This window comes from Alnus glutinosa, chromosome 1 (assembly GCF_958979055.1).
Source record: "Alnus glutinosa chromosome 1, dhAlnGlut1.1, whole genome shotgun sequence".
Taxonomy (NCBI): domain Eukaryota; kingdom Viridiplantae; phylum Streptophyta; class Magnoliopsida; order Fagales; family Betulaceae; genus Alnus; species Alnus glutinosa.
Genome location: NC_084886.1, coordinates 17238704 through 17382882, shown reverse-complemented (window position 1 = coordinate 17382882; position 144179 = coordinate 17238704). Strand labels below are relative to the sequence as shown.

The 144179-nt window shown below is 36.4% G+C and overlaps 9 protein-coding genes and 1 pseudogene across 20 annotated transcripts; 5 read left to right on the top strand and 5 right to left on the bottom strand.

Moving 5' to 3' along the window:
- Window positions 1-11298: 11298 nt before the first annotated feature.
- Window positions 11299-12872, bottom strand: LOC133875502 (leucine-rich repeat receptor protein kinase HPCA1-like). Of its 4 annotated transcripts, XM_062313658.1 has the most exons (6): window positions 12626-12872; window positions 12445-12522; window positions 12192-12302; window positions 12055-12096; window positions 11881-11952; window positions 11299-11769 (listed from the first exon to the last, which is right to left on the bottom strand). In XM_062313658.1, the coding sequence occupies exons 1-6, from the start codon at window positions 12646-12648 to the stop codon at window positions 11700-11702; spliced, it is 396 nt and encodes a 131-aa protein (XP_062169642.1). In that variant the 5' UTR covers window positions 12649-12872; the 3' UTR covers window positions 11299-11699. The 4 variants fall into 4 exon arrangements, 3 of the variants coding, with proteins under 3 accessions (XP_062169642.1, XP_062169650.1, XP_062169658.1); XM_062313666.1 differs by lacking the exon at window positions 12192-12302 and having other exon boundaries at window positions 12055-12126; XM_062313674.1 differs by lacking the exon at window positions 12192-12302.
- A 39484-nt stretch (window positions 12873-52356) lies between these two features.
- On the top strand, window positions 52357-57559 carry LOC133875435 (type IV inositol polyphosphate 5-phosphatase 7-like). 4 transcript variants are annotated; one of them, XM_062313582.1, is made up of 13 exons: window positions 52357-52909; window positions 53043-53130; window positions 53495-53578; window positions 53684-53768; window positions 53864-53968; window positions 54072-54759; window positions 54866-55059; window positions 55479-55587; window positions 55710-55858; window positions 55989-56253; window positions 56666-56737; window positions 56832-57003; window positions 57096-57559. In XM_062313582.1, the coding sequence occupies exons 1-10, from the start codon at window positions 52880-52882 to the stop codon at window positions 56209-56211; spliced, it is 1755 nt and encodes a 584-aa protein (XP_062169566.1). In that variant the 5' UTR covers window positions 52357-52879; the 3' UTR covers window positions 56212-56253; window positions 56666-56737; window positions 56832-57003; window positions 57096-57559. The 4 variants fall into 4 exon arrangements, with proteins under 4 accessions (XP_062169566.1, XP_062169575.1, XP_062169557.1 ...); XM_062313591.1 differs by having other exon boundaries at window positions 52358-52909; window positions 53510-53578; window positions 56660-56737; XM_062313573.1 differs by having other exon boundaries at window positions 52358-52909; window positions 56660-56737.
- A 6847-nt stretch (window positions 57560-64406) lies between these two features.
- On the top strand, window positions 64407-83619 carry LOC133875402 (DExH-box ATP-dependent RNA helicase DExH16, mitochondrial). Of its 5 annotated transcripts, none has more exons than XM_062313540.1 (16): window positions 64407-64789; window positions 65721-65844; window positions 67492-67613; window positions 67737-67927; window positions 68770-68910; window positions 69830-69952; window positions 72372-72449; window positions 72975-73143; window positions 73815-73927; window positions 74077-74157; window positions 74934-74999; window positions 75110-75170; window positions 75341-75411; window positions 75495-75611; window positions 83091-83182; window positions 83260-83619. In XM_062313540.1, the coding sequence occupies exons 1-16, from the start codon at window positions 64726-64728 to the stop codon at window positions 83372-83374; spliced, it is 1728 nt and encodes a 575-aa protein (XP_062169524.1). In that variant the 5' UTR covers window positions 64407-64725; the 3' UTR covers window positions 83375-83619. The 5 variants fall into 5 exon arrangements, with proteins under 5 accessions (XP_062169524.1, XP_062169516.1, XP_062169540.1 ...); XM_062313532.1 differs by having other exon boundaries at window positions 65718-65844; XM_062313556.1 differs by having other exon boundaries at window positions 64408-64789; window positions 75106-75170; window positions 75366-75411.
- A 779-nt stretch (window positions 83620-84398) lies between these two features.
- Window positions 84399-95587, top strand: LOC133875388 (uncharacterized). Of its 2 annotated transcripts, XM_062313522.1 has the most exons (6): window positions 84399-84544; window positions 87346-87389; window positions 87471-87577; window positions 92918-92952; window positions 93959-94052; window positions 94621-95587. In XM_062313522.1, exons 2-5 carry the CDS (start codon window positions 87387-87389, stop codon window positions 94024-94026), a joined length of 213 nt encoding a protein of 70 aa, XP_062169506.1. In that variant the 5' UTR covers window positions 84399-84544; window positions 87346-87386; the 3' UTR covers window positions 94027-94052; window positions 94621-95587. The 2 variants fall into 2 exon arrangements, with proteins under 2 accessions (XP_062169506.1, XP_062169498.1); XM_062313514.1 differs by lacking the exon at window positions 94621-95587 and having other exon boundaries at window positions 93959-94368.
- LOC133875381 (pentatricopeptide repeat-containing protein At3g22670, mitochondrial-like) lies at window positions 84551-86806 on the top strand. The gene has a single exon (XM_062313504.1). It carries the CDS (start codon window positions 85061-85063, stop codon window positions 86723-86725), a length of 1665 nt encoding a protein of 554 aa, XP_062169488.1. The 5' UTR covers window positions 84551-85060; the 3' UTR covers window positions 86726-86806.
- Window positions 95588-103199: 7612 nt separating the features above from the next.
- On the bottom strand, window positions 103200-105133 carry LOC133858693 (pentatricopeptide repeat-containing protein At3g22670, mitochondrial-like). Its single transcript, XM_062294165.1, is given in 2 exon segments — window positions 103200-104016; window positions 104019-105133. Coding segments are annotated over 2 exon segments (1650 nt in total). The 5' UTR covers window positions 104944-105133; the 3' UTR covers window positions 103200-103291.
- A 444-nt stretch (window positions 105134-105577) lies between these two features.
- LOC133875372 (protein RDM1) lies at window positions 105578-110780 on the top strand. The gene is made up of 4 exons (XM_062313492.1): window positions 105578-105881; window positions 105964-106050; window positions 109030-109266; window positions 110264-110780. Exons 3-4 carry the CDS (start codon window positions 109047-109049, stop codon window positions 110629-110631), a joined length of 588 nt encoding a protein of 195 aa, XP_062169476.1. The 5' UTR covers window positions 105578-105881; window positions 105964-106050; window positions 109030-109046; the 3' UTR covers window positions 110632-110780.
- A 213-nt stretch (window positions 110781-110993) lies between these two features.
- LOC133880075 (pentatricopeptide repeat-containing protein At3g22690-like) lies at window positions 110994-118287 on the bottom strand (annotated as a pseudogene).
- A 745-nt stretch (window positions 118288-119032) lies between these two features.
- On the bottom strand, window positions 119033-123880 carry LOC133875363 (homocysteine S-methyltransferase 3-like). The gene is made up of 7 exons (XM_062313479.1): window positions 123574-123880; window positions 122038-122094; window positions 121655-121884; window positions 120661-120790; window positions 120357-120560; window positions 119816-119887; window positions 119033-119511 (listed from the first exon to the last, which is right to left on the bottom strand). Exons 1-7 carry the CDS (start codon window positions 123757-123759, stop codon window positions 119368-119370), a joined length of 1023 nt encoding a protein of 340 aa, XP_062169463.1. The 5' UTR covers window positions 123760-123880; the 3' UTR covers window positions 119033-119367.
- A 3484-nt stretch (window positions 123881-127364) lies between these two features.
- LOC133875353 (serine/threonine-protein kinase STY13-like) lies at window positions 127365-133744 on the bottom strand. The gene is made up of 6 exons (XM_062313468.1): window positions 132428-133744; window positions 130380-130501; window positions 129865-130073; window positions 129562-129736; window positions 128754-128888; window positions 127365-127898 (listed from the first exon to the last, which is right to left on the bottom strand). The coding sequence occupies exons 1-6, from the start codon at window positions 132744-132746 to the stop codon at window positions 127692-127694; spliced, it is 1167 nt and encodes a 388-aa protein (XP_062169452.1). The 5' UTR covers window positions 132747-133744; the 3' UTR covers window positions 127365-127691.
- Window positions 133745-144179: the final 10435 nt, after the last annotated feature.

The window sequence follows — 144179 nt, the reverse complement described above, 5'->3', positions numbered from 1 at the left end:
AGCTTTCCAAAGTTGAGAAAAAAAAATATATTTTATGACATGATAAGAATGAGTAAAGAGCTCTATTGACAAAAGAGAAAATTTAGGCATGGATACATGGTGAAACCTAATTTTTTTTTATATGATTTAAATTGCAAGATTGTGAAAAATTATAGAATTACAATTATTGAAGTGTTGGAATCCCAAATTGATATGTACACTTGAGGTATGAAAACATAGGCGGTAACTTTTGAGGATGGTACATTTTGTATATTTGAATATTTATGATTTAGCTCGATGGTGATAGAGTAAGAATATTAAAGAGACAAAAAGTTTCAATTGGTTTCCCATTTTATTAGGATGTGTTGCACTTAGACTTAGATTGCATTAGTCTCATCTATATTTCCTCATTTAAACTCAGGTTTAGATGCTTTTAAGGTTGGTGATTTGCATGCTCATTTTCTACACTTAGTTGCATTGAGTTGTAGTTGAGAAGTTATACTTTGTGTCGTACACTTAGGATTATTGTCCCTTAGTCTTCACATTAAGTTGTGTCTCACCATTAAGGATCTTAAATCAATCTTTTGTTATTATTAAACCTCCCTTGACATGTTTACCAAGGTATGAGAACTAAAGTAAATAATGCAAGGGAGTAAAAAAAAAAAAAAAAAAAAAACTTAACAAAATCTATTTTAGTATATGTATACAGGTTGTTGTTTCTCTTGTTTGCTGGTTCAGAATGTGAAGTTCAGATTACCATTAAGGATCTTAAATCAATCTTGTTTTATTATCAAACCTTCCTTGACATGTTTACCAAGGTAAGAGAACCAAAGTAAATAATGCAAGGGAGTAAAAAAAAAAAAGCTTAACAAAATCTTCTTTAGTTTGTATACAGGTTGTTGTTTCTCTTGTTTGATACTTCAGAATGTGAAATTCAGATTGTCAAGGCCTTTGAAACTTCAAAATTAGAAAGACTACACCATTGTCTCAGTCTTTTATACATCTCTCAAACGCAATTTTCAGAGCCTCCATTGAAAGTATTGGAATACCAGTAACAAGAAATACAACACAAGGCTCTTGAGTGTTGTTCCAAGAACTTATTTGTGTGAAGATTTTTGGACTGGGACCTACTAAGGAATTGGAGCAAAGACGTACGTGAGGAGCAAGTTATCCTACATATTGTCTTGGTAATGTTACAAAGGGGTCGTAAGTTTTACTATTGTTTGTTGTTTGTTCTTCTTTGAGTAGAGTGGAATCCTGGGTTTGGTTGCACTGGAGTTGTTTTTTTTCTTTATGCAAAGTTTTTCTTTTCGCCAACAAAATTACTACATTGTATTTTTATTACTGTAGTAGATTATATTTTTTCATATTGTTCAGTGTTGTATGTTGGTTATTCCACTATATCTACAGTCTAACTTGTAAGAGTTGCTTCAACTCTTGTATTTTTGAGTAAATATCTATCGAAAATATAAACATAATATGGAATCATATAATATATTCTAAAATACAATTATGTACTTGGACCTCAAACACAGGAACAATGCATTTTAATTTAGGGAAGGACTTCAGATCGAATGGCCTTGTGCCATGTTGAGAGAAGGTAGGCTTGACCCATTTGTGCAAAAAAAAATGAAACAGGGAAGCACCATTGGAATTCCATGCATTAACAAATAGATCGAGCACAAGTACCTCTCAACATAATACAGTTTCTTAGGCTATAAATTAGTCCTATCTACGCCTTGTTGTGCCTAATTTAATTTAGACAGTATGGTATTGTTGTCTCCATTTTTTTTTTTCGTAGGACAAGAATTCTTTCAATTTTAAATCTATTTTATGGTCAGAATTTATTAGGACGTCTTTTAAATAATGTAAAATCATGTACATCATTAAATACACTAAATTTAAATCCTAACCATATAATAAATACTAACAATTTCATTCGAAATTGAGAAGATCCTTTTCCCTTTTTTTGGCAGAACGTACGGTAAAGTAATTATTAATAGTATAATTGAAAGCAACTAGCAAAGGACAAATGTAGAATTATTGCTTTTAGGGTTTTGAATTTAGGTTCTCTATATAAGCCTTATAAGATGGCCTTAGCCATCAATTTATGTATTTTGATCAATTTATCAAAAAGAAATACTCGGAGTTGAGTTTTCTCCTAGTTTATTCAATTCCGTGATAGAATCTCGATTTTCAAGAAGAGTTGTAGTTCTTGTATTTATTTGAAATATAGAATAATGATCGGCACATTACCATTTGTATGTCCAAACACAAAATTCTGAAGATATTACATAATCAAAGATAAATTTATAGGAATTGTGACTACTTCAAGAAAATCCACTACGGAAACCAAAAAGTGGGTGTGGGACTCCCTAAACTTTGTTGTAGACGAATTACAACAGGCTTTTCAATTTTCATTCTTTCCTCTCTTTTGAACAATGAAACAAAGTGAACTATATGGCAGGGACGGAGGGAAAGGGGGGTTGGCAGGGGCCATCCCCCCACCCCCCCCCCCTAAAATTTACTAAAAAAAAAAAATTAAAGGTGGGAAAAAAAAAATCTAAAAAATTAAAAAATATAAGATAAAAATAAAAATTTAGCTTACTTGGCCCCTACCAAAAAAAAAAATTCGGCCATTGGCCCCTGCCCATAAAAATTTCTGGCTCCATCCCTGTATATGGACATTAGACAATAGAAGAATTTGTAAATATGCCATTTCAAATCAATTATTTCAAATCCACCCAACAAAAAAAAGTTCTTATCTTTTTGCTGGAGAAGTAAAGTAGGGTTAATATATCATTTTATAAACTAAAAAGAGAAAATTTTGACTCAAGATTACAATAAATAGATTATTACCTCAATATCATCTAAGGCTGTCAAAACGGATTCGCGTGTCGGGTTCGGGTCAACTCGTTTGTCCCGTGAACCCGTTAAGGGTCAACTCTGACATGACCCGTTTAACTAAAAATATCAGACTCTTCAACCCTAACATGACTCACTTAAATAACGGGTTGACACGACACTACCCGTTTAACCCATTATATAATAAAATCTACAAAAATAAAAATAAAAACACAAATTTAAACAAAAAAAAAATCATATTGTTTCAATAATCATATTATTTCATAGTTGAAATATGAAACATTGAGTTGTTATATTGTTTACTTGTTTTGGTTCAACTTCAAGTTCGAAAACTTGAAAGAAAAAAAAAAAAAAAAAAAAAAAAAAAAAAAAAAAAAAAAAAAAAACCTATATTTTTTTTTAGTCTTAGCCTTTTTTGTTCAAGTTCTAACTCAATAAAAAAAATAGACTTGTTTTGTCTTTTGTGAGTTTTTTTAGTTTAGTCTTTACTCTTTAGATAGTGAGAGAAAGAGAGAGGTAACATAATTATTTAGATTTAATTTTTAATGTTGAAAAAAAAATGTTTAAGTATACGAGTCAACCTGTAACGACCCTTCCCCAATGACACAATATTGTCCGCTTTTGGCTCCCCAAACCAGACTTCCCAGGAGGTCACCCATTCTGGGATTGCTCTCGCAGAAGCACGCTTAATTGCGAAGTTCTGATAGGTTCATTGTCATCACGGCTTTAAAACGCGTTATGTCATAAATGGTGCATTTATACATATAAGCACATCCTCATTCCCATGCGATGTAGGACGTCACACAACCCACGGGTCAAACGAGTTGACCCGATAATGACACTTTTATTAAACAGGTCCAAAGGGTCAATCATTTTATGACCGGAACCCTTTTAACTTTGTGTCGGGTTCGTATCGGGTTCGCGGGTTGTGTCAAAAATTGATAGCCCTCTCATCACCTATCACTTCGAGTATTTTTCTGGATAAGGGGAACGACAACTACCTCTCCGCAAAGGTGAAGCTCATCAGTAAAGATTCCTAATGCTCCGTTTGTTTCGGTGAAAAATATTTTTCATATTTTTTTGTGCTTAATGCGACCGAAAATATTTTCAGTTTGACCAAAAAATCTTGTATAGTTTCGAAAAACGATTTGCATTTTTAAATTTCGTAAATCATTTTATGAGTTTGAGTATCTTTTTATCAAACCACCACCACCAAGCTAGCACCGAGCCACCTCCGACCCACTACCGAACAACCCCAAACTACCACTGAGCCATCCCTAGATCACCACCAAGCTACCTCTTAACCACCAACAAGCCACCCCCCGAACCACCACTAATCCATTATTAGATCACCACAAAGTCACCCCGGACCACCATCGAAAGCCATGCTCAGAGATTGAAGGTTAAGAAAAAGCCACCAAGGAAAGCTACACCCAACACTAGACCTCCAAAGGAGCATCAAGCTCCTTAGCATCAGCGCAACAACGGCAATTTGTTCTGGCCAATCAGAATGGCAAACCCAAGAAGAACAAATCAAGGCACTACAAGAAGAAGCCGCAGAAGACTGAAAGTGACCAATCTTATGAGGGGTTGCCTATTTTGATGCGGAGCTTACTGAGATGGATGGACAACTAGATGAAGGCCTATCAACAACCACCATAGGTAAGGCAAGTATGAGTCAGAAAGGATGAAGTCAGTCACCCATTGAGGGGGAGTGGACTCACCTAGTTGGTGAGGTCACACATGCCTAGGATTTTCGTTCTTAATCCTAAAGCATATTAGGTTTGATTGCATTGCATTTTTTTTCTTTCTTCGTATCATATCTTCACATATGCTTTGCAGTCTAGGAACCATATCACTTCTATCCCTATATTTTCTCTTGTTTGCCTTGAGAAAAATTTCTACAGGGTACTTAACGGGGATGACAGAAAATGGTGGCTAGGCCCTAGTAAGATAAGGTTTGACTTTTGACTAATCTAACATTGAATTTCTCTCTTGTTTAGAAAATTCATTTGTTGTAAATCATATCAGCAAACATCATACCTTATTGAAAAAGCTTTCACACACACACACACACACGCATAGCATGAGTTAAGTCATCTATTTAAAATTTCTATCTACAAGGAAATTTATGCTTATTGAATACTTAGCTCTCAACTATATCTTTGCATATTTTTGAATAGCTATTTGACTGTCTTATCAGTTATTTATTCATGTGTTCTAAAGCTAACATTAGGGAAAACTATTTTTCTAAAAATATTTCTTTGATTTTCAGCATTTTAGTGTGAAGCGTTCGGACGAACTTGGCTTACAGTCCGAACGCAAGTAGCCCTGCCGATTGCTAATCTGGCAGTGGACCGTCCGGACGCGAGCCCTTTGTTTTCTTTGTCATCCGCACAGCAGTGCATTTTTCTCTTATTTTAGTCATGTTGTGTGTTTCTCTTGCGAATTTCTCCCGAGATTTTGGCATGCTCTGCACATCTCTTCTCATTCCATGATATTCTTTGTGTCTTCCTTTGTTCTTTTAAGTTTTTGTGCTTTTAGAATATTGGAATATTTTCTTGAGATATTGTGCATGAAAATCCTATTCTGTTTGTGTGTTGGGTTGATATTGATATATCTGGGTCATTTTGATTGTTATATTTGCTTATGTAATTTTGGCATCCAATTGACATCCGTCATAATACCACATTGTTTTTGGAACTAACAGAATCTAATCTTTCTTGGTGGTTGTATTTTTGGAAATATTTCTGTTTAAATCGTTTCAAGAATATGTCAGCCAACGGCTCCCAACACAACATCTGACAGATGGATCCTTTGGAAAACAGATTGTTGTTGAAGTTATATGTTCAATTTCCAAAGGTCTCAAGATTTAGATGAGCTTTTTCCCCCAGCTCATGCAAAGCCTTCTGTAACATCTTTCTTCAAATTTGCACCGGTTAGAGGTTCAGTAGTGAATCTTCTCATTTATTTTGCAGACTAGTTGACTAAAGGATTTCAACCTGCGAATAATCAGTTTCAAGCTTTAAAAACTCAAGCGACTTAAGGTTTTCAGCCTATGGTACCCAACTTCAAGAGCTAGAAGCCGAAATAGCACAAATCCAGCTTATTGTACGGATCTCTCTCTGTTACTTGCTTTCAGTGGATTAGTAGGATTTTGTACATGGAGGATTTTTGTTCCTTCCTCTATCAGCTGTTTAACAAACTTCTGATTATTTGGGCTACTTCCAAACACTTCTCTATTATCCCTTGTATTTTTTGGATTTTAGAACTTTTTCTCTATGGTTTTTCAATACTCTGTTTATCCTTTGTCCTTTGTTTTTATCCCTTGTATTTTTATTTTTTGACCGGGATTGTATTTTTAAACCGGTCAAGTGATTTTTGTCCTAGAATGGCCAAAAGGGGAGTTTGTTAGTTTTATTGGCTACATTCTGTTGACAAAATCACTATCATGTAAGGTTGTTGCTTTAACAGGGATGCCGTATTATTTCAGAGTCTTCAAATATTCAGAGTTTATTTTGCTAATATGACAAGTTTCAATGTCACAAGCATCAAGAATGGAATTTCAGAGTTCCAGGAAGATTATGTGCAGTTTCCAACTCAACAAAAGTTGAATCCTTTTTTTTTTCTTTTTTTTCTTTTTTTTTTTTTTCTGTCCGGACGGACCAGAGATACGTCAAGATGCCCATCTGTATTCAAGAAGATTCTGCTAGCTAAGCATGCATCCATCCGGACAACAGGGCAACACTGTCTGGACACTCTACAGTGTTCGAGAAGAATCCAGAGTCCTTTGCGGACACGAATTAGGAAGACAGCTTGCAACCGTCTGGACGCTAGGCAACATCATCCGAACGCGGCCTTAATAAGGAAACGCGTGAAGCGCATTATGGAAAGGTAGTCGCAATTTACCGTCCGGACGCAGCCTAGAGAAATCCGAATTAGACTCGATTTAGGTCTTCTAAAGCCTATAAATAGAGGCCTCTAGGTAGGGCCGGCAAAACGGGTCACCCGACACGACCCGTTTACGACCCGTTAAGACCAGCGACCCGTTTAGCCTAGACACGAACACGACCCGTTTACGTTAACGGGTCGGGGCTCCAGACACGACACGACAATTTCACGGGTCACCCGACACGACCCGTGAAATCCGTTTAGCATAATGGGTCGAATCGGATCAACACGACCCGACACGACCCGTTTGACCCGTGTATTGTAATGGAGTTGTTTCCACTGGGTAGAGTACCCTTCATGGCAGTTCATGCAATCTTGGGCTCATAAAATCAGTAAAATCAGTAAAATACAAGAGAGATTAATATTTACAAATAATCAAATAATCAAACCATTTCATCATTTCATGTCAAAATGCTGTAAAAAAATTAAAAATGGAAATCAAGTTAATCAACTATTTACTCTTAACATACCGGATGCTACATGGCAATTCGGCGGAAGAGGGAGACACCGTGAGAGAGAGAGAGCGGCAGAGAGACGGGGAGAGGCTGGTCCTGGGCTCCTGGCTGGAGAGTGGAGAGCAGCAGAGAGAGTCGAGAGACGGGGAGAGGCTGGAGAGTGGACTGTGGAGAACGTTGGAGAGACTGAGACAGAGAGAGCAGCAGAGTGACGGGGAGTCGGGGAGAGGCTGGAGAGTGGAGAGCCTTGGCAAGCGGCAGTCGGCACTTCGGCAGTCGGCACTCGAGTGGGTCAAGGTGTCTAGCAGTGCAGACTCCAGCCGACTCTAGCGGGAGCTGCGGGACTGCGGGAGGAAGAAGAAGGGACGACGGTTGGCGGCAGCGCGGCGGGGAGCTGAAGAAGAAGAGAAGGGCGGCAGGCGGCAGCTGAAGGAAAAAGGGAAATTTTGGGGAAAAAAGTTAGGTTTTCTCACTTTTCAGACTTTCAGTTTTGATTTTTGATTTTTGAAGTTTGAAATATTGTGTAAACTTGTGTTTTTTTTCACTTTACTTTTCAATTCGGTAATTCCCAATCCCTGATTCCCTGAATGCCATTTCCCAATTTCTATTTTTCTCCCCTTTTTTTTTAATTTTATTAAAAAAAAAAAAAGAAAAAAGAAAAAAGAGGGACTTAATCGTGTCTGACGGGTCACCCGCGGGTGACCCGCCAAACCCGTTTAAGGTAGACCCAAACCCGCTAATTTCGTGTTGTGTTCGTGTCGGATTATCGGGTCGTGTCAAAATTGCCAGCCCTACCTTTAGGCATGTATTATTTACAGAATTCGGTATTGAATTCTCTTGAGCTTAGAGAGGGTGTTTAGGTAGAAATTGTGAAGATCTGCTAGCTCTCTAAGAGTTGTCCAGTGTGTGACTTGATCGTGTGAAGTCTAGCTTAGGGAGGAGCCCTAAGCTTCCTCCCTAAGCTAAAGGAATCCATTGAACACCCCTTCAGGTAGGAGACCTGTTTGGGAAGCATTCGTGTGTAGGTACACATTAGAGTGCATCGGGGTATGTGAGTGTTACTGCTTTGTTACTAGCTTTGTCTTCTGAATAGTGGAATTCCTGGATTTGGCTGCTCCGGAGTGGTTTTTCTCTTAATTGAGCTTCCACTTCGTTAACAAAATATCTGTCTTATTTAAATTCCGCATTTAGATGTTTTGTTACACAGTTTTCACACACACACGGTAAATTAGATGTCTTTTATTTTTCAAACTGAATTCACCACATGATAACATGTTTACCCCGTGTATTATTATTCACTAAGTCATGGACTTAGACTTGTATCTTTTCCACCTACAAAACATTTGTTGTTTTATAGTTAGATATGAGTTCGAGGATGTAACGCCCTGCCCTAAATTCAAGGGCCATGTGGGAAATTTACATCAATTAACCACGAAGCGCTGCTTCTAAATCCTTAAACAATCATCGCAACGGAAAACCTGAATAATTTTTGTATTTGAATTGACCACATAAACATTTCCAATAAACTAGCTAGAGCTTCTCAATCATTACTCAATATCATTACATCTCAAATTACAGCCATAATGTACAAATCACTACAGCATAAAGAGAAACTGACTTAGGTCAAGTTAGTTTCTCACCAAATGGCATCACAATGAGTCTCTTCGATGACTTCTAAGCTCGCGCATGATTTACCGCACATGACGCCTAAACCTGCTACATAAACTACATCTACATGGTCATAAGTGGAATAGTGAGTCCACGGTCTCAGCAATATAAACTATAAAACTCACTAAGTTTTCGTAATGAGCCGACATTTCTTTCTTTTTACCATACGTTTACAATAACAGTTACCATTAGTATAATACATCATATATATATATATACAGGTTTCAATCTCCCACTTGGAAGCACATACATATAAACTCATCTACAACATATTATTTACACGTAACTGTGTGTGTGTATATATATATATATATGTTCCAATCTCCCGCTTGGAAGCACACATATATAAACTCATCTACATTATACATATAAGTTTATCATATGGCTGAGCTACACTCGTATTCAAGCTTTCCACAACTTCGGGAAAATACAGGCATATATGCATATCTAAGCAAGGAAACGAATGACGTCATAACTTAATTATACTCATATGCAAGCATTCCACAACTTCGGAGAACACAAGGATATAAACACATCCAAGCACGAAACCATTTACCTCCATAAAAATATTATAATACTCAGTTATACACATATACAAGTACTCCACAACTTCGGAGAATACAAGTATACATGCATATCGAAGCATAGAAACAAATGACGTCATAACTCAGTCATACTCACATGCAAGAGTTCCACAACTTCGAAGAACACAAGCATAAAACCACATCTAAGCATGCAGCCTTATAAATCATCATATGCAACCAGTCGTAATAATATACATATGTTATGTTCTATTCAAACTTATATGCATATTGATACGTCTAGCACGAAATACCACATAAATCATTTTATGTAATCTAGCTGTAACGGTATAAATATGTTCTGTTCCATTCAAACTCATATACATATTGATACATCTAGCATTAAAACTATAATAAATATATGCCATACATGTCTTCATATTAGGAGGAAAATTTGGCTCATATTATTTGCTATGGAGGCAACTTTGCACAAAAAAATTTAGCAATTTTGAGTCTTTTTTTTTTAAGCCGTGTTTTGGCATAAAAACGACTCAAATCGTTTTGAGTCATTTTTTTTTTAGTCGTTTTCAAAACGACTCAACATATAGCGTATTAATTCTATGTTAGAGTCGTTTTAGTCCTAAAACGACTCCAATTAGAGTCATTTTTACCAAAACGACTCCAAATAAAAGAAAAATTCATTGATTTGTGTTTTTTTTTTTTTTTTGGTCCATTTCATTTTCATTCTTTAGCATAAATATACTTGAAATCCACAAAAAGGCTGATCTAAGTTGAAAAAAAAAATAAGAAAAGAGAGAGAGCATTGCAAATGGTATTGTAGACCATCGATGCAAAAGAATTTACTTAATTAGAACAAAAAGTAGTACCATGAAGCAACTTATAAGGAAATTCCATAAATCATGCAATAAAGGACTAACTCTGTAAATGCATCTAAGAGAGACTATGTGAAAGTACAAAATTGCTTTCCATATCACAACATATACTGACATGCAACTGCATGGTGACCCTAAATACCAGCTTAAGCAAATTTGCCTCATCCACCTTGAAAATAAATTCTAGATGGCATTTTTACAGTTTCTAGCTAGAGAAGACAAAAACCCTCCAACCCTTTCATAGCCAGGTAAAGAAAAGCTTGAAGGTCTCTAATAGCCAAACATATATATTAGTTGAATGAGACACACATTGGCATAAAGAAGACAATTATCATGGTTCAAGAGAGTTGAGAGAAATGTAATGATGAGGATTCCTTTCGTATGTTTAGTCCAAGGAAGATAACGAGAGTAGGTTCTGAATCTTGAAAATATTTGAGGTCCTCAAAATATTGTGTCCATATACTTCAACAAGAGCATAAACAGGCACAAATATCAGGACATTTAAATTGGGAAATCATGTGTCGTCACTTAGCTTTTATAAGATCTTTATAAAATGTAAGTGTACATTTGCAAACTTCTTTACAACAAGAACAGATCCCAAAGGTCCAACCTTTGCTTTCTCCACACGTGGTCCATGTCTAGTAAGATCCAGTCTTATGGCATCTCTCTGACCTAATAAGCCAATTGCCTGCAACACATGCAGATGATTTGAGAATATCAACTCTGATTCTCAACATTAGTTGTCCACAAACAGATGATCCTAACTTTCCATTGTTAGATGATTAGGCCTCCTGTTTATTCAGTACAAACATCAATAATGTACACAATCAGAGTCCTCAGGTGCAGCCACCTACACTTTTATTGAGACAAGAGATAACAGGCATAAACCAAAATAAGTCCATTATGGATATATTATAAAAGAAATATCCTTGCAGTGACCAACCTTCTGTGATATATACAGAAGAGAATGCCCTAAGGTAACAAAAATGCAGTTTTTTTTTTCTTTCTTTGCTAAGTAGCTGCAGTTGAATTGAAACAAGTTTCTGAAGATGTTTATAAGGATCCTGTGAAAAAATTAATGATCAATAGTAGATGTTTACAGTTTACACTGACAGTAAAGCCTGCAGAATTCCTATAATGCATTACAGAAATAATGAAAAAGCTAAAATCATGCTCTTGTACAAACTTAAAAGAAATAACCATTGCAAGATTACTAACTATAGCTACGATAGAAATAGGGCTGTGACAAATAGTACACGTGTGAGGAAAGATGATGAACTGATCATCCATTTATGATGGTCTGAGAATGCTTAGCTACACCCTTGCACCACAAATGAAATTTGTAGCTTCAGTAAAACTATTTCAAGTTACACATAGGCGAGGCTCATGCCAGTAAGGTTGGGAATAGGACCAGCGAACTTATTGTTGGACAAGTACCTGAAAACAGAATATCAGAAGCTCTTTTAGTAACTGAAAATTCCCAAACAAGATGATAATCGTCAAACAAGCATAAATGCTGCATTGGGTATGTCCATATTTTCTGCTTACATCTCGTTAACGTTTACAAGATTGCTGAGGTTCCAAGGCAGAGTCCCACTTTGTGCATTCCTACCAAAGCGTCTGTAGCCAAAACAAGATATTTAGCACAATAACTTGTCAAATTTCACAGCCATCTATAGTATAGGACTGAATTCACTTTGAGTATTTGAGCTAGATACTCACATCACCTCCAAAGTCTGCACATTTCCAATGGTTTCAGGGATACTGCCAATAAGATTATTGCCATTAAGAATCCTGTTAGAGATATATATGAGTGGATGGAAAGTATAAATGAGTAAATTGACAGTATTTTGCTATACCAATTGAGAATGATAAAACATTTCCATTCCTTGGATTCCATATCCAAGACATTTAACCTGATATTTGACATTAGAGACAAAAAATAGGAAAAACAATTGCAGAGGCAATACCTAAAAAAAAAACAAAATGAGAAAGGCGCAACAAAGAGAGACTATTAGGCCTGTATTTCTAACATTACTAATATGAAGACGTGAAAGCTTGCCACCTAGCCATCTTCGATTTTTAGACAATAAACAGTTTCACGAAACTTACAAGTGTAACAGAATCATAATATTTGAACTGAAAAGTTGAGGAGGAATTTTGCCTGAGAGCTTGTTGTTATCAAGATGACTGTATATAACATAAATAATCATAGATGATTATTAATTGGAGAAAACAAAGACACAAGGAGAAAACATTATAATCATCTTGAAATTACATAAATTTGACATACAAGTGCTTTGCATGAAGTAGCATATCAAGACCACGAGAGACTGGTATATGTTGGCTGATTTTTCCAGCAAAACACACTTCAAAGGGCAGCAGATTATGACAAAAAACACAAGATAATAAGAGAAGGTTGCTGCAGAATTTCTGCAGAAAAGTGAACAAAACAGAGGTATAAAACAGAGCTGAAAACAGAGAAGTGGAAGGGGTTTTTTCTGCAGAATCTTTCTTTTTCTATTCTCGGGAGTCTTCTTTTTTTCATATATCACCAGTCCATACATAGTTTCTTTTTCATTTACATAAAAAACAAAAAGAGCCTGTTACAAACATGTTTCTAGAAGCCTACGTGGATACATAACACCCACTTACTTTCACCTACTACAAACCAAGGTTTAACAAAAAACACAACCAAGGTAAACAAGTAACTAGTCAAAGCACATTAGTAGATAACAGTATAGGTCCATCAAGCTGGTTTACGGCTAGGTCCAGCCAACGAAGTTTGGAAAGATTCCCAATAGAGGTCGGAATTGGTCCACTAAAGCTATTATTAGTCAGAGATCTACAATTGAATTGCAAAAGAAGAGTTCTGGAATTCTGTGTATGTTGGCCCAGAAATGAAACTGCACTAAAATACCACCAAATGCAAGATTTACAGGATGTGAAGATAGACCCTTCATCCAGAACATCACTGTATACTAAATGGAAGATAATTTAAGATCCATAAGTAATTTCATGTGTATTTTAATTTACGCCACACTGCAAAAAAAATAAAAAAAATAAAACCAAGTTAAAAGCCTTACAGAGTGGTTTGCTGCTGTAGATTTCCTATTGTTTATGGAATAGATCCATAGAACCCACAACCAATCAGGTTTCTGGTATGCAAAAAGCAACAGCTTAATTAAAAAAGATGTTTACACGCAAATTGATTATCAGCTAAGACTCTGACAGCAATCAACATTTCCTTACAAGTTAACTAGCTTCTTTAAACTCCCATTTGAAGGTGGAAGTGGTCCTGTTAAGTACTTGTTGTAAGACAGGTCTCTATATGAAAAAGCTGATAATAAGAAAACAAATTACAGATGACATGATATAAAATACAATTTCTCAGTCACTACTCTCATGATGACAATCCCCTGAAATGGTTGGTGCCAGAGATGCGTGTCTCAGAGATATAAAGGGACCCCGGGCATGAGGAATGTGCTGCCTCAGATATGAAGCACTTAATCTTAATATATATGAAACGGAAGTGTAAGAAAAATGATGGTAGCCATTCATCACCAGCAATATTGCAGTCACAGAAACACAAATCAAACACAATTCAATTGTGTATACACCAACCCAATCCGGTCCTTAAGACAACTCAAAAGAATATTGAATTTTACAGAATAGTGTGTTAAAATTTGAACTCAAAGCAAGCACACTCCTACATGAAAGAATAGTGTGTATGCACAACTGCAGCTGCATACAGACACAAAACCATTCCTCAAGAAATTCGATCAAAAGAATGCCAACTATCCGAACATGAAAATTTGAAGTTCTGTATGTCTGCATCTTTTCATACGAATAGTAAAGTTGATCTACTAGCAAGGACGATGTGAGTTTCCAACAAATTGAAAGCTATAAAGTTTACATGGCAAATGATTTGGGAATTTGTCTCCAATAAGTTTAATTAATTGTCCCGAACTCATGACAAACATAATATTTCACGAACACAGATCCCATCAGTTTCTCTGAAAAGTTAAAATTTTTCCACCCCAAGTCTTTTTTCTTTTTTGGAAGGAACAACTTGTCTCTGCAACAAAATGCAGAAAGACACTTGATCATTTGCAATAGCACTGCCATGCATTTGGCATGTGCAATTACTTAAAAACTTAAGAAGGAAAGGGAAAGGGAAAGTAAGACTTTTACAGCTAGGGAAACGAGGTAAAGTGATACTGACATCACAAATTAATGTGGTTTCCGGTTGATTTTCTTGTCTAAACCATTTCATGGAGTTCCTATATATGGGTTATTTCTGGAATTTATATGCAACTATAGTTCTTGTTATTGTCCTTTCCTCTGCACCTTGTACATTTTTTCCATCCCCGTTATCATCTCTCAAAGAGAAAAACTATCACGTCTATAATATTTATTTTTTAAAACTAATAGAAGATGTACGTAACTCCGGCATGCTTTGCAGTCAATATAGGAGACTAAATTCCCAACCAAGCCATGCAATATATTATAAGGAGACTAAATTCCCAACCAATTTGGCTGAGGAGTACGGGGGCAGGGCAGCTGCCATGAACTGAAGAAAAAGAATTGCCAGAAGCAAGAGGTTGTCGAAGATATCAGCGAATCCTTTTCGTGCGATTTGGACGCCAAGGGCTGTGTGAGGAGAGAAGCCGAAATTGCAGAAAATGCCAAATATTTCTTTGGTCGAAGCAACCGGCCTTGTCATGCATGCATACACACAAACACATGCATATAAATGAATAACGGAAATTGGGACCAACCTTGTGAATCAGTCAAACCAAAACCAAAAATCTGACTCATTTGGCAACCAGGGGCAAATCAGTCAAACAAAAGCTATATAAAGTCGGGCGGGCGGCTGTCCCTGCACTTTCGTTGAAGCAGTACCCTTTCTTCACAGTTTCACTCCTACCAACCGATCTATTTAAGAAAGAAACCAATCTCTCTCTCTCTCTCTGTGTGTGTGTGTGTGTGCGCGCTTAGGGTTCAGGCGATCATGAATTCTCTGATCAAATCGCTGTTCAAGTTCTGGGACGGAATCCATCCCAAGAATCCTTACGAACGGCTCGGCAAGGCCAAGAAGGCGAAAGCCGTTCGAGTTCCGAAAGGCCATGTGCCGATGTATGTGGGTAAAGAGGAGAAGTTGTATGAAGTTCCGGTGAAATTTCTGTCGCTCCAATCATTCCAAGAACTGTTGGAGCACTACTCACAGCCGGTCGTCGACGATCTTGATATTAAGAATGACGGCCCAATCGTGCTTACGTGCAGTACTGACGTCTTCGATTGGTTACTTAGAGAGGCCAACGCCAAGATCGCCTAAAGATCGCATGCAGCCTAACATGACAAAGAATCCTTTTGTTATCTACTTTATATGTTCAGTCGTCTCTCAATCTTTGACCTTATTGTTAATGAAGGTACGTAAGTAGATTCTTTGATGAATTAAACTTTGTTATTAATATTATATATAGCCTTGTACACCCTTAATACTCATGCTATTGGACCCTTGTTCTCCTTCGAGTCTTGGATGCTATATGTTAGCGCACAGAATCTGTGAAACTGGCATGCCTACTACTTCTTTCCCTCTTTTTTTATGAACTTGTGCTCATGAACTGACAATGGTCAAATTTGTGATTAATTGCCCTACCTCTTTGTGGCCAATTAACTATTGCGCTCGCTTTTTTTCTAATGGGGAAGTCAGAAAATTACATGTTCCATTGTTTTGGGGAGTAAGTCGTAACAAAATTATGTGATTGTGAAAGCACTAATTTTAGGAAAATAATTAAGATAGAGAACCAGTTTTTCTAAACATGAAGAGTACAATACGATAGAGAACCAATTTTTCAGCGTCCAAGGTTTACCGGCACAAATCATCGACTCTGCAGGCTGCTTCAAATGAAGCAGCCCAAATCATCTTCTATTTGGAGAATTTACTCACTTTTGGATTTAATCAGATCATAATATGTTTGATAAGAATTTTAAGCTCTAATGCCCATGGCTGCGTATCGCAGCTCTCTTGTATTGTATAGAGAATGAATATTAATTATAAGCATGTTATAAATATGAAATTATGTATACGTACAGTCGATCGATTTCCTCGTATTTTGAACACTTTTAATTATATTTATAGTTGTTGTTTAATTACTTCCATTAATTCTCGATCGATTGCGTGCAGTATCATTTGTGAAAGGAGTTAATTTACCGTGTGTTCGTGAAAGCAAAACATGGATCTCAGCCAACGCCAAGATCGCCTAAAGATCGCAGCCTAACATTTCTTTATCATCTCCATGCAGTCTTTAATCTTCATTAACGTTTTTTTTTTAAATCATTTTGCCTGTGTTTTTGCTTGTTTTTTTTTTATCATTTTAATTCCCAGGTTTGCTTGTTTTTTGGTTTTTTCAGATAAGATGAGAAGCTACTGACAACTTGAAAAAGTATGGTGGTACGTACTTTTCGTTTTGCATTCCTTTTTCCTTTTTACTTCATCGTTTTCTTCCAAATTTTTTTTTTTTAATGAATAGTTAATCAACGGTTCTCTCAAAAAGCTAATACGGAATTTAATTAATATTTTTTACGAGCTTGATTTAATTTAATTTCTCAGTTTAGTTCTATTTTCAACGATTCTTAATTTTACATGGTCCAAGTTTTTCTTTTAGAGTATTTTCTTTATGATTTCCGTGCAGTCTTTATTAACATTTTTTTTTTTTATCATTTTAATTCGCATGTTTGCTCTAATTTTATTCTTTTCTTCTTTCTTTGATTATCTTGTTTCTTTTTCAAAAAAAAGCCTAAAGATCGCCCCCGAACATTTTCTTTATGATGTTTACGTAATTCATTTAATGTTCCCTTTTTGTTGTAGGAAAAACGTGTATATTGACACGCGATAATTCTCAGGTGCAATCTGTCTTATCATTATCTTTTTATCATTTTGCATGTGTTTTTGAATGTTTTTAATTTGCTTTTTATCGCATGCTTGCTTGTCTTCTTTTCTTTTCTTTTTCTTTTTTTTTTCTTTTTTTTTTTTTTTTATCATTTTCATTCGCATGTTTGCTTGATTTTAATTTGGTATCTCTCATTTTGCTTGTTTGCTTGTTTTTTTTTTTGTTTAATTGTCTGCGTATTATTTGTCATTTCAGTTTTTTTTTTAAAAAAAAAAATTAAAAATAACAAATTAAAAATAACAAATTAAAAATTAAAAATTAAAAATAACAAAATAAAAAGAGAAGAAAAAATCTCTTCAATGACTAAATTTTTTTTTTTAATATTGTTTTTGTATTTTGTAAAAAGAAAAAAAAAACCCTTGGGTTCTTTTTTTTGAGTTTCTGTTTTTATTTACTAAAAAAATTGGGGGTCTTTGGTTGTATCATTTGTGCTTACTTACCTTTTTTTTTTTTCTTTTTCTTTTTAAAAAAGTAGGCAATGTTTTGGTTGTTTTTATTTTGTTTTTGTGTTCTTTTTTTAACAAAAAAAGAAAAAAGAAAAAAAAAGGGAGATGCAGTACAATTTTTTTTCTTCTTCTTTTGTTTTGCTTTTCAGATATCTTATGTGTTTTTAACTGATATCTCAATCATTGTGCATTGATGAAATATTCTTATGTATAATTGAGATTTATTTGTATGATATGTGCTGAGTTTCTTTGCTGCATCTAAAAGTTAGATAGTTTATTCCTCTCATGCGATGAATCTGTGCACTATCCAAAGCTCCCTTAAGGCAAATTCTTTTATCCTTGGTTTTTGACATTGAAGATTTTATTAAGAGATAAATTTTTGTCTAGATGGTTAAATTGACCAATTCGCTAGTTGAACCTAGAACCTATAAATTCTGGCATTTTTTCTGGGTTGCAGCACCAAGTATTCAAAAGCAATTAAATTCTCAGAAAATATGGATAAATAAAAAGATCCACTGCTGATTGAGATGTTAAACTGTTCTTATACTCGTCCTTATAGAAAGAGTCAGTGATCAAATCATTGCGGAAAGAGACGATCACTAACGGACTAAGTAAAAGAAAAATAAAAGGTGTTGTAACTTAGGGGGAGTGTATCAGATGAGGGTGGCTAGGCCCTAGTAAGATAAGGTTTGACTTTTAACTAATCAAACAATAATTTTCTCTTTTTAAAAAATTCAGTTGTCTTAAACCTTATCAGTGAACATGTTGCCTTATTGAGAAAGCTTTCACACACGACACGCATGGCATGAGTTGAGTAAATTGTTTAAATTTCTTATCAGCGGTGAAATTTTGTAGCTCATAAATTACTTGACTCTCAATTATATGTTTGCATATTTTTTATTTGCTATTTGGCTGCTTTATCAGTTTTAAATACATGCGTGATTTGGAGCTAACATTAGGAAAAATTCTTTTTCTGCATTTTTCTCCAAAAAATTCAATATCTATATGATGCGTGATTTGGAGCTCTCATTGAAAAAGGTCCCTCAATTTTTCTACCCTTAATTTTTTATTTTTTTTTAGTGTGCCTAGCCTGATATTTAGTGTGTCAGTTTTTTTTTAAAAAAAAAAACTGCCCCTTATCTTCTTTAACTTGTTTTTGCTGTGTCCGTTTTCTTGGATATTGGATCTTACATTGAAGTGCTCTTAGGTCCTAGAGTTTGGTTGGACTTTTGTACTTTAAAATGTATTTATCATGCACTTGTGGTGAAAAGCTTAACGTCCTCGCAAATTTAAGGTCTTGTCGGAAACTGCTCGCACACGTTATGCAAGCATTGTTTAATTGTTAAACACTATGATTGCACTATTTGTGAATTAAAATCCATCAAAATTTTGACCCTTTTTGCATATGAAAACAAATTGATCTTCCACATGATTTAATTTCATTATGTATCAAATGTCTTGTGATGTTTTCCATGGTGTGAAAAATTATTTTGATATATCATGTAAGGGGAGAAATTATTTTAGTGCCCTTCAAATTTGTGGAAAGGTGTGTTGATTTTCAAATTTTTTTGCACTGCTTTCCACAAATTTTTTGGTATCGCTTTCGAACAGCCATATTGTGTGTTTGAATGGGATCAAAAGGTTACGTTTTGAGGTGACAATTCTCAAATCCAACCATTACAACCCCCTTGTTCCTAAGTTCAAACACCAAATTAGTAATCTTAAAAAAAAATACTCAAATTTCATTACTCTTCGAATTTTTTACTCCAAACCCATCTTTACTTTAAATTTTACATCTTCAAAGTTCACAATGTCTGAGAATTTTACATTTTGCTCAAGTTTTTTATGCGTATTTTGAGTATTTGTATTTCATGTGCATTGCATCCTTTTCCTTAAAATTTTCGCATGATCAACTTAAGTGTTTGCTTTGAAAATATTGTGTTTTGTTACATTATTCATTTCTCTCATGTATTTGAGAATGTTTTGCATAATTTGCATAATTTTTCGTCTTTCACTCTTCATAATGCACGCCACTTGTTTTGATAAAATGCTCCAATGAAAAGTTTGTCATTTTTCTTTCATCAATTTGCATCAATTGCATTCTTTTGTATTTTCTCATACATTTGGATTCGTTTAAGATCATCATGTTCATGATTTGTATCATTCTTCACTTAGCATTGCATGAGTGTCAATTGATCGATTACTTGTGTTTTTAGGATGTGCTTCACTTAGTCTTGGATTGCATTAGTCTTATCGATTTATCTTATTTAAAGTTAGCTTTAGATGTTTAAGGTTAGTGATTTGCATTGGTTCTGTTCATTGTGCGTTTAGGCATAGGTCATCTTCTACACTTAGTTGCATTAATATTAGGTTGGGTGCGATACCCCAGCTAGTAATTATAATAGTTAAGTTAGAACAATATGGATTTAAAGATTTAATGCATGACCTGTTTTGCTAGATGGACAGAATAGTTAATTTTGGTTGCTAAAAATGTTTAAAAAAGTAGGGTGCTAGGATTTGATTATCAAAAAAGTACCAATAAAGGACCATAGAAATTGATGGCTGTTTTGTAACTAGTATGAGTATTGAAGTAGTAAATTCTGATAGAATATCAATATCCCTTATGAACACTTGAGTTTTGACCAATTAGGTGATAAAAATTTTAAGATAGAAATTTTGTTATGTGATAATAAGCAATATATGATTTTTAGAACTTAATTATCGATTACAAAGTTAATAGATGGAAATTTTCACTGTATGGAAATTACATTGAGTGGTAGTTTTGGCCATTCAAGTGTTTAGCAAAAGAAGACCCAAGGAACTTTTGCTACATTAATTAATTAGAGGTTGAAGTTGTATAGGTATGAACAATGTTACTGTTCGAGGTAATTAGTAAGAAATATTACTATTGGACAACAAATGAAATTTCAGCTTAAGTGTTTAATAGAACTAAGGGTAGCCAAACACTAAGGATTTGAACAATTATTTATCAAAGGTCAAAAGATTAATTCAAAGATAAGTTGTGATTTGTAAACTATCTATATTAAAGTACACAAAAGGCTTTGTAGGTATGAATTGAGGTATACAGTAGTAAAATAATTTGATTAACACCTTAGAAATTTGGTAAGGAACATGTTATTGGTGTTTGGGAGCTTTCCAAAGTAGAGAAAAAAATATATATTTTATGACATGATAAGAATGAGTAAAGAGCTCTATTGACAAAAGAGAAAATTTAGACCTGGATACATGGTGACACCTAGTTTTTTTTTTTTTTTTTTTTTTATATATGATTTAAATTGCAAGATTGTGAGGAATTATACAATTACAATTATTGACGTGTTGGAATCCCAAATTGATATGTATACTTGAGATATGAAAACATAGGCGGTAACTTTTGACGATGGTAAATTTTGTATATTTGAATATTTATGATTTAGCTAGATGGTGACCGATTAAGAATATTAAACGAGGTAAAATGTTTCATTTGGTTCCCCATTTTATTAGGATGTGTTGCACTTTGACTTAAATTGCATTAGTCTCATCTATATTTCCTCATTTAAACTCAGGTTTAGATGCTTTTAAGGTTGGTGATTTGCATGCTCATTTTCTACACTTATTTGCATTGACTTGTAATTGAGAGGTTATACTTTGTGTCATACACTTAGGATTATTGTCCCTTAGTCTTCACATTAAGTTGTGTCTCACCATTAAGGATCTTAAATCAATCTTGTGTTATTATCAAAGCTTCCTTGACATGTTTACCAAGGTAAGAGAACTAATGTAAATCATGCAATGGAGTAAAAAAAAAAAAAAGTTGACAAAATCTTTTTTAGTATGTATATAGGTTGTTGTTTCTCTTGTTTGCTGCTTCAGAATGTGAAGTTCAGATTTCCATAAAGGATCTTAAATCAATCTTATGTTATTATCAAACCTCCCTTGACAATTTTACCAAGGTAAGAAAACCAAAGGAAATAATGCAAGGGAGTAAAAAAAAAAACTTAACAAAATCTTCTTTAGTATGTATACAGGTTGTTGTTTCTCTTGGTTGATACTTCAGAATTTGAAGTTCAGATTGCCTCAATCTTTTATGCATCTCTCAAACGCAATTTTCAAAGCCTCCATTGAGAGTATTGAGAGACCAGTAACAAGAAGTACAACACAAGGCTCTTGAGTGTTGTTCCATGAACTTATTTGTGTGGAGATTTTTGGACTGGGACCAACTCAAGAATTGGAGAAGAAACGTACGTGAGGAGCAAGTTATCCTACATATTGTCTTGGTAAGTTAAGTTATCCTACATATTGTCTTGGAGAATGAAAGTTAAGTTAGAACTATACGGATTTAAAGATTTAATGCATGACCTATTTTGCTAGATGGACAGAATAGTTAATTTTGGTTGCTAAAAATGTTTAAAAAAGTAGGGTGCAAGGATTTTTTTAAATTACTTACTTTGATTATCAAAAAAATACCAATAAATGACCATAGAAATTGATGGATGTTTTGTAGCTAGTACGAGTATTGAAGTATGTAAATTCTGATAGAATATCAATATCCCTTATGAACACTTGAGTTTTGACCAATTAGGTGATAAAATTTTTAAGATAGAAATTTTGTGAAGTCATGATAAGTAATATATGATTTTTAGAATTTAATTATTAATTACAAAATTAATAGATGAAAATTTTCACTGTATGGAAATTACATTGAGTGGTAGTTTTGGCCATTCATGTGTTTTGCAAAAGAAGCCCTAAGGAACTTTTGCTACATTAATTTATTTCGAGGTTGAAGTTGTATAGGTATGAACAATGTTACTGTTCGAGGTAATTAGTAAGAAATATTACTATTGGGCAACAATGAAAATTTCAGTGTAAGTGTTTAATAGAACTAAGGGTAGCCAAACACTAGGGATTTGAACAATTATTTATCAATGGTCAAAAGATTGATTCAAAGATAAATTGTGATTTGTAAACTATCAATATTAAAGTACACAAAAGGCTTTGTAGCTATGAATTGAGGTATATTATAGTCAAATGATTTGATTAACACCTTAGAAATTTGGTAAGGATCATGTTATTGGTTTTTGGGAGCATTCCAATGTTGAGAAAAAAAAAAAAATTATGACATGACAAGAATGAGTAAAGAGCTCTATTGATAAAAGAGAAAATTTAGGCATGGATACATGGTGACACCTAGTTTTTTTTTTTTTTTTGTATGATTTAAATTGCAAGATTGTGAGGAATTATAGGATTACTATTATTGAAATGTTCGAATCCCAAATTGATTTGTACACTTTAGGTATGAAAACATAGGCGGTTACTTTTGAGGATGGTACAATTTTTATATTTGAATATTTATGATTTAGCTCGATGGTGATAGAGTAAGAATATTAAAGAGACAAAAAGTTTCAATTGGTTCCCTATTTTATTAAGATGTGCTGCACTTAGACTTAGATTGCACTAGTCTCATCTCTATTTCCTCATTTAAACTTAGGTTTAGATGCTTTTAAGTTTGGTTATTGGCATGCTCATTTTCTAAACTTTGTTGCATTGACTAGTAGTTGAGAGGTTATACTTTGTGTCGTACACTTAGAATTATTGTCCCTTAGTCTTCACATTAAGTTGTGTCACACCATTAAGGATCTTAAATCAATCTTGTGTTATTATCAAACCGCCCATGACATGTTTACCAATGTAAAAGAACTAAAGTGAATAATGCAATGGAGTAAAAAATAAATAAATAAATAAAACTTAACAAAATCTTTTTTAATATGTATATAGGTTGTTGTTTCTTTTGTTTGCTGCTTCAAAATGTGAAGTTCAGAATACCATTAAGGATCTTAAATCAATCTTATGTTATTATCAAACCTCCCTTGACATTTTTACCAAGGTAAGAAAATCGAAGGAAATAATGCAAGGGAGTAAAAAAAAATACTAACAAAATCTTCTTTAGTATGTATACAGGTTGTTGTTTCTCTTGTTTGATACTTCAGAATGTGAAGTTCAGATTGTTATGGCCTTTGAAACTTCAAAATGAGACAGACTACACCGTTGTCTCAATCTTTTATACATCTCTCAAACGCGATTTTCAAAGCCTCCATTGAGAGTATTAAGAGACCAGTAACAAGAAATACAACACAAGGCTCTTGAGTGTTGTTCCAAGAACTTATTTGTGTGAAGATTTTTGGACTGGGACCAACTCAGGAATTGGAGAAGAAACGTACGTGAGGAGCAAGTTATCCTACATATTGTCTTGGTAAGTTAAGTTATCCTACATATGGTCTTGGAGAAGAAGAGTTAAGTTGGAACTATATGGATTTAAAGATTTAATGTTTGACCTATTTTGCTAGATAGACAGAATAGTTCATTTTGGTTGCTAAAAATGTTTAAAAAAGTAGGGTGCTTGGATTTGATTAAAGTACTTAATTTGATTGTCAAAAAAGTACAAATAAATGACCATAGAAATTGATAGATGTTTTGTTGCTAGTATGAGTATTGAAGTATGTAAATTCAGATAGAATATCAATATCTCTTATGAACACTTGAGTTTTGACCAATTAGCTGATAAAATTTTTAAGATAGAAATTTTGTTAAGTAATGATAAGCAATATATAATTTTTAGAATTTAATTATTGATTACAAAGTTAATAGATGGAAATTTTCACTATATGGAAATTACATTGAGTGGTAGTTTTGGTCATTCAAGTGTTTAGCAAAAGAAGACCTAAGGAACTTTTGCTACATTAATTTATTTCGAGGTTGAAGTTGTATAGGTATGAACAATGTTACTGTCCGAGGTAATTAGTAAGAAATATTATTATTGGACAACAATGAAAATTTTTGCTAAAGTGTTTAATAGAACTAAGGGTAGCCAAACACTAGGGATTTGAACAATTATTTATCAAAGGTCAAAAGATTGATTCAAAGATAAATTGTGATTTGTAAACTATCAATATTAAAGTATACAAAAGGCTTTGTAGGTATGAATTGAGGTATACTATAGTGAAATGATTTGATTAACACCTTAGAAATTTGGTAAGGTACATGTTATTGGTGTTTGGGAGCCTTACAAAGTTGAGAAAAAAAAAAAAAATTTATGACATGATAAGAATGAGTAAAGAGCTTTATTGACAAGAGAGAAAATTTAGGCACGGATACATAGTGACACCTAGTTTTTTTTTATATATGATTTAAATTGCAAGATTGTGAGGAATTATAAGATTACGATTATTGAAGTGTTGGAATCCCAAATTGATATGTACACTTGAGGTATGAAAACATAGGCGGTAACTTTTGAGGATGATAAATTTTGGGATATTTGAATATTTATGATTTTGCTCGATGGTGACAGAGTAAGAATATTAAAGAAATAAAAAGTTTCAATTGGTTCCCCATGTTATTAGGATGTGCTGCACTTAGACTTAGATTGCATTAGTCTCATCTATATTTCCTCATTTAAACTCAGGTTTAGATGCTTTTAAGGTTGGTGATTTGCATGCTTATTTTCTACACTTAGTTGCATTGACTTGTAGTTGAGAGGTTATACTTTGTGTCATACACTTAGGATTATTGTTTCTTAGTCTTCACATTAAGTTGTGTCTCACCATTAAGGATCTTAAATCAATCTTGCGTTATTATCAAACCTCCCATGACATGTTTACCAAGGTAAGAGAACTAAAGTAAATAAGGTAAGAGAACTTAACAAAATCTTTTTTAATATGTATATAGGTTGTTATTTCTCTTGTTTACTGCTTCAGAATGTGAAGTTCAGATTACCATTAAGAATCTTAAATCAATCTTATGTTATTATCAAACCTCCCTTGACATGTTTACCAAGGTAAGAAAACCAAAGAAAATAATGCAAGGGAGTAAAAAAAAAAAACTTAACAAAATCTTCTTTAGTATGTATACAGGTTGTTGTTTCTCTTGTTTGATACTTCAAAATGTGAAGTTCAGATTGTCAAGGCGTTTGAAACTTCAAAATGAGACAGACTACACCATTGTCTCAATCTTTTATACATCTCTCAACCACGATTTTTAGAGCCTCCATAGAGAGTATTGAGAGACCAGTAACAAGAAAATACAACACAAGGCTCTTGAGTGTTGTTCCAAGAACTTATTTGTGTGAAGATTTTTGGACTGGGACCAACTCAGGAATTGGAGAAGAAACGTACTTGAGGAGCAATTTATCCTACATATTGTCTTGGTAAGTTAAGTTATCCTACATATTGTCTTGGAGAATAAGAGTTAAGTTAGAACTATATGAATTTAAAGATTTAATGTATGACCTATTTTGCTAGATGGACAGAATAGTTAATTTTGGTTGCTAAAAATGTTTAAAAAAGTAAGGTACTAGGATTTGATTAAAGTACTTAATTTGATTATCAAAAAAGTATCAAAAAATGACAGTAGAAATTGATGGATGTTTTGTAGCTAGTATGAGTATTGAAGTATGTAAATTCTGATAGAATATCAATATCCCTTATGAACACTTGAGTTTTGGCCAATTAGGTGATAAAAATTTTAAGATAGAAATTTTGTTAAGTGATGATAAGCAATATATGATTTTTAGAATTTAATTATTGATTACAAAGTTAATAGATGGAAATTTTCACTGTATGGAAATTACATTAAGTGGTAGTTTTGGCCATTCAATTGTTTAGCAAAAGAAGACCTAAGGAACCTTCTGCTGCATTAATTTATTTCAAGGTTGAAGTTGTATAGGTGTGAACAATGTTACTGTTCGAGGTAATTAGTAAGAAATATTTCTATTTGACAACAATGGAAATTTCAGCTTAAGTGTTTAATAGAACTAAGGGTAACCAAACACTAGGGATTTGAACAATTATTTATCAAAGGTCAAAAGATTGATTCAAAGATAAATTGTGATTTGTAAACTATCAATATTAAAGTACACAAAAGGCTTTGTAAGTATGAATTGAGGTATACTATAGTCAAATGATTTGATTAACACCTTAGAAATTTGGTAAGGAACATGTTATTGATGTTTGGGAGCCTTCCAAAGTTAAGAAAAAAAAAGTATTTTATGACATGATAAGAACGAGTAAAGAGCTCTAAGAACAAAAGAGAAAATTTAGGCATGGATACATGGTGACACCTAGATTTTTTTTTTATATGATTTAAATTGCAAGATTGTGATACAATTATTGAAGTGTTGGAATCCCAAATTGATATGTACACTTGAGGTATGAAAACATAGGCGGTAACTTTTGAGGATGATAAATTTTGAGATATTTGAATATTTATGATTTTGCTCGATGGTGACAGAGTAAGAATATTAAAGAAACAAAAAGTTTCAATTGGTTCCCCATGTTATTAGGATGTGCTGCACTTAGACTTAAATTGCATTAGTCTCATCTATATTTCCTCATTTAAACTCAGGTTTAGATGCTTTTAAGGTTGGTGATTTGCATGCTCATTTTCTACACTTAGTTGCATTGACTTGTAGTTGAGAGGTTATACTTTGTGTCGTACACTTAGGATTATTGTCCCTTAGTCTTCACATTAAGTTGTATCTCACCATTAAGGATCTGAAATCAATCTTGTGTTATTATTAAACCTCCCTTGACATGTTTACCAAGGTAAGAGAACAAAAGTAAATAATGCAAGGGAGTAAAAAAAAAAAAAAAAACTTAACAAAATCTATTTTAATATGTATACATGTTGTTTTTTCTCTTATTTGCTGCTTCAGAATGTGAAGTTCAGATTACCATTAAGAATCTTAAATCAATCTTGTTTAATTATCAAACCTCCCTTGACATGTTTACCAAGGTAAGAGAACCAAAGTAAATAATGCAAGGGAGTAAAAAAAAAAGCTTAACAAAATCTTCATTAGTATGTATACAGGTTATTGTTTCTCTTGTTTGATACTTCAGAATGTGAAGTTCAGATTGTCAAGGCCTTTGAAACTTCAAAATCAGAAAGACTACACCATTGTTTCAGTCTTTTATACATCTCTCAAACGCGATTTTTAGAGCCTCCATAGAAAGTATTGAGAGACCAGTAACAAGAAATACAACACAAGGCTCTTGAGTATTGTTCCAAGAACTTATTTGTGTGAAGATTTTCGGACTGGGACCAACTGAGGAATTGGAGCAAAGACGTACGTGAGGAGCAAGTTATCCTACATATTGTCTTGGTAAAGTTACAAAGGGGTTGTAAGTTTTACTATTGTTTGTTGTTTGTTCTTCTTTGAGTAGAGTGGAATCCTGGATTTGGTTGCACTGGAGATGTTTTTTTCTTTATGCAAAGTTTTTCTTTTTGTCAACAAAAATACTATATTGTATTTTTATTACTGCAGTAGATTATATTTCTTCATATTGTTCAGTGTTGTATGTTGGTTATTCCACTACATCTACGATCTAAATTATAAGAGCTACTTCAACTCTTGTATTTTTGAATAAATATCTATCGAAAATATAAACATAATATGGAATCATATAATATATTCTAAAATACAATTAAGTACTTGGACCTCAAACACAGGAACATTGCATTTTAATTTAGGGAAGAACTTCAGATCGAATGGCCTTGTGCCATGTTGAGAGAAGGTAGGCTTGACCCATTTGTGCAAAAAAAATGAAACAGGGAAGCACCATTGGAATTCCATGCATTAACAAATAGATCGAGCATAAGTACCTCTCAACATAATACAGTTTTTTAAGGTATAAATTAGTCCTATCTAAGCCTTGTTGCGCCTAATTTAATTTAGACAGTATGGTATTGTTGTCTCCATTATTATTTTATTTTTTGTAGGACAAGAATTCTTTCAATTTCAAATCTATTTAATGGTCAGAATTTATTAGGATGTCTTTTAAATAATGTAAAATCATGTACATCGTTAAATACACTAAATTTAAATCCTAACCATAAAATAAATACTATCAATTTCATTTGAAATTGAGAAGATCCTTATCCCTTTTTTTGGCAGAACGTACGGTAAAGTAATTATTAATAGTATAATTGAGAGCAACTAGCAAAGGACAAACGTAGAATTATTGTTTTTTAGAGATTTGAATTTAGGTTCTCTATATAAGCCTGATAAGATGGCCTTAGCCGTCAATTTATGTATTTTGATCAGTTTATCAATAAGAAATACTCGGAGTTGAGTTTTCTCCTAGTTTATTCAATTCCGTGATAGAATCTCGATTTTCAAGAAGAGTTGTAATTCTTGTATTTATTTGAAATATAGAATAATGATTGGCACATTATCATTTGTATGTCCAAACACAAAATTCTGAAGATATTACATAATCAAAGATAAATTTATAGGAATTGTAACTACTTCAACAAAATCCACTACGGAAACCAAAAAGTGGGTGTGGGACTCCCTAAACTTTGTTGTAGACGAATTACAACAGGCTTCTCAGATTTCATTCTTTCCTCTCTTTTGAACAATGAAACAAAGTGAACTATATGGACATTAGACAATAGAAGAATTTGTAAATACGCCACTTCAAATCAATTATTTCAAATCCACCCAACAAAAAAAAGTTCTTATCTTTTTACTGGAGAAGTAAAGTAGGATTAATATATCATTTTATAAACTAAAAAGAGAAAATGTTGACTCAAGATTACAATAAATAGATTATTACCTCAATCTCATCTAAGGCTGTCAAAACGGATTCGCGTGTCGGGTTCGGGTCAACCCGTTTGACCCGTGAACCCGTTAAGGGTCAACCCTGGCATGACCCGTTTAACTAAAAAGATCAGATTCTTCAACCCTAACACGATCCACTTAAATAACGGGTTGACACGACACGACCCGTTTAACCTATTATATAATAAAATCTACAAAAATAAAAATAAAAAAACACAAATTTAAACTAAAAAAAATCATATTGTTTAAATAATCATATTATTTTATAGTTAAAATATGAAACATTGAGTTGTTATATTGTTTACTTGTTTTGGTTCAACTTCAAGTTCGAAAACTTGAAAAAAAAAAAAAAAAAAACCTCTATTTTTTTTTAGTCTTAGCCTCTTTTGTTCAAGTTCTAACTCAATAAAAAAAAAAAAAATAGACTTATTTTGTCTTTTGTAAGTTTCTTTAGTTTAGTCTTTACTCTTTAAATAGTGAGAGAAAGATAGAGGTAACATGATTATTTAGATTTAATTTTTAATGTTGAAAAAAAAATGTTTAAGTATACAGGTCGACCCATGGGTCAAACGAGTTGACCCGATAATGACATTTTTATTAAACGGGTCTAACAAGTCAATCATTTTATAACCTGAACACTTTTAACTTTGTGTCGGGTTCATGGGTTATGTCAAAAATTGATAGCCCTCTTATCACCTATCACTTCGAGTTTTTTTCTGGATAAGGGGAACAACAACTGCCTCTCCGCAAAGGTGAAGCTCATCAGCAAAGATTCCTAATGCTCCCTTTGTTTCGGTGTAAAATATTTTTTGAAAAATACTTTTCTTATTTTTTGGTGTTTAATGCGACCGAAAATATTTTCGGTTTGACCAAAAAAGCTTGTATAGTTTCGAAAAATGATTCGCATTTTTAAATTTCGTAAATTATTTTCCGAGTTTGAGTATCTTTTTATCAAACCGCCTGTCCGTCGGACCACCACCAAGCTAGCACCGAGCAACCTCCGAACCACCACCGAACAACCCCAGACTACCACCGAGCCATCCCTAGATCACCATCAAGCTACCTCTTGACCACCAACAAGCCACCCCCCGAACCACCACTAATCCATTATCAGATCACCATCAAGTCATCCCGGACCACCATCAAGAGCCACCCCTTGATTATGACTAAGCCACTTTTAGACCACCATCGAGTCACCCCCGGACCATCACTAAGCCACCCACGGACCACTACCGAGCCATCCTCGGACCACCACCGAGACACCTATGAACCACCACTGGGCCACCCGTAGGCAACGCCAAACCACCACTGAGCCACCGTAAAATCACTATCGAGCCACCCCAAACAATGACTGAACCATCCCTAGACTACCACTAAGCCACCTCGAACCATCATCGAGCCACCCTTATACCACCACTGATCCACCGTTGAACCACCCCTGGACCACTATTGAGCCACTCTCGTACCACAATTGAGCCACCCCCGAACCACCACTAAGCCACCCTGAACCACCATCGAGCCGCCACCATACCATTGGTATGTCTTGGTGTTAGTGTTTTTATTGGCTACATTCTGGATAAACAAAAACACATTATGTAATGGTTGCGAATTAACAGGATAGTCGGTTTTCATTTCAGAATCTTCATGTATTTAGACAGTGTTCAAATCAACGCATGTGACTGATCACAAGCTTCCAAAAGATGTCCATGAAGAGTTCTTGCAAAATCCAAGCCAAATCAACCGGTTCCTGTGCAATCGTTCAGAAGGGCCTTTGAAGGCGTTCGGACGCCCCTTAGTGTCCAACAGTCTTACGTTGAAGACGTCCGGACAACAGAGCAACACCGTCCAGACGCTAGGTCATTCAGTATTCAACAAGGAGTTGCATTTCAGAAGTCGACACTGTTAGGGAGTCTCTGCAAGCCGTCCGGACAACGTGGCAACACGTCCGGACGCTATCCAACATTTCAGAATATTCCAGTATTCAGTTCGTATGCTACAAGGAGTTATAGCGAAGACTGTCTGGACGCTCGGTCAAGTCGTCCAGACGTGGACCTAATAAAGATAGAATTACGTTGTTTCTGAAAGGATATCGCAGAAAACCGTCCGGACGTGGCTAACTTCCGTCTGGACGCTCGACGGCCAGAGCCCGAATCTCAGCAGTTTTAGGTTTCTTGTAAGCCTATAAATAGAGGGCCCTAGGCTTGTATTTTGTATAGAATTCGACAGTGAATTCTATAGTGCTTTGAGAGGGTGTTTAGGGAGAATCGAAGATCCGCTAGCTCACAAGCCGTTGTCAGTGTGTGCTCAACTGTTCGTGTAAAGTCTATCTTAGGGGTCAGCCCTAAGGTAAAGGAATCCATCAAAAACTCCTTCAGGTGGAAGATCTGGTTGGGAAGCGTTCACGATAGGCTTCGTGTCAGAGTTAAAGGTATGACTACTGCATAAGGGTATGTGAGTACGAGTGTCTTGTAACTAGCTTTATTTTTGGATAGTGGATTTCCTGGGTTTGGCTGCCTCGGAGTGGTTTTTCTCTTCACAGAGTTTCCACTTCGTAACAATATCTTGTCTTATTTATATTCTGCATTTAAGATATTTGGTTGCACACAAACACACACACTTGGTTAAATTAGAAGTCAATAATTATTAACACTTGGGTTATGCCTAAAAGATATATAATCTTATTTGCCTGTTGGTGGAAGTCTAGAAGGCCTAGGAGTGCTGCGATTTGGAAGATGGTGCCAAAATGCATTTTTTGGTGTGTTTTGAATGAAATAAATCTTAGATGTTTCGAGGATTTGAAAATTTCCTTAGAGGATATTTTAGCTTCGTTTCTTCACATGTTGTATCTTTGGATGATGGCATTTTTTATAATTTCTATGGTATTTATTTTTTGTGGGTATAATTAGTTGCTATCTTATCACTACAAAAATTCAGCGATTTGGAGTTGTTTTTTTAGTAGTTTTTTGGCATAAAAACGACTCAAATCGTTTTGAGTCATTTTTTTGGAGTCATTTTGAAAACGACTTAACATATAGCGTATAACTCTAGGTTAGAGTCGTTTTAGTGTTAAAACGACTCCAAAAGTGTGATGTCATTTTAGACCTAAAATGACTCCAACAAAGTAGAGTCGTTTTTCAGTACAAAACGACTCTAACAGTTGGAGTCATTTTATCCCTAAGACGACTCTAAAAAAAGACTCCAATTAAAAAATAATAATATTAATTTCTCTAATTGATTGGAATATCTTGATATCAATGGTTAATAATAAAAGACCAAACCAACACCCCCCCCCCCCCCCCCCAAAAAAAAAAAAAGAAAAAAAAAGAAAAAAGGAAGCACCACCAAAAAGAAGAGCATATTCAAAGCTAAACTTAAATGGAAAATGAAGAGACAACTAGTGTACATATGAATTCCATCATAATCAAATCGGAATTGGAAAACATATGCTAGATAACTAGTGTACATACGAATTATTCTTCTTCTTTCCTCCACCACTCAGTCTTGGACCTGCATTTGGATTTACAGCAATTGGTGTAGGAGAGATTGATATCGGGGGGAGGAGGAACAGCAATAGGCTCAACCACAATCGAGAAATGCCCATGTTGAATTGTTAAACACGTATTACCTGATGCCACATTGCTGAAATTGTGATAACCATGTAAATCAAACCAAACACACTTTGCAACAATCCATCAGGGACTGATTTCACATCCACAAATTTAATCAATATGGGATCACCAGTCACTGTAATATTCAATTCTGGTTAATCTGGAGCTGACAAGGTTGAAGCACTATAAGCAAGAAGAGCCAGCACTAGACTCAAGTAGGTGTAACCAGGTAATAGGTAGTGCCCCTTATGGCCTCAGCTCAGAATACCTTTATTTCCCTTTTGGAATCCTTGTAAAAGAAGCTCTCACAGACTTTGGGAATCTTTGAACCATTATTTCATTTCTCAAAGGAATTAAAACCCTGATTCCTCGCCATTTCCCCATTGATAAACATTGAACCCTAACAATAATTGAAATTAAAGCAAAGCAAAATACACACTTGAGAAAAATCTTCTTCAAGATTTAAACGGCCAAAAAACAGCCACTAATTACTATTATATAATTCTATATTTGGACCAATAATCAAACGTTAGCATATCAAATATATCAGCAGGAGGCAACAAAATGCCTGGTATCCGAACAGATTACAATGATAGGGTTTCAATAGAAACCCCTAAATCTTCACCAAAGTTTTAGCTGCCCAACAACAATGGGAGAAATGTCTTCCTCTCTCAATTCGCTTGAAGCAGAGCAAAACATGCAAAACCCATATCCCCTACACATAAAGACCCACCTGGCACAACTATTAAAGGCCCCAACAAACAATAAACCACCCACCAGAAAACGCATAAAACCCTAGAATCTTCAAGAATATCATCATTTAATTTCTGGACAAGATCATAGTAATAGCTAGGTAACAACACCGACCCATATCAGAGCACCCGAACGACCTGCATTTTGGCTAAATCTGGATGAAATCACTGAGATAAATGTGATATCCATTTCCCATTCCCCTTCTCTCCATTTCCCATGGTGGCCGGAGGAGCTGCGGCCGTTTGGCGGAGAGAGAGAGAGAGAGAGAGAGAGAGAGATGGGATGTACTGTATGTGGTAGTAGGAGGAGTGGAGGAGCGGCGGCCGTCCGGTAAAGAGATAGATCGAGTGAGAGTGACAGAGAGAGACACGTCTAGAGTGACCCCCCCCCCCCCGAACTCCATGTGGAGTCGTTCTGCTTCACGTAAAAACGACTCCAGCTAGTCTTTAATTTTTGAGCTGCGGCCGTTTGGCCGAGAGAGAGAGAGAGAGAGAGAAGTAGAGAGAGATGGGATGTACCGTATGTGGTAGCCGGAGGAGTGGAGGAGCGGCGGCCGTCCAGCGAAGAGAGAGATCGAGTGAGAGTGACAGAGAGAGAGATGTCTAGAGTGACCCCCCCCCCCCCGCGCGACTCCATGTGGAGTCGTTCTACTTCACGTAAAAACGACTCCAGCTTGTCTTTAATTTTTGGGTTAAACATTTTTTTTCGTACTTGTAGTTTAAAGTTTTTATTTTTTTGTCCCCATGGTTCAATTCGTATCACAGATGGTATTTAGGTTTTGAAAAAAGACCGAATTAGTTCCTCCGTCCAAAAACTAACTGTATGCCACATCAGAGCAACTTAACACCATTAAGAACGCGACACCTGTCTCATATGCCATGTAAATCGATACATCAGCGCCATGCCACTACCACATATTTTAAAAATAAAAAATAAAAAAATTATTAGAAGTGGTTGAGCCACCCTCACTGTCGGTTTGGGGGTGGCCGAGCCACCATTTTCGCGAAAATGGGGTGGTTAGGCCGCCCCCAAAGAGAAAATGGGGGTGGCCGAACCACCCCCATGGCCTATGGGGGTGGTTCGGCCACCCCCAATGGCCAATCGACCCATGTATTCTAACACAAGAGAAATGAGGTTTGACCCTTGGGGGTGGCCGAACCACCCACAAAGGCCATGGAGTGGTTCGGCCACCCCTAGACTGGCCGATCTGGGGTGGCCAAAGCTACCCTTAGGCCAAATGACCAAGGCCCCGTTTTCTCTTTGGGGGTGGCCGAACCACCCCTATTTTTTCTTTAGGGGTGGCCGAACCACCGCCATGGCCAAAATGGGGTGGTTATTCCTTTTGTTTGTAGCTGTTCTCCGACCAGATCGGCAATTTTGGCATCTCCGCCATGCATCTGTTCATCTACTTCTATGTTGTGTCGTTCATCTCCTCCATGGCCGCTACTAATGTTTGATGATTGTGTTTTTGCTTTGAATAAGAGTTTTCTTCTCTTTAGATCTGCCCTCATGGGCGATCTATGGGATAAAGATTAATCGAGTGTGATGAGTTATCTCTCACGTCCTAGATAATTCGGTGTGAGGGGTTATCTCTCATAGCCGGTTTAAATAAATTTTTAGGATATTTGGCTACCCTTGTTTTAAATCTAGACTGTTTGTAGCAGATCTGCTCTTTAACTATTTTTGCACATGGGTTAGCGGAAGATGAAAGTCATAGATAATACTTTATTGTAAGAATTTTGTTTGTATCTATGACTATGTAACCTCATAGTATGTGGCTACGATTTTCTAGAGATTTATACTTTGTGATGTAAGAGTTTTATGCTCGTGAACTTTGATCAATGAAATGCTCAGATCTTTCATTCAAAAAGAAAAATAAAAGTTAACATATATACTAACTAGTTAGTTCATAAACTAACATATTTGTTATCAATTTAATTAACAAATACTAAGTAAATATAATTAACTTATGTCACTCGATATTTCTATGTATATTATATATAAAGTAGTTAACTATAGTCTATAGGTCATTTTTTGATAATAAAAAAAATAAGAAAGAAAGATTTTATATATATATATATATTAAATAAGCATATTGTATTACATATTAATTATAATACTTTGATAATAGTATTTAGTATGTTAAACTAGACTTTAATTAGCTATTAATAGTTAGTATATAACATATATATATATATATAGACACACACACACACACACGCATACATAAACACACATATATCACATCACATCACATAAACACTCAGAAACCTCAATTTTTTGTATTGTATTATGAAAAGCGACAAGTATTCCGTTGTAGGCTCTCTTATGTGAGTTTAAGATCCACTGGTCTTATATTTATTGGTTAAGTGAGATGGTGAGGCAAATTGTGAAATTAATTACTAGTTAATTAATTTTTTTGGCGTTATATGACATTACTTGTCAAAACCTGCCAAATGTCAGAAAGTTAGCGATAAAACCTTAGTTGCTGTTATGACGTTAATCTATCGCCATGACACCGTAGGAAGTTTCATATGATAAAAATCTTAACTTTTTCATCTTTCTCTTCACATCTTCCCTTTGCTCTCAACTATTAAAGGGCGTCCATTCTCTTGGTGAGAAAGAGTTTGTCGTACTTAAACCTAGATATTAGATGTTTACCTTCATTCACCATTGTTGATTCAAGTGAAGTTTCCTAAAAAGCTTGAAGCTGTCTACCACTTGGGCTTTGCTTTTTTCAAACTACACCATACACAACCTTTTACCATCCAGAAGTCTACAAATGGGTCAGTGATGAAAGGCACTCGAAGAAGATTAGCTAACTAAGCTAAAACCAAGGCAAGAGAGGAGCTTGTTGTTCATATGGAGTCTTAGCTTTTACAAAGGATTGTAAATGTCTGTCTGTATTGTAAATCTTCTTCATTGTAGTGATTTTTCGAGTTTGAATATTCTGAAGTGGTTTTTACCTTTGATGTGTTCAATGGGTTATCCACTTCGTAACCAAAATATTTATGTTGTAGTTGTGATGTTTCCTTGTTGATTATTGCAATTTATTTATTGTAATTTTATTGCTTGTGTCGGGGGTAGAACTCAGTCCCTAATTCATTCATAAAGTTTATGGTTTAAGATCTTTTGTTTGATAATCTCATTACTCACAACTTAAACAATATTCAATGCAATCTATAAACCTTACATGTATATAAGAAACAACAATCATTAAAAACATATATGTAAACAATTTATATGTCTCATGCTCATTAAATAAATCAATGCATGAATAACCAACTATAACATCGTTTGGTTTGTGGAATGAGTATTCCATTGTAAAATAGAATAGTCATTACCAGGAATTAGGGGTGTAAACGAGCCGATCCTGAGCGGGTATTGACTGTTCGAGATAGGCTCATTTATTTTGGTTTGAAGCTCGAGATCGAGCTCGAGCTCGACACGAGCCTAGATTTGGTGTACGAGATCGGCTCGCTATGAACAAATTACTGATCGAACTCGAGCTCGATCATTTTGGTCAATCCCGAACTCGAGTACTCGGCTCGAGCTCGGCCCAACCCTAAAACCAACCAACAAATCCCATACAAAAACTTCAGAAAAGCAAATGACAGGAAAATAGAATATACCGGCACCAGAGTTGTTGAAGAGGCGTACGGCAACCTCCTGGCCTCGCTGCTTGGCGAGCGTCAAGCCGTCTACGGGCGGCGGGACGTTGTTGTAGGATGGAGGCGGCTGAGGCGCGGAAAAGCCGGTGGTAATGCGAGAACCAGTGGACGGCAACGTTGCTGCGCTTCGTCAGCCATTGTAAGTGTCACAGAGAATACGACCATTGGCTAATTGCGCATACTTAAATTACAGAGAATACAACTTAAATTATAGAGCTGCATCGATGCCAGCTCCAAACAGCCGGACCTTCTCCTTGGCTTCACCCTCTTCTTCTTTTTCCTCGCCACCGGGAGCTCTCTCTCATTTTCTAGGTCTGTATATCTCCATGGATGAGGTGGAGCATTGTCGGATGGCAGGGATATTGCGTGAAGAAGATAGAAGATAGAAGAAGTTTGTAAAAGAGAGAAGAGGTGGAAGAAGAAAAGGAGTAGCGTGATAATTGAATTTTTGCTGATGGACTAATGTGGAGCTCGAGGAGTCAGAGAAGTGACAATTAGGTGATCAAATCAAAGAACTGAAACAATTTCATTGACGGACTTATTGTCTGTTTCGAGTATATTATGCCTATGGTAAAACCTGGTAAATAGACCATAGGATAATTAGATATGTTGAACACCAATAAAATCCTACCATCCATGTGTAAAAAGAAAATGCACATTCATAGTAGGTGAAAAATGAGTTCTCTAGTCCCACATGAATGCGTCAGATGGGAGGTGTATTGGGTGTGTATATTGTATGATTATATAATCTAATAGACTACTATATTAATATGTCAACAACTAATCCATTTTAATTAAAATAATTAACAATTAATCAAATAATCAATAACTTAGTAAATGTAAATATAATGTTGTTTAGAAGAAGAAGAAAAAAAACATTAATATGTTAATATACACTAACACCTTAATTCTTAGCATATAATTATCTCATTACGTGGTTGCGTGAGTTCTCACCGCTTGCCTTTAAGAAACATAAGGAACAATGGACGCATGTCGAGACATCGTAAAAATTCTTGTGTGTAAGCTGCATTACAACTGTAACTCACCATGAAAAGTGAATGGTTGTGATTGAAGATAAACCAATCGCACGGTTGAGATAAACCAATAAAATCCTCAGGCCAGGGTTGTTCTAGTCCTAGTCGAGTTCGTCTTCTCAATTTTGTGGAGTGGTCTTTGTTTTGCTCTTCAATGGGGATCGGGAAGGGGTAAGAGGTTAATACTGTGTCTTACCTCTCTGCCTTGGATGAGGAACATAGACAGTGGGATAAGATTGAGGATTGAGAATTTTAGAGGCTTAGGGTTGGGTTGTTTCTTGTCGGGTCGGTAGTGAGGCTTCTGCTTCTTGTATGCTTCGTGTGTACTAGGGGCGCCTTACGCTGTTTTTTTTTTTTTTTTTTTAATAAAATTACAATTACTTATCAAAAAAATATATAAAAAAAAAATTAAAATCAACAATATATAATTTAATAAAAATTTGAAGACTCGTAAAACGCATGACGCATCGTTTCATTTTTAGGAAATTCTAACAAAATGCACCATTTCAACTTTTAAAAAATAAAATAAAATAAAATAAAATTGTTTATATAATTAGATACTTAATAAATTAAAGTAAGATATGTATTTGCACACAAATTGTATACACAATACATTTTGGGTGTGTAATCTTGGTTTATTATGTGGATTTGGTCAATCTCATTTTCATATTTGCATTTTTTCAAGATATTTTATAATTATAAGATTCCAATACTAATAACTTAATTAACATATTGGTAATTCTAATCTTAATAACTTAATTTGGGATTATATTAATTACATTGTCATTATATATGACTAATATGATTAAGTTTCAGAAGTGTCATAGACTCATAATATCATATGATTAATGTGAATTCATACTTGCTTATGTGATCTATATACCTAGTCATTATATCTAAATATTACTAGCAATTATTAAATACTTAAAATCTTAAATCATACTTAATTAGTGTATCAATGTATGAGTATATCTAAGTATCTAAATACCTAACCATTATATTAGTATGAATTTGTATACTTATGACATTATATATATGAATTATGAATCACATCATTTATATCATATCATTTGAATTATGAGACTATCAATGAATCTATAATAAGTATTTTTTTTTTTTTTTTTTTATGAAGAAAGTATATGGATATTATTGATCAATGCTATTGCTCAGTAAGAGTTACATCCCGTAAGACAACATTTTGAATAATGGAATGACACTCCTCTAACCAACTGGTATCCAACAATTGAGAGATAGCTAATTTAGCCAAACGGTGAGCGACTTGGTTAGCATCTCTCTTAACATGATTAATAAAGGAGTGAAATTGTTGCAAACCTGAACGTGTGTCTTCAATTAACTGTCCCACACTACTCCAGCATGGTGCATCTTACTACAATGTTGAAACCACCCCCAAAGAATCCTCTTCAAGGATCACATGGGAACATCTCATCACACTGCCCAGCTATGATAAGTAATTAAGTAGGATCATTATGAGTCATAAATCATAATTATCATAATTCCTAACTATCTACTAATAATACTAATATCATATGATCATATGATCTAATTATTATCATATGATAACGTATTTAACATATTAACATGATCTAACAATCCATATGATCTTAGATCTTAGATCAAGTGATGTAATGATTACTAAATATCTAATGATAATACTTATAACATAATAAAGTGGTTACTTGTCAAATGACACAATGTTATATTATTATATGATCATATGGTCCTATAATCATATTATATTACATGAATAATATGATTAGTATATGAATTGTCATTATATCATATGACTAACAATTATGTATTGATATTATTTACTTTTACTATTTTATGTTCATATAATTAATAAATTATAACCAATTAATATATTGTACTGACTAATGACCATTATTATTTGTTACTTAATTTATGGTTACAAGTAGTATATTGTTTATTAATATACTATATTATAAAAATAAGTTATAATTAACAAATTAATATATATACACACACGAGTCGAGCCTTAATAAACGAGTCGATCCTTATACGAGCGGGTTCACGGGCTTTAATCGAGTCGAGCCGAGTTTATACGAGTTTGTATCGTTTAATAATCGAGCCCTAATTTCGTGTTCACGAGTAGCTCATTTAATAATCGATTCGAGCACGAGTCGAGTTTATTCGAGCTGATCTCGAGTAAGCTCACGAGTAGCCCAACTTGTTTACACCCCTACCAGGAATAAAAGATAGTAGAACAGAATAGCTATTCCTACTCTTTAGTTTGGTAACAACTCATATACTTTAATTGGAATTCAATCAAAATTACTAAAAAAAATTCTATTATTATTTTTAAAAAAAAATTATTAAATTCAAATTATTAAAATTTAAAAAAAAAAAAAAAAAAAAAAACCAATGGGTGATTGGCCACCCCCAGCCCCATATGTGGCTAGCCGACTACCCCGACCAGCCACTATAAATTTTTTTTTTTTTTTTTTTTACTTTTTTGCTTTTTTTTTTAAAAAAAAAAAATTGAAAGAAAATAAAAAATAATTAGTGTTTTTTTTTGTTTGAAAAATGTAGCTTATTCATTTAGGAATAGGTATTCCTCTCATTTTTTAGAGAAATAGGTTTTCCTCTTCGTAAATAAATAGTTATTCCAATGGGAATAACTATTCCAAGGAATAAACTCTTATCAAACAAAAGAATGACTATTCCTATGAAATAGTCATTTTATTCTAGTGGTCTATTCCGCGAACCAATCGAGTTCTATATTCCTTAAAACTAAAAATGTTATAAAAGGTAATTGGAATTTATATTGATCTCTAACATTAGATGGCAGTGGGCCTGGGTATGACCCGCCTCTTGGTGAACCGACGACCCTGGACTTCATTTCTTGACGTGACAGGCTCATCTTAGTCCAAGGGCCACCAAATTTTATTACCTAAATGTACAATTTACTGATTTAGTGCGATATAATAATTATAAGGAAAAATCAAAGATCTTTTAGAATTAATAAATGTGATAAAACCTTAAAAATAATAATTAATATGTTTAAAAATTTCATCGTAAAATTATTATTTAAAATTTAAAAGATGCTAGTTCGATTAAAACACATGTGCCCGTGAAGAAAAAGGAGAAGAAGAAGAAAGAGAATGTAAAATGCCCAAAGCTTAGCCCAATAGGTAATAGAATCTACTTTACCTCCAATACTCATTGGGCCTTTGCGTTTGAGAAGCATATTCGTTTGCCTTGAAGGAAACCATTGAGTTTGCTTATAAATTTATGGGATAATTACACTTAACCCCTCTGATTTATCCACGGTGTGGTGATTTACCTCACAATGTACCAAAATTGGTACATGACCCCCCCGAACTTGCCAACGTGTGGCAAAATCAACCTTCCATCCAATCAACCGTTCATTTAGACGAAAAGTCGGTCACGTGCAAGTCACGTGACTTGGGGAGGGTCTCTGTCTTAAACGGTCACGTGACTTGCACGTGACCGATTTTCTGTCCAAACGAACGGTCGATTGGACGGAAGATTGATTTTGCCACACGTTAGCAAGTTCGAGGGTCATGTACCAATTTTGGTACATTGTGGGGTAAATCGCCACACCTTAGATAAATCAGGGGGGTTAAGTGTAATTATCCCTAAATTTATAATAATAATATATTATGATGATGATGATGATGGTTCATGCATGCTTCTGGTCTATGCAACTTTAGAATAAGCCAAATCTTAATGACATTGCCATTGGGATGCTTCCATTAATTCTATGGAGGGACAATGGGGATGGGTTTCATTGCAAGGGACTGCCATGGTGAGATCTTGGGAGCACTGTGTGTTTCACAAAATGTTCGGGTAGAACCTACCATGGCTGAAGCTATGGTGGCACTGCATACGGTACAATTTTGCAAGGAGTTGGATTTTTTTTGCGGTGATTTTTGAAGGAAATGCTCAGGAAGTAGTGATGGCAGTCAATTCAAATCCCCCATATTTTTTCCAAATTGGTCATTTTATTGAGAGCATCATCCATGAAATGCGTTATTGCAGTTATTTAACTTTTCATTGTCTCGCCCGAGAGGCAGCTTTTAATAATGTATGTTAATTGTACTTGGTTAGAGGATACTCTGTAAAGTATCGCTCATATTGTAACTAGGGAGTCTGCCCCTATATCCTAATTATGGAATCGGTTTTTATTTTCCGAGTGAACGAAGATGCAGTTTCTGTTAAAAATAAAAAAGAAAAAAAAAAGATGCTATTTGGGTACCTGAGGAGGAGTGTATTATTGTGATAAATACAATTAAGCCTCAATAATTGCATCATTATGTTTGAAATAAATAATTTCCACCAGGACCTAAAAAGTCTTTGTATCATATACTTTAATGCTGATGAGCCGATCGAGAGGTTTGATGGAGGACAAGACCCCATTGAAATTGTAATAGGTAAGCACCTCGTGATTTGATAGGCAATATGGAGGGTGATATAATGCCTGGAAATTAAAAAGGATGACTACCACTCTACCACACACTTCAAGTCTTCAACCAAAGAAATGAATGGTGAGGGGCTTCTCTAACCATTCTCCGCCCCTACTTCTTGGACTACATTTATTCCCATCAACGACGAGTACATTTCATAATAAATTCGATTCTAATTATGCTACTTAATGATAAGAAATGTAGATAGTCTAATTATGTGTTAGAGTATTAGTATCAACTTTTCTAAATCTCATTAATCCCTTAAGTAAATATAGGGAAACTCAAAAAAAAAAAAAAAAAAAAAAATCCTTGAATCAGATTTCTTTGTTGTTTTTTAAACTAAGGAAGCACTAAGAGAACAAACAGTTATACCATTGGGTTTGTGATTGATCACTATTAAATTTTGATCAAATTGTGATTTTAAAAGCCACCACATTTTTTTAAAGGACATAAGAGTTACACATAAGGGACTTCTAGAATTACTCAATTTGACAAAAAAAAAAAAAAAAAAAGAAAAAAAAAAAGAAAGAAAGAAAGAAATGCCTATGTTAATATAAAATAATAATGACCTTGTGGATAGAATAGAATATTCAGGAATATTATTTATAAGGACATATTGGACGGCAAACAACAGCATACTATCAAGGCCCTGAAATTTATTCGTCACTTTTAATGGGGTCGGTTTGCATTGGCTTCCTTTGATCGTAATGGGAAAGAGGAAAACAAAAAATGCCTAGAAAATCCAGTTCACTAGATTCAAGTCCCTGTCATGAAATTTCTCATGAATCAAAAGGAAGCATTGCCTCAAGTCCTTTTCTAAGATCAAGATGTGGTCCTAACAGGACTTAATGCTTCAACCCTCTTTCACCTAAACTAAGAAGAGAAATATGTAAAAATAAAAAATAAAAAATAAAAATCAAGTTAATGGTGCAGCATAATCATCTAGATTAGATATTTAACCCTCCTCCTCTCATTTTCTCTTTCTAGTTCCCGTTCCTATCCTCCCCTTCTCATTCTAATTTTTTCTTTTGTTTGTAGGTGTTCTTCGACGAGATTAGCAGTTTTGGCCTCTCCGCTATGCATCCGTCCATCTACCTTCGTGTTGTGCCGTCCATCTCCTCCCTGACCGCTGCTGCTGTTTGCTGGTTGTGTTTTTGTTTTGAATAAGAGTTTTCTTCTCTTTATCTCTGCCCTCGTGGGTGATCTATGGGATGAAGGTTAGTCAAGTGTGAGGGGTTATCTCTCATAGCCTGGATAGTTCGGTGTAAGGGATTATTTCTCACAACCAGTTTAAATAAATTTTTTTAGGATACTTGATTATTCTTATCTTAGATCTAGTCTACTCGAAGCAGATATGCTCTTTAATTATTTTTGTACATTGATTAGCAGAAGATGAAAGTCATAAATAACACTTTATTGTAAGATTTTTTTTTTTTGTATTTATAACTATGTAACCTCATAACATGTAACTATAATTTTTCAGAACTTTATACTTTGTGATGTAAGAGCTTTCTACTCGAGATCTTTGATCAATGAAATATTCAAATATTTTAATTTGTTAAAAAAAAAAAAAAAAAAAAAAAAAGTACTTCATGAAAACAACATCAATTAATCCCACACGGACGTTAATCTTACTAATTATAACAACCTTTTTTTAACCTTGGAGATATATATATATCCCTAATTAAGGTGGGCTCAATAACACCATCATCATGGTAAAACCCATTTGGAAGCATATGATGTACTCACTCACTCACTCACTCACTTGTAATTATTTATTCATTTCTGTGATTTAATCATTAATTTGTGGGATGCCTTGGGACCCATTATAAATATATGTTGACATCAAATAAATAAATAAAAAACCGGAACAGCTCATGCATGTTCCTTGAGACATATATATATATAGCAGTCAAACACCAAATCTCTATTCATGATATGTCAATTAAAAAAAGAAAAAGAAAAGAACATGATCCATTCCTTTAATCTGGGAAGATATATATATATATATATATATATATATATATATATATATAACTGATCAGTTATAATTTGTACTTGTGAGAGAGGTCTACATCAGTGGTATGTTTTGAAGGATTATTCTCGTTAGGAAGAAAATCCAAAGACAAAAACAAATAAAAAGGAAAAAAAAAGAAGGTCAGAGAATGATTCTATGAAACTCTCATTTGTTAAGAAAAAATGAAATGAAAAGAAAACAGGGGATGAATGAATAGTGAATACAGAGGTGCATAAATGGAGTTACTTTAGCGTGGTAGATGCTAAAGATAAGGACGTGAGGAAAGCTTTGTCGCATTTTGAAAACCAAAGGACCCAAAAACCATGCCTGCCTTGAAACGGATAAAGAAAAGAAAAGAAAAGAAGGAAAGAATGGGGGAGGTGGGGGGGTCTCTCAAAGCCGGAAAAAAAGCAATAAAGTAAGAAATGCTAGCTGCTGCTGCTGCTCCCTCCCTTTGACTGCATGCCTCGTAAATATTCTTGCGTTAGATTCACCGGCCAAGGAGGACTGGACTAAGGATGGTCTGGGAAACAAAAAGTAAAAGCAAGAACCAAATCTTCTTCGGAGTTCTTTAATTTGTTTTTATATATATATTATGAGGAATTGAAGAAGATTCATCCATCGTTTTCCGTCATCCATGAGTACTGTTTAGTCATTCAGCTGTGAACGTTACAGTCGGCTAGGATCTCTAAAAGACAAGAAACCCGCGCACATGTTATTCTGGAATATTTTGTTCATCATTTTTTTAAGGGAATAAATCTACGAGAATATTTGTCTTTTTTTTTTTTTTTTTTTTTTATTTTGTATGTCTTTGTTATACATGATTGGATTTTTGAGAAACACACAGATATGACGTAATTCTGCCTCTTTTATTACTTGCGAATTTAGATGACGTTAATATTACATTTTAGGTCTTGAGCATATTTTATTCTTTTAGGTATTTTTTTTTTTTTAGTCTTTATTATAGGCTATTTTAAAGGGAAAAATTGCAAAATTTGTTCACGTGGTTGGCTTAATTTACAAATCACTCCCTATGGTAGAAAAATTAACTGAGAGCTCCCTGTGGTAGGAGAAATTGACAAATTACTTCCCGAAGTCAATTTCTGTCCAATACTTGACAGAAACCGTTAGATTGCCGTGTCATGCCCAATAAAAATACAACACGTGTCACTCTTAATTAAAAAAAAATATATTAATATATTAAAAATTAAAAACCATTCCCAAACCATGGGGGTGCCTGCGTGGCCACCTCATAGGCCGAGGGTGGCTTACGTGCCACCCTCAAACCCCTTTTTTCTTTGGAAAATGTTAGATTTATAATACCAAAACAACAAGTGCACAACAACCCCTCACATAAGGGTGGGCCTCAGGAGTTGTTGTGCACTTGTGTTAGTGTAGTGCATGAATCAAATCCTTTTTTCTTTTTTTCTTTTTTTTTTTTAAAAAAAAATTAATAATATTTTAAGTTTTTAACTTTTAGGCTTTTAATTTTAATTTTTTTTTATTAAGAATGACACATGTCACGTTTTTATTGAACATGACGTGGTAACCTAACGGTTTATGTGAAGTTAGTGGACAGAAATGTACTTCAGGGAGTAATTTGTCAATTTCGCATATATACCACAGGGACCTCTTAGTTAATTTTTATACCACATAGAGTGACTTGTAAATTAGGCCAACTACAGGGACCAATTTTGCATTTTTCCTTATTTTAAACGATTTTGAAAAATAATTTGGGCATATTTTTAGTGCTTGGGGCTTGCTTTAATTTTTTTTATGCCCTAATGTTTTTAAAAATATATTGATTTCACACTACTTTTACCTTTTTGTCCAAGTGTTACATGAAAAGGCAACACAACTAACCAAACTATCTATAGCATCTGCTGCACAACAAGACCAGCAGTAAATTTCCTAAAAAAAAAAAAAAAAAGACCAGCAGCAAATAACACAAAACATATATAGCTATCTATCTAAAAGAGTACAATCAAAGATACTTCAAATCTCTTATCGAACATGCTCATACACAGTTACATACTTTGGTCATATGTCTACACTTCCCACTCCCAGTGAAAAGTTTAAAGTTTCTTTTTTTATTTTTTTTTTAAAAAGAAAATTTTTAGGGAACCTTTTTCAAGTAAAAGATGGTGGCTCTAAGCTTTGGTGGCATCACAGTAAACTAATGAAGTGTATGAGTGAACTGTGAAGAAAAAACCTTAAAACAATGTAAATGTAACCTGTACCTAATCCAAAACAACGTCGATATATATATATATATATATATATATATATATATATATATATATATATATATATATATATATATATACACACATACGGTTATTAACCGCATCCACATATCCTAAAACTACAATCCATATCTGCATGTGCGGATAGCAGATATGAGCATTTAATATCCGCCCGCATGTACACCCCTATCTCTTATCAATGGCGCTAGCATATATATTTTCTCATGTATTTCAAATATCTTAAGGGAAAACTTCACTTACAACCACTGATCTTTCATCACTTTTGTAATCATAACCTCAAACTTAAAACATTGTCAATTTAATGTATCCATCTTTCATTTTTTATTTATTTTTTTTTTTTCAATTTCAACCCCATCAGAATTTTCTGTTAAATCCTGTAAAAATTTTCAAAATAACTCTCATTTTTTTATTTTTATTTTTTAAAAAAAAAAACACACACACACACACAAAAGGTATTTTGGAAATTTTGACAGGATTTAACAGAAAATTCTAACGGATGGTTGAAATTGAAAAAAAAAAATTGAAAGATAGATATCTTAAATTGACACATTTTAAAGTTTGAGGTTATGATTGCAAAAGGGATGAAAGATCAGAGGTTGTAAGTGAATTTTTTCCAATATCGTATCTATAAGCATGTGGTGTTTTCTATCCTGGCTTGTAGAATAGGTTTGGGATAGTTTTATAAAAGGGTATCGAATTATATGCTGTTTTGAGATAAAAGTATTGAATTAGCAAACGTTTCAAACTGGGGTATCCACATTTCCAAACGTCTTACTTAAGGGTATTCCATTAGGATTTATTGTTAAATCCTGCAAAAATTTCCAAAATACCCTTGTGGTTTTTTTTTTTTTTTTAAAAAAAAAATATTATAAAAATTTTCAAAGATTTAGGCATAGGTATTTTTGCAAATTTCGTTAAATTATGACCAATACCTAAATCGTAACATTTTTTTTCTTTAAAAAAAAAAAAAAAAAAAGTATTTTGGGTACTTCCTTAGGATTTGACAACAAATCCTAACGAAGTACCCTTAAATGAGACGTTGGAAACGTGTATACCCCAATTTGAAACGTTTGCTAATTCAATACCCTTATCTCTAAACAGCATATAATTTGATACATTTTTGTGAAGTTATCCCAATAGGCTTTTTTTAGGTAACAGGGAGCAAGGGTAAAGAAAAACAGATAAAATAATGATGATTATACTAAGTTTTTTTTATCACTTTCATGAAATAGCATGAAATGAGTAATGTTATTTACCACATTTTATTTTACAATGTTGATGTGACAATCTCAACTAACATTTAGATTTCATTTTTTTTTAACAATAACTGATCTAAACGTTGTTTGAGACTTTCATCAGCATTGAAAAATAGTCGTATGATAGAAATGTAATTTCTAGCATCACTCTTAATTGAATGTAATCTAGCATTACTCTTAATTGGTAGCCTCCCAAACAAAAAATTAAATCTCCATGCATCAAATACTATTGGAAACCACGTCACATAAGTTTTGAGGGAATGAGTGGTGATAGGGGTGATTCATAGCATTACTCATAACCTTATAATCAACTTGCCAAATCGGGATTTCATATAATTAGTTGTCAAAGTTGCATATAATTTGAACAGCTTCACAAAGAGGAATGGTTATATATGGGGCTCACTTTTTCCTTGCAAGTCAGCCTCGCGCCTTAGGCTGTTCAGAGCAAGTAGGCCATACAATCCCTTTTTGTGGTACTGCCATAAACCCTAGATACCATTTCAATATTTTATTATTATTATTTTATTTTTCTTAGTTAAAAATAGTAAGATTCCAAAATTCATTATGTCCTCATTGAATCCAAGAACGGATGCTCCATTTGATACCCACTTTGACATTGAACAGAGCTAGTGTTTCGTTGAAAAATGGATCAAAATTTTACAGGGTGTACGTAGGATCTCTTGTATCTACTGCAATTTGGATGTCATAGTCGTTTACCAAAAGGACCCATTGTCTCTTCAATAAAAAAAAAAAAAAAAAAAAAAAAAAGGACCTATTGTCCATTAGATTGGCAACATCTCTCCATTTTCACAAGAATTTAAGTCTACTCAATACTCAATAGTCACTTCTTTTTTTTTCTTTTCCAAAAATGTATGTGGCTGATTTTTAAAGATTGTTAATTAATTTATTCCTTTTAAACATTTAATTATATTTAATATTTGAATTTGAATTTTCTTCCATTAGAGGCTTCTTTTGCTAGCTAGCTAGGAATATTAATATATGTATTATAGTGTTCCTCATTTTTCCCTAAATTTTTTATTTTATTTATTAGCATACAACCAATCCAAATTAATGCCAAACTTCCCTTTTCATAATGTCCTCATTGAATGAATCCAAAAACATATTGGCTTCTCTTAGATACCACTCATGAAATTCCGCATCAACGTTGTCAAAGAGAGTGGAAAAAAAGAAGAAAAGAGTATATTTCAATTTGTAGGGCCACCTCTTGTGCCCCTTTAGATATCCAAATCCCAAAGAATGGCCCATTGCTCTTTAGTCTTTCATATATACAATTCTTCACTTTACAATTTTCTTTGTGTTAAATATATGTATTCAAAATGTTGGCTTTCTTCTCCTTATTGCTCCAAATCATTCTCTAAGAGTACCCACAATATTAGATGAAGCAAAAACGCAGCCCAAGTTGTTCTAAAACTCAAATAAAAAGGGAGAAAAAGCACATCTTCACCTACCATTTCATGAAGTTAAATCATTTTATGCTGATTAGATAACCTTGATTTTGACAATTAATGGAAGTCCACTCACTCTACATGTGTAGAGAAATAGACAGGGCAACAAGCATCTTAACTGGTCTCCCATAATCTGCGTTTTTATCCTCTATACTTCAACCCCATGTCCCTGGAGAATATACCAATATACATTTGATGTGGCCACACATCTATTCTCCATGGGTGGGTTGTCACTTGTCATTTCGAATGCCTCATCAAAGACGTTTTGCTCAAAACTTATCTAAATACTCATGGTACATGAGCTGTCGGCCTAGTGGTATTTTTCTGATCAAGAGCCCTTGGAGTTCAATTATAGAGAATTTTAGCTCAAATGGAAAGAAAACCAAACCCTAGCTATATTGTTATGACACACTTGACAGGATTGATTTTACAGATATGTTGTTAGTGTGTATATTGCCACGTTATGTAAAACTTTTAAATAATGTGGCACCATTAGATGCTATAAAGAGATAAAAATGATTACTACAAGGAGAAAACAAAAGAGCTTTAAATTAGGGGTGACAATTCGAATTTGTATATCGGGTTCGGGTTGTGTCGGAGTATGGGTAGAAGACTGTATAAGTCAATTCTAACCCAACCAGTTTAATTAAACGAGTCAGACCCCTCAATCATAACCCACTAATTTTATGTCGGTTCATGTTGAATTCATAAGTTGTGTCGAGATATGGGTGTAAGATTATATAAGTTAATTTTGACCGACCTATTAAATTAAATAGGTCAGACATCTCAACCCCTATCTGCTAATAATTTTGTATCGAATTCGTAAACCATGTAAAAAATTACCAGGTATACTTTAAACAAGACTTAATCATCTATAATTGGGACTATTAGGCAACCGGCTATACAAAAACTACCATATATATATATATATATTTGGTTAGTGGGGGTCATGAAGTTGTTAATGATTTCCATTTGTAATGTTGATAGTTTGATTTGTGACTTTGTGGCAACCCCAACTTGGAAATTGGAATGTTCCGCCGTCAGCTCAATATTTTTTTCTTCTTAAAACATATAAAAGTTTGCCTAATCGATGGCCGAAAGACCCTACAATCATGAGGATTAGGAACAGTCCAAATAGGACAGACGGCCTCTTTGGTAGTCATTATGTGTTAAGACTGGTCAATTATGACTTCAAACTTTGGAGCTTAAACCAAAAAACTTTTTGTGTCTTAATATGGTTTCTAATTTGGGAGCCTTAATTTGTTGGCAGCCCGAGGAGCCAGCGTGGGCGGCAGGCGGCAAGCGGCGGGGCATGGCAAACTAAAATTGTGAGACCAAATGAGTAAAAGAAAGCCCCTCCTGCACAATATCCACATTAATTTATACACCCACCGAGCCACAGTGACAAAGATTATATTTAAAAATAGCATTTAGTAAAATTAGGTGTTTTCAACAACTTTATCCCATGTTTCCGATTTGAAAACGTAATAGTTTCGAAATTGCAATTATTTAAAAATACACTTTTAAACGATATGTTATTTTACGTTTCGGTTTAAAATTGAACTTTTGATTTACGAAATCGTGGTAACGAACGCTATAAAGAATTAAAACATTAACCCATTAGATAGTTTGTTGTTTTTTCCCCCAACAAATAGAAAGAACACCAAGACCCTGGAAATTGGGACACCTGCCTTGGTTTGCAATGACACAAGCCTAGATTAAGGTTAAAGTTGATTGAGAACACTCCCCCACATTCCATTCCATCCCATCAATGATGAACATATAGGAAATGACACACACACACATTGCTCCACAAAACCAAAGTTGAAAAGGGGAAAAATGACAAGAAAGAGTTTTCCTGAGGAGTAATGCACAACACTCACTTACTGCTATAGCCTATAGGGAAAAAAAAAAAAAAAGGAAAAGAAAAAACCCAAAAAAAACCTGAGAAAAACGAGAGAAAACCCAGAAAAAGAAAGAATATAGGAGAATTGTTTCTTTGTCAAAACACTGTACCTTCTCTTGCAAACATTCCTTGTCCAACAGAAGAAGAAACAAAATAAAAAGAGAAAGAAAAACAAAATATAGTACGACTACTACAACAACACATACATATCACATATGCCCTTTATCTTTTTGGCCTTTCTTTAAACTGCTTTTACTTTGAAGGAAGACTAAAACGGGAAGAAGGACACAGCAATAGGGTATGCTACCTTCACTTTGCTGACCAGGGGGCAGCCTTTGTCCAGCTGCCCGGGTCGTATTATGTTCAGGAAGTTTAAAGCTTAATCAGATTGCCCGTTGCCCCTTCCCTGCTTTGCATGTCTTGTGCTTTGGGGTAAAATTATTAAAACAATAATAATAATTAAAACAAAAAACTAAAACTAAAGGCCCTTGAGACTGAACTCTCTCTCTCTCTCTCTCTCTCAGCTGCACTTTATTCTGTTCAAATTCGATACTTTGCTGTTGTTACTGAGACCGAGGCCCTTTGTTCAAGGAGAGAGAAAGAGAAGCCCAGGCAAGCCTTCTCTCTCTCTCTTTCTATCTCTGCCGCATTGTCTTGTTCTGCCTCAGAATCTCGTCTCACTTCCACGCATTAAAGCATTGTCTCTCTTTCTCTCTCTTTCCAGTCGTTGTGGGTGGTTTTCATATTTCTTTGGTTTCTACTTCTTTGCGCCTTAAGACTTCCCATATAGTGCATTTAGTAGCACCACAAGACAAAAGCAAGAAAACCCATTTGCTGCTTGGTCGATCTCCTTGGTTGAGCTCTTGAGATTATTTTCATAGTTTTGGGAGCTTCACAGACTACTGAGGCTGTTCTTGTTCCGAAGCCCAATATAGAGAAAGCCCAGGAGTTTGGGTGAGGACTGAGGAGAATCTCTGCTAATGGGGTTCTATTCCTTGTATTTATGACATCTTTGGTTTATTTTAAGCAAAACCCAGAAATAGCAGAGAATACTAGGAGAGCTGTATGACGTGGTAGTGGAACAATGAGAGATGGGAATTCCAAGAATAGCAAGGTTTTTCACTTTCTTCTGCTAGAAAATAATTTCTCTTCTTGTAAAGAAAGAAATGTATTTGTTTCTGGTTTCCTTTCCCTTTTTTTAATTATTGGATGTTGTTAGCTGATTCTTTGTTTGCTGTTTGGTAAAGCTCTCATGGTCAAAGAAAATGGTCAGGAAGTGGTTCAATATCAAGAGCAAGACTGAGGATTTTCAGGCAGATGATGTTAATCACGGTGGTGGGTATCATTATTCTCTCTGGATTCTTACTAGGCTGATGATTGTTAGGACTTTAGGGCTTATTGTTAATGTTGTCATGGTTTTCAGAATGCTATGGACTTAAGAACTTAGCCAAATAGTTGAATTAGGCTCAATTAGGTAGAGGCTTCCGTTTTCCGCACGATAAGTAGTAAATAATTTCAAATTACAAATTCTATGTTTCTTTTTCCAAATTTTCTCATCAACCAAACAAAGCATTAACTCTTTTGATCAAGTTTGTTTTTGCTGCTTCTAATACCATTTTAAGTTCTTGTTTTTACTATTTTTCTTGATGCACTATTATCCTATTTGTTTTAATTAAAAGTAGAACTGATGGATTAATAGGGATTCCTTTATCAGGAGGTGATATGGAATATAGGAGTAGCTTCTCAGAGAGGGAGCCATGTACAATCAAAAAAAGCAAAACAGGTTTAGTATAACTAGAACACGATTTGAGACTTTGTTTATAATGAATATGTCGTAAGTTGTATTTTTTTTTTTTTTTCCTCATTTTTTTCTCACTCTAATCCACAGAAAAATTTAGCCGAAACACAGAGCAGGTCCGGCGAGGAAGAATGAATCTTGACCACCCTCGGATTATAGATGTGCAGAACTATAGGTATCATTTTCCTTCTTTTGCTTCGTGTTTTCCTTCTTCTTACAGATGTTGTTGTATTGATTATGAGAGCTTTTCTCTTTTTAATTTGGGGGCAGCATATTCGTAGCTACATGGAATGTGGCTGGAAGATCCCCACCAAGTAATTTGAATCTAGACGACTGGCTTCAAACCTCACCTCCTGCTGACATTTATGTTCTCGGGTGTGTTTTGGTAGCTTACATTCCTACAATTTTCTGTTCTTGAAGAAAACTCTGAAATTGACCCATTTCTAATGGATGCCATTCTATTCCTTGCCTCTTTCAGATTTCAAGAAATTGTTCCACTGAATGCTGGAAATGTTCTCGGTGCAGAAGACAATGGTCCTGCCAAAAAATGGCTTGCTCTCATTCGAAGGGCTCTAAACAATCTTCCTGGGACCAGTGGAGGTAGTGGATGCTATACACCATCTCCCATTCCTGAGCCAGTTATAGAAATAAATGCTGATTTTGAGGGGTCGGCTAGGCAGAAGAACTCGTCTTTCTTCCACCGCCGATCATTCCAGACAACTCACAGCTGGAGAATGGACAATGACCCTTCAATCCCACAACCGCGACTTGATCGACGATTCAGTGTTTGTGATAGAGTAATCTTTGGCCACAGGCCAAGTGACTATGATCCCAATTTTAGATGGGGTCACAGGCCAAGCGACTATTCCAGGCCAAGTGACTATTCCAGGCCTAGTGACTATTCCAGATGGGGTTCATCTGATGATGATAACGGACCAGGGGATTCACCAAGTACTGTGCTTTATTCACCAATGTCCTTCGGCGGATTTGCTTCCAATGAAGATGGATATAGAATGCCAGGCCGTTCAAGGTACTGCTTAGTTGCAAGTAAACAAATGGTTGGCATATTTCTCACAATATGGGTGAGAAGTGAATTGAGGGATCATGTTCAGAACATGAAAGTATCTTGTGTTGGCAGAGGGTTGATGGGTTACCTCGGAAATAAGGTATCATATTAGTTAATCATGGTAGTTGCCATGTATACCTACATTTTAGTTGGAGTCTCAGATATAATTAACTGAAAAATAAGCATTATTCTACTTGTATCTGCAGGGATCAATTTCAATCAGCATGTCTTTACACCAAACAACTTTTTGCTTCATCTGTAGTCATCTGACCTCAGGTCAGAAGGAGGGTGATGAGCTAAGAAGGAACTCTGATGTCATGGAGATCCTTAGGAAGACTAGGTTTCCACGGGTTCATGGCTCTGGTGATGGGAAGTCCCCAGAAACAATCCTTGATCATGAGTAAGACCCTTTATCATCCTCCATCAATTAAATAGGACTCTCATAATTTTCTATGAACATAAATTATAGAGAAGATTAGGGGAAAGTGCAGAGTAGTGGGATCTGAAAACAATATGAAAATATTAACTGTTTACTTTGCTTGGGATTTGACTTAATTTGTTATATTGTACATGGGGTTTCTAAAATTATATACCCCAATCGTATTCTGGTTTCGTTCGAATGAATCTTTTGCTTTGTTTTGATTACCTAAGATTCCTCTTGAATTGAAGGGCTTGCATCAATTTGTGTGGAAATCATGCACACATATACTTGTGCACGCTGCCATTTCTGTTTCTAAGTGGCTCACAAACCCTTCATAAATATCTTTGTTCAATAACATTTTTTCTTCAATATGCTAACTATGTATCTTCTTTTTATAGTCGAATTATTTGGCTTGGGGATCTGAATTATCGCATTGCCCTCAATTACCGCTCTGCTAAGGCACTTGTTGAGATGCAAAACTGGAGGGCATTGTTAGAGAATGACCAGGCATGTTTCCTCTCCTGGAGTTCTTCTGTCTGTTTTAAAATGCTTTTCTAAAAATTAAAATATAAAAATTATTATTTACATATAGAAGAATTCAGTCTAAATTGTTGATTTTCTCTTGGCAGTTACGTAGAGAGCAGAGACAAGGTCGTGTTTTTGTGGGATGGAACGAAGGGAAGATTTATTTTCCACCAACTTACAAGTATTCAACTAATTCAGACAGATATGCAGGGGATGATATGCACCCAAAGGAGAAACGTAGAACTCCTGCTTGGTAAGATCATCTCTCCTACCTTATGGGAAAAAGTATACGAAATCATAGCTCAAAGCCTCAAATGCAAAATAGAGATAGTAAAGAGATGATTGTTTTTGTGTGTGACTGATTTAATTGTTTTTGTGTGAAGGTGTGATCGAATTCTGTGGTATGGAGAAGGCCTCCAGCAATTATCTTATGTCCGTGGGGAATCTAGATTTTCAGATCATAGACCTGTTTATGGAATATTTTGGGCTGAGGTTGAGTCTAGCCATAGCCGATTGAGGAAAAGCATGAGTTATTCTAGTTCCAGGATTGAGGCAGAGGAGCTTCTGCCTTATTCTCATGGATATACTGAACTAAACTTTTTCTAAAGGGGAGGAGAATAATTACGATCCACATCGATTCGCACTCGAGTATGCTTTCTCTCTCTCTCTCTCTCTCTCTCTCTCTCACACACACACACACACACATTATATGTTTCCCTTCAAGCATTCGGGGTTGGTGGAAGTACAAAAATGGCTTAGTATGCGAGTCTTGTTAATGAAAGTAGCTCCCAGCCTCCTGCAATCCATTGTATAATAAGCCTGGAGGATATACTTTGTACAATATCCCTCTGGAGCTGAATCATACCCTTTTCAGCCCTATAGTGCATGCATTTTGTGAACCCATTTGCAAACCCAGCTCAGAAACAGAACATGCGCTTTGCATGATGTTAAAGTGCTTCACATTTACATTCTCTTTCCCTTTTCTTTCGAAAGTTTTCCTGAGCACCAGATCTCTCTTGCCTGTTCATATTCTCATTTAGCATTTGGTCCCCAGTTGCAGGCGGGAATCACTTTGAAGCAATTCGTCCTTGAAGGGTGATGGAGACATTCCGTTGCCCACAAACCGAAAAAGGTTGGTCTTCCCCACCTTTTTTTTCTCACTTTTCTTGGTTTTGCTGTAGTACTCAGTTTCTTTGTCTAATCTTACCTTTACTTTCTCTTATCAGGTGTTATTTTTTAATTTCCTTGCCAACACAGTGTACCTTTGATCATCACATCTTCTTTAGCTAACAATACACCAGTTCAGTATGATGCATAATCCTGTTAACCGATTAACAAGCACCCTTTCTGGCATCTTATAGTTCCGTACGAGCATCTGCTGTCCTGCATAATGATGAGGTACCAAACATAAGTTAACTAGCGCTTACTTCAATGCTTAAACTGTAATAAGCTGTTCATGTACTTAATATCAAAACTTTTTTGTTCTGCAGGATGAACTCGACCTATCAAGAAGTGCCAAGTGGGTAGATCACGATTTTTTTTATTCATGATTCTTTTATTTCTTTTGGGAGTATATAGATGGTGACTGAATGACATTGAAAGATGGTCAAAATAATCATCCGGGTTCTAACTTTTTGTCTTAAATGCAAAGAGAAGTAAAGAAAGATTTGATGGAGAAAATGTAGAGAAAAAAAAGAAAAAAAAGAAAAAAAAAAAGAAGAAATATATGAAGTTGATGATAGAAATCAGAAACCTCTTCTGCTCTCTCTGTTGTCGCTAATGATTCGACTGAAAAAAGGTAGTTTTCTTGATAGCCTCGCACCTCCTGGCTCCAGTGCTGTTTGCTTTGCTTTTCTTTTTACTGCTATATGTTTGACAAACTACAAAAGCACAAGACAGATTCACAGCTTTGGCAGTGTGAGACGCTATGATTTAGAGACTGCCCTTTGAGAAAGACCTCTAATTCCACGTTTGTCCTTTTCTGGTTGTTCTCTATTATATTATTAATAATTACTTTATCTTAAGTACGGCCGCAAAAACTGACAAGTATTTATATTTAAAGTTGGTACATTTAACGATATATATGATTTTATATTATTTAAAAAAATATGTTAACAATTACATCATATACACCGTTAAATGCATCAATTTTAGCTTCTAACCATGAAATAGGTTTGAAATGGAGGGAATCTTTGTCACACAAAAACAGCAGAGGCAACAATACCACAATGTCCAAATTAAATAGGAAAATTTGCATAATTGGTCCTTGTGGTTAGCCTAAATTATAAATTCTTCCATCTGGTATCAAAATTAATTCAAAAATTCATGTGGTTAACTTAATTTACAAATCGCTCCCTGGAATCAGATTCCGTTAAAAATTTTAACACATTCCGTTAGACGCAACATTAGCATCAATAAGATGGTGACACGTGTCAATTATAATAAAAATAAATAAATAAATAAAACTTAATTTTTTAAAAAAAAAAATTGAAAAGAGAAAAGGAGTAGCTGCCAATCCTTTGGGGGTGGCCGCACGCCACCCACAGAGGTGGTCTGGGATTGCATGTGGCCACTGCCCAACCGGCAGCCACCTCTTTTCTCTTTACAATTTTTTTTATTTAAGAAAAAAAGTTTTATTTATTTATATTTTTTAATTACACGTTTCGCCATCTTATTGGTGCTGACATGACGCTCTACAAAATCTTTCAAAAAATTTAACAAAATTTGACTATAAGGAGCGATTTGTAATTTAGGCCAACCGCCAGGACAAATAGTACAATTTTTCCAATTAAATAAGTCACAATAAGGCTTAAATAGGACTACAAAAATCTCAAAAAAAAAATAACTGTAATATTTTAGGAGGTACTCGTGCTCCATTTGTTAATGCATGGAATGCATTTTTGCGTTTCTATGATTCCATTGGTGCTTCCTTGTTTCAGTTTTGTTTCACAAATGAGTCAAGCCTACTTTCTTCTCTCAACATGGCACAAGGCCACTCTGAAATTCTTCCCTAAAGTAAAACGCCTTGTTCTTGTGTTTAAGGTCCAAGTACTTAGTGTGTGTTAAAATATATGATATGATTACATATTGGGTTTATATTTTCTATAGATATTAACTGAAAAATACAATAGTTGAAGCAACTCTTATGATTTAGATCCCAGACTCAACAGAATAACAAACATACATCAGTCAACAATACGAATAAATATAATCTATTTGTGGTAATAAAAATCTCAAGATAACAATCATCAACAATCACACAACACATTATTTCTGTTGATGAAAATGAAAACTTTGTGAAAAATAAAAAATCCCTCTGTAACTTTACCAAGACAATATGTAGGATGACCCATTCCTCACGTGTCTCTGCTCCAACTCCCCATGTAATCGTTTTTCAGAGAGTGAACTCCTCATCGATCACCACCAGTAGACTTCAAGTTCTTTATTTACTAAAAGACCTTGATTGACTTGGGCGTTGGAGTGCCCCCTGTCCTTCAAGATCGAAAGCTTTCTGACAACCTCTCACTTATTTTGCAGGAGAAGCTCAGTCATCAACTCGACCATTCAAAATACTATATCAACATATGTGATCCTTTCTACAGGTGCATAAATATCAAAATAGTCTATGTCATTCTTTTGTTTTAAAGCTTTTTGCTACTAACCTTACCTTGAAGGTTTGAATGCCTAGTAGAACTATATTTTCTTCTAAATATCCATTTACAATCAATAGATTTGGAACTTGGAGGTAGATCCATTAGTAGCCTAGTATTATTTCATAATATTGAGTCAACATTTCCCGCATACAAGGTACTTTCGCCCACGGGGAACAAACATAGTGGACCGAGGGACGCGTGCGTCGTACCTAACAATTAATGCATCCATTCCCTTTCAACTTGTGACAAACCTTTTTTTTTTTTTTTTTGTTATACAAACACAAAATGAGTCATCACAATGGCACGACTACATGTCGCAAAGCCAACATATTGTACATACCCTATAATATGTACCTGATATTCAGAGTCAACATTTATGCACTGAAACACATGTAACATAATATGAATAACAGAAAGCACATCTATAAAACATCAACTGTTAATTACACAAAAAAGTCATTACAACATCTATATGTTCAAGGCTTAACATATAATTTATTAATTACATACCAAAAGGATGACTCTATAAATACACGTGTCATAAGCAACATGAGCCATATACAAAAGACTACAAAATGATGGACAACCCATGGTCCAACAATTACGACCGTTGAAGTGGGATTTAATCGTAATATCCCAAGTACAGTGCTTCAGAGTTATCATTTATATTTGCAGTACCTGCAGCAAAAACATCATTGTTTAAACGGTCGTGGAGTTAGCCACGTTCGTATAGGTGAAGGTAAGTTCACCACCTCATTAGTATAATACTTACTAAGTTTTCGTATAGAACCGACATTTCGTTTTATCATTCATTTACAATAACAACTACTGTTTATAGTTATAAAAATCTATCACTTGAAAATATCTTGTAGCTAATAAGGTAAATACCGATATTTCAGAAACATGTGAAAGCATATTATGTAGCTATGAACGTATATAAGCATTCCAATCTACTGCTTGGAATTGCATATATACAAGCTCATCTACAAAATATTACTTTTATACTAAGTGGATCAACCATATACGTATATAAGCATTCCTATCTGGAAAACACTGGCATACAAGTACGTATAAGCAGAAAGCACATGGCATCAAGCATAGCTATACAGAGATACAAGCATTTACAACATTTGGGTAATACAAGTATCTAAGCACAATCAAGCTTAGTGCCTTTAAAACATTGATGCAGACTAGCCGAATAAAAATATACATATTCTCTTTCCCATTAAGACTCATATGCATATTAATACGTTTAATATGAAAATTAAAACATATAGTCATGAAATCATCTTAAAACATCGCATAAAACATCATGTATGCTCATGTACACAACACAGTCGCCGATTATGGACGCAAGCCCAACGGTCTTTCACAACACGGTGCTAAAGGGGAACTCGCCAGCCCAGTGGTCTTTTATAATGCAGTGCCAAAGGGGAACTCGCCAGCCTAGTGGTCTTTTATAATGCTGTGTCAAAGGGGAATACAAGCCTATTGGTCTTTTTCAACACGCTGCTAAAGGGGAACACCAGTCCATTGGTCTTTCACAATACAGTACCAAAAGGAAACAGCAGCCCATTGGTCTTTCCAACACATGCTTTCATGCTCAAATCAATATATAATTACTTTCATATTCATGCTTTTAACACATAATTTTCTCATGAAATTTAAATATTTCTACAGGTCATTTTCACAACACAAATCATGTAATTCTCCGTTTGTTTCAACGTAAAATTGTTTCTGTCGTAAAATATTTTCGATGAGAAAAAATGATTTCCTTGAAAATATTTTCCAACATTTGGCTCGTATGGAAAAATCACAATGACGAAAAATCACCAACGGCCATTTGTGCCAGATTTCGGCCAGATTCCGGCGAATGTGGTTGGAATCCGGCCATTGTGCTGGATTCTAGCCAATGGCCAGAATCCGGCATATAATAGTATGATTCGGATTCTAGCCATTAGTGCTGGATTTCGGCCTGATTCGTCAGAATTTGGGTTGGTCGGATTCTGGCAAATGTGGCCGGAATCTGGCCATTAGTGCCGGATTCCAGCCAACTGGCCAAAATTCAACAGAGAACAGCTGAATTCCAGCGAATGTGGCCTAAATCTGGCCATTTGTGTCGGATTCTTGCTGTATTGGCTAGATTCTGACGGCGGTCACTGGCGTCAGAATCCGATAAACGGGAACCTTCTGCGGTAGATTTGGGCTACCAACAAACTCCAATGCCCCAGTGGTGGAGGATTCCTACAAACGTGTTTGCAATAATGAAGAGTTGAAATTTGGAAAACGATTTATGGTTTTCAAAAACGGTTTTCAAAACCATAAATTGTTTTTTAAAAATTAAAGAGGCTTTTACGGTCAAACTGAAAATAATTTTTGTTGACTATTATTTTCGCCCTCACCAAACACCGGAAAATGCCTAAATCATTTTCTAAAAAATATTTTACACTGAAACAAACGGAGCATAAATCATGTTTCATTTTCATCATACTTTAAAACTCAATAAGTAGAACACTCACTTGGCTGCGCGGATATTAGACTCAACTATGAGTTCCTAGCCAATTCTTGCAATGCACCACTAGAATCAATACATTGCACACATTTTAGCAATTTCTAACACTAGACCCATAGAATTTTTAGGGTTCCATTCAACAACCCAAATACAAATATTACTAACCCATAAGATAATCTTAGATTCTTAGGGTTAGGCACTTGAAATCACAACTTAGACAATTACCCAAAAGTTAGGATTTAGGGATTTACCTTGATTTCTTACCAAGTTAAAACCCGTTGCTTGAAAATAGCTAGAGTACCACAAGAATACCAAATACCTAGAGAATATTGGAAGATTAAGCATAATCTCTCAAGAATCAACCCAAAACTAGAGAGATTATAAATTTCGGATTTTACCTCAAATCGAATGGTAGAAACGTAGATTGGGCGTCGTAGATCACATTTCCGATGTTAGATTTGTGCTTGGGGGCTTGGATCTTTGTGGATCAAGGGTTTTAGATGAAAAACCCAAGAGAAATCGTGAAGGGGCTAGAAGGTTCCGAAAAAATTAGCAAAAAAAAACTCATTTTCGCTTTTATATCACCTGGTGTCCAGACACAATAAGTGCCTGTCCAGACACACGTGTTTAAGAGTCGTAGAATTCGCATTTTGTAACTCGTGTCCGGACATAGGATATGCCTGTTTGGACACAACCCATAGAGAGTGAATTTTCACTCTCTGGAACTCCTGTCTTGACCCTGTTTTGTGCTTGTCGGGACACGACTTCCCAAATTTTTTTTTTTAATGTATTTTCTAAGTGTTTTTTTTTTAATGTTTTCTTCCCATTTTACTAACTCTAAGTATTCATTTAATGTAACTTATATTTTAAATATCTAATTAATGTCTTGAACATTACACAACTGGCAAGCCATCATCATGAACGTCCTTACCAAACATTATAACAGACATAATGAATGTACCTCTGCCACCCTTGAGACTCAAATCGACCATATAACCTTTGCCAAGTGTATCAAGCGAATGGGTGGGATTGCCCAAAAAAGAAAAGGAAAAAAAGAGAGAAAAGCTATTATTAAGCACGTTCACTGACTGGAATTCTTATAACTCAACTTGAGTATCAAGTCGACATGAGAATTGGAGGGCAACTGGTGGACCCTTTTTCTGAGGACCCATGGGCCCTCATTCCTCACATTAAGATTGGCCTGTTAAGACAAGAAATGAAGCCCATGACAATCGGTTTGCCGAGAATCACACCCAAGCCCATTGGTGATTTGAAGGCATACATATGGAGGTGTAACATAGAAGGCCCTTACTCCTGCCACGTTACAATAATGACCTACTAAATGACAAAGTCGACAGCTGTCCAAAATGAAATATTTGTGAGATGAGATATGATTTTTTGCTACCCTAAGACACAATTATTGATCACCTTACCTTTGTGGCAAGGTGGTCCCCTAACTAATTTTAGTTTTTTTTTTTTCCTAAAAAAGATAAAAATAAAAGTTGCCACGTCACGTGGGCAAATGTGGTCATAAGTTATGTCTTGGGGTGACAATGTGTCATATCTCTTGTGAGATATGTTGAGGTGTACATTCCTGTGCACCCCTTGTCCCATCCTTCCATTTTAAAATTTATTTTATTTGGTTAAAAAATAAAAACACTTGTAAGAGTGGGCAAGAGGTGTACAAGAGTGTTCACCCCAGCATTTCTCAATATTTGATGCGTAGGGTGTAGAGGACAACAACAAGAAGAGAAATAATATGTTTACATCTCCCATACATGCATCTATTGTACATTTCATTTTTAAATCTACTTTTAGATTTATAGGACTCATATTGGGCCCTACAAATTTAATGGTGAATTTAAAACTTGGTTGTATGTAGATGTACAAAAGATGTATAGGAAATATAAGTGTATCATTTCTCTAAGAAGAAGCCTGCACGAGATATTTGATGTGTCAGGGCGGCAAATGTGAATCTTCTATCTCTATAAATGTTCGGGAGCCAATATAGCAGGTAAATCCTGAAGGGATGTGTTTGTTGCATAACCCACTTACACAACTCAAGACATATTGGTGGGACCCATGTATGGTGGAACTCACATACATGAGTCCCACCAATGTGTTTGAGGTTGTGTAGAAGTTGTGTAAGTGAGTTGTGCAAGAATAATTTTTCAATCCCGAATTCCCTTATTGTCTGCATATTATCTCTTTCTAAATTCAAACTATTTATATTAAAAATAATAAATTGAACTTTAATTACTTTCACTATTAAATTATTCTTGAAAATAAAAATTCTAAAAAAATTAGGATTAAATACTTTATTGCTACCTGAGTTTTAAGCTTTTTTAAATTTAGTACATGATTTTTTATTTGTTTCATAGATGGACTTGAGTTTAGGGGTAAAAACCACTTTGATACTTTTGTTACATTTTTCGTCTAAATATTAACGGTTAGTCACCCTCTTGGCCAAAAGTATCAAAGTAGTTTTTACTCCTAAACTTAGATCTATTTATGAAACAAATGAAAACTCATGTACTAAATTTAAAAAAATTTAAAACCCGGATACGAATAAAATATTTAACCCAAAAAAAAAATTATGATAGACTGTACACAGAAAAGTTCCTCAATCATACCTTCTCAACTGGACCATGTTGTTTCAAAGGTTTGCACTTTGCACATTGGGTGGGCTGGGTTCAAGAACCCAGATTCTTTGCCGCGTAAACGACTCGTAGCACATGTTCCAGGGTTCGACCTCCCACTCTCTCTCCCCCAAGATGGCGCTAGAAGCGAAGCCCACGAACCCCGAGAGAGCAGAGAGGGAGCACCAACCACCGCATGTTTCCCTTCGAATACGATGATGTCTTACGTTTACACCCATTTCTCGTTATTGGTTTTCCTCTGAATCTTTTTTTTTTTTGACAAAAAAAAATAAAAAAAATTCCAATCCAAAAAGCAATGGCCTCGTTCTTACTTCGTCGAAGAGTTTCATCGTCTCTGGGCGTTTCTCGTACGCTCCACGGTTCGACCGCCTGACCTTCGTTTAATTTTCTTTGATAAATCTTCAATTTCGTGTTAAAGTTTTGTTTTGTTTTTTATGATTTAGTTGAAGGTGTTTGGTACCCGCGAAAACTGTGGAAAATATAAAGAAAGAAAGAAGTTTGTTTGTTTGTTTTTTTTCTTCTTAAAGTCAACCTAAGTTTGATAATGGTGGGCTTAGTTAAGCATAGTTTGTTGTTTTCTGGGGTTACTGCGGAATGGGATTTATTTCTGTTTCTACATATCCTCGGTAATCCCAGCTGAGAACAGTATGTTGTATGGTTGTTCTATCCTAGAAGAAAGAGAAGTGTTTTGGTTTAAGGAAAGACTAAATTAAGAATGGAATCTTACATAACAATTTGAATCGGGTGTTTTGATTTTGATTTTTTTTTTTTTAGATTGAAGGAAGGAAGAAAGAAAACAGAGATCTCAAAATTTGCTCTTTTTAGGCTGTATATGTTATTTACCATATCCTGACCTTGCAATAGGCATACTGACTAACAAACTAGTTGAACATGGTGGAATATCAATAAAATTATCCGCAATCTCTAATTTTCTACTTTGGTAAGTTCTCTTATAAATGGCTATAGGGGAAAAACTTGAGTTGTTTGAGTAGATATTCATATCATCTAGCTCTGACCATTAATTGCTTAGAGATATTCTTTGTTTTATCAGGTGGCGCATGTAATGTGCCTAATTCTGCTACAGGACTGGTCACACTTATAAGCTGGTGGATATTTAGCTTGATAGTACTAATATTATTAGCTAACATGAGTATTTCTTACTGTTCATTTTCACATCATGCTATCAATTATTCAGGTTTGATAGTTACATAAAAAGTTGTAGTTGTGGGTTTTGAACTAGTTGTGTTGTTTGGAGTTTTTCTCACTCCCTTTCTCTCCATTGTGTAGCAGGAAATATGGAGCCCATTTGGCTGCACTTGGAATTGAGGATTGCAGCTTTAGTTACCATTTCTCGTTCAATGAGAAAGTACAGCAGTTGTGCTGGTACCACGAAGTTTGACTTTACAGATCTCACGTAAGAAATGTGGTTCACAGCTACTGAAGTAGTGTTATCTTCACTTGGGAGAAAAAATTTACTTTTGCCTTTGTAATGCAATAATTTTGTACATGAAAATTACATAGACTGAAACTAGATAATACATTTCTGAGTACTTGGATATCACGACTGTTTGGTTTGCTCTAGCATAGCATTCTAACTGATTTTATTTACCTATTTATTGTTATGTATATGAGACAGACTTGCTTGTTGTTGAGTTAGGTTAATGATTCCATTCCCTATTTTTGTTTCTATTTTAGTGATATGGATACAAAATCATGGGGCTTTACATTATATGGGATTGGAAACTATCTGGTCTTTAAATCGTTTGATAAAGCTAACATTCTTCATAGTTAAGTTGGTTGTATTTATGATACAGATTTGAACCACTGAAATCATATCGTTGAATTAATAAAAAATAAGTTTGTCACTGACACTATAAAAGTCCCTCAATCCTCACTCTTGCATTGTGTATATGAGAGAGAGAGAGAGAGGTATGGGGTGGGGTTATGGAAGAATATTAGGAGGGGTTGGGGATTTTTCAAGTCATATCAGATTTGAGGTGGGGGTGGGGTTATGGAAGAATATTAGGAGGGGTTGGGGATTTTTCAAGTCATATCAGATTTGAGGTGGGGGTTGGCTCTAAGATTAGATTTGGCATGAACCGTGGTGTGGGGATAAGGCCCTGAAGGAAGCCTTTCTAGATTTATATGGTATTACTTGTGTGAAGGATGCCTCTGTAGTAGCCCACTTGGTGCTTTTTGGTGACTCTAATTAGTGGATATCTTTGCCTCGTTCTTCGACTTCTTGTATTCACTTAGTGGGAGACGGGAAGGTGAAGACAAGCGTTGGTGGACTCTCTTCAAGAAAGGGTTGTTCAATGTTAGATCTTTCTAGATTGTCTTGGTTTGTATTGGTGGCTCTCTTCGAAAGAGTATTTGGTGGACTAAGGCTCCTTTGAAGGTGGCTTTCTTTGCTTGGTCAGAAGCCCTTTAGGAAAGATCCTTGTCATGGACAATCTTAAGAAGAAGCATGTCATTGTAATTAACAAGTGCTGTATGTGTAAGAGGATTGTGGAGTCTGTGGACCATCTTTTTCTCCTTTATGAGGCCATCTTGGGTTATGCCTAGCCGAGTAGTCGACTTGTTTGCTTGTTGGTGGACTGCTGGTAGTACTCAAAGTGTTGTTGTGTGGAAGATGATGCCTCTTTGCCTCTTATAATGCCTTCAATGTGAAAGGAATGATAAAAAATTTAAAGATCGCGAGAGAACGTTGGAGGAGTATTAGTCCTCTTTCTTCTATGGCTGCATTTATTTCTCCCTTGGTGCTCAATTATCATGATTTTCTTGCTCTTTTTTCTCCTTTTAGCTTGTTAGGTGCTTTTTCTTGTATACTTCTCATGTACCTAGGGGCGCCTTATGCTTTTAATGATATTTGGATTCCTTTAAAAAAAAAAAGTTTGGATTATGACAAAGCCTTTTTTCCATTGTTCTAATAAATGTCTTATCCACATACTCAAGTCATAGGGTACCACTAATTCTTGTCATTATGCTTATGCTTATTGTGAATGCAATGTTTTCTTTCCCGTCATAGAATCCTCACAATGAAGTTTTTTATTTATTTTAGTCGTCCTCATACATGGTACCCAAATGCTCGAAGGAAACATCGCAAGGTTATCCTGCATATGGGTCCCACAAATAGTGGTAAAACATACCATGCTCTGAAGCAACTTGAGTCGAGTTCATCTGGTAAATTCCTTACCAAATCCTTACTTATCAAAAAATTCCTTACCAAATCCTCTTAGTTAAAGAATTAAGAGAGAGTATGATAGCTGTATGTAAAATTCTTAAGCATCTGTCATTACTGTGCAGGCATATACTGTGGTCCATTGAGATTGTTGGCTTGGGAGGTGGCTAAACGGTTGAACAAGGCAAAAGTGCCTTGTAATCTCATTACGGGACAAGAAAGAGAGGAAGTTGATGGTGCAGAACACAAGGCTGTGACAGTTGAGATGGCTGATGTAACATCAGACTACCATTGTGCTGTTATTGATGAAATTCAGGCATGCCCTTGGTTTATCTGGAGACTTACTTCCTGCATATTTTACCAAGTTCATCAGCATTTGTTTGCTGTTAATTAAATTCTATATAAATGTGAAATTAGTGAAAGTGCACCTTAATGCAAATGATTTAGTTTCTATAGTTTGTAGATGGGAATCAGCCAATTACGGGAAAGGTTAGGGTCTGCCCTAAAGCATGTATAATTATATTTAAAAGATTCCTCTTATTTAATAAAAGGGAGTCGGTTTTCATGTTATAACAATACTTTGATTCAATATCTTTGCTTTGCTTATTTTGTTTTTTGATAAGTAATAAAACCAATATCATTGAAAGCGTAAGGTACCACTAAGTACACAAGAAGTATACAAAATGAACAATCTAACTAGAAAGGGCAAAACAAAAAAGAAAATCACTAAAACTAATCGACAGAGGAGACACATATGCCACCGTCTAAAGATACGAAGTTTCAAAAAACATAGAAATAATATCCCTCATAGTCCTTTCCTTGTCCTCAAAATTTCTATCATTTATTTCCTTCCATAAACACCAAAAGAGGCACGTTGGCACCATTTTCAACACCATAGCGCTCCTTGGCCTACCAGACGACCACCAATTATAAGAAGTTTCTTTGAACATCATGTTTGTCAATTATATGTTTGAAGATGAGCCCTAGGTGGAACTTCTTGGTGAAGTAATATTGGTCCAGAGAACCCCAACTTTTTGGACTACGTGGCTTTGCCCTTATTGATGTTGTTTTATATAAATTCCAAGCTTGCAAATTTTCTTTAGGTACTTATATTTTGTAGTTATTTTTATTCATATTCTTATCATCTTTCTTCCTCAGATGTTGGGATGTAGGACAAGGGGTTTTTCATTTACTCGTGCTCTATTAGGAATCTCTGCTGATGAGCTTCACCTTTGCGGAGATGCAGCTGCCATTCCCCTTATCCAGGAAATACTCAAAGTGACAGGTGATGAAATTGAGGTAATAATCTATTTAATGTAATCTTGAGTAAAAAATTTCTTGTTTTAGTTCATTAAGGATATGTGCATTAATCCTACTTTACTTCTTCAGCAAATAGATGAGAACTTTTTTTTTTTTTGTGGATTTGAAATAGTTGATTGCAAGTCTATTGTAAAGTGTCCATATGGAGTTCACTTTCTTTCATTGTTCAAAAGAGAAGATAGAATGAAATTGACAAGCCTATTGTAATGTGACCTTTTGTTTTTCTTTTGGTCTTCTGTTATCCTTTGTGCTTCTCCCCACTCTCTTTTTCTTCCTGGTCCATCTTTTTCGATGTGATTTTGGCCATGCTGCCATCTTGCAAATTTATTGAATCTCTGTGGAATATCTTTAAAAAAGAAAGAAGGGTAACTGTTCTCTCTCTTTTTTCTCAATGATAATTTATTCAGAAGTTTATTGTTGTAGGAAACATTTTGTTTTGTTTTGTTTTTGTTTTTGTTTTTTTTTTCTTCCCTTTTTTGATGTATTCAGTCTGTTTACCTTTGTTGGACTAAAATGAACCTGAAATTCTTTTGCAACAAAGTTAAGGGAGTCCCACTTTTTGGTTTCCGTAATGGCTTTTCTTGAAGTAGTCCTAATTCCTATAAATTGTCTTTGATTAACTAATATCCTCAGAATTTTATGTTTGGGCATACAAATGGTAATGTGCCAATCATCATTCTATATTTTCTAATTCACAATGCCCCCTCCTATCCGCAACAGAAAGAAATGAAGATTTTTTTTTCTTTCTTTTTTTTTTTTTTTTAAAAAAAAAAAAAAAACTTTGTAATGCAAGTCTGCCATTATGTGGCTGTAAGTTGTATGCTAATTTTGTGGTGTTTGGATCATGTTACTGATTTTTTTGTGGCAAACCTTTTTCATTGTATATGCCATACAATAGGTTCAATATTATGAGAGACTTTCACCACTAGTTCCATCAAAGGTCCCTCTTGGATCCTTCTCTCATGTACAAACAGGCGATTGCATTATAACCTTTTCGCGTCGTGAGATATACGGATTAAAGGTCAGTAGTTACTTCTCTTTTGTTTCTACTTTTATCGTTATGTTCTGTCCCCGTGTTTTCTTTCTTGTTTAATCCCACTTGATGTGGGTTTAATTATTTTGTCCTGAAATCTTTATTTTTCTTGTCTAAATTTTCTTGTAGCAATGATACATTTGCTGTGAACATGAGCCTATCTAGCTATCGTACAATTTTTTTTTTCTTTCTCTTTTTGTGTGTATTTAGATGAAAATATATGTACTTACCCCAAAAAAAAGGATGAAAGAGAAAATGGGTTGAATGACCATGTGGGCAGAAAGTGTGAAATTATTCTAAAACTGTTGCCATGTTGATTTGGTTCTTTTTATCTTAATAAAGCAATTTTCCAAACTATGATCAGATTTAACGCCTGATCCCCATGAGGCTCACAAGCGTGGTGTATTTACGCTCAATCAAGCTAAGAGCTAGAATTTCCTGTATAAAATACATGACTTGTGTTACCTGGTTAAATGGAAACAGTAGATCATGTCTTTTTTCGATAAGTAGAAACAATAGATCATGTCAGAATCGTGATCCTAATAGAGGACATATGATTGAGGCATGGAGCATAGCTTCTGGAAAGATGTTTGGGAGGTACAAAATGGGCTTTAAGCTGATACTGGTAATGGGTGCAGAATTTGATTTGAACATACTATCAAACTAATTATGGTTCATTAGTTTCAGTTGACATAACTGTTAAGAGTTCTTATGATTGGAGTTGGATCATGAGCAAAGTAATAACAGGTAAAAACTATGTATTTTCTTTTTTCTTTTTGATAAATAATTCAATTCAATATTATTAGAAAGCGCGAAGGGGTAAAACTTAAGTACACAAGAAGTATTCAAGAGAGACACCCAATTAGGAAGAAGAAAAAAAAATCAGAAATTCTAAAATATTAGAAAAGTGAGAACTGTTGAAAGCAGTCATCCACCCATAGAGAGTTTTGAATAAAATAGCTTTTAACTCAACTTTAGCTCTCTCATAATCTTCAGAATTTTGGGTATTTCGTTCTTTCACAATCTTCAAATTTAGGGTTTTGCGTTATCTCCAAATACACCACATCAAGCAAAGGGGAATCGTCCTCCAAACTTCTATGTTATGGTGGTTATCAACCTGGTCTCTCCAACTAGCCAATAGCTACACCACCCGTTGGGCCATGGCCCACTCTGTTCGGAAAAGACAAAAAATTGATACCCATAGATCTCTAGCTACTTCACAGTGAAGTAGAAGATGATCGATGGATTCCCTAATTTTCTTGCACATGCAACACTGTTTTTCTGAATTATTATTGATAATAAATGTCAAGTTTCTATCTTCTACTTTAAATCTTTTCATACTTGAGCCCAAGAAGCTCTAAAAGCATGTTCAAGTTGCACATGTAATTAGCTTTGGACAGGAGATTGTAGTTTGTGCAGATATGTACTCAGCATAAAGGAGGAGAAGACAGAAAGCTGTATTCCAATCTGAAATTATATGAAACTTTGAAGACCCCTTATGTTTAGATTTTTAGATCGGTCTGTATTTTTAATGATGGTAAAATTTGTGATATGCTCCAGCGGACAGATCAATACAGAATTTTGTTGTGGTTTTGGAATAATTTTCAAATCAGACTCAGAAATTGAATAATTTTCAAGATGGACTCAGAGTCAGAGATGTCATATAATATCTTTCTTCATTGTTCACTAAGTTGCACAATTTGAAATTCTCTAGTTACAATTTGGAAAATTTGTTAGTTAGCCTATAAGTATGCCATAGAATATAGACAAAATTTGACACACGATTTAAAATTCTTGAGGCGAAGGGGATGATGGTAACCCATGAATTTATCACCATGGCTCTACTTAGGTGGTCTGGAATGAAAGAGTTTGATTCAGTAAATCTTCTTATTGATGGTGTTAAAATAAGTATTTGCTATGGGCTTCGCTTCAAGGTGTTTTAGGGCATCCTATTTTAGTCTTTGTCAAAGGCTAGTAGTTTGCTATGCCCCCAAGTTCTGTGTCCAATAGAAGGAGAATGAGAAAGGAGAAGATACAAGTCCTCCGAAGTCTGAGTGGTGGCCAGAGGAGCTCATGCTACTGTTGTGCTGCTGGAAGCGATCAGCTTGCAGAAGTGGAAGCACTCTTTTTATTTACTCAAGAACTGAAGGGTTTCCTTCAATCAAAACGTTCTTCTACTCATTAATGTTTAAAGTCTGCTCCTTGGCTTACCAAAGATAGAAATTTACTTTCCAACTTCTGTTGCTGTAGACATCCTATGTATTGAGTTTAATTTCTTGACATAAGGGAACTTTGTTTCTTTTCTCTTTTCTAAGTTATGTTTATACAATGCACATGTGACATAATATGTGTTTTATTTAGTAAAATAACTTTTCTAAGTACATTTGTATCCTCTCCACCACTGTAGAGGAAAATTGAAAATGAAGGAAAGCATCTTTGTTCTGTAGTTTATGGTTCACTGCCGCCAGACACTCGAACCAGACAGGTATGCCTTCCTCCTTGTGTCTAAAAAGCTTTATCTCGCCTCTGTTATACCTATGCTTAGTTCATTGCAACAGATGTATTTTCTCAATTGATGTCATTTACATTTCCTTGCTTCTTTTTTCTTTCCTCCCCCCCCCCCCCCCCCCCCCAACCCCTTTTGTTTCCTTTTTCTGTTATAAATTTCTGAAAAAGCTCGCAGTTCTCCCCCTTATCTAAAATATGTTTTCCTCTACTGTAGTTATTTGTTTGGCATGTACTGATACCAAAATTCATTTACAATGTACTTCTCCTAGTGGAAGTGCGATTTTTCTTATTGTACTTTGAGGGTTTTTTTCCACTTTTTAAATTAGTTCTCTCTCTCTCTCTCTCTCTCTCTCTCTCTATATATATATATATATATATATAGACACACACATAAAAGGAAACCTTCTCTCAATTTTCTGTTGATTGTTTATTTTCTCTCTTATGGTCCGCTATAGTTGATGGTTATGGATTTGCTGAGTTAAAATGTTCTTTAGGACTGCAGGCAACAATGTTCAACGATGCAAGCAGTGACTTTGATGTCCTTGTGGCTAGTGATGCCATTGGGATGGGTCTCAATCTGAACATTTCCAGGATCATATTTTCAACTATGAAGAAGTTTGATGGTATTGAGATGAGGGATCTTACCGTGCCTGAAATCAAGCAAATTGCAGGTAGCTTAATCCTAGCCAAACTTTAGAATTTTGTTTTGGTAGTATTTTTAGCATGGTTGTAAGATTGAACTGTTAACTTGTTCTCAATATCTCATAGAGGTTTAAAGATCATGTTAATGTGGAAATTGGGCAGGAAAACTTTTTGTGAATGGATTTCCTTTTTCTGTTGGTAATCCTGCAACTTTTTGACATCAGTGTCACAACAGATATTTATTTTAGTTAAATGTTAATTCCCATTTTTTGCTGCAATGATAGTTTTTATTTTATTTATTTATTTTATATTTATTTTGGAAGAAGAGCTTGCAGTATGTAGAGCTTGAGATCATTAAGACATTATGCCTTCTACATTATTTGAATATAGATGTTGGATACTCTCTCTTTCATTTGGTATACGTTGTATCTCATTGAAAGTTTGGAATGAGTTTGGGGCTTGCCCTTGAAGTGAGCCATTTTGTTCCCTTTGTCTTGAATTGCCCGGTGGTCACTATGTTCGACCAATTTATATGCTATCAAGATATCATCTGTTGTTGCCAACACTTGCATATCGAGTAAAGAATAGTTGCTTGGTGATAATGTTCCGTTGTTATTTGTTTCCTGAGCTTGGAATGGTATGATCTGTGTATTTCGATCCTCCATGAACGCTTCAGATGGCTTGTTGAATTTACCTGTAGGGAGAGCGGGCCGGTATGGATCAAAATTTCCTGTTGGCGAAGTGACTTGTATAGATGCAGAGGATCTACCCTTGCTTCATTCATCACTCAAATCCCCATCGCCCACTCTAGAGGTTATCCTACCATCAACGAAATGGTCACCGCGCATCTTATGCATATGACCACTATTTGCTTTTCAATTATAATATAAATCTGTGGTTTGGTATCATCGTTTTATGTTGCATCATCATTTTTCTTAATCGAAGTAACTCTTGGTATGCAGCGTGCTGGACTATTTCCTACCTTCGATCTCATGTTCATGTACTCACGTGTACACCAAACAAATGGCCTCCATCAGATATTGGTAGGTCTTCACTTGACCATTTCCGTTTCCTTTGTATCTTCTGTAGCCATCTATTTATTTGCTTGATGTCTATTAATTTTTGTGCCTATCTATTTATTGAGTTATACATTTTTTAGAGCAATTAAAATTGTTTCTGCATAGCTGATGCTAAGGATTATGATTCAATCTGTTATGTCATGGATTTTTACTTGTGAGGAAAAGAAAGAAAAGAGAAACGAAAATTCCTTTACATTGTGTGTGAAGGTTGTTGAATCTTGGAGCTCCGCTCTCCTGCCCTCCCCATACACTGCATGTGACAGTGCAAAAGAAAAAACCAACGGCAATATTTCCCTACTTATGTATTTTTCAGTAATCTATCCTCCCCATCCACCCCCCCCCCCCCCCCCCCCCCCCCCCAAAAAAAAAGAAAGAAAGAAAGAAAGAAAGACAGAGAAAAAGAAAAAGTAAAAGAAGAGAGAATAGAATGAGGGTATCTATCAATTACATATTTTTAGCTCCTAAGAAAACTCCATTCTGTTTTACTAATCCACTTTTAATTTCCTTCGGATATCAACTGAGTGCTGGTTGAAACTGGTAAAAAATGATCAAAAGGCTTAAACAAGTAAAGAAATTATGATTGTAAAAATAACCACGATTCCTCATTGAATGAGTTTGAACATTTGAAAATTGTAATGAATACTTTCAGCCAACTGAGAAGTAAATCTGATTGTTAAAATTTTGAAAAACTTGTTGAAACTCAACCTATTTCATAGTTAAGAGGTTTTTTATTTTGGCAGGAGCACTTTTTGGACAACGCCAAAATATCTGAGAATTATTTTATTACTGATTGTGAAGAAAGTTTGGTATGTTTTTATCATTCTCCCCCCAGCAATCAGGGAACATATCCCCAATATGTGTTTATCTTGTATCAACTCTTACTTTAGATGTTAATTGCAATATTGATGTCAGAAAGTTGCTGCTGTTATTGATGAATTGCCGCTCGGTTTGCATGATAAGTACCTTTTCTGCATCAGGTATTATCTTTTATCCATCTGAAAAGGTCAAAATTTGTTTTAGTATTAGATTGCCGCCCAAGTTTTTAGAATATGATTACCTGTTTTGGTGGACTTCTCCTTGGATGAAAAACTTGGTGGACTGAGCAAGTTAGGTAGCTTTATTCTTTTGCTAACTTGTTCAGTTTCAGTATCATTAATATATGTGCTGTGCAGTCCAGTTGACATGAATGATGAGATTGCATCTCAGGGTCTCACACAAGTAAGATCAAGTATATAGTTCTTGAAAATCTATTGACGTTTGGTATTAACTATGAATTAATATGATCTATCATGATGCACCAGTTTGCACAAAATTATGCCAACAAAGGCATAGTACGGTTGCGAGAAATATTTACACCAGGAACACTTCAGGTGCCAAAGACACCTGCTGCTCTCAAGGAGCTTGAATCCATACACAAGGTAATTTTCCTTTTAGTATCACTTACAATCCTGGGGGACAAAACTTAGTCTTGTTTTCAAATTTCATTGTGTTTAGAAACTCCACTCATGTTATAGAGGGTTTTTGATTTTTTGTTGCGGTGCTTTGGGTTTTCTGCTGTGGTTGGGTCTTTGTGGGGTTTTTTTTTTTTTTTTTTTTTTTTTTTTTTTTTTCTTGTTTCTTGTCTTTTTTTGTTCTTTCTGTTTTTGCGTCATTTTGTATACTCCATGTATCTTCAGGGGGCGCTTTTATCTTTTATAAAATTTCTATAAGAAAAGAAAAGAAATTCCACTCATTGATGGAATCTTCCATTTTATAGCACTGTTTGAAATAATTAAGTAACAAAACTTAAGTGGACATCACCATGGATCTGAAAATTTCATATTGGACTTTTCAAATGACTGCAATCTTCTTTTTTTGATAAGTAATAAACTTGTCTTATTAAAAGCGTAAGGCGCCCCTAAGTATATCGAAAGTATACAAAAGAAAGCATTTAACTAGAAAGCAAAAAACGAAACAGCCTACAAAAAGAAAAAAGACCCAACAAACCCTCAAACAACAAAAGCCCTCAAACCCGAACTCTCAAGAAACACACCCTTCTACAACACGTGAGCCTTGCCTTTCCTATACCAAGATGACGCGCTTGCATCACCAGAATTAATGGTGCTAACCAAATTCAAAATCTTCCTCCTCCCTTTGGTCTTCAGCTGTGCAACCTTAACTTTCTGAAAAAAGTCATATTCAAAGGCATCCATAATTGCCAAGGACGCATCCTCATCCTCACCATGATCCACCTCCCCAGATGGACCAAAACGTATTGGTCACTTCTGAGATTGGGATAACCCATTCACCCTGGAATCATCATCCTTACCAACAATAGGAGTGACTCAACCACCCAAGGAGGAGGGAAACCCTATCACCCCAACTTAACTTCCGGAGTCGATGAAGACACAACCGTCTCTAAAACCGAGGTATGAATAGATGAAGCTTTCACAACCGGGCTCGGGTTTAGAAACCTTCGCCGAAGGCATCCCTTCATAGAAGAAGAAGGCTTAACACAACCCTTCATGGAATCTGCCCCTCCTGCTGAGTTCAACTTTGGAAGCACTGCCGCTGCTTCTTTGGCTGAAAAACTAACAGGCAACCTCATTGCTGCCATAGACTCAGCCACTAATTTCTCATCCAATAGTCCTAATCTGCTTTCCCTTGCCTTCCGGTAGTACTTCTGGAAAGGCTTAGAAACCGAAGGCAAAGAGGCAGAACGGAGCCTCTCTCCCAACTCAGCCACCCTTGAGAGGGGTGGAGAAGGGCTGAGAAGGCCTCTCGAGACAGAGCTGAGGGGTCAAGCAAACACCTTCTACTATGAAAAGGAAAAGCAAACCCAACAGCAGTGCTTACCAGTACCGGAGAAGGCCCCTCAGACCTGCGAGAATCAACCAGAGACACCGAAGTTGCCGGAGTTTGCAAGGGGGGCAAGTCGAACTGTGAGCCTGCCTGATTCTCGAGCTCTCGTGAAACCACGACCTCCAACACAGTCAACTCGGCGGAAGGATAATCGACCACTGGAGTGGAAGCACACCCACCAGCGAAGGACTATCGTTCTGCAAAACTCCCGGAATACGCTGGACCCAAATCAGCTCCAGAAACAGCCATTGAAATCGAATCAGGATTCGAATCGGATCCAAAACTCGGAGAACCTAGATCCAGCCTCACCCTCGTGGGCTTAGGCCTAGCCCAGCTGCCGCACTTGAACTTCATACCTGGCCCAACAAGCTTGAACCCGGAAGCTGAAGCCCGCTCTAGAGTGAACTAAAGACTGTCTAGAACCTTCTTCCATGAACGGATAAACCCTACCTTCTTCTTCTTCCTTGATTCGCCGTCCCCAAGCAAGCATAATTGCTTTTGCTTCTTCTCCAACGACCCAGACAACTGCTCCTCCAAAACAAAGTAGTTCACCGCCATTCTCCCGTCTACCACATTCCTACACCCCACTGCCGGCAGTAGATCCAAAACAAAAGGCTCTACCTTCGGAACCATCGACCCTGGAGGCTTAACAACCACTCCCCTCACCACCTCTGCGAAAGACGGAGAAGCCCCACCAACACCCATCTTCTATTTTCCCTTCGGGGAAGGCGCCTTAGAACCCAATGACCCACCCTTAGCTTCAAAAAACTTCAGCACTTGCCGCAACTCTCTCACAAACCGTTGCCATCCCCACCCTCCACGACCCTCTGGGAGCCAAATGATGCCTTTTTGACCACCCTTTGCATAAACGGCCACCTCCAGATAGCGACCGGCCTTGTTACCACCCTCATGGACCATTAGCACCTTCTCATCCTTACTGTAAGACTTGACGAAATCTTCTTTACCCGGATACTCCAACACCTCTACAACGTATCCACTAGCCAAACGGAACACTGGATGACAACATAAACATATCCTACAAAACCCTACCTCATTTCCTCCAAACGTAAATCTGCCTTATCATCTCTCACCAAAAAAGAAGAATTTTTTTTGCTTCCATAGTGAAACGCCTCTCCATATCAAAGCCGCATGGTACTCCGCGCACAAACCCGCTCCACCACCAGCCGGAGACCAGCACCAACCAAGCTCAGACCTGACGAACCAACATCAGACTAGAACACAACCAACAATAGAGCGCTATGAGAAAACCTACCACCCAAGAACCTCTGCGAATTCGAACAGAACGACGTCCGAGCTTCAACACGTCAAGAGAGAAAGGAACCCTAGCGGGACGCGCCTACAAGCGCCACCGTTGGGGTGAAGGAGTCGAGTAAAAAGGAGGAGAGGCGAGAGCGTTTTAGAGGAGAGAGAGTATTATCCCGTAGGTTCTCCTTTTAATCCTTGATCAACTGCAATCTTCTTAAATAGGCATTACTTTTTTTATTTTATTTTTTTGCATAGACCAGTTCTAATAAACCTAGAAATAGTTATAATATTAGAATCGTAAATTGCAATGTTTAGGAATAATTTTAGAATCAAAAGGTATAGAATTTTCGGAGTTAATTGTGATTGTAGGCACCGCATGATAGAAAAGGAGGTGCATCTGTTGTATGTTTGGAATTAATTAGAGAATGAAGGGATTGGAGTTAAGTAATTGCTAGTTCTTAAGGTACATAAGTTCTAAACTTTTAGCTACATATGATTTGATCAAATCATAGATTGTTGTTAGCTGATGCTGTATGTGTAAGAATGAAGGGGAGTTACTGAGTTAGTAATCCAATTAGTTTACAATTTTGGACAGCTCAAGATTCGTGGTCTTTGGTGTTTGCTCTTTTCAGTTTTAATTGCGGAATGCCACCTCCTCAACTTATTATCTTACTAGGAAAAATGTAACTTCTCTACATAGTGGACTTCTCAAACATTTTCTAGAAAGAGTTTCTGAGTGATGGAGACTTCTCAGCGGTGTGTGTAGGCGCATCCTGTTGGCCATTTCAGTTGGTGTGCTCTTTCGGTAACGACATTGGTCCTAGTTGTTTGTTAGTGAATTTTGTTAGTTCTATAGGGAATTCAAGGTGGTGTTTTATTGAACCTAAAGCTTTTGAGCTTGTGGTGGAGGGTGGGTCTACAGTTTTACGTATTCTTTAAAGGAGTTATGGTATTGTTCGATCTATTCATCTGGGTAAGGTTAGCATTGCTTGGTTGCTAACCACCATGGAGGCCGTGATTCAAGAGGTGGCAACCAAGGACTTTTAGAGAACTTCCAGACTTGGGGTTATAGCCTTCCTCACCTAGTGTTGCTCTAATAAGCATGGGTGTTACCTGGCTGTGGCAGAGTACGGTGGGGGTAGGCGCAAGGGTTTTATTGTTGTGTCGGAAGGTAGAGGTGGAAAGGGGTGGAGTTCCTTCTCCCTCTAGCTACGCTCGGTGCTGCAGTTTCTCCATGTGATATACGGTGGTGGGAGGAGGCGTCAGCCAGTTGGGGTTCAAAGAGGTGGCTGTTTATCGTATGGCTTGGGTGGAAGTGTGTCAGCTTACACTTTGAAACCGCCGGAGGAGGTGGTTGGGTATAGGTCTTATGCAGAGGTACTGAAGGAGCATCCGATCCTCTGTTGGTGGAGTCCACTCGAGGAAGGATAGGGGACTTGTGGGTGAAAGCTTTGATTTTCGGTCTCTCAGAGTAACATTGGTATGCCTAAAAACAGAAGTCTCTCCTTGTCTTGAGTGGGTTGATTTGGACCTGAGCCTAGCTGGCTTAGGTTCTAGGTCAGACCCAGAGAAGCTTGTGTTAGTCGAGCCTAAACCCAACCCAATAGTCAATAGTCTTTCTAAGCAGCCCTGATCCCCCTCTTGTGGCTGATTCTAACCCAGTATCCAAAGGTAAGGGTGTGATGGGTTCTTTTGCTTCACGAGGCAAACTTTCTCTCAAGCCTAGAGCCAAACTTTCGCTTAAGTAGAGAGTGAAAGCGGGTTCTGAGCCTTCTTCTTCATTGGGCTTGGATGTAGGGAAGGGCCTAGGTGCTCGTCATCCTCAACCTAGAGGACCTACAACGGGTCACTCACATAGTGCTGATCTAGATTCTTGTTGTCGGTTGTTGACGCGTAGGGAGGGAAGCTTGATGAGGTCCTCAAAACTTTCTGGCAGTAACTCAGCACCCTTGGTTATCCCTGATCAAAACATTATAGAGGTTGATTGATGCTATATGTATAAGAGAAATTGGGAGTATGTGGATTAGGGAATTCTATCTTCAGTCAGTGTTGGGCTGTCTTGGGTCATGCCTAGACAAGTAGTAGACTTGTTTGCTCGTTGGAGTGGATTTTTTGGTAACCCTTTGAGCGCAGCTGTACGGAAGATGCTGCTTTCTTGCCTTTTGTCTGTCTTTGAAGAAAGAGAAATGATAGAAGTTTTGAAGACTGCGAAAAGACGGTGGTGGGGCTTAAGTCCTTGTTATTCAATACTCTTTACCTTTGGACGGCTGCGTTTATCTTTCCTAATGTGCTTAGTTTTCATGATTTTCTTGTTATGTTTCTCCGTCTAGTTAGGAGTTTATTTTTTGTATTTCCTGCATACCTAGGTTGCGCTCTTGCTTTTTAATGATATTTTAGTTAGTTATTAAAAAAAAAAAAAAATCGGACAATGCCTAAAACTATGATTAACATGGTGGGTATCTTAGAGGATTTGGGGGAAGGGCTAGGATGCTGCATCATGGACGACATTACCTCTTTGTCTGTAATATGAAGTATATGCAATGAGCAAAATGGTACAACTTTTGAGGATGTTGAGATCTTGCTTTCCAAGGCTGTATTTCTATGATTGTTAATCTGGCTTTTCACTATTGGAAGACTTTGATTCTTCTTTATCTCCTTTTGAATTTATGATTTCTCTAATTTTAGTAGCTGATTGCTTTAGTGCCTGCGTAGTTGGGCAGTCCCCTTCCTTTTCTATTCCACTTAGCAGGGTGTTCTTGTCAAAACTTCAAAATTTATGTACATAATCTCCAAAGTACAATATATATATATATTAGATTTTTATTCTTGTGGAAATCATATCTTGGCATACAATTGCATCAAGTTGGTTGTCTTGGGATACAATCTTATTAGAATGTTAATTTAACTAATAAGGTTAGCTCATTTCCTATTAGTTTAAGCTGTTAGGATAATTGGTATTTATATATTTTTTAAAGTAATTGAATTTTATTAAAAAGCGAAAGGGCGTAACCACAATACACATGAAGTATGCAAGAGAGAACCCTAACTAGAAAAAGAAAAAAAGATCAAAAAATCATTAAAGCTAGTAATATGAAGGCACTCAAAGGCAGCTATCTAGTGATATAGGGTTTTGACGAAAAAGGCCTTTACATCCACCACTGTTGTCTCGTAATCATCAAAACTACTATTATTTCTCTCGCTCCCAATACATCACATTAAGCAAGACGGAATCATCTTCCACACTGCTACCCTTTGAGAAGAGCCACATTGCCCTTTCTAGCTAGCGGAGAGATCCACCACTCGCCGAAGCATGACTAGGGCTATAAATGAACAAGTTCGTTTGACAACCTGCTTGTATAAACTCGATTCGAATTTTGTTAGTTTAATAAATGAACTATATTCGTATAAACTTTGTTCGATTTGTAAAGGCTCATATAAACTCGTATAACTTTATTTTTATTATTTTTTATATTATTATTTTAATTTCATAATTAGAACATCTTAAGTAAAGATGAATTGTTTTCATAATATAATAGATATAACTTGAATTAATGATATTGTAAGTCTTGATATAGATATATGCGTGTTTGTATGTATTTATAAATATATGTATGTGTACATAATGAATTTATGTACATACTATAAAATATATATATAAACCCGAGATTAGATTATTTAAGATTCATGTTAATTTATTTAATTAACTCAAATGGTAAAATCTTAATAATAATCAATTAACTAATAATTAGTATGGATTTATAAAAAAAAAAAAAAACAATCATAATATTTACTTTATATAAGGAATGAATTAGTTAATTTAGCAACTCGTGAACAAGCTCGAGCTCGCTCGAAAAATAAATGAGCTAAGCTTGAACAAATTATCTAGTTTTGTGATAAGCTCGAGCTTGAGTCGTGTTTGAAATAAAATAAAATGAACAAAACTTAAACATTTTATACTCGGCTCGACTCAACTCAATTACATTCCTAAGCATAACCCATTTAACCAATAAAGGCCGAAGATAGAACTCTATAAGACGGTTTGACTCGACTCAATTACAGCCCTAAGCGGCTAAGCATGACCCATTTAACCAATAAAAGCCAAAGATAGAACTCCATAAGACGGTTCGACTCAGCTCAATTATTGCCCTAAGCATGACCCATTTTACCCATAAAGGCCGAAGATAGAACTCCACAAGAGCCAATTTAACCCAATTTAACTGGTGATTTAATATGATATCAGAGCAGAAGTCATGGGTTCGAACCTTGACTTAACAATTTACCTCAATTTTATGTTAAATATTCTACGTGTTGAGCCTCACTATGAGGGAGAGTTTGAGGCCACATGTGAGGGGGAGTCTTAGAATATTAATTTAAATAATAAAGCTTATAATTTCCTATCAACTTAAGATTTCGGGATAACCGGTGATTTAACAAATATGTTAATTTCCATGTTATTAATGGAGAATTTTGTGGTAAACTTCACCAAAATATAGGACCTTTTCCATTGATTCAGTTGTAAATTTGGCCATTGAACCATCGTCATTCCCACAGCCAATGGCGTATGTAGATAACTATACATTTTCTCTTCTGTATCAATAGAGGTTTAAAGACGAAAAACATTGATTACGCTTTACAGTCATTTAGTATTCTTTTGTCAAGCTCAGGAGCTGAAGATAGAGGTTTTGTCTAACTTGAGCTTCTTTAAGGAAATATGTTACTAAATTCCATTTTTTGCCATTATATAAGGTGGATTTGCAACTAATTTTGTTTTTTTGGTACCAAAACGGAAGGTGTTGGATCTCTATGTTTGGTTGAGCTTCCGATTGGAGGATTCATTCCCCGACCGCGAGCTGGCATCATCTCAGAAGGCCATTTGTAGCCTGTGAGTTTACTTGGGTCTTATGTAGTATGTTTAGTTTCCATTTTGCTCGCTGTCTTATTCCTCCACATGATTTGTAGGTTGATTGAGGAGTTCCTTGAAAGACTAGGGTGGCAGAAGCCAAGAGCAAGGAAGTTCCAACCACGCAGAAACTTAAGTTCTCTATTATCCAAAGACATTAGACAACATTTGTGAGACATGTTCTTGGATCTTCAACAACTTAGAGGATAGGAAAAGTTGAATTTTTAGATTAGTCACTTCACCTCAACTTATATCTCAAAAGTATTTGCTTCTGTTTAACAGTTGACTTCCTTTACTTCATATTTATAAATTCAATCAATTACTTTGACAATCATTGTGTTATTTACACAACATTAAATGTAAAAATTTAGTGTCAATGATACAACATAAATTTTCAGAATTGTTATTCCCTCTGCAAACTTGAAATGTCAGGTGGAAGTGAACCGATTTTAACAAACAATTTACTTGATTTATGTAATTAGAATGGGCAGTGCTTCAAGTTTCAAGCTTGCTTGGTTATAGAAATAAAAATGGCCTCCTCTGCTGGAAAGGCTAATGTGATGAGCACCAAGAAGAGGTCTCAAATTCAATATGTTGTATTTTCATTCATGGGCATTGGAGGCATTTGAAGGAAGTATAACATAATTTTGAATAGCGAATAGACAGTGAAAAATTCAGAAAAATTGGATAATTCAAGGCCTTCTTCTCTCACTATTCATGTTCTCTAACTCTTAAGAAAGCCAACAATATATATTTTTTCATATTAATTTAGCCAAAATTTCCTTCTTTTATTTATTTATTCTTTATTTCAGTGTATCGCGCGAGTAACTAACGTTGTAAATGTGACGACGTAGATTGTTTTGGATAATTCAAGGCCTTCGTAAATGGAACATTTGGGTGTCCGATTTTTTCGGTATTGTTTTGTTTTCTTTTTAACTTTACTAAAAGTTAAGAATACCTAGAAAAAAAAAAAAGTATATAAATTATGTTTGAGAAGATAAATTAAATTGAATATATTTAAAATAAGAATAAAAAATAATCAAAAAATTGTAAAAAAAAAAAAAAAAAACTGGAAATAAACTAATAAAAATTTTGAATCAAAAAATAAAAATTTGGTTTTTTTAATGTTTTTTTGTTTCGTTTTTTTAATTTGTTTTATATATATATATATATACAAATTTCCTTTCCTTCTAAAACACGTTTCCGCTCTGCACCCTCTCTCTTCTTCCCCAACGTCTCGTCTTCGCGCCCAGTTCTCTAATTTTGCCAAATACCTCTTTATCCCTAATTCTCTAATTTTTCTTCGCCGGCGATTCAGGCCACGGAAAGTCTAAGTTAAACAAGGTGTGAACCTCCTCTCTCTTAATTGAACCTATTTAGTCGAACTCCTTTTCTCTTTAGCTGTGTGCGGAAGGTGAGCGTTCTGTAGTTTCTATCGTCAAATTCTCTGGTCACTTCAATTTGATTTCGGTGTGAAATTGTGGCTTTGGATTTTGGATTTAAGGGTCTGTGCCTGTTATAGGGTTTGGTTTATGGAAGTTTTTGGAGGGTTTTAGTGATTGGTTTTGTTGGGTTTTGAGAATTTGCTCGTTCATCTGTTGCTTGCTCTATTTGATTTGTTTGTACCTTTGGTTTTTGGCGTTCATGAATTTTTCGATAATATGGATCCGGAATTCGTGAACTTGTGATTGCAATGCGTTGAAGTTCAATGTGTTCTTCATTCGAACTATTTTAGGCACTGGTTCCTGATTTTCTTTTCTAGTGTAGGTTTGGAATTGATAAAGGAAGCTTGATTTTGTATCTTCCTATTTTAGTTTCTAAATAAGAAAACTGTCTGAAAAATCTTTCTTTGGCTCATCCATGTCTAAAATGCTCTCAAAGTTCCAACTTCCCAAGCTTCTCTGTCATCCACTTTACCGAAGAAAAACCAGTACCGATCTACTGCCTTACAACTTCTTATACAACCCTTTCTGCACCACGGCCGACTCAACCCAAATCGCCGAGTCGCCCGAGCTTCCAAGCTGGATCAAATTCAGTGAGACCCAGAACTCTGCAACCGCAGATTCAGATGATGACTTTGTCATACCTTCACTTGCTCATTGGGTTGAGAACCACAAACTCCATGATCATGGCAAAGTTGTTAAGCCAACGCTAAGCGAAACCACCGAAACCGACGTCGACAAGATCAGTAAAATCCTCAAGAATCAGTACCCATCGCCAGATGATGTAGCTCAAGCTCTAAAGGGGTCTGGTTTTATTGCATCAACCAGTTTGGTTGAACAGCTTCTGAAGAGGTTTAGCAGCGATTGGATCCCCGCTTTCGGAGTTTTCATTTGGGCAAAAATGCAAACAGGTTATAGGCATTCGCCAGAGCTATATGACTTCATGGTTGATGTCTTAGGAAAATCGAGGAAGTTTCATACCATGTGGGAGTTGGTGGATGAAATGAATCAGTTAGGAGGGTATGTCACATTGGTCACAATGAGTAAGGTCATGAGGAGGCTTGCAAAGGCTGGTAGGTACAAGGAGGCAGTTGAGGCATTTAGGAACATAGTCCGGTTTGGTGTGAGCAAAGATATCAGAGCAATGAATGTACTGATGGATGCGTTGGTGAAAGAGAATAGTGTTGAGCATGCCCATGATGTTTTCTTGGAGTTCAAGAATGTGATACCTTTGAATTCTCACTCTCTCAATGTTTTGATACATGGGTGGTGCAAAGCCAGGAAATTAGACCATGCCAAAAAGGCTATGGAGGATATGGAGAAACATGGGTTTCAGCCCGATGTATCCTCCTATACATGTTTCATTAAAGCGTATTCTCATGACAAGGATTTTCGCAAAGTGGATGAAATTCTTGATGAAATGAAAGATAGGGGGTGCACACCTAATGTGGTGACTTATACTATTGTAATGCATGCTCTAGGTAAGGCAGGGCGGGTAACTGAAGCTTTGGAGGTTTATGAGAAGATGAAGATGAAGGGTTGTGTTCCTGATACTTCATTTTATAGCTCTTTGATATTCATTCTTGGTAAGGCTGGTAGGCTTAAAGATGCACACGATTTATTTGAGGATATGGGGAAGCAGGGAGTTAATCGAGACGTACTGACGTATAATACTTTGATTTCTTGTTATTGCTCGCATTTGCAAGAAGAAACAGCTTTGAAGTTGCTTCAGAAAATGGAAGAGGATTCTTGCAAGCCAGATCTTAAGACTTATGCTCCTCTATTGAAGATGTGCTGCAGAAAGAAGAGAATGAAGGTGCTTTATATCTTGTTAGACCACATGTTTAGAAATGACATTAGTATTGAAGTTGGAACTTACTCACTTTTGGTGCGCGGTTTATGTAAGAACGGAAAACTCGAACACGCATGCTTGTTTTTTGAAGAGATGGTGTTGAATGGAATGGTTCCAAATGACTGCACATACAAGATGTTGATGGAAGAACTTGAGGGCAAGAGTATGACAAAAGCAAAGGAACACATTGAGAAGTTGATGTCAAATGCAAGAGAACAAAGAAGCATTTAACACACCTTTTAGAGTGCCTTGTACAAATCAGGATGAATTGGTTCAGCTGTTTAATACAATGGTTATGTTAAGTTTTTAATAGATTTCCAATGTTACAGGCATGAGGCAACTCTTCATTAGTATAGTCTCTCTCATTCCATCTAGTTTTGTGAATCTATTACAATGAAAGCAACTATTTTATTTACTCAGATGATCAATGAATAATTTCGTATGATTTTAGGCTGATAATCAAATATGTCATGCCATAAGTTAATAAATTACCGACGTGTGATGTGGGTCATTTGAACTTTGAGCACGTCAACTTTTTCTTTCTCCAGTTTTCAAGTAACTTTGGAGGACAAATTACCACTTCCCCTGTTGTTGTAACTTAAAATTCTGCTCTTCAGATAGTTAATAGGACCAGAGTGTTTGACACAATATTGTCTGTCACTGGTTTTTGGGCTTCCAGAAGGTTAGGATATTGACTAAAATTTACATATTTTAGTCATTTATGCAAATTTGATCTCTTTTTTCATTTGTATTTCCTTCATTTATGTTTGCATGTTATTCGTGTGTTGGATTCAAGTGTGTTGTGTGACCCATAATGTTGCTCATTATCTCTTTTTTTTTTTTTTTGGTAGTTCGGTGGAAGGAAATATTATCAATTTAAAGACGACCTGAGATGGTAAAGTGAATTTTTGAATTGTTCCTGTTGATTTAATTTTTAAATCTGTACGTTTTTGACATGGTTATTTCTTGGATCCAGTCGGCGCTCTTCAACTTCCATTCTTTTCTAACAGTAGTACTGTTGGGAATTTGTGCCTGCACTTATTTGAAGATGCATTTTCCAGCAATACTTGAACAGATAATGGGGTATGTTCTATCTGTTGTCCTTATTGTGTTTTTATTTCCGTTATTGTTGTGTATGATCAAAAGATATTTCTTGTAGTTGTTTTATTTTAGTAGGTTTTTTTTCTGGCATTTAGCCTGTTAAAGATAGTGATTTAACTACCCAAAAAAACTAATATTCAACCAAAAAAAAAAGTCAGCAGTGCACTTTGAATAGCAAAGTGAGCATTCTTCACTTCACAGTTCACACTGAAGAATGAAAGACGTTGTGTACCACAACACAATCTATGGACCCTACTTGGGAAACCAACTCCATATAGCCACTGCAATTTGGACTCCCAGGACCTAACCAGATTTTCTTAGTGCCAGGCTGTAAAATATAAGGATTTGTGTTTGTGCTGCCTTACCAAATGTTGGTAGAGGCTGTTTGTATATATAGAGAAACTAGAACATAGTTACATGAGTTTAGGAGACTACAATTCTGATAGGAATGAAACACTACAATCTAATCTGAGTATTTGAATTCAAAATATTATCTTATCACTAGTTCCTATAATCTAGGTTTTATCTTCATCTTGAGAGCGCATAGAATTAGGAACTTTATCTCGAGAAGACATATCTAGCTGAGGGGTAGATATGTCTTTAACATGCCCCTGCAATCTTAACGGTATAGGGAGAACGTTGAGATTGGTACGAAGGAAAGCAAAACGGGCGGAGGAGAGAGGCTTGGTGAGAACATCCGCTAGTTGATCCTTGCTGGAGATGAATTGAATGCGGATGATCTTCTTAGCAACCATGTCTCGAACAAAATGAAAGTCAATTTCGACATGTTTTGTTCGTGCATGGAAAACTGGATTTGAAGATAGGTATGTAGCTCCGATGTTGTCACACCATAGTGTAGGAGGACGTGTAAAGCGGAGCCCAAGTTCAGAACATAGAGACATAATCCAGGAGAGTTCAGCTGCAGTGTTTGCTAGGGATTTGTATTCGGCCTCGGTGCTGGAGCGTGCAACAGTGTGTTGCTTTCGACAGCTCCATGAAATAAGATTTTTTCCAAGGAAAATACAATATCCACCCGTAGAGCGACGATCATCTTGGTCTCCAGCCCAATCTGCGTCGGAGTAGGCCTCAATGGATGCTGTTGGGGCACGGTAGAAGTGAAGACCATACTGAACTGTTTCCTTGAGATACCTTAAGAGTCTCTTTACAGCCTGCCAGTGTAGATCCGTGGGATTATGCATGAATTGAGCAAGTTTGTTCACACAGAATGAGATGTCCGGTCTTGTGATGCAGAGGTATTGCAATGCACCTACTATGCTGCGGAATAAAGTTGGATCAGAGAATAAATCACCTTCAAAAGCCGAGAGGTGAGTAGAAGATGCCATTGGACAGTTGATCAGTTTGGCCTCAATCATTTTGGTCCTTTTGAGAATGTCCAAAATGTACCGATGCTGAGACAGGATAAAACCAGTGGAGCTTGGAAGAACTTCAATTCCTAGGAAAAAATGGAGTTTCCCGAGGTCTTTGACAGCAAATTCCTGTTTCAATGTCTGTAACAGTGTAGAAACTGCAGATGGTTTAGATGATGTGATTAGAATGTCATCTACATAAATGAGTACTAGAGTAGTGTAAGCAGCCGACTTATAGATGAAGAGAGATGTGTCTGATTTGGATCCATGAAAACCAAGCTCCAATAGTTTACCACTAAGTCTGGAGAACCAGGCTCTTGGGGCTTGTTTGAGGCCATATAAAGCCTTTGTGAGTTTACAAACATGATCTGGAAACTGAGGATGAGGAAAACCGGGAGGCTGAGACATGTATACCACTTCAGAAATATTCCCATGAAGGAATGCATTTTGTATGTCAATTTGATGAATCGGCCAGCCATTGGACAGAGCAATTGATAGAACAATGCGTACCGTAGTAGGTTTGATCACAGGGCTGTAGGTTTCACCATAGTCAATGCCCGGTTGTTGATGAAATCCCTTAGCAACTAGCCTTGCTTTGTACCTTTCAATCGATCCATCAGCCTTCCGCTTTATCCGAAAAACCCATTTGCAGCCAATTATATTAGAAGCTAATTCAGGAGGAACCAGGGTCCAAGTCTGGTTCTGTAGTAAAGCATCAAATTCGGTGTTCATGGCAGCTCTCCAATTTTTATCCTTCACAGCTGTAGAGTGACGTTGTGGGAGCTGTGTTGCTGACTGTGGTAGGAGAATGGGCAGGGAGAGCTGTTGCCGAGTATTGCAAGAGTTTGACTCAAGGGAGGATGAGGGAGGAGTATATGGAAAAGTAGATTCATTGAAAATAACATCTCTTGAGATGTAGAGGCGATTTGTGGGCAAGTGGAGGCATTTGTAGCCTTTGTGAAGAGGACTATAGCCAAGGAATAAACAAGGGACAGAACGTGGCTGAAACTTGTTTGAATTATATGGACGTAAGTTGGGCCAACATAGACAACCAAAGGTGCGTAAGAAGGGATAATCCGGAGAACATTTGAAAAGTGTTTCAAATGGAGAATGATTTTGTAGAACTGTGGTAGGCATGCGATTGATTAGATAGCATGCAGTGGAAAAAGCATCATCCCAAAATTTGAAGGGTAAATGAGCATGAGAGAGTAGTGCTAGACCGGTTTCGACAATATGTCGATGTTTTCGTTCGATAGCACCATTTTGTTGGTGAGTATGTGGGCAAGACACACGATGCTGAATGCCAAGTTGCTTGAGTAGGTTATTGACAGGACGGTATTCACCACCCCAATCGGATTGAATTGCTTTTATTTTGGTCATAAAGAACCGTTCAACATATAATTTAAAAGTGCAGAAAACTGAAAGAACATCACTCTTTAAGGATATTGGATAAAGCCAAGTATATTTGCTAAAAGCATCAAGAAAGGAAACATAATACTTAGCACCAGACCTAGAGCTAACTGGGGCTGGTCCCCATACATCAGTATAGATTAAATCAAGAGGACAATTTGCAGAACCGGAAGCTGAAGAAAAAGGGAGTTGCTTGCTTTTTGCACCAAGGCAGGCAGTGCAAACAGTGGAGTCATTTGGAGAAGCAACTGGAAGCTGAAAACGAGAAAGGACATGGCGGACAACCTTCAAGGTGGGATGGCCCAGCCGTGAGTGCCATTGAAAACCAGAAACACGTTCACCCACCAAGGCATGACGGGGATGTTTATTTGTGGGAAAAAATTGATATAGTCCATGTTTATTCGGCCCGTGGAGGAGGAGTTTCCCCGTGCGACGGTCCTTTAAGAAAAAATGGGAAGGATGGAATTCAAAGAATGTATTAGTATCTTTGGTGAATTTCTGAACAGAGATGAGGTTCTTGGAAATTTGAGGAACATGCAGAATATCAAGGAGATCAAAATGAGAACTAGGAGTAGAGAGTCGAGTTGTACCAATGTGTTTGATTGAGAGCCCCTTACCGTTGCCAATACGAATTTGATCTGAGCCCAAGTAGTCTTCAGCCTTGATATTTAAATTGGAGAGATCAGATGTCAGATGGTGTGTAGCGCCAGAATCTGGGTACCAGTTCTGATCAGTGCTGCTGGATGGGGCAGAGAGATAGGCCTGAGCCTGAGAAGGCTGTTCTCGAGTGTATGCCTCATTGAACCTATTGTAACAATCCAAGGCAATGTGACCATAGCGGTTGCATACCTGACATAATGGTCAGTTGGAGGAGGATCCACGGCCAGAAGAGGGTCCTCGGCCTCTGCCACGAAATGGCCTGGAAGTGCCAGAGAAGCCACGGCCAGAAGAATGATTACCGCGGGAACCACGCATGCCACGGTTTGAGTGTGGAGAAGAGTTGCCCCGGGAGGCAAAGTTTGCACCAGCAACAGAGAGATCAATAGAGGCTTGATGCTTCTCTAAGCGCATCTCATGAGAGAGGAGATGGCCGTAGATTTCATCCACAGAGAGTGGTTCGGCTCTGGTTGTAACAGAGGTTACAAACGGATCAAAGTCAGAGCCGAGTCCAGCTAGAAGGAAGGACACCTTCTCAAAGTCATTGAGAGGTTGACCTACGACAGCAAGAGCATCACACAACGTCTGAAATGTGTGGAAGTAGTCAGCGATGGAGGAAGATCCTTTCTTAAGAGTCGCCAATTGATAATGCACCTGCATGGTGCGTGCCTTTGTCTGAGATGTAAAGAGGGTCTCCAAGGTCGTCCATGCTTCGCGGGAGGTGGCACAGCGAGTAACATGGGTCAGCATTTTTTCCGAAAGAGCTGAGTTAATAGCTCCGAGCAGCAGTTGATCTTGCATGCTCCAATGGAGGAAGGCCGGATTGGGAGACGTGGTGGAGACACCATCTTTGGTGGATGTCACAGTGGGAGGAGGGCAGGGTGTGGAACCATCAACATAACCAAATATGTTGCCGCCTTTGAGGTGTGGAACGATCTGAGGCAGCCAGACCGGATAGTTATCATTGGTGAGTTTGATAGGATTAAAATTGGTGAAGGTCACCAACGAAGGTGGTTGTGGAGGTGGGTTAGAGGCAGACATGACCGAAACTTGGGAAGGGAAAAAAAGAAGAAGAAGAGAGAGGACGTGAGTCACTGTTGTGGCTCTGATACCATGTAAAATATAAGGATTTGTGTTTGTGCTGCCTTACCAAATGTTGGTAGAGGCTGTTTGTATATATAGAGAAACTAGAACATAGTTACATGAGTTTAGGAGACTACAATTCTGATAGGAATGAAACACTACAATCTAATCTGAGTATTTGAATTCAAAATATTATCTTATCACTAGTTCCTATAATCTAGGTTTTATCTTCATCTTGAGAGCGCATAGAATTAGGAACTTTATCTCGAGAAGACATATCTAGCTGAGGGGTAGATATGTCTTTAACACAGGCTACCCTGAGTTGAATTCTCCTTTTCACTCTTCCAGAGAACATTTTAAACCATGGCTGTACAAAATATGATGATGTCAATCTGTACCATCTTTTATTTTTCAAACAATTCTCTAAAAATAGTTTTAGACAATTTTTCTGAAAATGAGAAATAATTTCCTATATAATGAAATGTCATTGCAGGTTGTCTAATGACCAGTTGTTATGGTCACTAGACAACCTGCCGAGATATAAGGCAGACACAAGATGTGTTAAGGCAGATTACTTCGACTAGTCTGAAAATTATCTGTTGTCCGTTTAGTGTTGTTTTGATAATCTATTTTTTCCAAATTTATGTACGGTTTGTCATTATCTATTTGCTTTATCCATGTTAAGCACGTTTCAGTGTTATTACAAGATTGGTTAGCCACAGTAATATGTGTTCTCTTGAATTGACGCTTGATTTGTATGAATTGGTTACAGAGGGTCCTAATGACTGATATGCTTATCTGACAGGTTTCGTGGTTTCTTTTGGAAGGCAGCCAGAATAGGTAGGCCTTTTGTTTGATGTTTTACCATCATCTTTGTTGGACTAGTCCACCACTACTCCATGTTTTCTTCTTCTCATGGATTTATTGCCTTCCATTTCTTGGCATCAAGGTAAACATAAAAAGAAGAATACAAAAGGGAACTGTTTCTTCAATTACCTTCGTAGTAGTTTTATTTTATTTTATTTCATTTCATGTGGTCGATGCCCTCAGATGTCATCCAAAAAAAGCTTTAAAAAAAAATAAAAATAAATTGAGTGATGCCCTATAAATCCCTGATATAACGTTTCTTGATCTAAAACCCATTACTTTCGAATTACTTTAAAAGAATTTGAGAGCACAAAAATAAAGAGAGATACTGATTTGGGTGTATTGATCCAAACAGAGTTACATTCAATTACAAATGGATGTGATTAATCTAAAATTTTGCAAGACGGCTAGTAGCAATATGACCAGAGGGACTTATCAAAAAAAGCAATATGACCAGAGGGTCTGCTAAATTGCAGATTTCCCTTTGATGATGTTTAGCCTGTCTGACATTCAAACTTGTAAAACACAATAAAGTGATAGATGGAACTGCCATTAAAGCACTTATTAACAGATTAATAGTCACTTCAGAATGGCATATACATCACATATCCTGGATCAAGTAAAGACTCTGGGGTTCCAGTAAGCCACTGCTACATCTATTTCATTTGGAATTGATGATCTTTTAACAGTACCTTCTAAGGGATGGTTAGTCCAAGATGCGGAACAACAAAGTTCAGTTTTGGAAAAACACCATCATTATGGAAATATACACGCAGTAGAAAAATTAGGACAATCCATTGAGATATGGTATGCTACAAGTGAATATTAATATGCACACTATGAAAGAGTAAATGAAGTAGCGATTATATTTTGATAGGATATACATTTATTCAGGGTACTATGAACTTCTAATAGACTGCTTTATATTGCATTACAATCTGAAACGCTCACATTTCCTTGTTTGTATTTTCTGAAAAAGGTGAGCGCTTGAGCCCGTGGGTGGCTCTTGGATGCTTCACAATGGGTGTGTCAATTATCTTTTTCTGAGCCCCATCTTTTCCATTTATTCTGATGTAAGCTTTGCTTTTTTTCTTCTCACATGGCAAAAATCTCACTCCTTGAAATTGGTATTATCAAATGTTCTATGTGATGAGAATACTGTTAACCACTCGTTCAAGTCCTAGTTGACATACTCATATTAAAGGTAGACAATCATTCTCAGGATATTTGTTTATTAATGATGCAAGCTTCATTGCAAATATTTGATCATTATTTGTAAAAATTCTTTTCATGGTAATGGGTATGATGGAACAAGTATCATGTGCCAAGTCAGAGACTTTTGTTATATATTATTACAGTTTATTGAAACATGCATGTTAAGTGGAAAATCCAACATGAATGCACATGAAATATTTATTTGAAAGAAATTCCATTTAGTATGACAACAACCTATGTATGTCAGCCAGATTATAGATTCTGAGACTGGTAAGCTACTCAACAGCACGTGTAAAATTTTGGATTGAAGCATGCTATCCGTGTTTTCTTGTAACAAAGTGTGCATGAAGGTTGAATGAAAGGTCTTGTGTGGACAGGGTGAGGTTACACACATTATAATAATTTTACTTTTACTTTATGAAACAGTGAAATTGGGAAGAATATGAAGAAAGAAAAGTACGAGCTCAAGCTGAAATTAGAGCAGTAGGGGTCTTCAAGCCAATAGGGATACATGCAATGATATGAACTGACTTCTTCATGGGTTTCTTTTGATTGCTTCCATCGGCAACTCTCACCGTGTCTTCTTTGTTGTGTTCATCTTGTTCTCCCAATTGAAGAGGATAGCTTCGCAAGAACACCCTTCTGTTATTGAAGCTTTCGTGGTGGAAGCTTTTTGTTCTCAGCCTTTCCAATCCATACTAGAGAAGATAATAATGAACACCGAGCAAAGGTAGTTTTTATTAGGGTTGAAAACCTGGAGCCGCCAACCGGCTCTGGTAACCGGTTAGCTGGTTAATCGGTTAGTACCCGATTATCCGGACCGGGTACTATGGAAAACTGGAGATGAAGTTGGAGGAGCGATGGCTAGTCTGGGAGGTGATGCTGATGCCCATCCATACGTTTCCTTCACAATCAATCTCATATGATCCGTGCTTAATCTTAGTTCATTGTTTGTTACAAAGTCCTATTCCGAGGATTCCTCTGGACAGCAATAAGAATGGGCAGGATTCAGTTATTGTATATTAGGTTCAGAATCCTAATTCTTTGGTTGTTTAGATAGAGTTTTAGCTTTGGGAGTTTTGAACGAGGGTGAAATCCGTGGAATTTGTATAAGATTTAATATGGTAATATGGCAATGAGACCTATTGCTCCAGATCTGCCTATGAGTTTACCATGAAGAGAAGAATCAAAACAGAGAGAGAGTCAAACCTCAAATGGCGTTGACGCCGTCAGTTGAGGCACAGATGCTGAGATGCATAACAGATTCAACAGGATGCAATGAGTGAATGAGTGAGTGACCGAGTGTTGAGTGAAGTGAGGCTGAGGCACAGATGTGTAATTTTTTTTTTTTAAAAAAAAATTAATATATATTTTTATTATTTTATTAAATATATACCTAGTTATCGGTTATAACCGGGTATATATAAATGCTAAAACTAGTAACCGCTTCGACAAAGTCGGTTACCGGCTTAGGAGATGGAAATGATAATTATATAGTTTTTTTAAAAAAAAAAAAACAAAAAACCTTCTTTATACATAGGAGACCCTAAAGTCAAATTAACGTCATCCCATCGTTCAAAAATTAGGGACAAAAAGACTCCCTAAAAATAATGTCAAAGACTTAAGGTGGAGTTTTTTCCAACCATATTGAGTCCCTAACATGAAACACAGTTGCCTTTGCTAGAACATGAACAACAGAATTTGCCTCTCTTTTTACATGAAATACATGAAGTGAATGCAGTTCTGATTTAATATAATCAGTGAAATGTCTGATTTTGCTCAAAGAATGAATGTCTGAATTGATCTTAGTGACTACCTGCAATGCATCTCTTTCTAATATAAGGTCAAGCAAACCTGAATCTTTTGCTAGTATAATAGCATGCAAAGCGGCCTATGCCTATGCAACAAGTGGATCGGCATGAACTCGATGAGTGAGGCTATGAGCTGCCACTACTCGACCCTGAAAATCACGGACAATAATTCCAGCATTAATGCGCCCATTTTTCCAATAAATGGCAGCATCTTGATTAATTTTATAGATACTTGTTGGTGGAGCTTGCCACAAGACTAGGGTTGCAATGACCGCCAGTGGTTCCTATTCCTGATCAACTGGGCCATTTTCTCTTTTGAAATCCTCAATCCTAACATGTGATTCCTGAACTAGTTGAGTTGGTGAAGTGAAAACCCCTCCAAACACTACAGAATTTCTTCACATCCATATTTTTCGAGTTAGGATTGCCCAAAAAACAATGTCTTCGGGCTGACATCTCCTCAGAAAAGTTTCAAGAACAAAACTGAGACTGAATCCCCCACCACCACATTTTTGCAAGCTTCTAGGTCCCGAACTCTACACGTCTGTTGCTGACGAACACTTCCATAGAATGTGCACCACAATCTCAACCTCCAATGTGCAAATTGGACAAAGTCGGTCTCCCACAACTCACCTATGAAAAAGATTTTCCTTAGTAGGAAGGAGGTTGTTACAAGCTTTCCAGAGAAACATCTTTGTAGCATTTGGAACTTAAAGTCCCCATAAAACCTTCCAGATTTTAGCCCCTGTATTGGGATTTGAACGCCCACTCCTTTGAATAGTTTGATTATCTTGCTCCATGCATTAAGCACTTCGAACAGAATACTGCTCATTCTTAGTGCATCTGCATATCAATCTATCATGCGGTTGAAGATGACTTAGGGGGATGTTACAAATGACTTGAATTTCCTCCTCCATAAAAACATGAGAAATCAAATTTCTGTTCCAAATCTTAGCATCTTGATCAATAAGTGTGTTGACTTTTGCATCCACCGAGATGATTCTGCTGGGGGACTGGACAACAAAAGAGGTGGGAGTTGGCAAATAACGATCACCCCAAATTTTGATATCCTGCCCATTTCCAACTCACCATACCAAAGTACCAAACCATTTAAAACCACCGATCGAGCACTCAAAATACTCCTCTATGCGTAAGAGGGATTTCTTCCAAGGTCCGCCTCCAATATAGAACCCTAATGGTAAAATTTAGCTTGAAAAATACGGGCGGTAAGGGATTGTGGCTGTAGAAGCCTCGAGACTTGTTTAGCTAAGAGTGCTTGATTGAATACTGTCAAATCTTTGAATCCTAGCCCTCCTCGGCTCTTGGAGTACCCCATTCTCTCCCAACACAACTAATGAATCTTAGAAGTATTCTCCTTGTACCCCCACCAGAAATTCTGCATTAGGCCATTGATCTCCTTACATAATTTTTTTGGGAGTTAAAAACAATTATACAATATGTGGGTATGGATTGGGTCATCGCTTTGAGGAGAATTTCCTTTCTAGCTTGAGAAAGAAATTTTAACTTCCAATTGTTCAACCGGCTTCATACTTTATCCTTGATGCACTGAAAAGCTTGAGTTCGAGGCTTCCCCCACAAGGGTTGGTAAACCTAGGTACTTGTCATACCCCTGTGTGGATTGTAACCCTGATAGGGAGATGATTTCTTGTCTTCTAGCTGCATCCATGTTTCGGCTGAAGAAAATGGAGGTTTTATGCATGTTCAGTTGCTGCCCCGAAGCTGCTTCATAGCGTTCCAGAATCCTCATAAGCCTCTTCCATTCCATTGAGTTTGCCTTACAGAATAGAAGGTTGTCATCTAAAAAAAAAAAGGCTCACCCTAAGACCATGCTTTGAAGTTGGAACCCCAGTAATACTTCCTCTTTGTTCAGCTTGCTAGAGGAGGGAGCTTAAAGCCTCTCCACAGATAAAAAAAAAATAGGGTGATAGGGGATCTCCCTGAAGAATCTCCCTGCTAGCTTAATATCTCCCACCGTATGAACATTGATCACTATTGCATAAGATACACTTCAAACACAAGCCATAATCAGATTAACCCACCTATCATCAAACCCCATTTTGCACATAACAACCTCCAGAAAATTCCATTTCACTTTATCGTAAGCTTTACTCATATCTAGCTTTATGCTCATAAATCACCCTACTCCACGTATTTAGCTTTCATATGATCCAAGTGGATATATTCAATTTATAAATCAATATTACTCATTGGATTCAGCATGGTTTCTGTTTTCTAGCAAGATGTAAATGTGTTATATATATATAATCAAATCCTATGTCTGCCTGTGTATGATTTATTTTTGTTGAATATATTCTCCTCCTAGGTTGATGCCTTGGAAATTAATTGTTTCGGGCAAGGCACGTTGGAAACAATGGCCAAGTTGATGAAAATGGTAAACCCATGAAATTGAACGATGGGATGACGTTGATTTGACTTGGATATCTCCCAATTTAACTCGTCCAATTACTGCCCACACAATGTGCCTCTACAAGGCACGCTCATCTTTGGATTTGTTATTATCGCTTAAATGAAATGATCTATTTTATTTTTTGGATTATTTTTTACAAGTTAAGTTGTATATATATTGACACATGTTGAGTATGCTACCATATTATTTTAAAGAGCGATGCTACGTGGCAGTATATTTTTCGAAATTTATCTGAAAAAAGTATTGTGCTATGGTACATTTGTAATTCAATGTGCCATGAATAATTACAAATGTGTCATGGAGCAGCACTTTTTTTCAGATGAATTCTGGATAAAATGCTGCTCCTTAGAGTACTCCCAATGGCCTATGTATTTTTCAATCTAAAATAGCTAATCAAAATCTATTTTATCTAGTTTAGCTAATGAGTTGTAAAATGCACTATACATCTAAAAAGCACTCCCAATGGATTATCTATTTGCAACTTTAAGCTATAATAGATAACAAAAGTGCTAAAAAGATACTCCATCAGCTTACGTATTCCAACTCTATAATAGATTTTTCTTATTTCATAAATAGTGCAACTCTACAAGTAGAGTTATACTATTCACTTATCTATTTTTTTTTTTTTTTAATTCTTTATCTCCATTTTTTTAGCTTTGTTTTTTTCCTTTTTCCCTCCACCACTCACGTTCTTCATTTTTTTTTTTTTTTCTTTTCTTTATAGTAGAGATCTAAGGGAAAGTGTGTAAAGTAGTGGAATTATCAATAAGGACCCACGTGGAAAAAAAAAAATACTATAATAAAAAAAATTAATGAAAAATAATAAAAAAAATAATATAGAGTTAAGAATAGATAATCGGATGTATAGTGCATTTTAAAACTCGTTAGTTAAACTAAATAAAATAGATTTTGATTAATTATTCTAGATTGAAAAATACATAAGCCATTGGGAGTGCTCTTAGCATTAGCCTATTTTAAAGGGTTAAATACCTTACAGATACATGTGGTTAGGCTCGAAATCAAATAGTCGTCTCAGTTTTAAAAAGTGTCACAGGTGATACCTGTCGTTAATGAAAAAAATCATGTTGATACTTCTGTCAGTCCCCTGTCCATTTTTTTAACGGCTCTCCACTTCACCAACCTTACAATGCTAGCACATGTCCCTTCTTCCACATATTTCGTCCAACTAGAATTGCTCACACAGTCACACATGGCCCACGTATCATAGGTGATACTTAGGGCTTCAGTGCAACGTGGGATGAGAAAAAAAAAAACCCTCAATTTAAAAAAAAAAAAAAAAAAAACAAAAGAAAAAATTGAAGAAAAATATATTGGGGGTGGCCGGCCACCCCATTTTGGCCATGGAGCCGCCCCCAAGGGCCAAACCTCCATTTTTATTTTTTAATTTTTTGGTGTTTTGAAGGTGGTCAAACCACCCCAAATACAACCCTCCTCTTTTTTTCTTTTTTTTAAGCTTTCCTCTGGTCAAAGACTTTGATTCTTCTTTATCTCCTTTTGAATTTATGATTTCTCTAATTTTTAGTAGCCGATGGCTTTAGTTTATTAGAGCATGCTTAGTGAACTCTCCATTTTAAAATTTTCACCCAAATTTGGTAAAAAACTCAATAAAGTCCACTTCAACAAACTTTCTATAATTTATCTATTTTAGCTATTGTTAGAATTTTACTCTAAATTTAAGTCACAAATTTCATGAGCTAATGAATATTTTTTTATTCGTTTCCGACCTTTCTCCCTTCTTCACTTTTCTCTCTCTCCCCCTTCTTCACTTTTCTCTCCCGTTCATTAAGCTTCAGTTTCTCCCAAATTGGGTGATTTCGGGATTTGATTTTTTGGCGTTGTGGGGATGAAAGAAGTTGGCTTTTCAACGTTTTCTTCAATTTATGTTCATAAAGTGGGGATATTGTTTGCCAAACCATTATGGATAAGATTCACTTTGTTCATATGTGTGTGGATTTAACGTAATTTTGCTTGTTAGTATAATCTGGGTTGGACATAATTTGGTTTTTTTTTTTTTTTTTTTTTTTTTTTTCTGGTAAATATGTTTATTTGAATGGATATAAATTGAATTGTATATATAGAATACCCGCGTAGTTCCGCAGTCCCTTTCGTGTTCCTAGCCCTTGAGATGAGCCACATTACCCTTTTCAACAGGCGGAGAGATCCACCACCCGCTTGAGCATGAGTAGGGCTGTAAATGAACAAGTCCATTCAACAATCCGCTCGTATAAACTCAATTTAATTTTCATTCGTTTAATAAATGAACTATATTCGTATAAACTCACTCCACTCGTATAACTTTTTTTTTTTTTTTAATTTTTTTTTGAACATAAAGCTCGACTTCTTCATAGATAGAATAAAAACTGATCCCAACATTACAACAAAATTAGGATCTAAGGACTTGAAAGTCCCTAGTAATAGTCTCCAAAATACAAGGAGAAATTTCTTCTAACCAAACATCGTCAACAACATTAGTAATCGCAGTCTTAGCCAGAATATGAGCAGCTTCATTGAAACCTCTGGCTACATGGACAAAAGAATATGACTTTTCTTATTAATATAATAGATATAACTTGAATTATTGTTATTGTGAGTCTTGATATAGATATATGCGTGTTTGTGTGTATGTATAAATATGTGTGTGTGCATAATGAATTTATGTACATACTAAGTATACATATAAACTCGAGAATATATTATTTAAGATTCATGTTAATTTATTTAATTAACTCAAATGATAAAATCTTAACGATAACTAATTAACTAATTAGTATGGATTTATAAAAAAATAAATAAACATGATATTTACTTTATATAAGGAATGATAAGTTAATTGAGCAACTCGTGAACAAGTTCGAGCTCCCTCGAAAAATAAAGGAGTCAAGCTAAACAAATTATCTAACTCAGTGATAAGCTTGAGTTTGGCTCGTGTTCGAAATAAAATTAAATGAACAAATCTTAAAATTCAATACTAGGCTAGACTCATCTCGATTACGGCCCTAAGCATGACTCATTAACCCATAAAGGTCGAAGATACAACTCTATAAGACCCAATTTAACTGGTGATTTAATATGATATCAGATCAAAGATCATGAGTTCAAACTCTGACTCCACAATTTATCCGAATTTTACGTTAAAAATTTCATATGTTGGGCCTCACTATGAGGAAAAGTTTGAAGTCATGTTTGAAGGGAGTCTTAGAATATTAATTTAAACGATAAAGCCTATCATTTTTTATCAACTTAAGCTTTCGAGATAACTAGTGATTTAACGGATATGTGAATTTTCATATCATTAATAGAGAATTTTGTGGTAAACTTCACCAAAACATAGGACCTTTTCCATTGATTCAGTTGTAAATTTGGCCAAGAAATTCGGATGAAAAGTCTTGTAATTTGGTCATTCAACCATCGGCATTCCCACAGCCAAGAGCGTATGTAGATAACTGTGCATTTTCCCTTGAGTATCAATACAGGTTTAAAGATGAAAACATCGATAAATGCTTCGTTTGTTTTAATGTAAAATGTTATGTGTCTTAGGAGGGAGACCTGCCTAAAATATCTCTGCAGGTTGTCTAGTGACCGATATAATGAAATGTCATTGCAGGTTGTCTTGACTGCAATGACATTTCATTATATCAGAAATTATTTGTCATTTTCAGAAAAATTGTCTAAAACTATTTTTAGAGAATTGTTCGAAAAATAAAAGATGGTACAGATTGACATCATCATATTTTGTACAGCCATGGTTTAAAAAAAAAAAAAGAAAAGAAAAGAAAAAGAAAAGGTTTACCTCAAAGGGCTCAAAGATGAAATCTAATCACTCTCCAATGAATTGCTGCAACTTCACAAATCATATTAAAGGAGAAGAACATGGTTGAGTATGTTTCAGTATCATCCTATATATTAAAATGAAACAGCAACAAGAACTTTCTTTTGATCATACACAGCAATCACGGAAATAAAAACACAATAAGGATTGCTGGAAAATGCATCTTCAAAAAAGTGCAGGCACAAATTCCCAACAGTACTACTGTCAGAAAAGAATGGAAGTTGAAGAGCGCCGACTGGAACCCAGAAATAACCATGTCAAGACCTTATTGATTTAAAAATTAAATCAACAGGAACAATTCAAAAATTCACATTACCACCTCAGGTCGTCTTTAAATTGATAATATTTCCTTCCTCCGAACTACAAAAAATAAAAAATAAAAAATAAACAAAAGATAATCAGCAACATTATGGGTCACACGACACACTTGAATCCAACACACGAATAACATGCAAACATAAATGAAAGAAATACAAATGAAAAATGAGATCAAATTTACATAAATGACTGAAAAATGTAAATTTTAGTCAATATCCTAACCTTCTGGAAGCCCAAAAACCTGTGACAGACAATATTGTGTCAAACACTCTGGTCCTATTAACTGTCTGAAGAGCAGAATTTTAAGTTTCAACAACAGGGGAAGTGGTTGTCCCCCAAAGTTACTTGAAAACTGGAGAAAGAAAAAGTTGGCGTGCTCAGAGTTCAAATGACCCACATCACACATCGGTAATTTATTCACTTATGGCATGACATATTTGATTGTCTGCCTTAAATCATACGAAATTATTCATTGATCATCTGAGTGAATAAAATAGTTGCTTTCATTGTAATAGATTCACAAAACTAGATGGAATGAGAGAGACTATACTGATGAAGAGTAGCCTCATGCCTGTAACATTGGAAATCTATTAAAAACTTAACATAACCATTGTATCAAACAGCTGAACCAATTCATCCTGATTTGTACAAGGCACCCTAAAAGGTGTGTTAAATGCTTCTTTGTTCTCTTGCATTTGACATCAACTTCTCAATGTGTTCCTTTGCTTTTGTCATACTCTTGCCCTCAAGTTCTTCCATCAACATCTTGTATGTGCAGTCATTTGGAACCATTCCCTTCAACACCGTCTCTTCAAAAAACAAGCATGCGTGTTCGAGTTTTCCGTTCTTACATAAACCGCGCACCAAAAGCGAGTAAGTTCCTACTTCAATACTAATGTCATTTCTAAACATGTGGTCTAACAAGATATAAAGCACCTTCATTCTCTTCTTTCTGCAGCACATCTTCAATAGAGGAGCATAAGTCTTAAGATCCGGCTTGCAAGAATCCTCTTCCATTTTCTGAAGCAACTTCAAAGCTGTCTCTTCTTGCAAATGCGAGCAATAACAAGAAATCAAAGTATTATACGTCAGTACGTCTCGATTAACTCCCTGCTTCCCCATATCCTCAAATAAATCGTGTGCATCTTTAAGCCTACCAGCCTTACCAAGAATGAATATCAAAGAGCTATAAAATGAAGTATCAGGAACACAACCCTTCATCTTCATCTTCTCATAAACCTCCAAAGCTTCAGTTACCCGCCCTGCCTTACCTAGAGCATGCATTACAATAGTATAAGTCACCACATTAGGTGTGCACCCCTTTTCTTTCATTTCATCAAGAATTTCATCCACTTTGCAAAAATCATTTTCATGAGAATACGCTTTAATGAAAATGTATAGGTCGATACATCGGGCTGAAACCCATGTTTCTCCATATCCTCCATAGCTTTTTTGGCATGGTCTAATTTCCTGGCTTTGCACCACCCATGTATCAAAACATTGAGAGAGTGAGAATTCAAAGGTATCACATTCTTGAACTCCAAGGAAACATCATGGGCATGCTCAACACTACTCTCTTTCACCAATGCATCCATCAGTACATTCATTGCTCTGATATCTTTGCTCACATCAAACCGCACTATGTTCCTAAATGCCTCAACTGCTTCCTTGTACCTACCAGCCTTTGCAAGCCTCCTCATGACCTTACTCATAGTGACCAATGTGACATACCCTCCTAACTGATTCATTTCCTCCACCAACTCCCACATGGTATGAAACTTCCTCGATTTTCCTAAGACATCGACCATGAAGTCATATAGCTCCGGCGAATGCCTATAACCTGTCTGCATTTTTGCCCAAATGAAAACTCCGAAAGCGGGGACCCAATCGCTGCTAAACCTCTTCAGAAGCTGTTCAACCAAACTGGTTGATGCAATAAAACCAGACCCATTTAGAGCTTGAGCTACATCATCCGGCGATGGGTACCGATTCTTGAGGATTTTACTGATCTTGTCGACGTCGGTTTCGGTGGTTTCGCTTAGCGTTGGCTTAACAACTTGGCCGTGATCATGGAGTTTGCGGTTCTCAACCCAATGAGCAAGTGAAGGTATGACAAAGTCATCATCTGAATCTGCGGTTGCACAGTTCTTGGTCTCACAGAATTTGACCCAGCTTGGAAGCTCGGGCGACTCGGCGATTTGAGTTGGGTCGGCCGTGGTGCAGAAAGGGTTGTAAGGCAGCACATCGGTACTGGTTATTCTTCGGCAAAGTGAATGACAGAGAAGCTTGGGAAGTTGAAACTTTGAGAGCATTTTGGACATGGATGAGCCAACGAAGGATTTTTTCCAGACAGTTTTCTTATTTAGAAACTGAAATAGGAAGATACAAAAATTTCTTCAATCGTTACTCAACTTTTTGCACACATTTTTTTTTTCACTCTTTATTGCCCTTGCAATTTGCAAACCATAAATTCCTATCATTTCTTCTAAGCACAAGTAGTTCTATACATAATGCATGTCACTCAAAATCATGTCTGGTTTGGGGTCCAAGTCTTTTGTATGTGGTAATTTTTTTTAAAAAAAGTTCAGATTTAATTTTAAAATATAATTAAAAAAAAATAAATGAATTTTAACAGTTAAAAAAATTATAACAAGTATGTTATAGTTATTTATTTTTTTATCTTCCTTTCATAGTTGAAATACTTTGAAAGTGTCTCATAGTGTCAATTTTTGAGCATATTGTTTAGTTAAGTGGGCCACTTTCAATCATATTTTTGGAAGCATTCCTATAAGATCTCTTATTTTCTTTTCTATTAGGATAATAAGAAGTGAGAAAGATCCAACCTTGAAATCATTTTCTCATATTCAATTAAAAAAAAAAAAACTAGCCAAATCCTTTTTTAACGTTTGAAATAGCGTTAAGAAATATATATATATATATATATAAAATTGTACAAAGTAAAAATTGGTCGTTCAAGGACTAAAATGTGAAACTTGATGGGTTGCCCTCTGGCAAGTCGAACCCTCCCTTGCAGTTGAACCCCAAGAAAGCCTGAATTATGGAAGTGCGAGCCGGTGAATGAGTTTAGTTCAGGCGGACAAAGGGTCCTCGGCATTTGTTTCTCAATGAAGAAAAAACTGGGGGTCCGAATGTCTGATAATAGTCTCTGAGAGCATTTCCCTCCACCCTTTCTTTCCCTCTTCTTCTCTTCCGCGTATTTCTCTCGGCTCCGCGTCTCTCTGTGTTTGTCGAGCTGAAGGTATTTTACTCTCTCTCTCTCTCTCTCTCTCTCTCTCTGGCTACTGTTTTTTCTGACGCTCTCTGGTCTCTCTCTTCAACAGTTTAAGATCTTCTTCCTTCTTTCTTCACGAAGCCCTCATCGATTTGGGTCAAATTTGTTTGGGGTCTTTCTTCTTCACGACCAAAAGGTAATTTATCACCGATCAATTTTTCATTTTCATGCATAATTTTTCTGGGCTCTTTGCATCCACGAAATTTACTGTGTCTTTGTTCTCTGTTCTTTTCGTTTTTGTACCTTTACATCCGTGAAATTTGTTTTCTTTTTTCTTGTTCTTGCTACAGAACCGAAATCTAGTGTATTTTTGCTTAAAATTTCAAGATTGTAGTGATACCCATGAATTTAGTATACACCCAGTTCTGTACCTGTTAGCAAAATGCAACTGGAGGTCTGTACACAGAAAGAGAATGGATAATGTATTCCAGTGGGAGGATAGAATATTGAGGGAGAAGGATAGAGGAACTGGGTTAGCTCTAATGAGGGCCAAAAAGAGCTTTGATTTGTTGGGTTTTCAAAGTTCACTTCAGTTTTTTCATAGACAAATCTGGGTTCGGTTAGTGGAAGATGTTAAATTGCTGCTGCCAATAGCTCTGTGTTTTGGTTTCATCCAGAATTGTGTATTGTGTATTGTGTTTTGATTTGAGTCTGCAGCTTGTTGATCATTATTTGCTATATATTGTTGGCTTTTGTCGGTTTTCATTTCTTTGTTGCTGTCATTTGCTTCTGGTTTAAAGCATTGAGTGATGATAAATGCACTAAGTCTGTGCATCAAAGCCTTGTCCTGTTGAAATGGTGTTGACTGTTGAAACTGGTATATTTGGATGAGTTGTAGATTTTTTAAAGACAAGTTTTCAATTTACTTTACGTGAAAGCCTCGGCCTGATTTTGGCATGGAATCGGGCATGCCATGCTTCCGTCATTGCAGATTAGAGATTTTTTTTTAAGCTTCGTGCTGATTTCATTGTTATAAGAAGAGCCTATTAATATATGGATTTTAAGCATTTGAGATTGTTTTATTTGGCTTATCATTTTCCAGATGGGGGGTTTCTTTGTTTCCATCAAGTTTTTGTGGATCACAGAAGTTTGCTTACTTGGATTCTGACCTTCGTTGCATGTAAAGTCTAATTTTATGGATTCTTGTTCTTTTGTGGTTTTCTCTTTTCTCCTCTCTATATGGATATTGTTTTTCTTTCAAACTGTCAGGATTGATATATCCTCCTTGTGGCCTTTCATATACACTTGACATGTTCTGTTAGATTTTTCTTCAGGGTTGTATTATTCAATGCTTGAGAATCTTTTCTGTTTACAGATGTTGATTGTTGGTTTTGACATCTAGATATGTAAATTGCACATCATTAATGTTTGTCTATACAACATATGTTTTTTCTTCTCAAGGGAAATATACAACTCTGCAGGCACAAGTTTTCTTCCCACTTATGAAGCATTTGAAACTTCATCTACAACTCATTTGGCTCAAATAAGTTATTTATTTGCAGAGATTGAATTCATCTTTTTTAGTTTACTTTTTTATTTAGTTTATGGTTTTAGACACACAGATTGATTATCCAGCATATTTTTGTTGAGTAATAACAGATATAACAAAACGACCGTTGATAAATATGACTATTTGAAAAAAAAGAAAAAAGAAAAAAAGAGAGGACAGTCAAAAAATACAATACTTAAAAAAGTACTAAAAAAAGAATAAAGAAAGCATATTAGATAATATAGAGTTAAGAATAGATAATCGGACGTATGATGCCTTTTAAAACCCATAAGCTAAACTGGATAAAGTGGGTTTTGGTTAGCCACTTTGCATAAAAATTTGCATAAGCCATTGGGAGTGCTCTGACTATGACCTGTTGGATCTAACTGTACCATAACAATCACTGGCACCACCAAACTACATCTCTCTCTCTCTCTCTCTCTCTCTCTCTGCATCGACAAATTGACCCAATTTGATAAAAACTAAAAAATTACTTATTCTATTTGCTGTTCAAAGGTAAGTCCCTGTCTGTCTCTGTGCTTTCCTTTGATGATTTTTTTTTTCTAATCAATAGGGGGGGTGTTCTTTGGTGATTTACTTTCCCTTTGTTATTGTGAATAAATGGGCCTTCAAGGAAGTGCATGGTTTTCAGAATTTATTACCTAAAGTTTTGATTTTTTTATCTATTTTTGAAATTTTGATAAAGACCCAAGGATGGAAAATCAAGGAGGCCTAGCTTTTTGGCATTTGGAGAAGCGTACAATTTTATACTGGCGGGAGTGGGTCTGGGGTTCCTTTGTTTTCTCATTGATCAAATGGGTATTGTTTGTGCATGATAAATTGTTTTAGATTGATATGCAATTATGCAAACTTGCAAGGCAAATGGGTCATTGGAGTTTCTATCCACCAGAGAAAAGGGTAAGAAAAGAAAGGCCTTTTTGTTTGATCAGATTTGGAAGACTGGCCTGCTTTGAAGATATGGAAATAGGAGAGCCTAGAATGGTTTTAGAGGGAGTGATCCAGTTTCATAGTTTGCAGTAGACGGCAGAAAGGCTAGGATAACTCTTAGCATTGATTTTTTTCCTAGGCCAAGAGTATAGTTCAAATCTAAGTTACAAAGGTTTTGTAAGTAGACTAGTTGTGACACTTCAATCTTCTAGTGGAATTCCTTTAGGGTTGGTTGGTCCCTAAAGTAGTTTTGCTTTTAAATAATTCTTTAGAAGATTTCTGTTCATTACCAAAATCTGTGTTATTGATTTTATACCTGCTTGGATTTTGATATATATGACTGGTGTTTGGATTGAAAACTGATAATATTGATAATCTGCATTCGGTGTTAAATTTGAGCTATTTTTGTTTAATTCAAGATTGGGGTCAATCTAGAATTTTCAAGAAGTATCAAACTTTATGGATTAATATGTGCAGTAGTGTATCTTTCTACTTCATTACACATTTCTGTGTGTGTGTGTGTGTGTGTGTGTGTCTGCACCTGAGCATACTTCTGTTGCAATAAATGAAGTTGCTTTGATCCTTCTAGGAACCTTGAGCGTTTTTGCTCTACAAATATTTAAGCTCTTTTTGATTTTCTTTGATGTGTATGCAAAAACGGTGATTTGTCTTCTTCAGGATACATTTTCTACACCATGAAGAGGTCAGTGCCATGGAACGAGCAGATTGATGTTATATCATCAGATGATTCTTCTTCCTCGGACTCAGAGATAGAAGTCAATGATGGGTTTGACAGCAATCATCCAGCCAACAATGGATGTGACGACAAGCAGCCAATCAATGATGGGTGCGATGGCAAGCAGCCAATGAATAATATATCATTAGATCAACCTGCCACAAAAATAAGATCTGAAGGTATTTGCCATTGGGATTTGTAGCCTAGTTTTACTATTGGTTGGTACACATTTTATTAATTTATAGTGTGGGAAAGCACCTTAGTCTGGATTCTTTTTATTGGAAACTTTCTGGAAATACCTATCCAGTTGAAACTGGTATGCCTCTACTCTGTTTTCAGGATAGTACTTGTTTTTTTTTTTTTTTGATAAGTATTGTACTTGTTTATTTAAGTTTAAATGGCACTAATTAAGTAATTATAATCACCTTCTATCAACTTGTATTGAATAAGCAAAGATTTTAACTTATGTTTTGCATGTGCTTAAGAGATACAACATAGACAGAGTATGAATATAATAGTATCTCCATAGCCCACATCATGGTGTTACAATGCAATTTGTTCCATTACATGGGTTTTACATTGAAGCAGTTTCAGCATGACAGCCTCAATTGATTAAAGATAAATTAGCCACTAGTTTTGCTTGTTTTCGATAGCACCAGAGTGACTTAAAAAGTAAATTGCTTTCTTTTTAAACATTCGTAGTATGAAAATCTACAAAGAATCTAACTCTCAGTTCTATGATATATGGTGTTAGTGACTACTAGATTTGGGACAAAGATGTAGATTGTCAACATTGCTGTCATCATCATGTTCAGGAGCTGATTTCCTTGTATAAAGGCTATCTCCTTGTCTCGTTCATCATGTCGTATGCGCAAGTTGCATGAAGTGAAAGGGAAATATTTTCATAACCGATTCTTGCATGTTGTCCAAGATGAAAAAAACTAGCTAGTCATTATGGTTTTTATTTCTGCTTGCTTTTGCTGACAATCATGCTAGGTCTCAGCATGTAGAACCTCTTAGAAAATTTCTCTGGCTCATAAGTTACTGTTGATTACATTTTTTGAGATACAGTTTCTCTCTTGTGGTAGTACCTTGGGCTTCCTTCATGGATCCTTTCTGTTGATCTCATTTGCAACAAATGCCTTTATTTTCATAAACATGCTCTTTGTGAAGCAGATGCATTAATCAGAAGGGCAGAAATGTATCAGGAATACATGAAGCAGATCCCAATCCCTATACACCGTGGCTCTGTCATTCCATTTACCACATGGATGGGATTGGGCAAATCCATTAAGCAGTTATATGGTCAGCCCCTGCACTACCTCACCAATAATCTCCTAAAACAGTGGGACCAAATGAGAATTGGCAGTGAGGATGAACAAAGGCCTTTGGATACCATAATTCACCCTTGTAAAGCTGAAGCCACCATCTGGCTCGCTGAAGAAGTCCATCGCACCACCTCATCTCATCTTCATCTAGCCAAGCTTTGGCTTTTTGACCCAATGCACCATGCTTTTGTCGACTCCATTTTTCCACAGTTATGAACCATAAAAGGCTTGGCCCTTAAGTTTTCACTGGCCTGGTGCTGATTGTGTAAAAATGTCAATGTAGTAGATCCCTTTGGTTTGTTTGGTCAAAGACTCGAGGCCTGTTTCTCATAAATTTAGTATGAAAGAAAACTTATTCTCTTGTATCGATGTCTGATGTTGCATCTATTCTCCGTTTGTTTATTTTATACCAAATAATGTTCTCTTAGATTGAAGCCTAAGAATTAGAGTGTTCATTTTTTGAGTAAATAATTGGTATTAAAAATGAAAATATTTATTATGCTGAAATTTACAATTAGCTAAAAAGTTGTATAGGAGGTGTAAATCACAAATGAAAGTTTTTCCTTTTTTTCTTCTCTCTACCAATAATCACAACAAGAACAAGACCCTTGCCGGAAAAAGTGGAACCTGTTAATTATCTCGAAAAAAAATTTCCCTTTCATATATTCTTAACAACACGAATTGGCATACCTTGACCCCTACTGGTTCGTCCAAAAGCTATGGCTAATTTCTCACTATGTCGGCTGAGCAAGTATTCTTTCTCCTGAGTCCTGATCATCAACATCAAGCATAACATTGGTTAAATCAGGAACATGGCCTGCATCTCTGAGTCTGTAGTTTATTTCTTGTTGCATCAATGCAATCTGGGTGTTTTCTGAGTGTGATTCATCACCAGAGGTAAACTCATGGATTATTCCATTAATCTCTGTCGAGCTTAATCCAGGCACTTTAATGGACACCTTTCTCCTTCAACTGTAGCCTCACTTTTGCAACTTCAGTCCACTTCCCAGCAGATGCATATATGTTTGAGAGAAGCACATGAATCCCAGTCCTCTTAGGAGCCAATTCAGTTATCCTTTCAGCTGCATATGCTACCACTTCAACATTTTTATGCTTCCGGCAAGCAGCTAAAAGAGACCCCCAAATCACATCATTAGGTTCCATTGGCATGCTCTTTATGAGATCAAGAGCTTCTTCCAACAACCCAGCTCGGCATCACTCGGAAAAGTTCAATTGCTTCCACAAACATGTTCTCGGAAAAGTTCAATTGTTACCCTATCTGCTTTAATCCCTTCATTCTGCATTACTGGAAAAGTTCAATTGCTTTCACAAACATGCTCTCTCGGACCAAAGCAGTGACCATGATGTTCCAGGAGACGAGATCACTGTATGGCATTTCCTAGAAAATTTCCCAAGCTGACTCCACATTACCATTTCTAATTAAACCTGCAATCAATGAGTTCCACGACACGACAGTCTTCTTTGACATACAGTCAAAGACTCTGTGAGCCATTTCTTGTTTGCCACACTATACATGTCTATCATCGCATTACATATGTTATCCCAACCTTCTAACCCATTTCTCAAAATATAACCATGGCACTGCTTTCCAAAGAGAATATCACCTAAATGTGCACATGCTGAGAACACAGATAACATTGTAACTCTACCAGGTCGTGGTCCCTGTTGCACAATCTCACCAAAGACAAAAAGAGCTTCTCTCACCAGCCCCAGGCGCACATAATTTCACATCATAGTATTGCTCAAAACCAGATTTCTATCTACACATTCATTAAATAGCCTCTTAATAGCTCCACATTTCATGTACATATCAACAAGTGCATTCGCCATAAGAGTGTTAAGCTTCACTCCTACCTCACCCATGTAAGCACTTACCTTCTCACCCAATTCAAGATTCTTCAACTTTGCACAAGCCGATATCACACAGACCATCGTAACCGAATTGGGCCTAACACCCATCTCCACCATTTCAAAAAACAAACAGACCGCTTCCTCCGGACAACCCCTCCTAGCATAACCACAAATCAAACTAGTCCACGACACAACATTTCTTTGAAGCATTCCATCAAACATCTTCCACGCATAATCTATCTTCCCACACCCTGCATAAAAATAAACCAAAGAATTCCCGATAAACACATCTCCCTCTAAACCTGAAACAGTTCAGTTACTGTTCAAGGGTTTTAAGTGTAATTTTTAGGATGAAATTAAGAGGAAATTGATGGAGATTATATTGATAATTCTGATGACAGATTAGGCTGATTCGAGGTAGCCACCCTCCAGTACTTAATTCTTCAAGTTTTCAGGATAACCCTAAGAGACTACCCTTGGGCTTTATATATAGCCCTTACAAAACGCAACCCTTAAGTAGTAAAACGGTAACAAGAGAATCAAGACACAAAACGGCAGCAATAAGGCTAAAACGCATAACCCTAGGCCAGACCCAAAACGCCCCGTCTGCTATCCTTCTAGAAGCCAGCTGGACACCATCACGCTGCCACGTAACTGGCCTTGAACTCCACTTCTCCTTCTCTTCTCTCTACCATGCCCAAAAGCACCTTTACCTTTCTCTCCCCCTTCCCAGAACGCCGTGTGACAATACCCCTCCGATCAAAACACCTTGCCCACAAGGTGTGGGTAGGCGGTTTTGAGACTGTGAAATTCTTCCCATGTGGCGTCGTCGGCCGTCTGTCCATCCCAGCGGATCAAGAGTTCTATTAGAGGCCGATTATCCTTCGGCCGTGAGCGGCGATCTAGCACTTCTGCGGGCTCCGGTCGAAGGACCCCGTTGGCGTCGACTGGGGGTAGCTTTGGCAAGGCTACGGAGGCCGATCCGAGTCTCGGTTTCAACTGGGAGACATGGAAGACGGGGTGGATCCGGGCCTCCGGTGGGAGGTCAAGTTCGTACGCCACCTTTCCTACACGGCGGGTGATACGGAACGGCCCGTAGAACCGTGGTGCCAGTTTGAGAGCTCGGCGGTGAGAGATGGACGTTTGGCGGTACGGCTGCAGACGCAGGTAAACCTGTTGCCCGATCTCCAGTTCCCGTTCTGTACGTTTTAGATCCGCATATTTTTTCATCCTTTGTTGTGCATGTTTGATATTCTGGCGGAGGAGATTGAGGATTTGCTCGCGGTTGCGCAGCACCTCATCTATTGCCTCCACACGGGTGGTCCCCGGAACATAGCTTAGGAGTCTTGGGGGGGGGACACCATAAACGGCCTCAAAAGGGGTCATCTTGATGGTAGAATGCCAGGAGGTATTGTACCAGTACTCCGCCCAAGGCAGCCAGTAGGTCCAATGTTTAGGGCTGTCCTGAGCAAAACAACGCAAATAGTTTTCGAGGCATTTGTTCACCACTTCCGTTTGACCGTCAGTCTGCGGGTGGTAACTAGTGCTCAGTTTAAGGGATGTGCCCTGGAGCCGGAACAGCTCCCTCCAAAACAAGCTAGTAAACGTAGGGTCCCTGTCGGAGACAATGGATTGAGGCATGCCATGGAGTTTGAAAACGGTGTGGATGAAAAGCTGTGCGACCTTAGTGGCTGTGTAGGGGTGAGAAAGTGAGGTGAAATGGCTGTACTTTGAAAGTCGGTCGACCACCACAAGGATGACTGAATGGCCTTGGGACGGGGGTAAGCCCTCCACAAAGTCCATTGAGATGTCAGTCCACACCCTAGTAGGGATAGGTAGAGGTTGGAGCAGCCCTGCGGGGTAAGAATTCTCATGCTTGTTTTGCTGACACACATCACAAGCCCGGATGAACTGTTTGATCTCCTTCTTCATTCCCTTCCAGTAGAAATCCCTTTTTGCCCTCTGTAGAGTTTTGTCATACCCCGAATGTCCAGCCATGGGGTCACTGTGTATATATTGGAGCACTTGAGCCTTGAGCAGGGGGGATTGGCCCAGTAAGATGTTTTGCTTGTAGAACAGAAGTCCATCACGAAGTGAGTACTTCCGGGTGTCCAGATTATTTCTTTGCCATTTAGCCATCAACTGCTGCAACTCTGGATCAACGGCATATTGCTGTTTTAGTTCCTCAACCCAGTTGGCCACGGGAATAGTCAGCATGGATAAGGATGGATCCTCCTCCTCCCATCCCTCTTTTCTGGACAGGGCATCCGCCACCCTATTTTCCAACCCCTTTTTGTATTCTACCACAAAATCATACCCGAGGAGTTTTGAAATCCATTTCTGCTGGAACGGGGTCCCCACCTTTTGTTCGAGCAGGAACTTAAGGCTCTGTTGGTCCGTTTTAACCACGAAGGACTGGCCCAATAAATAGGGCCTCCACTTCTGAATTGCCGAGACCAAGGCAAATAGTTCCTTTTCGTAGGTAGACATGTGTAAAGCTTTACCCTTGAGGGCCTTGCTGAAGAAAGCGATGGGGCGGCTGCCCTGCATCAGTACAGCCCCAATTCCTCTGCCACTGGCATCACACTCGATAAGGAAGGGCTGAGTGAAGTCGGGCAGGGCCAATACCGGGGCGTGTGTAACAGCCTCCTTGAGGGCTCGGAAGGCTGCCTCAGCCGGTTCAGACCAGGAGAAGGAGTTCTTTCTGAGCATATCCGTGAGGGGTGTTGCAATGGAGCCATAACCCTTAATGAACTTCCTATAATACCCTGTCAAACCCAAGAAGCCCCGTAAAGCCTTAAGGGTTCTAGGAAATGGCCAGTCCACCATAGCTCTTATCTTACCCGGGTCTGCACAAACCCCCATGGCAGAAACTATGTGTCCCAAGTACTCAATTTTCGAACACCCAAACCGGCACTTGGACATTTTAGCAAAGAGTTGGTTTTGCCGTAGGAGGTCTAGTGTTTGGGTGAGATGAGTGAGATGAGAGTCCAAGTCCTTACTATAAATCAGGATGTCATCAAAGAAGACCAAGATGAACCTCCTTAGATAGGGTAGGAAGATATGGTTCATTAGGCTTTGGAATGTAGATGGAGCGTTGGTTAGCCCGAAGGGCATTACCAAGAACTCATAGTGGCCGGCATGAGTCCTAAAGGCTGTCTTAGGGATATCAGCCTCAGCCACCCTGATTTGGTGGTATCTAGACCTTAAGTCCAGCTTAGAGAATACCTTAGCACCGCATAGTTCATCCAATAGCTCATCCACCACAGGGATAGGAAACTTGTCCTTGATAGTAACCTGATTTAGGGCCCGGTAGTCCATTCACATCCGCCATGTGCCATCCGCCTTTCGCACGAGCAAGACCGGGGAGGAGAAGGGGCTGTGGCTGGGGCGAATAACACCCGAGTCCAAGAGTTCCTTTACTATCTTCTCAATCTCTTCTTTTTGATAGTACGGGTACCGGTAAGGTCGGACGGAGACCGGCTGCGCGCCCTCTTGCAAGGGAATCGAATGGTCGTGGGCACGGTGAGGGGGAAGGCCCTGCGGATCTTGGAAGACATCCGCAAAATCCGTGAGGATCGAAGAAATGGGGGCTGGCAGGATGGAGGGTTCCGAAGTGAGGGACTGATGGGGAGCTTGTGGGGCTGGACCCACCAACTGTAAGAGAACTCCTTTCTTCTCATGTTTGGAGAGCTTGAAGGATTCACTATCTTCCAGACTCAGGCTAGGGCCCTGTTGTAAGCCCTGAAGCAGACAACGTTCTCCTCCAAACGTGAAGGCCATCGTGAGAGCTGTGAAGTCCCAAAGAATGGGCCCTAGGGTCCGCAGCCACTGGATGCCAAGAACAGCATCACATCCGGCCAGGGGAATGAAGAAAAAATCAGTCTGGAAGACCAGGCCCTGAAGCTTAACTTCGACAGCCCTGCAGCGACCTGGACTGGAGATTTCTTGCCCGTTAGCGACCTGAACTGTGATACCGTCATGCTTCCACGGATGGAGGCCCAGAGTTGCAGCCAACTTCGTATCCACAAAGTTGTGGGTGCTACCTGAATCAATCAGGATGATGGCCTTGCCGTACCTGATGATGCCAATGATTCGCATGGTTTTAGGGCTAGGCGTTCCAGTAATGGCGTTTAGCGAGATCTCCGGAAACTCTTCCAAGAAAAAATCACCCGGATCTTCTTCTGCAGGCTCGGGTGTTTTCCCCGGGGGCTCATCTTCCTTCTCCACTGCTTCCAGTAGGAATAACTTAGGAGTGGAGCACACATGTCCTCGGGTCCATTTTGCATCACAATAGTAACAGAGTCCCCGCTTGCGGCAGTCCTCCATCTGGGCCTGGGTGATCTTCTGGACAGGGATGAGAGCCTGACTCGGCTGGTTGCCCCGCGGAGGCCAAAGACCAACGCGGCCCTGAGGCTGAGTGTTCGGGGTGCCTCGGGAGTGCGACCAAGGAGCTCCCCTGATCGGGCCAACCGGTAATTCAGAACTCATGCTCCGCGAAGAGTGGGTGAACTGCAAGGATTTCCAAACAGGGCGTGCACTCTTAGCAGAGTTGAGCACGCACTCCTCCTGAATTCGGGCAAGCGAATAGGCTTCCACCAAATTCTTTGGATGAAACATCCGTAGGGGTAAGCGGATATCCGCCTTCAACCCACCGATGAAACAACTCAGCTTGTGAGCTTCTGGGAGGTTGTGGACCTTAAGAGCCAGTATATCAAACTGGTTCTTATAATCCTCCAATGACCCATCCTGTTTCAGGTTGGAAAGATTTTCCATGGGGTCATCATAGGGACCCCGACCAAATCGGGTCTGCATAGTGTGCACAAGGGCGTTCCAGGTGGTAATAGAGTTGCTAGCCTTAAGTTCTTGGAACCAGACAAGGGCCTTACCGTCCATGTGGAAAGCAGAGATCGAGAGTCGCTGGTTGTCGGGAGTGCCATAGAAGTCGAAGAACTGCTCTGCACGGCAGCACCAAGTCTCCGGATCTTCACCATCAAAGCGCGGAAACTCCAACCGAAAGGACTTCGGTTTGATTCCATCGTCGGTACTAGTCCCCTCTTGGTGGGAACCTCCACTGCTCATTCCTTGCTCTAAATTGCGGAAATGCGGACCGGACTCCGTTCCTGCCCGGGGTGAACGTGGTCGCTCTTCCAACAGCTTCCGGACCAGTTGGGTTAGATTCTCCACAGCCGCCCGTTGATTCTGCAATTCAGACCGCGCGATCTCCCCACTAGTAACCATCTCAGCCTGCAATTGGGTGAGTTGCCCTTGCAAGTTCTTCAAATGCTGGGATTCATCAGCCATAGCAGCAGATCTGGTTTTCATAAGTCAAGGATCGAGGGCTCTGATACCAATTGAAACAGTTCAGTTACTGTTCAAGGGTTTAAAGTGTAATTTTTAGGATGAAATTAAGAGGAAATTGATGGAGATTATATTGATAATTCTGATGACAGATTAGGCTGATTCGAGGTAGCCACCCTGCAGTACTTAATTCTTCAAGTTTTCAGGATAACCCTAAGAGACTACCCTTGGGCTTTATATATAGCCCTTACAAAACGCAACCCTTAAGTAGTAAAACGGTAACAAGAGAATCAAGACACAAAACGGCAGCAATAAGGCTAAAACGCATAACCCTAGGCCAGACCCAAAACGCCCCGTCTGCTATCCTTCTAGAAGCCAGCTGGACACCATCACGCTGCCACGTAACTAGCCTTGAACTCCACTTCTCCTTCTCTTCTCTCTACCATGCCCAAAAGATCGCACCTTTACCTTTCTCTCCCCCTTCCCAGAACGCCGTGTGACAAAACCCATCTTAACAACTACTCCATGAGCTTGAATTCCCTCACAAAACCCTACAGCCTTCGTGCATGCGCTCAGCAAAAAACGGACACGTGAATTTATCAGGCACAATGCCCGCAACCACCATCTCAATATATAAAGCAAGATAGCATCACCACCAAGTCCAGCAGCAGAGTAACCTCTAATCAAAGAATTACGAAATTAGAATTATTTTTTCACTAAAATTGTGTCAACTGGTTTAAAGTTCTGGCGCGCTGTCATTTTCTCCACTATGAATTCATAATGTGACACTAGTGCACGGTTATCCTGCTAAACACATCCTTAAGATACTGTACAGATTAACTTTGAATCCCATTTTATTTATTTCTCACCCGTGTGGATTCCCTTGCGTCTCACCGCGAGAATTTAAGCCCCACGTTAATCTGGTTGCAAGCTTTTGTTGCCTCGCTAGCCGTTGATCTGTCGGATTACCGTGAGTGCTAGGCTTGTCTTTTGACCCACCAACAACTTGGGCTCAAGCCTCAAACTCAAAAAAGGCACCCAACACCATGTAAAACCAATAAAATATTGTCAATATATATCATGCTAAACTAACATTTTGTACACATTTCAACGTTTTATTAGTAGTACACGGTTTTTTATACACGTGAAAAAAACTCCGTTGGGTCTTAGAGGGGGGATGAACATAAGTATCAAATTGATAAACTTGTAAATTATAAGTAGCAGATTTGTCACTTTTGAAAATTAAGTTATTATTTTAGAGCAAAACCACGTATACCAATTATGCATGTATTTTTTGGGTTGAACTTGTGGTACGATTATGTTGCAGTTCACTTAACTCTCTCTCTCTCTCAAATTTCAAACGAAATCACATTAATCTATTGTTATTTGAGGATACATAGGACCATTTTTCTCCCTAGCCTTTTTCACGAAGTGAAGGTGAGTGTGAATCTCAAATAACCATTCCCACAATTCTGCTGTTATTTCTTCGATCTTATGAGACAAGGAAGCAAAAAGTCAAAAAACCAGTTCTAGCTTCTTATTGTTAACTACATGCCAGTCTTTGGGTCATGCAAGTCTAACATGTTAGCTCCGTTTTGTCCATTCTTTGCACTACTTTTGCCGGTCAACGGGTGGAACATTCAGCTCCCTTTCTTATTTTCTGGTTACAAATAGATTGCTATATCTGCTTCTTTGCATGAGGAAGGGAACCAGAGAAAAAGGCAGCTTTTTAACAGTAGGAGAACGTGCTTGAGGCGCTTCCTTCTTGGGGTAACTTCATTAGTTTTTACTAGGGAGCGCCCTGGCTATGCCTCTAATAGTTTTGGGGCTAGTCCTGCAGCACCCACCAAACAGAGAAGCCCCAGCTTCCCTCCACTTGCCAATGTATGAGACAAAATCTTCATCCACATCCCCACTTGATTTCTGCAAAAAGGGAATATTGAACTTCAGCTCTTTGAGGCAAAATATCAAACACTATCAGAACCTACTGTCTATGGAATTCAAACACCCATCAATGTCCCAACCATGCAACAGTTGGATTAAAGTACATTGCCTTTTGTTTTAATGGGAAGATTGAGAACCATATATATGGTGGTAAATCAGTGAAAAGTGGGTTTTTAGAAGGATTGATATGAAACCATACCATTCACATTGTGAGTATGCAATTGTTCTTAATGACCCTAAAAAGGTCTTATGAATAAGCATTAGAGTGAAGCAGGAAACTCACCACCCATTGCTTGGCCCGACCGTCATAAGTCTCACCACTGTTGGGATATACCAGAATTGGTTTACTTGTTACCTGCCAATTGGTTAGCCAGAGAAACATCACTTCAAAATTTTCAAAATGTAAAGCAGGGTAAGTGTGAAATGAATCAGGAGCAGTATAAATTATAATCCCAACGCTTCATTCGACTGCTCGTTTGAAGAGACAATCCAGAAAAACATCATTTGAAAATCCTAATTAAGCAGGATAAATGTCTTGTTAATCCAGTACTGAACTGATTGTGAGGATGTACTGCACTCAACCAACTATATTCAATATCAATACTCAGACTAATGTCTTCATGTGTTTAGGAAGTTAACAAGAATCAAAAACTCAGGCAAGCTGCACATGAAGTGATAAAGTCTATAAGCCACAACAACGAAAAATCCTTCTGTAAGAGGCCTAACCCAAAATTTCTTCCCAAGGTCATGAGAAAATAAGCAGAGATTTTGGAACTTGTATTAGAAATACTCTCATAAATGAGCATCAACCCAAAAACTCATACCTTTTGAATAGATGTAATTAGTCCATGGATAAATCTAGGAGGGGTACAGTTGATTCCAACAGCAACAACCTGCTTGCAAGAATCTGCAATGGAGGCACACTCTGAAATAGGATCGCCACTAACCACATTAACTCCATCCTTAGAATTGAAAGAAAACCATGCTGGAATTTCTATGCCTTCTTCCTCAAGGAGCTCAGCATATGCCTGCAATAGCCAATAAATAAAAGAAAGTGAACAAATATGTTGGGCCAGAGCTAGAGGCCATACTAACACATTTCAGAAGACAAAATACTGTGATACATACCTTCGCTTCTAACTTGTTTGGGATTGTTTCAAACGCAATTAGGTCAGCACCTGAGTTTGCCAGAATCTGCACCCTTCTTCTGTGAAAATCCTTCAACGTTTCCAAAGTAATTGCGTCACCGTAGTTTCCGCTGTGGAGAGAAAATAAATCATATAGAGACATGTTGATGTATCACAACAAGATTCTTAAACTATCAATGTCAAAGTAAAAAGAAAATGAACCACAACACAGGCCGGCCAACAAGCTTGTGTTCATGTTAGACATTATACTTGCTTTAAAGACAAACCCTCTCACCCAAAACTAAGATTTACATAACCCTACGTCAAAGTTTTCGTTCAAACTAGGTTAGACAAATTTACAGCAATCGTGTTTATTAAACTAATATCTATCTAAAATGCACGTGATTATCTCGCATGCATTTTTTTATGGGGAATACTAGACATCTCAAATTTTTTTTCTCAAAAGTTAGTTTTCAAATGATGTGTCACAATCTCATGTGATTTATCATTTTGAAAAATGTGTCATAATTTCATAGGATTGTGACACGTCATTTGAAAACCAGTTTTTGAAATATCTACCCTTTCTCTTTTTTTATACATGTCTCACGTAATCATAGGAGGCAAGCATTAAAAAATGGAAAATGACACGCATAGATGCATGATCAGTTACGTGCTCAATATAATAAGCAACCAACCATGAATCATGTGCTTTGTTGAGCCGTGAAGAGTTAGAGATAGAGACAAATATCAAAACCAATGAAAATAGAGCCCGTTTGGGGTTTAAAAACTGCTTTTTTGTGCAGAGTAAAAACGGATTCATTTGGAAAAAAAATTATAATTCATATTTTTGCTAATTTTTTTTTTTTTTTTAAAAAAAAAAAACAAAACTCAAAACTGCATTTCAAAAAAAGGTTGAAAATGAGAATTGGAGGACTCGAACCAATCCCAAACAGGCTCAAAGAAATTAATCCATGGAGTAGTCGAAGTTCACAAACCTATACTCAGAACCATCAGCTAAATAAGCTCCATAGCTGCCCACAGAAGCTGCAACTAGAATTGGACGTCGACTCGAACTCGTCCCATTTTCCATGAAATCCCAAGAATCTTTTGTGCACCTTTCATGGTAAATTTCCCGGGCCTCGCATGCAATTTCTACACTTTTCCTAAGCAAAGCTTCAGCTTCTTCACTGGACAAGCCTTTAGCCTCGAAGCCCTGAATGGTGGCCTGTGTCAAGTGAAAAACACGGTAACTTTTTTATTTATTTATTTATTTTGGATGAATAAAATAATATATATATATATATATATATATATATATACACAAAAGGGATCTACGGGTGAAAATCGAAGAAGATAAAAAGTGGGTATCGAAAACTACCTGATAAGATGCTGTTAGTATAATATTTGCACCGGAGTTGAGGTAATCTAGGTGAACCTGTTGAATGAACCACGACAATTAACAATAAATCCATTAATTAATAATATTGATATTAACGCTTATTTAACAATCAATCCAGTGCGTACGTTCTAATAATTTATCAGGACATGCATGCATTTGCATGCCTTATTACTTTGGCACTTTGGCCTTTCTTGTTATAATCATAAAAATAAAAAATAAAAAGGGTAAGAATCCAAATTCCTACCATTTTTCGAGATACTTTCAACTATCAACCAATCTTATGATAATTTTGGTCGGAAAAATATTACATAGATTATAAATTTATCACAAATTTTTTTAAGAGTAATGATTCACTACCACCTAAATATACAACTTTGAGTAATGTTTCTTACACAATTTTTGTACAACTTTTACACAACTCTAACAACTTTCTTTTAAAATCAGCCATTGAATATCTAGGACCCACATGTTGGAAAACAAATCCAATGGTTAATCATAACAAAAAGTAGTTAGAGTTGTGTAAAAGTTGTGTGAGAGTTGTGTAAGAAACATTACTCTACAACTTTTCACCACCTTGCATATGTGGCAAGGTGGTCCCCCACTACTTTTTGAGTTTTTTTATTTTTTAAAAATAAATTAAAGTGGGGGACCACCTTGCCACATAGACAAGGTAGTGAAAAGTTGTATATTTAGATGGTAGTGAATCATTGCTCAAAAACAACTTTAAAAAGAAGTACTTACTTGACCATTGAAGACTATTATAGAATTATTTAGAATTGATAATATTTCTCTAGAATCATACAGCTTATTAATTGCCAGTCAAATCATTCAGCAGAATATTGGCAATTAAGTTAGTATTGATTTCCAATTAATTTGGATAAAATACTCTTCCACCATGATCCACGTGGACTCGAGAATTTTCGCCACGTCACTGTCAAAAAATTTATTTCTATGTTTTCCACCGGAGATAATGCCTATCTTTTCTTCGTAGTATTCACGTGTATGGATCTAGATTTCTGTAAATCACTTTTTCTTTTTCTTTTTCTAAGCGCATTTAAACTTTTACTTATTTAGAATATTAAATATATGTTCTTGTTCAGTATCAAAAGTATTATGATACTAAATCTGGGTAATACAATAAAGAATTTTAAATTAACGTAATTTAAAATTAAAAATATAATCTCCATTTCAATAATTAATTACTAAAAATATGCTGGAAAATACAGATATGATGGGAGAAATATTACAACATGCAGATTCCTGAAAATCACTCCGACCAAAAACAAAAGAAAGGAAAGAAAAATCTTCTATATTCTTCCCGTTGATGTAGGAATATTACCAAAAAAAAAAAAAAAAACCCTATGAGAATCTAAAGCTCTAAACACTAGTTTCTAGTACCCAGAAAAGGAAAGCTATTTTAGAATCATATCTTTCTTTCCTTCCATTTGTTCTTCATATTTCCCAAGAAACAAACAGCAAAAGAGAGAGAGAGAGAGAGAGTATGTGTTTACGTACCCTTCTGACAAGATGAGGAGAATCAATAAGGCACTTGGCGCTCCAAAGAGGGTCATTGAGGTCAGCCCCGTGTCGTTCGAGCTCCGTGGCAAAGCCGCCGTCAATGACAACGTAGCCACCGCACTTCCGAATGAACTCGGACATAAACGACGACGACTTCTCCTCCGCACCAGCTCCTAAACCCATGTCGTAGAATCTATCAGAGAAAAAGCTAGAAGACAATGGTTTTCGTGGCGGTTTAATGCGGAGTTTGAAAGTACTGAAGCACCAGTGCACCACCCGTCCTTCCTTGCTCACTTGCTACGGTTCTTGAAACCTTTTAAAGAGGCCTAGCGGATATGCAAACTTACGAATATGCCCTCCACCACTACGATTAATTCTCACGCCAACTGGGATTACTATTATTCCCAACTCCTAAGCATATGAATTTTTCTTTCTTTATCTTATCTCGTTTATATTTATGTTTCTTTCTCAATATTGTAAATGTGACGTCATTACCGAAAAAAAAAATGTTAAATACTATAATTTTATGGAATATTTATTCAGTAAAAATTGAATTGATGTGATACTTCTCACTAATAATCTTTAGGTTAATCTTTGTTAAATTAAAAAATAATAATAATGGGTAATTCAAAATGTCCGCACGTTATATTGAACAATTGTAGAATAAAAAATATAATCCTCATTAATTATATGCATCTTCATTTCACATATGTAATTAAAACAAAGTAATTTTTTTTTTAATTCTTAATAATGTAATTATAATAAGAGAAAATTCTTTTAATTCAGTCTATCAAATTAATATTTATATTTAAAAAACATGAAATTTAGGGAATTTGGATTTCAAATTGCAAGTATTTTTGCTGTGGCTAAAGAATTAAGTTGTCAATTTCCAACATTTGACTAACAGGAGATTAGATGTGATCACTATGTTTATCATGGTCCACGTCAATGGTGGGCAACAAGCTAGCTAATTGGATAGGAGAATGATTCTTGTATATCAACATTACACAACTTATGTACAACACAAGATATATAGGGTGAGACTCATGTGAGTAAGACTCATCACATGAATTTCATCCATGTGTCTTGTATTGTGCACAAATTGTGTAATATTATTGTGCAATAATATTTTTCCGTCTGAATAGAGCAGGCAAGAAAGGTACGAGGTACGAGAAGAAATTATGGAGGTTTTTGGATAAATAATTGACACTCAACTTATTTGGGAAAAAACCAACTACCTAGCTCAGCCTACACATGCCGTATAGGAAACTCCTAAAAAAAAAATAAGTAATCCTTGCCGTCTATCTTTCCAATTCCTATCTTGAAGTGCATTAATTAAGGGGTGCCCTACCTTGCTGTCTTGCGTGGAATGATAATGCTCCACGTGCCTATCCAATTAAGCTATTTTTTTTTTTTTTATTTTACTCATCCTCTCTGTCACTAAATTCATATGCACAAAAAAAAAAAAAAAAAATAGAGTGAAGGGGTGGCTCTGCCTTGCGCCCCGGTCCTCAAATTGCACTTTTTTAAAAGAGCAATAACGGTCATGAGCAATTTTCTTTTAAAAAAAGAGTCAGAAGTCAGCCGGTGATCATTGTCATTATGTTAGGAGGGTGGTCAAAAGGCTTAAAAAGACGAGCAATCGCCTCACCTTCTTCTCTTTTAAAGAGTAGCTCTTGGCCACCTTCTTTATTAGAGGTGGTCGAAATGTAAAGATTGATTTCTATCTTATAAAGGGTAGCAACAAGAGTTGGCTCTATTCACATTTCCCATCTGCCACCCCTATGTGGAGGTGCCACATGGGCAACAAAATTGGCTCCACCTCCCTATGTTTTTCTATTTTTTTCTAATTATTTAAAAATTTTGTGCATATATGATATGGTAACATGGTTCTTGATACACGTAATATAATTTTATGGGTCTTATAAGGAGAGGCCGTACTTTTTTTATTACAAGCTAGATAATAATAATAAAAAGATAATATGACAAACATATGGCCATAATCATATATTTAATTGTCTAAATTAGATTTTCAAATCCTCAAGGCACCAATAGTTGATAGTGGATATAGATATAAAAAAAAAAAAAAAAAAAAAAAGAAGAAGAAGATAATATGACAAACATATGACGACCATAATCATATATTTAATTGTCCAAAATTAGATTTTTCAAATCCTTTAAAGGCACCAATATCTGATAATAATCCACTACCTCCAAAAGTTGATAAAGTTGGTCCATCTTATTGCCACTTGACACGTAAGCTTAAGAAATTTGGATAGTGGGGTCCAATTTCCAAACAAACAAGAGAAAGAGGGCAGAATGGGTAGTCACCACTTTGTACATCATCGTCCGACCACCTAGCTAATGGCCACATATATAGCATCTATGTGAGCATGTATGATGTATCCGGTCGGATTAAGCTCCAGATGAACCCTAAGAGTACTGTAGCGTCCACATTCATTTCCAGTTCTTTATTGCCCAACCAAGTTTCTTTTCTTATTTTCTTGTCTTTTTGTTTAAGCACTCGTTCTATCTTGGCTTACATAAAAGGTGAAGTGAACGACAAGAAAAATGACAGAAGATAAAGATCAAAAGTGTGACACGGACACCACTACTTTGAATTATTTCCCCAAATTTCGATAGGGCAAATTAATAGGCGCCATTTGGGCAAATAGGGATTTTTGTGAATTTTGATTGATTGCCTTCTGCAAAATCAAGATAAGGTTAGTTTGGCTGCCATTATATGGGGATAGCATTAAGAACAGGTCGGAGTGCCTTGTAGCTTTAAACCAAAAAGAAAAGAAGAGATAAAGTGCCTTACACTCCACCTAATCCTTCTAAAACCACCATTATTAGTCACTTAGACCATAAGTATAGTTATATCTTACTCCAAAAAAAAAGAAAAAAAAGTAGAGTTATATCTAATAAAAGAAAATAAGGTCCAATTGTATGTTAAGCAAGGGGAGGTGGTATAGACTATAGAGACCTGCTACTCCTCAATCTCTCATCAATGCTGTTTCAAATTCACCGACCCACGAGTAGATCCTAAATATTTAATTGTAGTTTTTTTTATAATATATATATATATATATAGAGAGAGAGAGAGAGAGAGAGAGAGAGAGATGGATGAGAGATGAAAAAGTAGCATTTATCTTCTAGTACGGCAGGCAAGCCCTGTTTATTGCCAAACTTCCCTCTGATTATACTTCTGTTTTGGCAATATTTTTACTCTAGATTCAAAATTCAAGACCAAAAGACTGTCACACCACACACTACCATGTTACATGTACAACATACTTCTGTCTCTAAACAAGAACAAAAGACATGTCAGGATAAGAGATATATCCAACAATTTGTTATCTGAATTGTTAGCAATTTCGGCAGTAACTACGAGAGAGTCTTTATAGAACCCACTTATATGAATAAATCTCGAACAACCCGCCTACCTACTCTGACAAGTAGACTTCATATAAACTCTCTCGCTCTTACTGTCCTAGTTGCTAATAATCCAAACAAATTGCTCGGAATCCGAATCCCATGATAAGTCTTCTGAGTTCTCAAAAAAGGTACAGGATCGAATCCCACCTTGCTAAATATAAGGCCAAGGGACTGCTTTCTTGCGTGCAAGTTTGGTCCAGTTGACCCAAAAAGAAGGCCCTCTCTCTCTCTCTCTGTGGACCACCAAGGAGTAGTCAAACTTCACTCGGGCTGGGTTGGGTGTAATTCAGGGCCCTAGCCAGGGTTATGTCCAAGAAAAGCCATATTTTTCTTGCAAGAAAAGCCATACATATCATAATATGAAAATATATTTATTCCTTGTGTCTGTACAATGTTGCTTTCCAGTTTCCCATGCAGGGATTGCCTAAGCTCTCTGTTACTTCCAACATGACCTTGCCCTCCAGACCATTAGGTATATCATGACTCTATCACCAATACCAAACCCATAGCACAAACACAAATCACTTTGGAATACAATTTGATATAAATTTCCATAAAACCTAAGTGACCAAAACAAATTTTGCAGACCTAAAAATCCAATGAACAGCTCCACCAATTTCTTCGTTTTTCCAGGCACAATTAATTCAACAAAGCACGCAAGTGTATAACAAAAATGATCAGGGACCACGAGCAGGGGAAAAACAGAAACAGCTCGGAGCTTGGTCTTCTGGTATCATCCCTCCTCCTTTGCTTGTATCAATTCCTTCTAACATTCGCACCACCTCATCCATTTGAGGACGTTTATCCGGATTTGCATCCCAGCACTTGCGCATGATATGTGCTAAAGAACTTGGACAACATCTGGGGATTTCCGGACGCAAGTTCTGTCAACAAAAGCATGCAGTATGAAACTCCCTTGAAGATTGATGACAAATGTTTATGGCATAAATGTAGTTCAACATTACACAAGAGGAATCACTAGAAAAGTTTATAAAAGATAAAAATAAGTTAATTAATTAATTAACAAAACTCATTTCCATTTGAAATTTTTTAGCTTTAGTTATTTGCAAAACAAACAATAGTAAATAATTGCAGACTCCGTGTAGCTAGCATCCTGTGAAAAGTTAGACGGTTATAGTCAATGTATAGCAAGGTTAAAAGTACATCTGAAAATAAAAAATCAATAAATATGGGTCAGAACATGATCCTTGTCTTTGTCTGGTTAGCATAGTCAGACTGATAGAGACTCCTTTACTCGTATGTAAGTTCTAATGACAGGATTTCTCCCCTTCCCCTTCTTCCCTTGTAATTGCTAAGAAAAAAAAAAGTTCTAACGCTGGGATCAAATAATTATTCCTAATACAAAATCAATGTTTCAAATGGTCAGAGCTCACAGCTGTAATAAGCTTTGCTCACATGTTAAAACCAAAAAGAGCTTTTTGAAGGGCATACCTCAAAAAATTTCAAATCCAAAACTTGCATTAGGCATATAATGTGTAGACAGTAGTTAAACTCAAAACTTGCATTAGTCCACATTACTTATCAGTTCTAATGCTATTGAAAACAAAAAGAAGGATATCATTCCCAAATGTCATCTGAAACCCACTAAGCACAATGACAAAACAGCTCTCGAGCCTTATTAAGTAACAATATTGCAAATAAAAATAATATAAAACTGACAGCAGAGACTACGTACAACTTGTGCTGACAGAAATAACTTGTTCATCATACAAACTGACCTGTCGAACAACTGCAGATGAAACATCAGCGAAGCTAAGATCTGGGTAGGGCATATCACAGCAATAAATTTCCCATAAGCATATGCCAAAGCTGTACACGTCACATCTTCTATTATAAGGTTTACCATCAAGAACCTACGTAAAGAACTTGTTAGTTTTATATCCTACAATCATAACCAAGACATGTTATCTCATCAATTACCTACTAGAGGACCCCATATGTTCATGGGTGTGGGTGTGGGTGTGGGTGTGGGTGTGTGTGTGTGTGTGTGTGTGAGAGAGAGAGAGAGAGAGCCCAATAACGTAAATCCAAATGCCTTATTTTCTTATCTCATCAATTATCTACAAGAGGACCCCATATGTGCGTGTGTGTGTGTGTGTGTGTGTGTGTGTGTGTGTGTGTGTGTGTGTGAGAGAGAGAGAGAGAGAGAGCTGAATAACGTAAATCCAAATGCTTTATTTTCTTTTTCCTTTTCAATTTTGGTTCATGATTTATATTTTTTTTTCCCACCACACAGGAATACAACCCGAGTGACCAAACAAATCAACTCTGCCCCTTAATCAGGGAATATCGTTACCAATGATTTAATTGCAAAAACACCATGTAAATCAAGTTTAAAAAAATCGAACTTCTATATAAGTTTTTATATTCTCTTCTTCTAGGTTCATGGAAAGCATTAGAGTAGAAGAACATTTCTATTCAGTAATCATGAGTGGATACTTGTCGTAACATACAAGGTTGAATAGTTGACTATTTCTGCCACACACAAACATTTAAAGTTCACATATAAAGTTTTGGCATAAATACCTCTGGGGCCATGTATCCAAGGGTACCCGTTTCACCAGTCATGTCCCTTGGATTCTGAGCTTCAACACGGGCAACACCAAAATCAGCAATTTTTAGAGTTTGTTGAGCATCAAGTAACATATTTTCTGTCTTTACATCACGGTGTACAATACTCTGTGAGTGTAGATAGCTAAGACTGCAGATGATTGGAAGATGTTTAGCACTCATCACTTTGTCAATTTCATTTACAAATCCTACTAACAAGGGAAAAAAAATATTCATGATATTTTTTCTATAAGAATGTCAGAAAGTTCTAGAGCTTACCCTCTAGAGAGGTCCAAAGCAAGTTGGATCACAACCTTGAAGGCAAGTTTCTTTCGCTTATTTCTTATCAAGAACTTTTTTAGGGTCCCGCAAGGGAGATACTCCACAACTACACAACATGCCCTAGAAGGAAGGGAATTGCGACCATCAATTGAAGGGTTTTTAGAAGGTATCTTAAGATTTGAAGTTCCCATTGAAGCTCCAACAAACTGTAATCAAAATTTACAAAAAGAAAAAAATTACAACTGAAAAGATTTAGAAACACAGTTAATTTCAAATTTAAGCCATATCAAATCAAGAAACTAAGATGATACAACTGTATTATATCTTAGAAGGAATTAGGTAAGGGAAACGCTACAGAGATTATAGTGTAAAGTTTTACAAGTTACACAAAATGGAAATAGTGAAGTATTATGGAGTAGCCACTTTTGAAACAAATGTCATCCAATCATCATCATGGAGATGTCAATAAATTAAACATAAAATGATAAAATGTTGAAGAATATGGGTTTTACTTTTGTAACGTTAGGATGGTCAAGCTTGTGCCAAACCGCAACCTCTTGGCGAAATGATGCCCGCAGAGCGGCAGTTTCAGCAGATGTGGCCATACCATCCTCTCCCCAGTCCAACAGCTTCACTATAATATTACACGTGACAATTCTGTGAGAATTTGATATGAACATGAATCAAGTGTTACAAAACTACTAGTCTAGCTAACAAGAAGACATGGAAAAAACTTAACAAGAAATCAATTTTATTAGTGTGCCTCCAAAATTAGCAACAGTGGGATCTATTTTGGTAAATATCAACTTCAAGCCAAGTGCTATGACAAACATTTTAATACTATTAACCGTCTCTTGAATTACACGCAATTTAAGGCATAAACATAAGTGTCATCACATATAATTCAGTCGTTCATAAATGTCACGAGCCTTCTTCCTCCAAGAAGCGACCACTCTCCCCCAAGAACAAACAAAAAAGGCGCATAAAGTTTCTAATTAATTCCTGATATTTCAAGAACAATGATATTTGCTTCTGAGTTAGGAACGTAAAGAATTTTACAATCCTGGGAGACGTAGATTTGCTCAAAACTACAAATAATGGCAAGGACTCATTTATATGGCTGTGACATGCTTAGTGGATAACTTCATACACAAAAAACTAACTCAATTGATACTATTTTGGCATCTGGATGCAAAATGCAATCAATAAATTGTCTGACAGCAAATTTTAACGAAAATGCAGTGCCAAAAATGATTACTTCTCTTCTCTGCATAACAAACAAACAATTCAGTCCCCAAAAGGTTGTCCAACCTGTTTTGGTAGACGCTACACATGGTTTCTCCGATGGAAACAGAATGTAACACAAACGTTCTACTCCCCAATATGTGTGATCAAAGACAAGAAATAAGTATGTGCATGCTTGCATGCGCGCAGACAATGTTTGACAGACACACACAACTGACACAAGCATTATCTAACACAAAGAAACAAAAATCCAATCTCTCACAAGATTCTATAAATGATAAAAAATTACTCCAAAAATCAATAGAAAGCAGACCAAGCTGTGCCAAAATAGGCTATAAGAAAACTTGCTACAAGACAATTTAACAGATGTTGGATTTCCTTTGCAAAAACCATTGGTGGGATGATGTTGGTTCCTATGGAAATGATTTTTGATATGTGAAGGGTATGTGAGCTGGATAAACTGACTTGGAATTAAAACCACTCGGTTTTCATTAATTCTGCAATGAAACTTACACGAGCAATAGTGTAACCTTAAAGCAGTCATAGCACTCTCAACCACAGAACCCGAAAGTAAGTAATTAGCATTTCAAAACCTCGATGGTAAAATCATTTCCATCCTCAAAAGCACTCTCCATTGAGAAAGAGAATCCAAAATAAATTGGCAGACATACCATGAATTATGCCAAACATTTTATGCCTGAAACGCCAATTAGGTTTGGTAGATCATATAATCAAGTTTTTCTCTACAAGTTTGATTCATGCCATCAAGTTTTTTTTTTTCATTTTTTTTAAAGTAATTTCATTTTATTAAAAAGGGAAGAGGGGTGCAATTTTTTTTCATATTAAAAAGAAAAAAAATTAGATGATTCGAATGCTTAGATCTTCTTCTCATTTTCTCTAAGAAATCTCAATTCAACACATCAAATGGACTCAAAAAGTGCAACTTAAAGCACTAATTATCAGAGTAGAAGTAATGATGAAATGTAATATGGATCTGATACCAGGGTTACATAGAGGACGTGTCCAGCAAATTCACATATTTTTTTTCCAGCAGTCATGCTTGTAAAGCTAGAACATGATGACAGGAAAACGCAACATATCAATAAGCAATCCTAGCAAGATGTTCAAGCTTCAAAAAATACAATATCTCGGATTGGTCAAGCGGTATAAAATAAAAAGGCCTTAGCCTTGGAACTTTACAAGAATCCAAACAAGCTAAAAGTTCCAAACATCCTATTCTTATCAACATGTTCTCGGGGAACAAAGCAAAAACAAAATACAAATGAGGAGAAAGGAAAATAGAGACAGGTATTACCTGCAACATCTTGGCTGTCGTAAGTACCCCTGTATACAGAACCATAGGTCCCGTCAGCTATATTATATCTGATATCCAATTTAGATAAATCAATCTCCCACTCTTCTTTGGGCCTTTGGATATCGATGTTTTTCGACCAAACCCGGCTCAGGTGCTTCTCCAGCTGCATATCCAAGCTTTTCAAATCAATTTGATCTGCTCGGAACATCATACCTTTACTACTAACACTTCCTGTACCCTTTACTTTTGAATTCTCTTCTTGATTGCCCATCTTCTTTTCTGTCTTAACACCTCCAACATCCTCAGACCTCAAATCCATCGTAAATAAACCAAATAGGAAACCTCAGCTACCCAATAAGAAGCCTTAAATTCCGAAGGAAAATAAAGAAATAGGACAAACCTAGATAAAATTGTATATACTTGATATCTTAAGAAGTCATAATCAAAATAAATTCTAAAATTCTCATCATCATCAAAACGAGAAAGCTCACATTTGCAAAATTTGCTACCCCTCCTCCTACCAAAAATAAATTTTTCAGAACAAATGTTTTCCAGATGAATAAAATAGGGGGAAACAGTGAAAAACAACCCAATTGAAACCCAATCACAACAACCCAATTCCTATTCCAATATTGACCTGACAACCCAAAAATCAATATTTGTAAAAAGCCCACCAATATGAAAACAATAAACTAGCCCTTTCTAGTTCAAGAACCCCAGATTTCCTCATCGCCAACCATCTTTTTTATTTAGACAATTTTATAACTACAAACAAAAGTAAACTCTAAGAAAGCGACTAAATTCCCACCATTTTACGACCAAGACCGACGACCCAGAATTTAAAAATTAAAGAAAGGCACATAAAACTTCAAGTACAATCAGAACCACTTATAATGACCACCCAGTACAAGCACGAATACGATACCCAGAAACCCCAAAAGGCCCAAACATAAAGCGCAAGAAACTATAGAGAGAGAGAGAGACGAAAAGATTGACTTGAACGTTATAAGGAAAATTCTAAACGGAATAGTGAACAAATAGTCGGTGGAAAAAAAAAAGATTTTTTGCGGGATTCAAAGGCAAAGTCATTGAAAGCAAAGAGAAAAGTCATCAGGGTCCCATGATTTCATCATCATCACCATCATTATCAGCTATTACAAAGGGAAAGAGAAAGAGCAGTTTTCCACGAGGGTTCGGCTCAGAAAATGAAATGGGTATTAGGGTTTTTTGTGGGTGAAAGAGAGGAAAGCCCGGGGTTGCCTATAACATACAAGACAGACAGACTCACAGACTGTTTCAGAAATCTAAGGAAGGAGCAAAACATAGTAAAGCTTTGTTCCTCGCCCTGTATTTTTAACGAATTTACCTGTATTTCTTGGATGGACCTTTGTGTCCTTCTCCATCACTCTAAATGATTTTTTTTTTTTTTTTAATAGATCACTCTAAATGAATTTTGTTTAAACTAAAAACCTCTTAAAATCTTATCATTACGTTTAATTAATTAATAGTTTAAAATTATTATTTTTTTATTTATTATATTTGATTAAGTTGTATTATTGTATACTAAAACCGTGAATTTTGAATTATTTCATTAAAAATAGTTATCAAGATTTGTATAACATTATCAGGAATTGTCCTACAATTTTTAAATAATTAGATATTCATTTTTATTTTTCTTCATAATTTACACAATATCTCTTTGAAGAAATATTATGTACACAATTTTTAATTAGTTGCTTAATTTGACTAGCTAAACAAGTCATTAAATATTGATGCAAATTGCAAAGTGTGTTTGACCTTTGGATTATGAAGTGTGCTAATATATGCTTAGGGCATTTTTGTGTGTCCACATTCCCTAATTTGGCATGTTATATTAGTGAATATTAGACACCCTAAAGGTCAAAGTCCTTTGTAAAGGACAATAATAGTTTATAAAATTCCAATAATGGAGTGGGAAACGGTCTTTCAGAGAATATCAAAGTTACTTATAAAAATAATAAATAATAAATAAATAAATAAAAGAATATCAAAGTTCTTGATTCTTGGAGCCACCAAAGTGAATCCTGATTATACCGAGATGCATTTGACAAATTCTCTGTATTTGTTTGGTACTTTACTTCAGATATTGTCATGTATTTATGTTTCATTTAAATTGGGTTTTATAAAATTTATTTTTAATTTATCCTATTAAATTGTTATATGCTCTTCTCGAGTGTGTAATTTTCACGTATATTTTTAATATGATTAACAGGGTATATGATCTCACAAAATTTTAAAAATATGTGTGAGAACGGTATGTTTTAAGAACAAATGTCAATTTAATAAATTGAATTAAAGGAATTTCCTTCCGACCAATTTAAGGGAAACTTGCTTTGGTAGAAATGTGCTGAAACATTGAACGCTATTTGAGCAAAGAATCATGAAGTTTAATTGGTGGAAATTGGTATGGTTTCTTCTTACCATTTCAAGTCCTAAACAGTTTTTTAACTATTAGGGGGAGGCTGTTGAACTAGGGTTACAAAGGATATACATTATGTCCTTTTTGTTGCTTAAAAATTGCTCCATTATCCTCTGCATCTTTCACAGTTGCTACATCTGCAGCAATGTTCAATGCCCCCATGCTGCTATAAGCTCCAAACAAGCCCTTCTTTTCTGCCCATAAGGATCACAACCAAACACTGCTAAGCTGCTATTCTTTTTTGCTTATTGTGTTCCCCTGGTTTTTCTTTTTTCTATTTTTTGGGAGGAGGGAACCTCAAATCTATCAAGTAACATCCAAATACCTGAAAGTATGTACCTCTACAGTAATGAGCTAAAATTGTTTTTGATAACTAAAATTAGTCTATTGAAAGAGTAAGGCGCCCTTAAGTACACTGGAAGTATACAAAATGAAACATCTAAATAGGAAGAGAAAAACGAACAAAGAAATCGAAAAAATTAAGCGACAGTAAGAACAAAAAAGCTATCGTCCAAAAATACTGAGTATTGAAAAACGAAGCTAAAATATCCTCATAAAACTCTCCAAATCCTTGAAATACTGTCACAGATCTAGCAAAATGGAAGTTTTGAGATGTTTTTGAAAAGGATCCATTGGGAAAAAGACGTTGCAGAAGAATTCAATTGAGGAAAGGAAGATGTTGGGAGAGGCAAGGCGTGCATGGGTTTCCAAAGGCCACATACCTATGAGGCTCGAGGAAAGGGAAGCAAGGCGGGCGTGAGATTTTCGAGGAGACAGAGGGTGAGGCTCGAGGAATCAGTATTGCTAAACAGCTGGCAATTGTCTTGGTCCAATGTATTTGGGCGAACGGATAAGAAAGACGCGTGAAGCAGTTGGTTTATGGGCTAACAATGATTCATGGGCTAGACAACCGAGTGGGTTGGACAGCTGTATTTTTAGTTGGGCTTTAGCTTGTATAAAATCTAAACTTTGCATTTTTGGGCTTTTCATTTAGAACCTTGGTATCATTTTGTGTAATCAATAGTTTTAACTCTTGTAGTTGGAGGTTGGCCCAATTCTCGAAATTGGCCATTTTTTGTAGTTCTTTACTGGTTTCTTGTGGATTTTTTTGCCATTTCAATACAATACAGTTTCCATTCTCAATCAATACAATTTCCATTCTCAATCTTTACAGATAATTCTACAGAAAAGGCTAAATTCCTAACAGATGTGTTACAAACACCTAAGATTTATTTCCTTCAAAACACACCAAAAAATGCAAATCGGCACTATCTTTCAAATCACATCACTCATCGGCCTTCTAGAATTCCACCAACAAGCAAACAAGTCGATAATTCTTTCTAGGCATATCCCAAAACATACCAAATCAAGTAAAAAGAGTACCAAATTTAATAAAACTTATTAAACAAACCATAACTACATTTAGTTGATGCATAAATTATATTTTTCACTTTTTCTATCTCAAATTGCCAAAATCAAATTTGGAAACCAAGTAACTTATTCAAAGATGAAAATCCGGGGGGAAAAAAACGCACAAGATATTAAGTGCTTGATGAAACAAAGCAATCACAAGAACAAGTCATGATATTTAGACTAGCACTGAGTACTCAATTTCATCAGAAAAAGCAGAATTCATTCTTAGCCCAGATAACACAAGATAGAAGATAACCCATATCAAATTCTTTAGCTTTTAAGTACTTATTACATCTCGATCATTCATTGCAACAACAAATGGCACACATCCCAATCAACAAAGGTTTAACCCTAACAAGCAACACAAGAAACAAAAAGAAAAAGATGCTCTTAAATCAGAAGAAGTAGAAGGAAACATCTTTGAGCATGCATAATCAAATTTATGACACTAGAAGGGACCAAGATTGCCCTTCAAATTAGAATCCTAGAAATCTCTCTGTTTCTCTTATACCACTTCATTGAAATACCATTTATTAATTGGCAGGAGTGTTACTCTTCCTTCACTTGCCCGTAAAATTACAGTAAACTCAATAAACTAAAATAACAATTAGCGATCAACAAGCATATTTTAAAAATGATAAAAAAAATTTACAAACCGATTTGTAGAAAATTTCATACAATCTACATATAAGAGTGACATGTGTTCTTTAAACATGTGAGAAACACATATTTTTTTTATTAATGCTATTAAAAAAGCATGTGAAAAACACATAATATTAAAACAACATGTGATTCTTACATGTCAAGAGACACATGTCAATCTTATATGTAGGTTGTATGAAATTTCCTACAAAAATTTATGTCCTTTCCAAAAACAAAAGAACAAAACAACAAAACAACAAAAAAGAGCTCAATAGAACAAATATAAGCATATAGTCCTTCATTGTCAAAATTTAAACTCAAAGCCTTTTTTCTTCATCATCTTTTCCTGCATTTTCTCCGCAGCCAAACTGAAAAACCCTCAAAGAAAAATAAAAAAAACAACAATGTGAAGTGAACCAGCAAATTCCGCCACAACAGAATGCCGACGCCCAAGCTCTCCTTCTGGGACTGAGCATACTACACCTTGGACCACACTCGTTGCTGGCACTAGGAGCTTCTTGTGTGACAGCGTGGCGATGGAGGCGGTCTCGACAAGCTGCTCTTTTCGCTAGGAGTGTACAAACGGTGCTGTTATTAACAACTAATAACCGATAATCTCTAATAACTGCCAACAACCGCTAACCGGATAACCCGGTTGCGGTTATTGGTTATAGGGTTTTAGGAAACTAGTTAATAACCGGATAATTGGTTTATATATATATTAAAAAAATATTGTAAATAATTAAAAATATATAACCTAATTCTAAGTTTCTTACCTAATTCTCTTCTCATCACATTCTCACGTCGCTTGCTCACTCTCAATGGACTCCCTCCTTTCTCTTATTTTCTGAATCTAGCCAATCAATAATTTTCAAGGAAACAAATGGCCACCCTTCAAGATATTGTTGTCTCAGTTGCTATTAATACTTTGTCTACATTTGCATTTCTTGTGGCTATTGCAATAATGTGGCTTCAACCGATTTATGATAGAGTTTACTTCCCAAAATGGTACCTCATGGGGATAAGAGGTAGCTCAATAAGCTATGGGTCATTAAGTGGATTTGTCAACTTGAATTTTAGAACATACATAAGGTTTTTGAATTGGATGCCTACCGCATTGAGGATGCCAAAACCTGAGCTTATTGATCACGTGGGGCTTGATTCTGCTTTATATATTAGGATTTACCTTCTCGGGTGAGTTTATGGGTTACATATCCAGTGAACTTTCTTGTATGAATTTTTCACTATACATGGTTGGATATTGGATTAGAAAATCAAAAATAAAAATTAACAATGTATGAAAACCAGTTACCCAATTAATAACCAGATAACCGACGGTTGGTAATAACTACAACTGGTAGACCGGTTGCGGTTGCGATTATTTTAATGGGAATAACTGGGTATCCCGGTTATGATTATGAGGAAATAACTGCAACCGTAGTCGGTTGTACACCCCTAATTCCTGTTGTGGTTGAAAGCCAGATCCATCTTTGCTTGACAAAGAGACATCTGCTTCAAAAAGAAAAGAGACGTCTCTTTGTTAAGCGGTGTCAAAAAGAAAAATAAGAAACGTCTGTTTACTAAACGAAACGTCAGTCTATTTGCCTCTTTCTTTTTTCTTTTTTAAATTTTTGTTTGCCTCACTGAAATGATAGAGTTTTGTAAAAACAAATTTGAAACATTTTTTGGGTAAATATATCATAAACTCAATGTACAATTTGAAATCACTCCCTCAGTTTTTAATTTTCAATTTTTGCTGCATGAGTTTTTGCGAATTTGAAATAGGTCCCTCTGTTTCTTTTTCATCCAATTTCCATGCATCTGGTTAGTGCCACATCAGCATTTTCGTCAAGTCACCTTAAAATAATTTTTTATATTAAAATATAAAAAAAGAAAAAGAAGAAAAAAAATGTCATTGTCGACGCAATCTTGTTTATGATCGAAAATGGTTTCTTGGAAGAAAAAAAAATCCTAGGAAACAAAAATAAGGATTAGAAACCCCAAAGCTTAAAAATTTACTAACTTTTGCATCCGAAAACATCTAAATTTGCAAAATCCAACTCTTTAATTCATTCACATACATGCTAGGATTGTTTTCCGTTATTCAATTTGTACCAAAGGTGACCGACGCCACCCCATCGCATGTTTCCTTGGGGTGGTTTAGCCACCCCCAAAGGCCAACTCTACAAATTTATTTTATTTTATTTTTTTCATTTTTTGGCCTTTTGGGTGTAGCCGAGCCACCCCCAACAGCCATGGGGTGGGTTCGGCCACCCCAAACTGGCCAATCTAAGGTGGCCAAACTCCCCCTTTCCTATTTTTTTTTTGGGTCTTTTAAGAGTGGTCCAACCACTCCCAATGAGCTATGGCCACCCCTCGCTAGACCGGCCGGTCTAGGGGTGGCCGAGCCACCTCATGGCTGGCCATTAGGAGTGGCTCGAGCCACCCCTTGGCCAAAATAGAGGTGGCCAGGTACCCTAATATTTTTTCCTTCAATTTTTTTTTTTAAAAAAATTAAGGTATTTTTTTTCTCATCCCAGGTGGCACTGAAACCCTATGTATCATCACCGTTCTAAGGAATGTGACGTGGATTGCAGTTTAAAAAATGAACGGAGGACTGCCAAAAGTATCAACTGAATTTTTTCATTAATGACAGGTATCACCTGTGACACTTTGTGAAACCGAGACAACAATTTATTTTCGGGCCTAACTACAAGTACCTAAGACGTATTTAACCCTAAGTTATATAGTAAATACAAGATACAATTTTTTAACCACAAATATGCTCTGTTGGGACTCTATTACAAAAGATCTTATTTGTTACAGAGGATAGAGTCCACAATCATGAGTTGTTATCTAAGTGCTGAAGCTACGTTTGAAATCAAATGAGTTCCGAGATTCTTGGTAGGATTTGAATTTGAATGAGAATGAGTTGTAGCTTCAACAGGCTAAAAAGGATTTAGTAGGCTCGACAAGTAATTCTAGAAGTCACTCTTTTGTCATTTTTGTGTCCCTCCAAAAATAACTTGGCTTTTAAAAACACCACTTTATCAAAATTCAATAGTGATCAATCACAAGCTCAATATTAATTTTAAAAGCTAAATCATTTTTGCAATGACACAAAAATAACAAAATAGTGACTTCTAGTATTACTTAGGCTCGACAATTGATCATGGCTAAAGGCTTGTTGGAGCCACTGTGGCCTTAGCCAATATTATGAGCCTCAGCCATAGCACACAATGGCAGTTATAGTGTGATTCAGATAAAGAGATGTTGAATATGTTGCTACCTAATTTTATTATACTGCCTTCCAGAAATGCAATTAGAGGAATCGATACATGGAAGTTTTTTGTTTTCCAAATTTTAAAAAGGTAAGTGTAGTATGATTCGGTTCAAGCAATTTGGAGTGCATCATTTGGATAGCTGTTTGCATTAAGAAACAAAAACCATGCTTAATTGTGATGCTTTCTCCGATCCGTAAGTATTCGTCGGTAAGATTGTTGTTACTCCATAAAAGAGTATTCTAATTGCGGTGGTTATTTTCTGTAAGGAAGAATGAATCCACAGAAAAAGATCACGACACATACGAAATCTCCTCTGAAATACATTTGGAAGATATATTGATGGTTCAGCAAAATAGTCACGAAAAAGGCTTTGGTGGCATGCAAAGAATTATGCCATACGATTTTTAACGTTACTCTTAAGAAAACCCACAACCCCTCCTGTACTTAGAAGAACAGGTTGACGATCATAATACTACAAGGTCAAAATTTTAGATGCCGTCCATAAACACAAAATTGTTTTTTTTTTTTCCAATCAAACAGAGAGCTTCATCCATTAAAAGTCATAATGCTGTGAAGAAATATATGTATATGCATGCTTCTTTTGACAGAGCTTCTTTTTTCATGCTTTTGCAAAGCAATGCCTGCACCAGCTGTTTCACTTTGTGTATGGAAATCCTGGTCATCAAATCCTGCCTCTCTTTTGCAAAAGTAAACATACTGGAAAGTGACCTCTCCTTTCTTTTATACAATTATGCATATTGATGGTTACCTAACTGCTCTTCTCTCTCTCTCTCTCTCTCTCTCTCTCTCTCTCTCTCTCTCTCTCTCTCTCTCGTTCGTTTGGGCTCTGTTTGGTCCATTTGAATTAGATTGAGGCTATTGGCAACAGATTGATACGAGCTCGTTCTCACATATTGGAGTGGATTGGTTGGGAATGTTGACTTTTGATCAAACTGGCTATTGATCTTGTAATTCAAATGATCGATCTTCCATTTATGGTTTCAACTTTCAACGATGATGGACAAGGATTTCTACCTCTAGAGGAGGCTTTTGGGAGTGGGAGTTTGCTGCGAGGGAGTGGTTCTTTGAAACTAGTTGAGAGTTGATGAAAACAGTTAGAATTTGGACAAATTTTTCTTCTAGACTAAATTGGAAAAAAAGCTTTTCAATTTAGTCTATTAGAATTGGGCGTGATTTTTACGTGCATTTTTAATTCTCAAACCCCAAATCTCTACTTAAACATATATACATTATTAACACTTTTTAAATAACTTCACAAAAGGGTATCGAATTATACGCCGTTTTGAGATAATGGTACTAAACTAGCAAACGTCTCACTTAAAGGTATTTCATTAGGATTTACTGTTAAATTCTGCCAAAATCTTCAAAATACCCGATGCTTTTTTTTTTAAAAAAAAAAAATTATAAAAATTTTCGAAGATTCAGGCATGGATATTTTTGCAAATTCCGTTAAATTCTGACCAACACCTAAATCTTAACATTTTGGGTACTCCGTTAGGATTTAACAGCAAATCCTAATGAAATACCCTTAAGTGAGACGAGACGTTTGAAAACGTAGATATATACCCTAGTTTTAGACGTTTTCTAGTTTAATACCATTATCTCAAAACGACGTATAATTTGATACATTTTTGTGTAGTTATTCATAACACTTTTATGTTAGTAAAAAAACAAAAACATTAACAAACAACTCAAAACATGAAACATTCACAAAACACTTAAAATTACTTTTACTTTAATGTCATATTACAACCAAAAAGCAAAAAAAAAAAAAAAAAAAAACACACACACACATTCTAAAAACATGGTCAAACAATCTATACTTTGAAAATGACACCTCTTTTTCTTTTTTCTTTTTTTTTTTCTTTTTTTTTTCTTTTTTTTTTTCTTTTTTTTTCTTTTTCCTTTTTTTGGGACAGGTAAACAAACAATAAAAATAGGTGTCCGTTCTCAACCACCATGGCTCCCGAATTCATGCATATTTAGTTTTAAGAGCTGAGAGGAGGACTTTAGCTGTTTGTGATTATAATAAAAGAAGCCGGAGACGGTACTTGACTTGCCTCTACATGTTTATCATTTAATAGGGATCCATAATCCACTTAGCAACATAACAAACAAAAAAACAAAAAATAATAATCCCTCCACTGCTCTCCGTCGATCAGTGCTTTAATTCCGGCCTTAATTTGTTTTGGTCACTTCTAAGCGGCAAGCCGGCAATTAAGAAGAGCATCCTAGCTGTTCCTGGATTAATTAAGAATTATTAAGATTAAGACTACTCCAATTAATTAAGCACTCGGTCAACTCTACTCTTATTCTATTAATCCGCGCGCAATCTGACATCCACAAAAGACATATATAATATGATCATCAAACTTAGTACTTACATACATTTTTCGTTGATTTTCTTGCAAGTTATGTTTACCGAGGAGGTCTCCGGCCGTATGTCTCTGCTGGCTAACCTTTTCATAATGTCAGATAATTATGCCTAATCCAAACAAAAAAAAAAAAACACACTCAATTGGTAACACTGTCGTGTGCCACGTGGTCGAGTACGCATGTAGTAGACACCATGATTATGCATCATGCCATGCATCAACCTTTCTTTTTCTTTTTTGTTTTTTTTATCTGATCTCTCCCGGAGGAGAATGTAGGAAGGAAGTGAAGTGCTGCAGAGGCAGCGGTGGGTGTGTCGTCATTCATGTGACCGTGATGACGGAGGCTCTCCGTTATCACACCGTACACGTGTCGTGCTGACTCGTTAATCGATGTCGATCTCAAGGTGGGCTCTACCCAAGAGGATTTTTAAAACTTTGATGCGAAAGGCCAACGACAACGTCCAATCTCTGTGTTGCCTTCCTTGTGTCTGCGGGTATGATTCGAATGAATATAAAAATATGCGAAATTTGAGCGCCAAAAATTGGGTCTATTTCATAGGAGTGATTAAGAGCTCTTCGACCATATTAACATACAATATATGGTTGTTAAATTTTTTTTTTTATATAATTTATAAATTTGACACGAATTTAACATGGAATTGGTTAGTTAGGGTTGAGAAATTAAACTCGTTTAATTAAATGAATTGGGTCATGGTTGACCTATATATATAGTCTTCTACTTGTGTATTTGTTAGGTTATGTGGAGTCTGGTTTATGTCCAACCTGATTCAACGGTAGAAACACTACGGTTTAAATGAGTTTTTCTGATGTTTGGCCCGATACTCATGGGGTGTAGGGGCAGTGCTCCCTGGGATTTTTTTTTTTTTTGACCCAGTTGAGAGTTGTATTTATAGGCGCTTTTGTTTTTTTATGATCTGTATTAATGCCTCATTGTATTGTTTCTCAACAAATAATGAAATCTTTCAGCAACTCGGTGGACGTAGCCCTTTAGTGGTGAACCATATTAATCTCTGTATTTGTGATTGTTTATTTTCTCTTCTTAATGTTTCGCATCTCACTGGTTTTGAAAAATATTATTTATTTCTTAAGAGTATTGACACGACTTAAACTTGGCCAGCAAATCCGACACGAATTCAACACAAAATTAGCCGATTAGAGTTTAAGAATCTGACTTTCTAATTAAATAAATTGGATTAAAGTTGACCTATATAGTCTTATACACCTATATCTCGATATATTCCAAACTCAACGCGCAAACACAAATTACCGCCACTAATATAATATATTATATTGTTTTGGTCAAAGCAATAGGTGATAGGTGAAATACCCACCGCTACTGGTCGATCTCAACCCTAGCTTAGAATCTACTTTTCAAAAGCAGCCGCGCGCCAAAACTCACACACGCAATGTTGTCATTATGTCACTCACGTGGAAAATCAACGGTAGGTACGTGCTATATTAGATATTCACATAAATTCATTCGTCCACACAAAAACAAAGGATAAAATTTTGTGATCAATGAAGACATTCTTTAACAT

What these genes read in the sequence shown, in the direction of transcription:
- LOC133875435 (XM_062313582.1), top strand. Translation starts at nt 52,880, where the DNA reads ATGAGAGATGGGAATTCCAAGAATAGCAAG. An exon ending in ATAGATGTGCAGAACTATAG is followed by an intron (nt 53,769 to 53,863) that starts GTATCATTTTCC and finishes ATTTGGGGGCAG; the next exon opens with CATATTCGTAGCTACATGGA. An exon ending in GAAACAATCCTTGATCATGA is followed by an intron (nt 55,060 to 55,478) that starts GTAAGACCCTTT and finishes TTCTTTTTATAG; the next exon opens with TCGAATTATTTGGCTTGGGG.
- LOC133875381 (XM_062313504.1), top strand. Translation starts at nt 85,061, where the DNA reads ATGTCTAAAATGCTCTCAAAGTTCCAACTTCCCAAGCTTCTCTGTCAT.
- LOC133875502 (XM_062313658.1), bottom strand. Translation starts at nt 12,648, where the DNA reads ATGCTACTTCATGCAAAGCACTT. An exon ending in GTGCAGACTTTGGAGGTGAT is followed by an intron (nt 11,953 to 12,054) that starts GTGAGTATCTAG and finishes TTTTGGCTACAG; the next exon opens with ACGCTTTGGTAGGAATGCAC. An exon ending in CTTGTAAACGTTAACGAGAT is followed by an intron (nt 11,770 to 11,880) that starts GTAAGCAGAAAA and finishes TTCTGTTTTCAG; the next exon opens with GTACTTGTCCAACAATAAGT.
- LOC133875353 (XM_062313468.1), bottom strand. Translation starts at nt 132,746, where the DNA reads ATGGATTTGAGGTCTGAGGATGTTGGAGGTGTTAAGACAGAAAAGAAG. An exon ending in ACCATCCTAACGTTACAAAA is followed by an intron (nt 130,074 to 130,379) that starts GTAAAACCCATA and finishes TTTTGATTACAG; the next exon opens with TTTGTTGGAGCTTCAATGGG. An exon ending in TTGGATACATGGCCCCAGAG is followed by an intron (nt 128,889 to 129,561) that starts GTATTTATGCCA and finishes TTCTTTACGTAG; the next exon opens with GTTCTTGATGGTAAACCTTA.
- LOC133875363 (XM_062313479.1), bottom strand. Translation starts at nt 123,759, where the DNA reads ATGGGTTTAGGAGCTGGTGCGGAGGAGAAGTCGTCGTCGTTTATGTCC. An exon ending in CTCCTCATCTTGTCAGAAGG is followed by an intron (nt 122,095 to 123,573) that starts GTACGTAAACAC and finishes TTCATTCAACAG; the next exon opens with GTTCACCTAGATTACCTCAA. An exon ending in GCTGATGGTTCTGAGTATAG is followed by an intron (nt 120,791 to 121,654) that starts GTTTGTGAACTT and finishes TTCTCTCCACAG; the next exon opens with CGGAAACTACGGTGACGCAA.
- LOC133875388 (XM_062313522.1), top strand. An exon ending in ATACTTGAACAGATAATGGG is followed by an intron (nt 87,578 to 92,917) that starts GTATGTTCTATC and finishes CTTATCTGACAG; the next exon opens with GTTTCGTGGTTTCTTTTGGA. An exon ending in TTGGAAGGCAGCCAGAATAG is followed by an intron (nt 92,953 to 93,958) that starts GTAGGCCTTTTG and finishes TTTCTGAAAAAG; the next exon opens with GTGAGCGCTTGAGCCCGTGG.
- LOC133875372 (XM_062313492.1), top strand. Translation starts at nt 109,047, where the DNA reads ATGAAGAGGTCAGTGCCATGGAACGAGCAGATTGATGTTATATCATCA. An exon ending in CACAAAAATAAGATCTGAAG is followed by an intron (nt 109,267 to 110,263) that starts GTATTTGCCATT and finishes TTTGTGAAGCAG; the next exon opens with ATGCATTAATCAGAAGGGCA.
- LOC133875402 (XM_062313532.1), top strand. Translation starts at nt 64,726, where the DNA reads ATGGCCTCGTTCTTACTTCGTCGAAGAGTTTCATCGTCTCTGGGCGTT. An exon ending in GTGAGATATACGGATTAAAG is followed by an intron (nt 69,953 to 72,371) that starts GTCAGTAGTTAC and finishes CCACCACTGTAG; the next exon opens with AGGAAAATTGAAAATGAAGG. An exon ending in CCCCATCGCCCACTCTAGAG is followed by an intron (nt 73,928 to 74,076) that starts GTTATCCTACCA and finishes CTTGGTATGCAG; the next exon opens with CGTGCTGGACTATTTCCTAC.